The sequence below is a fragment of the Dendrobates tinctorius genome, unplaced genomic scaffold (genome assembly GCF_039654945.1).
Source record: "Dendrobates tinctorius isolate UK_male_01 unplaced genomic scaffold, ASM3965494v1 ptg000070l, whole genome shotgun sequence".
NCBI lineage: Eukaryota > Metazoa > Chordata > Amphibia > Anura > Dendrobatidae > Dendrobates > Dendrobates tinctorius.
The window spans coordinates 50,536,405-50,680,583 of NW_027361738.1; positions in this window are offsets into that span (position 1 = coordinate 50,536,405).

The following is a 144,179-nucleotide window of genomic DNA, read 5'->3' on the forward strand; positions in this document are numbered from 1 at the left end:
TCTTCTTACAAATTTCACATTTTTTACTGGTACCGGAGATATCCGTGTCCGTGTGTCCACGTGGTACATCCGTGTGGCACAGGTGTAGCAACCGTGTGCCGCCTGTGTGCCGCATCAGTACCACACAGATGGCCGCAGGGGAAGTAGCGCTATTGTAAGCGCTGTTCCCTTGCTTGTGGTGCTGAACGCGGCTGTCATTATTCTCCCCTGCTCTGCTTGCAAAATGACGTGGAAAAATGACGGTGCTGAGGTGACAGGAGTTCATGCCGGCAGTGAGCACAGACTCAGTGATGTCACCGCCCATCCCATTCATTCCCCAGAAGTTTACAGCCCGGGCGGTCGCATTAGCACCGCTCCGGTTGTAAACTGATTATCCCCAGAGATGGACTGCACCGTGGGAATGACTGTACGTCGGACAACTTTATTTTTTTGTTTTTTTTACAGGAGATTGGGGGATTCGAGATGGGATTAGCAGTGTAATAAAGATGACACCTCTCCATTACTAAGCCGAGATTAATGTCACCTTGCAATAGCAAGGTGACATTAACCCCTTATTACTCCACTTGCCACTTGCCACCACTATAGGGCAAGTGGGTAGAACCGGATAAAGCTCCAGAATAGGCACATCTAATAGATGCGCCTTTTCTGGGCAGTTGCAGGCTGCTGTTTTTAGGCTGTGGGGGGCCCAGATTCATGGCCCCTTACCAGCCTGAGAATAGCAGCCTGCACCTGTATAGTTTTGCTGGGTTAGTTAAAAAAATACGGGGGACCCCATGTTTTTTTTTCCATTCATTCTTCCCTGCCTGAGCTTTTCTGGCAGAGTAGGTGACAATGAAAGCCGCGTTCAGCACCAAAAGCAGGGAAACAGTGCTTACTGTAGCGCTACTTCCCTGGTGCCCATCCGTGCTCACGCATGTGTGCAGCACGTTTTGCGGGCCGTGTGTCCATGTAAAAAGGACATGTCTCCATGTTTTGCACACGGACACATGGTCCGTGAAAACACGCTGACATGTGCATAGACTCATTCATTTGAATGGGTCTACGTGTGTCAGTGTCTCTGGTGCGTGAGATAAGTGTCACTACACGTACTGGAGCCACTGACGTGTGAAACCGGCCTAAAAGCTATGTTTAGTATTAGCATAATAGTACTGACCTGGAAAATCATATTGTCAGTTCAGTTTTTTCATAAAATGAACATTGTAAATAAACCCCCCCAAACAATTGCTGAATTGCTCTTTTTTCATTATTTCACTGTATTTGGAATTTTTCTCTTACTTCCAGTACATTCAAAAGTGCATCTTGTCCTGTAAAAAATAAAAATAAAGTCCTTAGATGTCTATTTTGATGGAAAAAATAATAAAAGTTATGGCTTTTGGAATAAGGGGAGGAAAAAACAAAGGTGCAAAAATGGAAAATCGCCTGATCAGGAAGGAGTTAAAGGTATAGGCACTGATATGGAGAAAAAGCTTGAATACCAAATTCTCCAGCACCAAACATAGGGGCAAGGAGGCACAAACCTGTAATACTGATCCCATTCCAGAACCCCCACAGTGGCAAGTGATAGTGGGGTATCCCCACCAAGCCAATGCCCCTCAACAAAGGGCCAGGTTTAAACCCTTTCTGACATTAGATGTAATAATCCTTACATGTGACCTGGGCCTATTTGACCAGGGACAGATTATTACGTCTGTGTGATCGCCCGCGCACACGGGTGGTGTGTCGGCGATTTCCAACAATTGTCAGCAGACTCTGACAGCTGACATCCGGAACTAAGTGCCAGGAGAGGTAACACACCGTTCCTGGTACTTTAGCCCTGGAAATGCTGCGATCAAATGAGATTGCAGTATTTCGGGAGCTGTCAGAGGGCTGACAGCCTTTGGATCGGAGACCCTGCGGCGTGACGCAGGGTCCCGATCGTTGCCATAGTGACCCGATGTCGTCAGAATAAAGCAATACAAAAATAATTATTTTGTCTGTAAAATAGTTTTCATTGTGTAAAAGCACCAAAACATAAGAAAAGATATAAATGGGGTATCGCTGTAATCGTACTGACTTGAAGAATAAAACTGTCTTATCAATTTTACCGCACACAGAATGGCATAAACCCCCCCTAAAAAAAAAAATTCCTGAATTGCTGGTGTTTGTTCATTCTGTGTCCCAAAAATTGGAATAGAAAGCGATCAAAAAATGTCATGTGCCCAAAAATGGTGTCAATAAAAATGTCAACTCGTCCCGCAAAAAACAAGCACTCACATGACTCTGTGGGTCAAAATATGGAAAAATTATAGCTCTCAAAATATGGTGATGCAAAAACATTTTTTTGCAATAAAAAGTGTCTTTTAGTGTGACAGCTGCCAAACATAAAAACCCGCTACAAATCTGGTATGATGGCAGATGGAGGCACTGTGGATGCCATCTGACCTGTGATCTGGCGATGTCCGTCTTTTTAGAATTGCATAAAAGTGCCGTCGGTTACAGTTTTGTGCACTTCTGAAAAGGACACCACTGAACAGAGGCCGAACAGAGGCCAAATGTAGTCCAGAGTAACTCTGCTGTCTCATTAAAGTGAATGGATCCCTCTAGGGTTTCATCTGAATCACATCATTCACCCACCAAAAGAAGTTCAGAAAATTCAGAGCTCTCAAATCCAAATGCCCCCTCCCTCCTGAGCCTCACAGTGTACCTTAACCACATATAGTGTTCACGTTTGGCATTTCTGAAGCGATGAGAGCCTGCCTAGCTTACGGGTGCATGTGTGGTGCCCCTGAGGGTTCAGTCGCCACAGAGGTACTGTACCTCCTCCTGAGGTGTGGTACCCCACCATTCAGGTAAGGTGGAGACACCTGACCACGCTCCAACACTTGCATCCCACACAACACAGTAGTGTAGCAAAGCACCCTTTGGTGGCTCCCTGCTTGGAACACGAAGCATGCTGGGAGGTGGGTGGAGTTTAGTTAGCATCAAAAGAGCGGGAAGAGTCTAGGATTGAGTCAGTCTAACACAGTCAGAGGAAGAGGGGAAATCCCCTGAGTGGGATGGATGAAGGAAGTGCTGCAGCCAACCTCAGTGCCCTGGGTCTGCTAGCACAGGAAAGGAACATTGATAGAAAGCCTGACTCTCTCCATAAGAAAGAAGGATTAGTACGGAACGTAAGGAGAGGAGGACTAAGGATTAGGGTTAGAACAGAACCCTTCCCAAGTTCACAGCACAAGGCCGGGGTCCGGTCCCCGAGGTTGTATGGATACTAATGGTCCTGCGACAGACACCAGAGGAATAGAAGTTGTCACCACTTTATTCCCACACAAGACCTGGGGGCACAACAGCATCGAGAGTGAGCCGGGACTTAGGAGTCCCCGAAGCAGGCTACAGCTGTCTGCCGTACAAGTAGAGTTCTAAGGCTGGTTTCACATTCACGCATTTTACATGCAGCGCATGGTGCCACTAAGCCCCGCCCCCTGCCCGCCCCATCTGGTCATCGCCTCCTACTATCACACACGGCTGCATGCGATCTGCGCACCCTATCTTTAGCATAGGGTGCACAGACCGTGCGCTGGTCGTGCGCTAGTAGAATTTTGGCGTGCGCTGCGCACTTTTGAAGGTGCACTGGTGTGCGCCAAATGCACCATGTTGCATTTTGGCGCACTCGGCGCACCTTCAAAAGTGCGCAGCGCACGGCAAAATCCTACAAGCACACGGTCTGCGCACCCTATGCTAAAGATAGGGTGCACAGATCGCATGCAGCCGTGTGCAATAGTAGGGAGATGACCGGATGGGGCGGGCAGGGAGTGGGTAGGGGGCAGGGCTTAGCAGCGCCATGCGCTGCATGTAAAATGCGCGAATGTGAAACCAGCCTAAGAACATCTGACAGGAGGAACTCCATCTTGCTTGGAGGTTGGCTGAGCCCCTGGCCCGGAGGACACGGCACCGAGGCAGGCACCAGTATGCTCAACAGACTGTGAGTAAGGCTTCGGAACTACATGCCCTGGTGTCTTCCGCTTATTCCTGCGCCAACCTACTCAGCACTGCTACAGCTCTGTGATTAACACTGCACCATTACACTCTCCTCACTAGCGCTTCATCTACACTGCCCTGCGACCACAGCCCTACCTGTGGAGGGCCACACCATCATTGCTGCACCACACCATCTGTCCCAGAGGATCTGCCTGCAGCATCGGCTTAACATCTTCATTGCCAAACACCACAGGTGGTGTCATGAATCATTCACTCATAAACTTTAATCATCATCATCCACACGCTCAACATTCCCCTTTTACAATGGACGCCCACGGCCATGGACCCGGTCACAGCTACCGTGACATCTCCCATTGAAACCAACGGGCCCGGCTCAGAGTACCGCGCCGCCCTGGGTGCGAGGGCGATCCACATGCCTCCTGAAGCATGGGCTGGGCATAGCGTACTGGTGACTGCAACGCACTGGTCACTACAACGGCAGTTTGCAATTTTCACTCAGCAACATTTATTGCTGCTTGTTTCTGGAAAATACCCATGAAGTCAAAATCGTCACTACACTTGTAGATAAATTCCCGAAGGGGTATAGTTTCGAAAATTAGGTCACTTGAGAAGGGATTCTGCTCTTCTAGCAATTAGGGGCTCTGTATATGGCGACACTGTTTCCGTCTTCTGTCGAATTGAACATGAAGAGGAGGTTCGTGCTGCAGCTGATATCTTCATGTTCAATTCGGCCGAAGAAGGGGACAGTGTAACTAGGATAAAAGCCAAGTGAGCAAATTCCCATTAATATATCATAGGAAAAGTTCCTTTATAGGAGTGGATGGTAATGTTGGACTAAGGAGCGCTCCGGCTAGTAACTCTCTCTCACCTGAAGTGGTATGTGTGTTTCACACAGGAGTCCTAGAAGGTGGTTGCAAATAAAGGTTTTCTTTGATAGGAATCCATGGTTCAAGGCATGGACCATTAAACCTTTGTATACTAGAAACATGATTTCCTTCCTCAGAGATCCTCCACATCAGCTATTACTGTTACTGTCTGCAGCTCTCCTCAGTCAAGACAATAACAACCTTTCCAATGTAGGGAAATTTCCTCCTATACATTGATATAGTCCACTGGACACTAGTATAATTGAGATTAACCAGTAGTAGGCTGTTTTCATAATTATATATATATATATATATATATATATATATATAATCAATAATCACTTGATTAGGTTATCTATCAGTGGAATAAACCTTTCTTGTGCTACACTAGTTCTCTGGAATGCACTACCAGGCAATTTGGATAAATCCCTTTGTCTAGCGCTGCCACCAGAAATTTCAGGACCCCATACTGACAAAATGTTTGGGCCTTCTTGAGACTCTGCTCAGTCTCCAACCCAGCTCTGCTTCCACCCCTTGAACCTTCCACGACATCCTCACCAATCACATGTTAACAGTTCCCATCAAACACTATTTCACAAACATAGCCATCAGCTTCTGCTTAGGCCAAAATAATTTTTATTCCTGCCACCACGAAAAGACTCTTTTGGCAGAGTCCTACTCTACTCTACTCTAGCCTTTTAATTTCTTGAAATACCAAAAATTCTTTACATGAAATTTTTTGTATTTTTCATTAAGGGAATTTTTTTAAATGACCAATAATACCACATACAAGGGACAATTACCGTCACACTATGACCAAACCACATAGTGACCGAATAATACCACATACAAGTAACAAATACCCTCACACCATGACCAGACCACATATTACCACCCCATAGTGAACGTATAATACCACATCCAAGGAACAAATGCCATCACACCATGACTAGAATACATATTACCATCATAAGGAAACCAAATACTACAACACTGAGCATTAATAAAAACTACAATGCTAATATCACCATAAGTGCCATTATACACCGGAACTCTGTACATAGTACACAGTGTATAGTGTAAGTGTACAGGTGGTACAGTGACTCACCAGTGGTTTTATACACAAATGTTCTTTATATAAGGTCAGTAGTGTTGAGCATTCCGATACTGCAAATATCGTGTATCGGCCGATATTCGCTGTATCGGAGTTCCGATACTGAGTTCCGATATTTTTACAATATCGAATACCGGAATCGGAAGTTCCCATAATGCAATGAGCCAGTTGTGTTAGCCATGTTAACTAATGGCATGGCTGTGAATGGCTGCTGAAATGATGTCATCATGATGTGCGGTCTGTGAGGGCTTGCCGGGGGTCTGTGCGGGCCTGCCGGGGGTCTGTGCGGGCTGCCGGGGTCTGTGTGGGCTGCCGGGGGTCTGTGCGGGCCTGCCGGGGGTCTGTGCGGGCCTGCCGGGGGTCTGTGCGGGCTGCCGGGGGTCTGTAGGGCCTGCCGGGGGACTGTGCGGGCTGCTGGGGCTCTGTGCGGGCTGCTAGTGGTCTGTGCGGGCCTGCCAGGGGTCTGTGTGGGCTGCCGGGGGTCTGTGCGGGCCTGCCAGGGGTCTGTGTGGGCTGCCGGGGGGTCTGTGCAGGGCTGCCGGCGGTCTGTGCGTGGCTGCCGGGGATTGTGTGTGTGTGCAAGCATCGTCCAATGGGACTACAAGTCCCATCGGGCTATGCCTGCTACAGTGACAGTGATTGACACATTAGCCAATGATGGGACGTAGTAGTCCCATCATCCGGCTAATGTGTTGAATGTAAAATAAAACAAAAAAAAACCATACATACTACATATATACAACATTCATACAACATGCATACATACTACATACATACTTCATATATACTACATTCATACAACATACAGTACATACTACATACATACTACATATATACTACATTCATACAACATACATACATGCTACATACAGTTGTGGCCAAAAGTATTGACACCCCTGCAATTCTGTCATATAATACTCAGTTTCTTCCTGAAAATGATTGCAAACACAAATTCTTTGTTATTATTATCTTCATTTAATTTGTCTTAAATGAAAAAACACAAAAAGAATTGTCCTAAAGCCAAATTGGATATAATTCCACACCAAACATAAAAAAGAGGGTGGACAAAAGTATTGGCACTGTTCGAAAAATCATGTGATGCTTCTCTAATTTGTGTAATTAACAGCACCTGTAACTTACCTGTGGCACCTAACAGGTGTTGGCAATAACTAAATCACACTTGCAGCCAGTTGACATGGATTAAAGTTGACTCAACCTCTGTCCTGTGTCCTTGTGTGTACCACATTGAGCATGGAGAAAAGAAAGAAGACCAAAGAACTGTCTGAGGACTTGAGAAACCAAATTGTGAAGAAGCATGAGCAATCTCAAGGCTACAAGTCCATCTCCAAAGACCTGAATGTTCCTGTGTCTACCGTGCGCACTGCGCAGTGTCATCAAGAAGTTTAAAGCCCATGGCACTGTGGCTAACCTCCCTAGATGTGGACGGAAAAGAAAAATTGACAAGAGATTTCAATGCAAGATTGTGCGGATGTTGGATAAAGAACCTCGACTAACATCCAAACAAGTTCAAGCTGCCCTGCAGTCCGAGGGTACAACAGTGTCAACCCGTACTATCCGTCGGCATCTGAATGAAAAGGGACTGTATGGTAGGAGACCCAGGAAGACCCCACTTCTTACCTCGAGACATAAAAAAGCAAGGCTGGAGTTTGGCAAAACTTACCTGAAAAAGCCTAAAACGTTTTGGAAGAATGTTCTCTGGTCTGATGAGACAAAAGTAGAGCTTTTTGGGCAAAGGCATCAACATAGAGTTTACAGGAGAAAAAAGAGTCATTCAAAGAAAAGAACACAGTCCCTACAGTCAAACATGGTGGATGTTCCCTGATGTTTTGGGGTTGCTTTGCTGCCTCTGGCACTGGACTGCTTGACCGTGTGCATGACATTATGAAGTCTGAAGACTACCATCAAATTTGGCAGCATAATGTAGGGCCCAGTGTGAGAAAGCTGGGTCTCCCTCAGAGGTCATGGGTCTTCCAGCAGGACAATGACCCAAAACACACTTCAAAAAGCACTAGCAAATGGTTTGAGAGAAAGCACTGGAGACTTCTAAGGTGGCCAGCAATAAGTCCAGACCTGAATCCCATAGAACACCTGTGGAGAGATCTAAAAATGGCAGTTTAGAGAAGGCACCCTTCTAATATCAGGGACCTGGAGCAGTTTGCCAAAGAAGAATGGTCTAAAATTCCAGCAGAGCATTATAAGAAACTCATTGATGGTTACCGGAAGCGGTTGGTCGCAATTATTTTGGCTAAAGGTTGTGCAACCAAGTATTAGGCTGAGGGTGCCAATACTTTTGTCTGGCCCATTTTTGGAGTTTTGTGTGAAATGATCAATGTTTTGCATTTTGCTTCATTCTCTTTTGTGTTTTTTCATTTAAGACAAATTAAATGAAGATAATAATACCAAAGAATTTGTTTGCAATCATTTTCAGGAAGAAATTGAGTATTATCTGACAAAATTGCAGGGGTGTCAATACTTTTGGCCACAACTGTACATACTACATTTATACTACATTCATGCAACATACATACATACTACATACATACTACATTCATACAACATACATACTACATTCATACTACATACATACTACATACATACTACATACATACAACATACATACTACATACATACTACATACAATACATTCATACAATACAGTACATACATATAGACATACAGTACATATAACATAGAGTAAAATACTCACCATCACTTGTCACGTTGATCCCCGAAGCCAGTGTCATCTCACTGTAAAAAATATTAAAATAGCAAACAACCAATATACTCCCTGATCCGCAGAAATCCACAAGTGTCCCACGATGATCTCCTGTAGTGTATCACTGAGAGGTTACTATAGTTCACTGATCTCACTTTATAGCAAAAGCTGCGTGGGAACTTTCTCACACAACAATGCCAAAAGTGAGACTAGGGACTATTTTTTTTATGGTGGCGGAGGAATACAGTGCGGAACGATACCTACCTCCCGTCATTGTATTCCTGGAGTCCCTAAAGAGCGGTCGCATCAGCTGATGCTGCTGTTCTCCATGGGAGATTGTCATGGGACACTCATGGACTTCTGCGGATCAGGGAGTATATTGGTTGTTTGTTATTTTAATATATTTTACAGATAACACTGGCTTCGGGGATCAAAGTGACAAGTGATGGTGAGTATGTACTCTATGTTATATGTACTGTATGTCTATATGTATGTATTGTATGAATGTATTGTATGTAGTATGTATGTAGTATGTATGTTGTATGTCTGTAGCATGTTTTATGTATGTTGCATGTATGTAGTATGTACTATGTATGTATGTATGTATGTTGTATGAATGTAGTATGTATGTAGTATGTATGTTGCATGAATGTAGTATATATGTAGTATGTGTGTAGTATGTATGTTGTATGACTGTAGTATATAGTACGTATGTATGTTGTATGAATGTAGTATATATGTAGTATGTATGTATGTTGTATGAATGTAGTATATATGTAGTATGTATGTATGTTGTATGAATGTAGTGTATACATATAGTATGCATGTTGTATGAATGTAGTATGTATGTATGTAGTATGTATGTTGTATGAATGTTGTATATATGTAGTATGTATGTAGTATGTATGTAGCATGTAGTATGTATGTTTTTTTTTTTTTTTTTTTTTACATTCAACACAATAGCCGGATGATGGGACTACTACTGTTCCATCATTGGCTAATGTGTCAATCACTGTCATTGTAGCAGGCATCGATGCCTGCACACACACACAACCCCCGGCAGGCCCGCACAGACCCCCGGCAGGCCCGCACAGACCCCCGGCAGGCCCGCACAGACCCCTGAGAGGCCCGTACAGACCCCGCCCGCACACACACGCACAGTCTCCGCCCACGCACCGCCCACACTCTTCCCCCTCCCAAACTGGATGTGCAAGGAAAGAAAGAGTTTATTTTCATTCCGATATTTGTGCCCCATTGACTTGCATGGGTTTCCGGTATCGGAATCGGCGATACCCGATATTTTTGCGGTATCGGTCCGATCAAATCCGATCCGATATTTTCCGATATCGGAAGGTATCGCTCAACACTAAAGGTCAGTGTACTGGTAATACAGGGAAAAGCAGTGACATTATTTATACACCGGAGCTCTGTACATTGCATATAGTGTCAGTGTACATGTAATAAAGTGACTTTATACAGAGGAGCTCTGTATATAGTGTCAGTGTGCAGGTAATACAGGGATCAACAGTGACATTATTCACAAACAGAGCTCTGTACATAGTATACAGTATAAAGTGTAAGTGTAAGACATTGACTCACCCAGTGACATCTTTAGTTGAAGATATCCTTCTTTGCTTTTCTTCTCCATCTGGCGCAGACCACCATCACTTCTTCCAGACAGGATTTGTCTCTGCAGAAAATAACATAGTTATCTAGAGCACCGCTTCCAGAGCACATTCCCCAATTTTTTCCCAATTTCTATACAACACCAGATGAAGAAGAAAGCGACATAGTTTTGCCCTGCACAGTAACAGGACCTCCCCCACTGAAAAAAGTATCCTCAAAAATAAAATACATCACAGCAGTAATAATATCCCTTAAATAGCCTCTACAGTAATAATGTCACACATCCTGGCTCCTTCCTGTAATAACATCCCCCATCCTGGCCGTATGTGTCTCATTCCTGGCACCATTTTTTGAGAATACTGTTTTCAGTTGGGAAGGAGGGTCCTGTTACTGTGCAGGGTGACACTCTGTTGATTTTTTTTTTGCTTATCTGGCATAGCGTGGAAGTTGGGGAGAAATTGGGGAATGTGCTTTGGATGACTGTGTGCTATTTTTTGCAGAGACGAGTCCTGGCTGGAAGAAGTGATGGCAGTCTACGCATGGTGAAGAAGAAAAGCGAACATGAGTATCTTCAACTAGAGATGTTACTGGTGAGCCAGTGCGTTTCTTGTACACCTACATTATACACTGTATGCTATGTACAGAGCTCCTGTGTATAAATAATATCACTATTTGATCCCTGTATAACCTGTACACCAACACTACAGCGAATAAGATCGGTGAGGTTTAGTATTCGTCTTATTTTTTCTACATCATACATCTTCATCTTTGTTTTCTCCATACTCTAGAGTATAATAAAGGACATTTGAATAAAATCTGATAGATTTGGACAACTCATATCTATTTAGATCTCCTCATTTCTATTTAGTATTTTATTAGTATTATTAATGTGAATACAATTCAATGTAACTTTTCAGAAGTAGTAATAACATTCACCACTAGATGACAGTGTTTCATAGACTAAAGTTATAAAAAGATGAAAACACACGCTAAATAGAAAATGGTTTTTCAGCCTCCATCCCCAGCTCTCCAGGCTTTCTTGCAGATTGGAAGCATAACCCTGTTGCTGCCCAGGTGGTAGAAATTAAACAGGTGCCTGCGCCACTTGTTTGAAGACTTGTAGAACCTATGAAACCTGACTTTTGGCATTCTAGGAATTCCACGTTATATCCCTGGTTTGTTTAGTTGAAAATCTGCCCTGAATTTTCTACAATAATAATGAAACTATGTAAATGCATTGCAATCCCCAGAACTATTTAAGCTCAGGGCAAGAATTGCTTCTCGGGCCTCTTCTCTATACCAACAGCTGTCTTTAACTGTTCCACTGGAACTTATTATCCAACCATGTACAGTTACTGTGCTTTTTTTTCTGCATACATTGCATCCTGGACTAAACAAAATGCGTCATTTATGCAGAGGTTCTGTTATTTTTCTGCATTTGCAAGATGAATAATTCAAACCAGTCTACATAAGCCTGTCTGCTTAAAACAAAAGGGAAATGACAATTATTTTTCTAACCATAGATAACTGAAAACATGACAATAAATATATAAATCTATACAGTATATGTAATTTTCAGAATTTATTTTTCTTAGTTTGTTGGATTTGTAATCAGTTAAGTCTGGTATTGTAGCTTGGGAACAGCACCATTTTATTGCAGATGTAGAGGCAAAACCTAAGAAACAAAAGGATCACATACCTTGCTGTAAGTAAATAGCAATAGTACATATAAGGCCGGTTTCACACGTCAGTGTCTCCGATACGTTTAGTGACAATTTCCTCACATACCGGAGACACTGACACACGTAGATAAATTAAAATGAATGTGTCTCTACACATGTCAGCGTGTTTTCACGGTCTGTTTGATAAACATGGAGACATGTCAGTGTTCATGGGAGCGCATGGTTCGCAAAAGTGCTGAACACGTGCACACGGAGAACAGTTCACACTGTCCTCCGTGCTCAAGGATGGCCGCCGGGGAAGAAGCGCTACTGTAAGCACTGATCCCCGGCGGCTGGTGCTGACTGCGGCTGACATTCTGCTCTCCTGCTCTGCCGGCAACAGCGAGCAGGAGAGAAAGAATGAATGAAAACCCGACGTGGGGTACCCCTCAGTTTGTGAACCAACCAGACGAAACTTACAGCTGGAGGCTGAAGCCCTTAGCTGTCAGCTTCAGCAAGGTTGGTTCTCAAGAACAGAGGGGTCCCCATGCTGTTTTTTAATTATTTAAATAAATAATTTAAAAAAACGGCGTGGGGTCCCCCTATTTTTGACAACCAACCTGACTAAAGCTGACAGTTGAGGGCAGATATTCTCAGGCTGGTAAGGGGCCATTGATCTTGAAAGAGCAGCCCCCAGCTGCCCAGAAAAGGCGAGAGCATTGAAGGTGTTGAACAACTGTTTAGGGTTGTGAGACAGGGAGGATATGAGAGATGAGAAGTAGGTTTGTTTTGCTGCAGCGAGTGTGGCCTTGAAAGTAGCGAGGGACTGTTTGAATGTGATGAAGTCCTCATTGGAGTGGGATTTTTTCCATCTCCGCTCAGCAGCCCTGGAAGCCCACCTCAGTTCTTTGGTCAGACTGGTGTGCCAGGGCTGTCTGTTGATTTTGCGAGTTTTGGTATGTTTGAGAGGGGCAACTGATTCCAAAGCTACAGCTATTGTGGTGTTATATAGAGCGGCAGCGGCATCCGCATTGTGTAGGGAACTTATGTCTGTAAGAGGGAGGAGGGATTCAGACAGGGAGTGTAGATCGAGGTGTTGAAGATTTCTGCGAGGGTGTGCGAGTTTTTGAGGTGGGGATTGTGGACCTGAGGAGGAGAGGGAAGAGAATGTAAGTAGGTTGTGGTCAGGGAGAGGAAGAGGTGAGTTAGAGAGGCTAGATAGGGAGCAGAGGCGGGTGAAGATGAGGTCTAGTGTGTGGCCATCTTTGTGAGTGGCTGCAGAAGACCATTGAGTGAGGCCGAAGGAGGAAGTGAGAGATAGAAGTTTAGTGGCAGCTGAGAGGGAAGTGTCAATGGGGGTGTTGAAGTCGCCCAAGATGATAGTGGGGATATCAGTGGAAAAGAAATGAAGTAGCCAGGTGGTGAAGTGGTCAAAGAAGGTGGTGGCTGACCCTGGAGGGCGGTATATGACAGCTAGTTGGAGGTTGGAGGGGGAGTAGATGCACACAGAGTGCACCTCGAAGGAAGGGAGGGTAACAGAGGGCGGCAGTGGGATTGGGGTGAAGAAGCAGTTATCTGACAGGAGAAAACCAACTCCTCCACCATGCTTGCAGCTGGAACGGGGGGTGTGGGAAAGGTGGAATCCACCATATGAGAGAGCAGCAGGAGAGGCTGTGTCAGAAGAGGTGAGCCAGGTTTCGGTGATGGCGAGGAAGGAAAGTTTGTTAGTAATAAAAAGATCATGGATGAAAGAAAGTTTGTTGCAGACAGAGCGAGCGTTCCACAGAGCTCCTATTAGTGGGACTGGGGAAGCTGGGGCTTGGCGAATGTGTATAAGGTTGGAGTGGTTACGGAAATTTGTGATTGGGTGTGGATGGGAGGTAGAAATGACTGTGGGAATGTGGTGAGGAGGACCAGGATTTGGAGAGATATTGCCGGCAGTGAGGAGGAGCAGAGAGAGTGTTAGCAGGTGGGAGCAGGAGAGGGCATGAGGGGGCTGTCTGTGTTTGGAGACAGAGGATTGTATGTTGAGGAATAAATCTGAGGAAGAGGTGAGATGGATTGGAAGGACTGAAGAAGAGATGAACGGTTCCTTACTAGGTGTAGGGATTAGTGGGGTTATCAGAAAGTGAAGGATTATAGGGGTTAGAGTGGAAACAGAAACATTGTATACAGTGACTCTTTCCAGTTACCTTCTGTTCCCTTCTGGTTCAATTCTGGATTAATTCATATTTTCATATCATCTCACACTTTTAAGATACACACTTCTAGGATTCACACTGCAGACTAAAGTCTTGGCAGAATTGTGCTATGCAATATATGTGCTACAAAGTGCATTCAGGTGTGAAGCAGAGAAGAGTGGTCTGTGCTCCTCTTGGTCAAATAATTAAGAGAGGACCAGATGCATATGATCAAGCCAAAGTAAGCAAGGTCATAAATAATACTGGGGTAAAGCAGGGGGTTAGTTGAGAGACATACCAGGTGAATGCTATGTGCAGAGGTAAGAAGTCTTTGTGGAAAGCTGAGTGACGTACCAAGTGAATGCTATGTGCAGGCATTCCATTTATATAGCTTCCCATGGCCAGGTGTCTGACCAGTCGGACCCCGATCCTGCTCTGCCCCATCTACATTGAGTTCATCTGACACATAGATAGGTTTACTAGTAGAGGATAGTATTAGAAAAAAAGGAACAAAGGAAATGCTAAGTGGTGGTGAGGGCATCTGTGGTATTTAGTGAGTACACAATATAAAATCATATAAGATAAAAACCCTATAACCTAGAAGCCGGATCTGAGTGATGATATGTGGACAGTCGAAAATTACATAACACAGGAAACAGGAGCAAGAAACCGACCATATAGTCCAAAAATGATAAACAATTTATTATTTACTTTAGGTAAGAAATAACAGGACAAATAGCAATGGATAGATAAAATCTAATATAAAGTAATGAAAGAAGGGACGCACACCCAGGGGTATACAATGCAGAAAAACTCGGTGAGAAAAAAGACACTATGGTATAAAAGACAAACAATGAGTATACACTCACAAGAATCAATAAAACAAAGTGCATAATATCACAAAATATATATAAACATGAGTTAACTGAAAAAAGTGCTAGTGCAGTATTACCAAAAATCTTATCAAAGCAGCGATAAGTATTAGTGTATACCATCAAATGGTCAAAGTACCAAGTGGTAGCACAAAGTAAACTGTGTAATTAATGACTTTACCATAGCATAAAAAATCTATACGTATAAATGGATATCACATAGTGATTGGAGCATAAAAGTAGCAGCACTAAACAAGGGCTGTTTTACAGGTCCTGATATTCCCGGTACCGTAAAAAACGTTACCAGAGATATTAGTGTCTGTGTCGTCTGTGTGCCTGTGTGTATTCTACGTGCTGCACACGTATGGCAACCGTGTGCTACCCATGTGTCGCATCAGGACAACATGAACAGCCGCTGGGGAAGTAGCGCTACTGTAAGCCACTGTCCCCCGGCGACAGGTGCTGAAGCCGGCTGTCATCATTCTCCCTGCTCTGTCGGCGAGCAGAGGAGAATGAATAAAAAACTGACCTGCTGTGACCTCCGGACCACCGCAAAAATGCAAGTGATGAGGTCACTGTGTCAGAGCTTGAACTGCCGTGACCTCATCACTTGCATTCTTCCAAAGTTTGGAGGTCACAGCAGGTCAGTTTTTTATTAATTCCTTCTCCTCTGCTCACCAGGAGAGCAGGAAGAATGGATGACAGCCTCGTTCAGCACATGCCGCCAGGGAACAGCGGCTTACAGTAGCGCTACTTCCCCGGTGGCCATCTGTGTACACGGAGGACAGTGTGCACTGTTCTTCGTGTGCACGTGTTCAGCACGTTTTGCGACCCGTGTGTCCGGGCTAAACTAAAATGTCAGTGTGTTTTGCACATGGACACACGGTCCGTGAAAACACACTGATATGTACATAGACCCATTCATTTGAATGTGTCTACATGTGTCAGTGTCTCCGGTAGGTGAGAAAACTCACCACACGTACCGGAGCCACTGACGTGTGAAACCGGTCTAAGGTTGTGATAAAACGTGCGTAGGATCATGTCAAAAATGCTAAACAGTAACAAGAACAAGGCAAGAAATAACTCACAATGATAGTGTAGCACGCTTGCTCCTGGATGGCGTCCACCCCAACACACGTTTCGGCACTGCCTTCGTCCGATAGAAGTCCACGCGAAATGCGCGTCAGGGTGGTGTGTGTGGCACCATAAGGCAGTGATGGGTAAGAGCAGTGCTGATATGTGACTTTGGTGTTATCTCAGTCAGCGCTATACATATAAATATTATGACTTCACTTGAGGATCTACTGTGTCTGTGCTGATGAGATTACACTGGTCTTTCTGAATATACTATTGCACTGTCACTTTTCTTTTTATATGGATCTGAATACTGAGCTCTAGCCTAGCATGCTGCACTAATGGTGTTGTATTCTTGTTGCACCTGTTTCTCCTTGATTGAAACTCTGTCATTTATTATTGTAGAAGTGACTTTTTATATGGAATAATAATAAAAAATACTTGATTTTTCATTCCTTGGTGGATTGATTACTCTATTTTCTCTCATGTTTACAATCTGGTGGGAGTATATCCATGGCTACTGCCGTTAGTGGTTCGGGTACTGGGGCTTAGAATCACTGTTTATATAATGAGTTCTGTTCCTAAGATTTTGTATTACATCGTTATTGGGAGCAAATATCTCATGCCAGATTCCCTTTAAGATAAAAGGCTCATATTTCCCTGACCATTCCCTTTGTTTACACTGCAGCTCTGCTTTTTTAGATCGGCTGCTGAGTATAAGCACAAACCCACCAAAATCTCACCAGGAAGTCGGTGCTCGGAGAGCTGAGTTCAAATGCAGCAAATTATTATAAAATACAAACAAAAGATGATTTGCTTTAAGTAATTCATCAAGCAATGCAAACTAAGTGGGAGACACACAGCGGATATCAAAGCTGTCTATTAGAAGAGATGTGGAAAACAAGAAATAGTTAATTTTCTTCAGAAACCTGTGCTCATGTCATTCATCACTTGTTATCTTTATCTGTAAATGACATTTCTTCTGCATTTTTAATGCATCTTCCTCCTCATAAATATTTATAGACTGACTCCCTCTACCAAATCTCCAATATTGGATAAGGAGTAAAAATAAAGCTTTAAAGTGTTTCAAGTAAATATTTTTTCCAAATAATAGTAGAAAAAAAAAATATATATATATATATTATACAACATGTCTTCTTGGATTAAGCCAAACTATTAATTAAGTATAATTTTATTTATTAAAAAATCATTTCTACATAATATACATAGCAAAAATGGAGCCAGCACGCCATTTATTCCATGCCCAAGAGACGTAACATTTCAGCATTAAGGCCATGTTCACACACTCAGTATTTTACCAAGCCAAAACCAAAAGTGGGTGAAAAACACAGATGTAATTACGTGTTTCTATTATACTCTTCCTTTGATTATTCCACTCCTAATTTTAGCTTACAAATACTGAGGTCAAACGCTGACCAAATACTGAAGGTGTGAACGTGGCCTAATTGTTAGGGAATGTTTCAATGTTCAGTATTTGCTGCGGATTCGACGCTGGGTACAGTCACAGCGTCCAGATGTTACAGCATAGTGGATGGGATTTTATGAAATCCCATCTCCAGTATGCTTTCAAAGACACAGGTGGCAGACCTGCATAAATGGACAAGCGGTGCCTCTTTATAGACCGAAGCATGTCTATTTATCTTGCGAAGACGCTGAGTCTCTGCACGATAAGTAGCACTATCCTATGTATAGGATGCGGTGATTCCGCATGGTTCAATGAACACATGTGGAATCACCGCGCGTACAAAAGTCGGCAGCGCTTTGGACAGAGTAGGTGTCTGCTGCGTTCAAAGCGCTGCCGTTACAGACCGTGAAAGCATACCCTAAAAGTCATAGTTAGATCAGTTCGCACATGGATTTGAGTTTGGGTTCTTCAGATGCTCCAGAACTCCACTATTTTTGATGTTGGGAAAAGCAAATAAATGTAAAACTTTTGAACTTCATCCATTTTCCAAGGTAAAATGGAGCAGTAGTAGAAATCCTGAGGCAATATGAAATTAAACCTGCTTTCATCTGTGAAGAGCACAGGACGCCAGTGGCAAATTTGACAATCCTAGTGTTCTGTGGCAAATGCCAAGCGTCCTGCACGGTGTTGGGCTGTGAGCCCAACCCCCTTCTGTGGACCTCGGGCACTCAGACCATCCTCATGGAGTCAGTTTCTAACTGTTTGTGCAGACACATGCACATTTGTGGCCTGCTGGAGGTCATTTTGCAGGACTCTGGCAGTGCTCCTCCTGTTCCTCCTGGCATAAAGGCTGAGGTAGCGGTCCTGCTGCTGGATTGTTGCCCTCCTATGGCCCCCTCCATGTCTCCCGGTGTACTGGCCTGTCTCCTGGTAGGGCCTCCAGACTCACTACGCTGACAGACACAGCAAACCTTCTTGCCACAGCTCGCATTGATGTGCCAACCTGGATGAGCTGCACTACCTGAGCCACTTGTGTGGGTTGTAGAGTCCGTCTCATGCTACCATGAGTGTGAAAGCACAACCAACATTCAAAAGTGACCAAAACATCAGCCAGAAAGTATTGGTACTGAGATGTGGTCTGTGGTCCCCACCTGCAGAACCACTCCTTTATTGAGGGTGTCTTGATAATTGCCAATAATTTCCATCTGTTGTTTATTCCATTTGCACAACAGCATGTGAAATTGATTGTCAATCAGTGTTGCTTCCTAAGTGGACAGATTGATTTCACAGAAGTTTGATTTACTTAGAGTTATATTCTGTTGATTAAGTGTTCCCTTTATTTTTTTTGAGCAGTGTATGTATGTACGAGTATATATATATATATATTTGTATACATACACAATATTTGATCCACCCAAATTTTTTGTTTGCTTCACATATATTTATAGACACTAGGTTTCTCTTGTATGGTTGTGTTTATATAGTTCCACTACTTATAATATGGATAAAATAAATGTATTTATATACATGCTGATTGTTGTTGACTTGCATATTTAAGTACTACCCTCTACAGATATGTGTCTCTGCACTACTATTTTTGCCTTTGCCTTTTGCAACATATTTCATTTGATCTGGATCACTGTGATTGGATTTGCATTGGTGGACTGCGGTTGTGCGCAGGCGCTCTCCTGTGGAATGGCTGCATCCTATCTATATCCTGGTGCAGGCCAGGTCACGTGACTGGATCCCAATCATGTGATCCCAAGTGATCAGGAGTCCGCACCGTGGATGACGTGGTGCATAATGCGCCTGGCCACACAGATGGATGCATTATGCTCTGAACAAAACCTACCCACTCACCGAAATATAATTGGTTCCATGACATATAAGTGAACCTCTCTGCTGGTCTGATGCTACACTCCCTGACGAAGGCAGATGACGAAACGTGCGTCGGGATGCTGGTGGCACCATTCTAGCAGGAGGAGATGCCATCAGGTCAGCGTGTTTACTGTCAGCCTCTACATTTGTTATACTCTGGAGTACCTGAACATATTGGCATATCTATAACTCTGCAAACAATTTTGCTAGTTTAATTCCTATATAGGATATATATTTAATACTTGGCTCCTTACATAGGGATATATTTATCAGAGTGATTTATTATGGACTATTATGTCCTTGTATGTATGGCACTTTGCACTTTATTATAGCATTGAGTCCCATACGAAATCTTTGTAAATATATGTTCTCTCTCTCTCTATATATATATATATATATATATATATATATATATATATATATATATATATATATACATATTTAACTCTAAAACTTTTTTGCCAATATTTCTTCCTGCTGCTTGTCACCATCTTGTGTGCACTCATGTTATTGTCTCATAATAAAAAATGAATTTTCAATCTGAATTATAACTTCTATTATTTGTGGTTATACTCTTTTTTTTGCACTGTTGATATATTGTTCAGAAGTATGGCCACGCCAATTATTGCCTATATGGGGAGCTAACAAATACTATCATCAATTGACCAAATATTTGATTTCACTATATATATATTTTTTCAACTAATTTGTGCAACCCAATTATGGCTGATCTTTGGTATTCTAGTCCAGCAGTGGTAATCTCCTGCTGATAAAACACTGACTGTATTGAAACTACAGGACACAGTCTAATAAGTGACACATTCCTGTAATCGGGCCCTCTGCCTCCACATAATGCTGATCTCAGAGTACGGTAAATAGCAAAAAAAACCTGCTGACAGATTCCCTTTAATTACAGCAAAATCCACATATACATGTATCATTGTTAATTTTTATTTTTTTTTATGCTACCTGGTTGTAATTTTCTTTTTCCAGCCTTAGGCTATAAAATTAATTTGAAGACAATCGAAATCTGACAAGTAGGGATTTTCATATTAATTCAAAAGGCAAAAATAAATCTCCGCGTTTCTACTTTCGATTAGAAAAGTGCATTTATGCCGTGTCTTCTCGTTCTTCATATGTAATGTGATGTGCATGCTGTGAAAAAAAAAAAAAAAGATCGTCATGCAGCGCTGTAGGGTTAAATCAGGCTTAGAAGAATTCACAACGACTGGTGGTATCCCAGTTGTCAGAGACGTTCTGTACAAGACGGCTGCCAAGTGGCAAATGTCCAGTCAGTTTTACTAGCTGCGTACAGTACTCCCAAGGTTTCCCAGCAATTGTGAATAGGGTTTTGTTTCTGGTGGCAGCTAAAGCTGACCAAATTATAATTAGTCCTGCAATTGCACTATTTTAACTGGAGATGAAGGGGTTGCAACCATCGGAGACCATTGCCGGATGTATTCATGTTTAGTAGAGCACTAAATTGATGTTCTATAGCCAGTCTCTTCAGCGTAACATCGTGGTAACCATAGAAACAGTAGAACTACATGTTTCACTGTCATTGCCGAAACTCAGACCGGTCTTTAAACGCGAAGTCCTCGACTCATAAATAAGCTAAGGACGGTCGTACGTTGTTGCCCAGACAACTGTCACAAATAAATGTTTGTCACCGGGAAATAATTCCTTTTACCATCTCCTATTCGTAGCCACAAAGCAAAAGAAGAGCTCATCATACCGAGGTTGGATAACTCGGGTGTAAAAATTGCCATTTTTATTTTTTGTCTTACTTTTGTCACCGCTGTAGGAATGTGTTCATTTAAAATGGCGTATATGACAATTGTACATAATTGATACACGGGAGTATTTTTTTTTTTAGCAGTTGAGTAAAATGCTGTCTTTTTTTTTCTTACCCGTGTAAAACCTCAGGGTGTTTTTTTTTAGATCTTTGGCATAGGGCCAAGTTGCGCGTTCTCGAATAAGCCAGTTTAAAGGAATTTTTAGAAATTTGCTGAACGGACAAGTAGAAAAGAGGCTGAAGATCGGAAGAAGCGGTGGAGGTGAATCATTACTGCTTTTAAAAAAGCTGCCTTAAATTTTTGACAATGAACAGATACATGGTGAAATACAATTCTAGTCTTCACTTTTAAGCTTACTTCATGAAATATTATTATTATGCTTGCTCCACTAAAGGTATGGTACGGTAATATCCCAGTCGCCTGCATTGCCCATATAGAAAGAAAAAGGCCACATTTCCAAAAGTAGATAAAGCTTAAAGGGGTATTCCCATCTCCACGATCCTATCCCAATATGTAATAGGTGTAGTAATATTAATATTAGCAAATGCTTCCAATTAGAAATGAAGTATAGTTCTTTTGATTTGCTCTCCCCATGTGCAGGTTATTGCAGTGGCTTAGGTAACCATGGTGACACTGACAACCACTCGTATAGTGACAATTAGTTTAGTGATCGTAACCATGGATACCCACATAGCGAATTGGAAGAACTATACTACATTTCTAATTGGAGGTATTTGCTAATATTATTATTATTACACCTACTATTGGAATAGGATCTGGAAGAAGGGATTACCCTTTAAAGGCACCAATCAAGCTTTTTGTATTGCAGTGCTGGAGCGGTGCCACTAATCTAAGTTGCCTGCCCCTTGTCTATTACTTGCCACCATCTTTATCTGTTACCGACACCGCGCCAGTCGGTCTCCAGCACTTTGTGACCTGACGGATCGCTGCAGTGTTTTCTGGACCATCCGGAAGTCATAACTCAATATAAGTCTATGAGAGCCAGAACGAGGCCCTTATAGACGTACATTGAGAGCTTGTGACTGTTACCTCTCACTTCCGGGCAGTTAGAAGTTGTGGACACAAAATGGCAACACCTGACCGAAGCGGCATTGGGAAAAACTGAAGACGGCGGCTGGTGAGTATAATACTAGGATTTAAGGACCATAAATTAGTAGCATCACTCCAGCTGTGACATTAAAAAAAAAGCTGTAGCGGTGCTTAAAATAAAAATATCAAGGGCTGTAAATGTACAGTATGTTAAGACACGTTTAGCATTTGGTCAGTGTCAGTGCAGATTTGCTCTGCCCCACAGTATAATATTGGTCCTAGAGCTATCCGATAAAACGTCCGCCATGTTATATGCCAGTGTGAGCAAACCCGAAAAGGTGAGAGAGAACCCACTGCGAAAGGAGGGAAGGGAAATTCACATACTCGTTAACACCAGTGTCTGTTTACACTAGGATGAAGCGATCCCTCATGGGCTGCAGGAGAAAAATCAGTGTAAGGCCGGGGTCACACTAACCGGCGCAAAATACGGTCCGTAGTTTACAGGCGTAATACTGATGAATGACCCCTAAATAGTGCTCCGTAGGTCATCCGTAAGCAAGGTGCGGTCGCGTATTGTGCGCATGTAAGCATCCGTATGTAATCCGTATGGCATCCGTATGGCATCCATATGCTGAGATTTTCTCGCAGCCTTGCAAAATGGACATTTAACGGTTTTGAGGCCTGCTAACAATTTAAATCATTAGCCTGCACCCTATTTATTCACTCAGGAACAGGTGGCTGCCTCCATTCTGTCCATTTGTCACTTTGCTTTCACGAGGTGTGCTGGTGTTCTTTGTGCAACATGGCAGAGGGTCTGAGTTTCAATACAACTGAGCAGTTCTCGTCAACTGGCTTTTGTCATGGCACTTTGGGCAACCATACCCAGTGATAGTGGATCCACGGAGGAGGAGACGGATGTGGGTACATCCACTTTTGAGGCAACGACTCACAAGAGGTCATTTTCACCGCCTCTATTCTTCTCTGCGGGAGCATCCAGTGAAATTTTACCAATACTGTCGCATGAGTATTTCCACATTTGATCGACTCTTGGAGACAGTGTGCCCTGGGATAACCTTTCAGGACACAAGGATGCGCAAAGCTATATCTGCAGAGGAGCGACTTCTACTCACAATACGGTATGTACTACAGAACGACATTCTCTATGTTCATAATGTGTGGGCTAAAGTATGTTTTTTTGCCTTCTTGGACTAAGTTTAATGCCCTCATCTTACTCCAAATATGTTTCAACTTACACACCAGAATGTTAGCTCTAATATGTACTGCATATCACTTAGTCATTGTGCAACCAAATATGTGTGTGTTATTCTAGCTCATATCCAAGAAGTATCCTTTCTGCTTGCGGAGAATGACATGCTAAGCATGTCGAGGTGAGGAGACTTAAAGCCGCAATGCCCCTCAGACGCCTCTCTCACAGCCAAGCCAGATCTCCCACTTTGCACTGATGAGGGGCAGTACCCCGAAACACAGTGTCTGCAAATGGAGATTCTGGCTTGGCTTTTATCCTAAGTCATGTAACTAGGCTCGTTAAAGGGTCAACATTGACTTTTAGGATTGCTACCTCCAATAGGTGGCACTAGAGTTCTAGTCCTCTTCCTCTCTGAAGAGACAATTTGCATAATTATTCTAGCTCAATTCCTACCAAGTTTGGTCGGCATGTAACTGATGTTTTTGGACTTTCTGCATTCTAAAATTATCTATTTCTGTTGTTCTACAGCTTCCTGTCCACTGGCCTGTCTTATGCCGCCCTCCACCATGAGTTTCTCATTGGAAGATCTACCATTTCTGGCATAGTGAGGTCAACATGTACAGAAATCTAGACAAGACTCCATCAAGTCATCATGCCCGAGCCCAGGATGGAAGACTGGTTGAGGATATCAAGGGACTTTGAGGAGGAATGCCAGTTTCCTAATTGTATTGGGGCCCTGGATGGCAAACATACGGGTGCGTAAGCCGTCGAACTCTGGCTCCTAATTCTTCAATTATAAACAATACTTTTCTGTTGTATTGTTGGCTCTGGTAGACCCTCAATACAAGTTTATAATTGTTGACATTGGGGCCTATGGAAGGACGGGAGACTCTAGAGTCTTCAATACTTCCATTATGGGTCGGCGGCTATGCACCAACCAGTTGGATCTACCACCACCACGCCAGCTACCAGGCTCCACTGAAGAATCAGTCCCTTATGTCCTTGTGGCAGATGAGGCGTTTCAGTTATCGCGCAATGTCATGAGGCCATATCCCCGGCGCAACCTGGACCACCGGCGCAGAATTTTTAACTTGCGCCTATCACGTGCTAGGCGACTGGTGGAGTGTTCCTTTGGCATTCTTTGTGCCAAATGGTGGGTACTCCATTCTGCCATTCAGTTGAGTGAACAGAATGTTAATGAAGTTGTGAAAGCCTGTGTGGTTCTTCATAACTTCACCAGGATACATGATTGTTCCTCCTCTGCTGGTGTTGTGCGTAGGCTGGACAATGTGCGCAGGGTGAGACCACCTATGAACCCTCAACGTAGACCGCTCTCTGGCCTCAAAGTGCGTGATATTTTCACTAATTACGTTTTCTCATCTGAGGGGGCAACTTCTTGGCAAGAGCATGCTGTGTCTATGTTATAATTTGTTTCTTTAAGTGTGTCTAAATATATATTACTCAACCCCTTATGATTCTATGACTATTTCATTGCGTTGGTTAGCGTATGTTAGTATGTTGACAGGGTTTTTGAGAAATCACACAGAGACGTTAACTGTAGTAGACAAATTTTTAGTTTTGCCTTTTTGCTTTTTTTTTTCTTAAAGGCAAACATAATATTGCCATAGGAAAAGTTTGGCAATGGGCCCAATTGCCCTTTTTGCATAATAATACTTTTTTGCAAAGTAACATTATCAAACAGAACACAAAAAAATTAGGCAATAACAACATTGCTGCATGAGAATATTTCAATACAAAGGAAAAAAGAGGTGGTCTCCAGCACCATAATTATTGCTAAAAGATAACACTCACATTTCTTCTGAATGTTTTTCAATCATTTGTTAAGACATAGAGAGAGTGTGATATTATGAAGGCTGGTCGCCTTGATTTGTTATTATAGATAGCTTGCAAAAAAGGTGACTACTTCACTAAGGCCAGCACGCCTTTCCTAGGCATTAGCAAGTGAGTAGTGTATTTTCATCCTTTGACTTTACAGTATAGCGTGGTTAAATTTTCTCTTTTGTACAGACATGTAATATCTGTCTGAAAGGCGTGAGGTAGCCTTGCCTGTCATGATGGATTATTAATATGATTGGAAAACATTGGGAAAAAATGTGAATGTTCAATTTGTAAACAAAGTTTGGTGATGGAGACCACCTGTTTTTTCCTTTGGATTTGTATTTGGAGCACCAGTGAAACTGCACTGGACATCTCCGGCCATCAGACTGATTGTGGCCACATACTTATAAATTCTCATATGTTGGGGAAGGAGAACGTGGAAGAGTAGCCTGTGGTTGCTGCTGGATACTGTGCCCAACATCGCCCTGTGTGGGGCCATACTGATGCCCATGATGTGGGAACTGTCCTGCCTCCTGGGAATGTTGGGGGTACTGGCCAGAGTAATAATGGGGAGGGGCATCTTGTTGGCTGTGGTAGGCACGTGGCTCATACCCACCAAGATAGTCATATCGTCCCCAACCAGATTGGGACCAGCCTCCAACACTGGGTGGGGAACAAGTGGCCATATTGGTGGGGTTGGCTAGAGGCTGACATTTGTGGCTGCTGAATTGACAGTTGGGTAGTGGGAGGAAGGGGGTGAGGTGTAGGCCCACGTATTTGAGGATCCTCAGATCCTGCTTGAGCTTGCATTTGTGGGGGGTGCCTAAGGCGCATGAGATTTCTTGGTGAAAACTGCCACCTCTCAATATATTCAAATAATTCTTAGGGCGTATTGGGGTATGTGCAGGCATCAAGCAAGATCTGAAAGCATCCTCTAATACGGAGCCTGACCTCACGGGAAAGGGAACGGAGATAATTGGCCAGGCTGCGAGAGTATGCCTCCTCCCCATCATCAGTGTTTACTCTGGCTAAATAATTGAGGATCCCAGTGTCCACATTAGTGCGGGTATCAGGGGAAGGTATTTGCCGTCTTCGGCTTCTTCCTCACCGGGATGTGGCAGCAGGCTGAGGGGAGCCCCGGATGTGGCCAGTTGGGCTGCTGCTGATATTGCCCTGATCCTCTGCTGTTGCTGATGCAGCTGCAGCACCAGATGGTCCTGGTGGTGGGCTTTGGGGCGCAGGCAATGGAACATCCTGACTTGATTCCTCACCCCTGCTCCTAGTAGGGGGAGAAGATGGGCCAGCCACCTCTTCCCCTGCAGACCCAGGATCAATGATGGGGTCGGTTTCCGAGCCAGTGCCTCTGTCCATAAGGTTGGACTGAGTTCTGTGAAGAAATAGAACAGAGCCAAAAATAAATACCTATTTTTGGCCCTGTAAAGTATCTGTGTAATGTGGTGTGAGGTATCTACTTACGGTCTGAGATCAAGAATTGGGGCGAGGAAGGAGAGGCGGTCATAATATACATATTTTCTTTTTACATATCCCGCATCCCCACTCCTGGACCGCTGCTGGCGTTCCCGGCGGTATTGGTCCCGGATGCTTCACCAGCGTCTCATCACATCATCCACTGCAATGTGACAGGAAATATTGTCAAATTCACATATTTGATAGGTCACATTTGCTACCAGTAGTCTAGGCATGGGGCCTTCTGGGGTGTGCTTTCTACCCATGGTGGCATATCTAATTGGGGCATACAGGGCAGATACACAGGGTCTCTTTAGTTGATGTATCAAGTAGCTACACTTAATAATTTGTTTGTTTAGGAGGATGAGGAGCTTGTGGCCTAACCCAAATTATGGCTGTGTGAAACCAAGTGTCACATCAAAATCTAACGGCCTCATGAGGAAAAAAGTACAAGCACAGGAAGGGGGGTGGTGATTCTATATTCATTTTTTGTTGCGCGGTAATTTTACTCATTTTTTGGCTTCTACTTACTAATTTTCTGCTGCTCCTCACGTGGCCGATCACCAAAGTCATGGAACATCTGCCTACATATACGCCTCCATGACGCCTCCTTTCTTGCCCGGTTGGCATAATGGGCATCACGTTGGTCCCATAGTTCGGGACGCTCCTGCACCAGGACTATTAACATTTCCACATTAAGGTAAGTGGACGCCATGATGCTCCGTGGAGGCGTACCTCCTGGATGTCTGGAGTGCTTTTTGAGCTCATTTGCATGTCTAGGCTTCCTGATGATGGATTGGCCCATTTCCTGTCACCAGCCAAAAGACCTGTGTATTTCTCGCAGGTCACACGTGTGGTCCGTGTGTAATCCATATTTTTTGCGCACCCATACACTTGCATTGGCGTACTACGGCCGTAGTACGCTGACAATCGCAGCATGCTGCGATTGGCACGGACCGTAGAATACGGATGAGAAATATACAGCTGGTGCGAGATACCCCATAGAAAATCATTCGTGTCTAATGCGTGCTTTTAGCACCTCGCACTCGTCCGTATTTCTCGCTAGTGTGACCCCGGCCTAACACCCCTGTCCCAATGCATAAGCTGTCAGTGGAGCATGTAGGCTGCCAAACTCCACCAAATGCTTTTTATTTTTAAAATCAGTGATTGTCACATTGATTGCCACTCACATATTGATGGCATTGTTTCACTGTGGTGCATATTTTTTTTAGCCAAAACATGGAGTGATTACAAAAATTTAGAATTACACGGGTATCTTCAAATGCAGCAGATGTGTTCCAAAAATTTATGGATTGGCCTGATTTATATGAACTAGGCTTGTAGAAATCAATGCACATACTGCAAAAAGAGTCTCGTTATAAATACATAGAACAAATGTATTTATGCAAAAAATTCATCAAAACCGCCACTAACCGGGCATGTAAACCTTGCCTAAAAATGACATTCGGAGAATTCTTGGAGATATTTTTATTTGTGAAATAAGGCCATTAACCGCCTAGATACTTGAGCGACTAGATTGGCATGTTAAGCATTTCAGATAAAGCTGGAAGGTCTACTGATTCATTGACAATAACCTTATGCCGCTGGATTTTTCTGTCTCATCTGAAATGTTTACAAAATTGATTCATTGTTGGTTGCACCTGCATAACCCCGGCCAGGAGAATGGACTGGCTATTTAAACTCTTCCTTCCTTCCATCTGACCTGATCTGGGAAATGTCTTCTATTCACGTTTGTTATTGTAGCTTATTTTTTTTGTTGGCTACAATTATTCATCTGCAAAGTCTGCGAAAACTCTTAGGCCATGTGCACACATTGAGTATTTGGTGAGTTTTTTTTAACCTCAGTATTTGTAAACCAGAAGTGGAACAATCTGAGGAAAAATATAATAGAAACCCGTCACCACTTCTGGATTTTTAAACCACTCCTGGTTTTGGCTTAGAACACTATACTAATCAGTCTCTCCAGAGGTGTAGCTAGGGTTTTGGTTCAGGGGGAACGGAACTTCTGAGTGGATCACTAACCAGGTAACAATGATTACAACTGGATGACACACCCTAATGAATGTAGGTGACCCTCAGCAGATGACTGCACTGTTACTGAAAATAATCTCTATATAAAGACATACATTGAGATTACCACTATATGGTCAGTGGTAACTACCAGTCCTACAGAACATATAAGAGATTACAGCACAGTTGTAGATGGTGACTTACCGCTGATGTGCTTTCTGATGGAATCGTACACTTTTCACGTCTTTTCCTTCTGGCCCAGACCGATATGACAATTTCTCCCAACCACAACTCAGCAGCAGAGATTACAATAAAGACACATTTCACATCTCATATTTTCAGCACTTTCCCCAATGGGACTATTCCCAACCTGCGCAAACTCCTCATCCTGCTGATGCCCCAATGCTGAGCGGCTGCTGCTGTATGTCTCCTTCCTTATTACTGCACCTAGTGAGTGGTTCTCTGTGCCCTCTAAATTCTAAAGCAACCCTCTAGAATATAGTAAAAAACACAAAAGAGAATGAAGCAAAAAGCAAAACATTGATCATTTCACACAAAACTCCAAAAATGGGCCAGACAAAAGTATTGGCACCCTCAGCCTAATACTTGGTTGTACAACCTTTAGCCAAAATAACTGCGACCAACCGCTTCCGGTAACAATCAATGAGTTTCTTACAATGCTCTGCTGGAATTTTAGACCATTCTTCTTTGGCAAACTGCTCCAGGTCCCTGATATTTGAAGGGTGCCTTCTCCAAACTGCCATTTTTAGATCTCTCCACAGGTGTTCTATGGGATTAAGGTCTGGACTCATTGCTGGCCACCTTAGAAGTCTCCAGTGCTTTCTCTCAAACTATTTTCTAGTGCTTTTTGAAGTGTGTTTTGGGTCATTGTCCTGCTGGAAGACCCGTGACCTCTGAGGGAGACCCAGCTTTCTCACACTGGGCCCTACATTATGCTGCAAAATTTGTTGGTAGTCTTCAGACTTCATAATGCCATGAACACGGTCAAGCAGTCCTGTGCCAAAGGTAGCAAAGCAACCACAAAACATCAGGGAACCTCTGCCATGTTTGACTGTAGGGACCGTGTTCTTTTCTTTGAATGCCTCTTTTTTTCTCCTGTTAACTCTATGTTTTTGCCTTTGCCCAAAAAGCTCTACTTTTGTCTCATCTGACCAGAGAACATTCTTCTAAAACATTTTAGGCTTTTTCAGGTAAGTTTTGGCAAACTCCAGCCTGGCTTTTTTATGTCTCGGGGTAAGAAGTGAGGTCTTCCTGGTCTCCTACCATACAGTCCCTTTTCATTCAGACGCCAACGGATAGTACAGGTTGACACTGTTGTACCCTCGGACTGCAGGGCAGCTTGAACTTGCTTGGATGTTAGTCGAGGTTCTTTATCCAACATCCGCACAATCTTGCTTTGAAATATCTTGTCAATTTTTCTTTTCCATCCACATCTAGGGAGGTTAGCCACAGTGCCATGGGCTTTAAACTTCTTGATGACACTGCACACGGTAGACACAGGAACATTCAGGTCTTTGGAGATGGACTTGTAGCCTTGAGATTGCTCATGCTTCCTCATAATTTGGTTTCTCAAGTCCTCAGACAGTTCTTTGGTCTCCTTTCTTTTCTCCATGCTCAATGTGGTACACACAAGGACACAGGACAGAGGTTGAGTCAACTTTAATCCATGTCAACTGGCTGCAAGTGTGATTTAGTTATTGCCAACACCTGTTAGGTGCCACAGGTAAGTTACAGGTGCTGATAATTACACAAATTAGAGAAGCATCACATGATTTTTTGAACAGTGCCAATACTTTTGTCCACCCTCTTTTTTATGTTTGGTGTGGAATTATATCCAATTTGGCTTTAGGACAATTCTTTTTGTGTTTTTTCATTTAAGACAAATTAAATGAAGATAATAATACCAAAGAATTTGTGTTTGCAATCATTTTCAGGAAGAAACTGAGTATTATCTGATAGAATTGCAGGGGTGTCAATACTTTTGGCCACAACTGTAAAGTGCCCACTTTACATTTAATAATGTCCTGAGTCTCCCCACTATGCAACTTCCCTATACACAGTATGATGCTCTCATATGCACAGTATAATGCCCCCTCACTGTATATACAGTATACTGATCCCATAGTATCCCCCAAACTGCTTGATGGCTCCAACACAGTATGATGGCCTTGTCACTGTAATCTACACACTAGATGATGGCCACCTAGATGGCCTTCCTATAGTATAATGCACCAGATAGTCCTCAATATAGCATTCCACATATGCCTCCATATAGTATAATGTACTCCCAATAGGCTTCAATATAGTATAATTCATTTCCCATAGGCAGACTCTATAGTATAATGCACCCCCTATAGGCATATTCTAATATAATGCACCCTCATAGGCAGACTCTATATAATGCACCCCCCATAAGCAGACTATATTGTATAATGCACCTCCCATAGGCATTCTCAATATAATATATAGCACCCCTATAAAAAATAAATACAATACTCACCTTTCCTCCTCGTTCGTCCGCTGCTCCGAGTGCCTGCACATCTCCGGACACCGGGCGCCGAGTACTGACGTCATCACAACCCCAGCCAGTGTGCATCAGGGATGTCAGACACTGAGAGGGGGATGATGGGAGAGGGAGCATAATGCTCCTTCTCTAATCAATGCAATCAACTGTATCGGTATCTAGCCGATACAGTTGAACTTGTGATGATGGGTGGGGGGGCACTGCTGGCATGGGGCCCCCTGTCTGCTCAGGAGCACCATAGCGGCCGGGCAGCAGAGCAGGAAGATCGAGTCTCACTGCTCTGCCACAGAATGTAAATGTATCGGTGTGCTATGCACACCGATACAGTTACAGTAGCGTAGCTCCTGGTGGGCCCCCTCAGAGCACGGGACCCAGGGCAACCTCACCCTTTGTCCACCCCAGTAGCTATGCTACTGAGTCTCCCTACTTCTAAACTGTCCCCTTTCCAATCCATCCTGAATGCAGCAGCTAGGATCACATTTGTGTCCAACCACCACAGAGATGCCTCCAACCTGTGCCAGCGGTTGCACTGGTTGCCCATCTGCTACAGAATACAGTATAAATGTATTGCTCTCCACAGTTCTGCACCACCCTACATCTCCCTCATCTCTGTCTACCACCACCCTACCTGTGCCCTCCGTTCCACTAATGACCTAATAATAAAATCTTCAATAATCCGAACCCCCCACTCCTGTCTCCAAGACTTCTCGTGTGCTGCCCCAATTCTGTGGAATGCACTACCCTGGATAATACAAATAATTTTCAGTATCCATAGTTTTAAGTGTGCCCTAAAAACAAATCTCTTTAGAGTAGCCTATCACCTCACTTATCTAGCTATTCTCTTTTTGCCCTTCCAAAATTTTCCTCAAAATTGGGTCTCTTTTATTATCTGTTTATACACCACCCATGCACTTCATAGATCTCTTTTTATCTGTACTTGTACACATATTGGCTGGTGACCGATTTATGCAGCGTTATTTGAATACCCTCTTTATTATATAGATGGCTTGACCGTACAATACAAGCACTTTTTACCATTTATCTCCTACATGTTGCATGTATAGCAACTTACACTCTATTTCATCTTTTTGGTTTTGCTTTATATTCTTGTATTCGGTACAAGCAAGGGCGTGGCGTCCCATGGCTGGGTATCAATAGTCTTGCCTTTGGTGGAATGTCTTTTACCCTTTTTTTGATTGAAAATAGTGTTTACTAACTATCCTATGTTATTTATATGCACTATTGCTTTTTGCTTACAGCAGGGTATATGCTTATCTTGTTTCTGTCTTAGGATTTGTCTGTTTTGTGTGAACATGCTCCTACACGTTGCATGTATACAAACAGATACTCCAGTTCATTTCTTTTGGTTTTGCTACTACCTTTTGCGTCTCCCCAGAGCAATTGGATTGAGAAATAATTGGATAATTGTGGTGGTATATACAGTATGTGTATAAACACTAAAGGAGTAGAATATCCAATAGTCTAAGATGCCAGAATAAGTGATCATTTCACATGTCATCGACTACTTCTGTGAATGGGTGGGAAATAATGCCTGACAGTAGAAAACAGGACGAGGAGAACTGATGGCTTTGAAGTTGGTGTCGGTAAAGACTTGACAATTCTCTAGATGCCAATGAACACAAGCATGACGATTTATCAAATCAAGTCTATTCTTCTACTTAGCTCTGCTACAGATGTTATTTTGGACACAACATGAGAAGACTAATCTGATTGAAAAAGATAATAATTATATTTGACGGCATTGAAGGGATAAAAGGAAGAGAGTGACCAACACCAAAAGAAGACAAGCAATCAAAGGAATCGGGAGTACGTTACTGAGACACCAATAAGAGACCAACAAAAGACACAACATTCAGGGAAACATTATTCATTTGTTAGGAACATCATATTGATGGGACATGAAAATAATAGTGATAACGCTAATATTATTAATAAAACATACGTTATCTATTAGCTCCCTTTATAAGGTAAATACATTTGAAACAAAATGGTTTGAGGGGCAAAACTGAAAATTAAGGATACAAATAAATAGACATACTCTCCAAGGTGCTAAACCTAAGTCCTCATTAACATTACAGGCTAATGTGTATGTGTGCCCCGACAGATGATTGTCAGGGGAGTTAAGGATCTGGCATGTTCAATTTTGTCCAGATGATCTTTTTGTCCATAGGCCGGGGTCACACTAGAGAGGAATACGGACAAGTGAGAGGCGTTAAAAGCACGCATTACACATGGCCAAATGATTCTCTAAGGGGCAGCTCCCAACAGCCGTATAATTCTCGCCCGTATTCTACGGTCCGTGCCAATCGCAGCATGCTGCGATTGTCAGTGTACTACGCCCGTAGTATGCCAATGCAAGTCTATGGGTGCGCAAAAAAAACGGATTACACACGGACCACACATGTGACTTGCGAGAAATACTCAGGTCTTTTGGCAAGTGACAGGAAATGGGCCAATCCATCATCAGGAAGCTTAGACATGCAAATGAGCTCAAAAAGCGGTCCAGACATCCATGAAGTACGCCTCCACGGAGTCCTGCAGCGTCATGGCGCCATATTTTCTCAATGTGGAGATGCTGATTGTCTTAGTGCAGGAGCGGCCAGAAATCTGGGACCAACATGATGCCCATTATGCCAACTGGGCAGGAAAGGAGGCATCATGGAGGCGCATATGTCGCCAGATGTTCCACGATTTTGGTGATCGGCCACGTGAGGAGCAGCAGCAACTGAGTAAGTACAACCCAAAAACTGTTTAAAATTACCTCACATCAAAAAGGCATTTAGAATCAGCCCCCCCCTTCCTGTGCTTGTACTTTTTGCCTCATGAGGCGGGTAGATTTTGATGTGACCTATGGTTTTACACTGCCATAATTTGGCCCAGCCCACAAGCTCCTCATCTTCCTAGCCAACCAAGTTATTAAGTGTAGTTACTTGATACATGAACTATTGTGCCCCTGTGTATCTGGCCTGGATGCCCCAATTATATATGCCACCCTGGGTAGAAAGCACACCCCAGAATGCCACATGCCTAGGCTACTGGTAGCAAATTTGACCTATCAAATATGTGAAATTGAGAATATTTCCTGTTGTGAGCTCATCTGTTCATTTACCTTTTGTGTCCGAGGATCTCCCTCTGCTGGTGAAGGAAGGTAGTGAGGCTGATTTGGATGAAAGAAACCAAACACCTGATCTGGTGGATTGTGACTGGGTAACAGGAACGTCAGACTGGATATAAGGCAGCTGATGCCCTTCTGAGTGGCTGGTGATTTTTCTGCTGGATTCTTGGAGACCAGTCTGATTCCTGCTTCCCAAAGATAAGTTTTTTGCTCTGCTATTGAACTTATTAGTTTTGGTTTTGTTTACCTTGTTTTCTGGGTTCAGCCATCCCCGGCTGGGGGTGTGCTGGATTCTTATTCCTTGATCAGTGTTCTCTTTTGCTCTGCCTTCAGAATATTCTGAGTGCTGATATAGGGTTTGAAGTCTAGTGACTTCAGGGTCCTTTTTGCTTATCAGTTGTGTTGGTAATATTTTTAGCAGGGTTTTCTCAGATTGCAGACAGCAGCTTTTCTGTCCTGTACTTTTTAGTTAGCTTGGGCCCCATCATTTGCTCAACGTATCTTTCTATCTGTGTTAGTGTTTTCATCTTGCTTCACCGTCATTATATGTTGGGGGCAGCCTATTGCTTTGGGATCTGCTCTGGGGCAGTCAGTTTTTCCCTGTTCTCTCTTTAGGCTTATTTAGATCTCCGGCTGTGACGAGGTGTCTAGGATCACCGTAGGAACACTCCACGGCTACTGCTAGTTGTGTGATAGGATTAGGGGTCTGCAATCCGCTAGTTTCCAACCTCTCTGATTTTCTGGGCTAAGCTTGTGTTTTGTTTTTTCCTCCTTGGTGACTCAATCATAACAATTTCCTGTCACATTGCAGTGGAAGATGTGATGAGACGCTGGCGCAGCGTCCGCGATCAATACAGGCAGGAACGTCAGCAGCGGTCCAGGAGTGGTGATGCGGGCCACATAAAGAGGAAATACATCTATTATGACCGCCTCTCCTTCCTCACTCCTATTTTGGATCTGAGACCGTAAGTACATACCTCATACCACATTACACAGATACTTTACAGGGCCAAAAAATTGATTTATTTTTGGCTCTGTTCTATTTCATAACAGAACTCAGTCCAACCTTAAGGAGAGAGGAACTGGCTCAGATACCGAGCCCATCATAGATCCTGGGTCTGTAGGGGATGAGGTGGCAGGCCCATCTTCTCCCCCTCCAAGAAGCATGGGTGAAGATTCCTCTCAGGAAAACCCAGTGCCTGCGCCACAAACCCCACCACCAGGACCACATCCACAAGCAGGACCGTCTGCTGCTGCACCATCAGCCATACAGGAGGAGCAGGGCAACATGAGCAGCAGCCCAACTGGCCAGATCCGGGGCTCCCCACAGCCTGCTGGACCATCCCAGCGAGGAAGAAGAAGGCGCCATATCCCTGCCCAAGATACCCATACCAATGTAGACACAGGGGGTACTGAACTATCTGGCTAGAGTCAATAATGATAATGGCGAGGAGGCATACTCATGCAGCCTGACCCTTTATCTTCGTGCCCTTTCCCGTGAGGTGAGGCTCCGTATTCGAGGATGTTTTCAGATCCTGCTTGATGCAAGCACGCACCCCAATACCCCATATGAGTTATTTGAATATCTGGAGAGGTGGCAGCTTTCACCCAGAAATCTAATGCGCCTTAGACACCCCACACACATGCTTGCTCAAGCAGGCTCTGAGGATCAAATACGTGGGCCTACACTTCACCCCCTTCCTCCCCCTACCCAACCTTTCCAACAGCAGCCACATATGTCTGGCTCTAGCCAACCTCACTAATATGGCCACTTGTTCCCACCCAGTATTGGAGGCTGGTCCCAACCTGGTTGGGGACGACATGGCTATATTGGTGGGTATGAGACACGGGCCTACCAGACCCAACAAGAGGTCCCTCTCCAGTATCACTCTGGCCAGTACCAAGCACAATCCCAGGAGGCAGTACACTACCCACATCATGGGCAACAGTATGCCCCCACACAGGGCGATGGCCAAGTTGGGAAAAGTAGCCAGCAGCAAACACAGGCTGGTCTTCCGCCTTCTCCTCCCCCAACGTACCAAAACTTATAATATTGCCATTTTGTTATTGCCTAATGGTATTTTGTTTGTTTTATATGTCCGGAAATGTTAATTGTACCCAATTTTCACATCTACACAAGGGCCAATTTGGCCCATTGCCACATTTCTCATATGGCAATAATATGTTTTGCTTCAAAAAAAAAAAAAAAGGCAAAAGTAAATATTTGTCTACTACATTTTACGTCTCTGTCTCAATTCAAAAAAATGGTGTCAGCATACTAACATATGCTTACCAATGCAATTAAACAGTCATAGAATCATAAGGGGTTTAAATATATATATTTAGACAGACATAAACCAAAAAATTATAACATAGACACAGCATGCTCTTGCCAAGAAGTTTCCCCCTCAGGTGACAAAGTAATTTGTGAAAATATCACGCACTTTGAGCCCAGAGAGCGGTCTACGTTGAGGGTTCATAGGTGGTCTCTCCCTACGCACATTGTCCGACCCACGCACAACACCAGCAGAGGAGGAACAATCATGTATCCTGGTGAAGTTATGAAGAACCACACAGGCTTTAACAACTTCATTAACATTTTGTTCACTCAGCTGAATGGCAGACTGGAGTACCCGCCATTTGGCACAAAGAATGCCAAAGGAACACTCCACCAGTCGCCGAGCACGTGATAGGCACAAGTTAAAAATTCTGCGCCGGTGGTCCAGGTTGCGCCGGGGATATGGCCTCATCATGACATTGCGCATTAACTGAAACGCCTCATCTGCCACAAGGACATAAGGGACTGATTCTTGAGTGGAGCCTGATAGCTGGCGTGGTGGTGGTAGATCCAACTGGTTGGTGCATAGCCGCCGACCCATAATGGAAGTATTGAAGACTCTAGAGTCTCCCGTCCTTCCATAGGCCCCAATGTCAACAATTATAAACTTGTATTGAGGGTCGGCCAGAGCCAACAATACAACAGAAAAGTATTGTTTATAATTGAAGAATTGGGAGCCAGAGTTCGGTGGCTTACGCACCCGGATATGTTTGCCATCAAGGGCCCCAATACAATTAGGAAACTGGCATTCCTCCTCAAAGTCCCTTGATATCCTCTACCAGTCTTCCATCCTGGGCTGGGGCATGACGAGATGATGTAGTCTTGACCATATTTCACTACATGTCGACCTGACTATGCCAGAAATGGTAGATCTTCCAAGTGATATTCAGTACATATTACAAATAACATTCTGGTCTGTAAGTTTACTGTGTTCCAAATTATTATGCAAAAAGAGTTTAGGAGTGATAAGGTTAGAATTTTTTTGTGTGTCATTTAAACTCATTGATGGTGATGTGTGTCAGGGCTCTTTATATCACTGAAAGCAATTGCAGATACCTGTGCACATTAGTTTGGCAGGTGTGTCCAAATAAAGGCAAGACTACTTAAGAAGGCTGTTCCACATTATTAAGCAGCCTACATTTTTTGCCAAAATGGGAAAGAAAAAGGATGTGTCGGCTGCAGGGAAGCAAGAAATTGTGGAGTATTTAGGTCAAGGCATGACTACAATCAACATTGCCAAGACACTTCATCGTGATCATCGCACAATCAAGAAGTATGTAGCTGATTCCCAGCACACACATGTGCGTGCTAAGGGAAAATCGAGGACTCTTTCCAACAGGCAATTGCGTCAGGTTAAAAGAGCAGCTGCAAAAATGCCTTGTCATAGCAGCAGACAAGTTTTTGAAGCTGCTGGTGCCTCCAACGTCCCCCGAACAACAAGATGCAGGGTCCTTCAGAGGTTTGCAGCTGTGCGTAAGCCATCCTGTCGACCACCTCTATCCACTGCACACAAGCAGAAACGGCTCCAGTGGGCCAAACGATACATGAAGACTGACTTCCAAACTGTTTTGTTCACCGATGAGTGCCATGCAACGCTCGATGGTCCAGATGGATGGAGTGGAGGATGGCTGGTTGATGGACACCCCATGAAAACACGGCTAAGGCGCCAACAAGGAGGAGGTGGAGTAATGTTTTGGGCTGGAATCATGGGGAGAGAGATTGTCGGCCCCTTTAGGATCCCTGAAGGGGTAAAGATGAACTCCATAATCTATGTGGAGTTTCTAAAACAACACTTCCTGCCATGGTTCAAGAGGAAGAACCGTGCTTTCCGCAGCAAGATCATTTTTTTGCATGATAATGCACCATCTCCTGCTGCAAATAACTAGGGTTGAGCGAAACGGGTCGAAAAAATTCAAAAGTCGCCGACTTTTGGCAAAGTCGGGTTTCATGAAACGAAACCCGACCCTAGGATGAGGTCGGCCACGAGGTCGGCGACTTACGCGCCAAAGTCGCGTTTCAAAAGTTTGTTTTGCGCTCTTTTTCAACCAATCAGGATCCACGGACACTGTGGGCAACGTGATGACCTAGGCACGGGTCACCACCATCTTTCAGAAGGGCATGCAAGTGATTGGCTTGCTTTGGTGGGCGTCACAGGGGGTATAAAAGGGCGTGCACGCCGACCGCCATCTTACTTCTGCCGATCTTAGTATAGGGAGAGGTTGCTGCTGATTCTGTAGGGAGAGCGTTAGGCAGGGAAGAAGACAAAAAAATTGCTTCTGCTGCTAGCGATTTGGCCTGCACAACACACAAGTCACTGTGTGTGCAGTGCAAGGGGAGGCTATATTGTGGTGTATCAGTGGTGTTGGTTGTTGGGCTGCCTTTTAAGGCTTCCTGACACGCTGGCATTGCTGTTTACCCACTGCTCCGCAAACTGCTTTTTTAAAAGCAATCCAATCTCCCTTATCCTCTAGTCACTTTTGTCACAGCTGTGCCATCGAGCCTGTCACATAGCGCTCAGATATCAGTGGGCCTCACACAATCCACAAGTGTCCAGTGTCCAAAAGTGTGCGCAGAGATTCAAAATCTCCATTATCCTCTCGTCACTTTGGTCACAGGCAGCTGTGCCATCGAGCGTGTCACATAGCGCTCAGATAACAGTGGGCCTCACACAATCCACGAGTGTCCAGTGTCCAAAAGTGTGCGCAGAGATTCAAAATCTCCATTATCCTCTCGTCACTTTGGTCACAGGCAGCTGTGCCATCGAGCGTGTCACATAGCGCTCAGATATCAGTGGGCCTCACACAATCCACAAGTGTCCAGTGTCCAAAAGTGTGTGCAGAGATTCAAAATCTCCATTATCCTCTCATCACTTTGGTCACAGGCAGCTGTGCCATCGAGCGTGTCACACAGCGCTCAGATATCAGTGGGCCTCACACAATCCACAAGTGTCCAGTGTCCAAAAGTGTTCGCAGAGATTCAAACTCTCCATTATCCTCTCGTCACTTTGGTCACAGGCAGCTGTGCCATCGAGCGTGTCACATAGCGCTCAGATATCAGTGGGCCTCACACAATCCACAAGTGTCCAGTGTCCAAAAGTGTGCGCAGAGATTCAAAATCTCCATTATCCTCTCGTCACTTTGGTCACAGGCAGCTGTGCCATCGAGCGTGTCACATAGCGCTCAGATATCAGTGGGCCTCACACAATCCACAAGTGTCCAGTGTCCAAAAGTGTGCGCAGAGATTCAAAATCTCCATTATCCTCTCGTCACTTTGGTCACAGGCAGCTGTGCCATCGAGCGTGTCACATAGCGCTCAGATATCAGTGGGCCTCACACAATCCACAAGTGTCCAAAAGTGTGCGCAGAGATTCAAAATCTCCATTATCCTCTCGTCACTTTGGTCACAGGCAGCTGTGCCATCGAGCGTGTCACATAGCGCTCAGATATCAGTGGGCCTCACACAATCCACAAGTGTCCAGTGTCCAAAAGTGTGCGCAGAGATTCAAAATCTCCATTACCCTATCGTCACTTTGGTCACAGGCAGCTGTGCCATCTAGCGTGTCACATAGCGCTCAGATATCAGTGGGCCTCACACAATCCACAAGTGTCCAGTGTCCAAAAGTGTGCGCAGAGATTTAAAATCTCCATTATCCTCTCGTCACTTTGGTCACAGGCAGCTGTGCCATCGAGCCTGTCACATAGCGCTCAGATATCAGTGGGCCTCACACAATCCAAAAGTGTCCACTGTCCACAAGTGTGTGCAGAAATTCTAAATCTCCCCTGTCCTATAGACACCTTGTACCTTGTTTTACATTACTATATAGTTTGTTGGATTTTGTCTACATTTCTACCAAAAATGAGGAAGGCTGGTGGAAGAGGCCGTGGAATTGGGCGGGGGTTGGCAGCTGGTAATGATGGTGTTGGTGGTGGATCTGATGTTAGTGGCAAGAGCAAAATAGGACCGAATGCAGGAGGTGCTGACCCTGCGTCATCGTCTGGCTACATAAGGCCTCGAACGCTTAGTTTTCTAGGAGTTGGCAAACCGCTTTTAAAGGCAGAGCATCAGGAAAAAGTTTTGTCTTACATTGCTGACTCAGCCTCCAGCTCTATCGCCTCCTCTTCTGAAGTTGTAAAAAGTAAAAGCACTGAGTCGTCATTGGAGGCTCATGTTCATGAACCACACCTTTCCTTGTGTCCTTCACCCCAACCAAGATTGAAGGATGACGCAGGCCATGCTACTGATTACTCCATGGAGCTGTTTTCACATACCATGCCTGGATTATCAAGTGAAATGGTGAATTACCCAGGCCAAGATGAATCTGACATGGAGTGCACTGATGCACAGCCGCTGATGGATGATTCTGCTGGTACATTCACTCAGAGCACTACATTGTCCTCGCAGTGTACAGAGCCAGATTTTGACCCTGATGAGACTCAGGTGCCCCTTCCCGCACACTATACCACCATACACGGTGACACAGAGAAAGGTGCACATGACATAGAAGAGGAGGTGATGGATGACCCAGTTGTTGACCCAGATTGGCATCCATTGGGGGAAGAGGGTGCTGCTTCCAATAGCTCAGATGAGGAGCATCCACAGCAGACATCGACATCGCAACAGCTGTTATCTGGCAGGCCCGGAGCACTCCAAAGACAGGTTCCAAACATCAAAAGAGTTGCTGGACAGCTTGTCCAGAGGGTCAAAAGATCACAGCGTGCTAGGCCGCAAAATGTCTGCCAAAGTAGGAAGAGTGCAGTGTGGCACTTTTTTGAACAAAATCCTCATGATCAGGCCAAGGTTATCTGTAAGAAGTGCGCAAAGACCTTTAGCCGAGGGAAAAATCTGAAAAATTTGAATACCAGTTGCATGCTTAGACATTTAACCAGCATGCACTTGCAAGCGTGGACACAACACCAAACCTCAAGTGCCACATGTGCAACTGATCACAACGAAGGTAGTCAGCAACGCTACATTGTTTCCCCCACTGTAAGCCCACCGGTTAGCACAGCAGCAAATGTTGAGGTGTCGTTGCAAGACCACAGCAGTCAGGGAATCCCACTGTTATATCAACGAAAGACTGATTCTAGGCCATCAGAAAGAACACCAACTCCATCACCATCATCAACCCTCTCTCAGTCCGCCCTGTCCACCGCTACTTCCACCATATGCAGCTCTCAAGTCCAGCTCACCCTCCCAGACACTATGAGTAGGTCAAGAAAGTACTCAGTCTCTCATCCGCGTACACTGGGTTTTAACGCCCACATTGCCAAACTAATCTCGTTTGAGATGATGCCCTTTCGGTTGGTGGAAAGCACAGCTTTCCGCGAACTCATGGCCTATGCAGTACCACGCTATGACCTACCCAGTCGCCACTTCTTCTCTCGCAAAGCCATCCCAGCCCTCCACCATCATGTGAAAGACCGCATTGTCCATGCACTCAAGCAGTCAGTGAGCGGAAAGGTGCACCTCACAACTGATGCATGGTCCAGTCGGCATGGCCAGGGCCGTTACGTGTCCATCACTGCGCACTGGGTTAATGTGGTGGATGCAGGGTCCACAGGGGACAGCGGTGGTGGGACAGTGCTGCCTAGCCCACGGTATAGGAAACAGTTGGCTGTAGGCGTTCGACCCTCCTCCTCCTCCTCCTCCTCCCGAAGCGAAAGCTCGTCCACAGAGCGCAGTCGTACGAGCACTCCATCTGCAGCTGCCACTGTTGCACACGATATGTCCCCCTATCGAGCAGCTAGTGGAAAGCGTCAGCAGGCTGTGTTGCAGATGATGTGTTTGGGCGACAGACACACCGCCGAGGTGCTGGCCGAGTACTTGAAGCGACAAACTGAGTCATGGCTGGGCAGTGTACATCTTGAGGCAGGCAAGGTAGTTAGTGATAACGGCCGTAATTTTGTGGCAGCCATAGCCCTTTCAAAACTCAGCCACATACCTTGCTTGGCTCACACCTTGAACCTGGTGGTGCAGTGCTTCCTCAAAAATTATCCGGAGTTAACAGCCCTGCTCCAGAAGGTGCGAAGACTGTGCGCACACATCCGCCGGTCGCCTGTACACTCCGTTCGTATGCAGAAGCTGCAGCGATTGCTCCACCTTCCCAACCACCGCCTCATTATCGACATTGCAACAAGGTGGAACTCCACCCTGCACATGGTGGAGCGGCTGTGCGAGCAGAGGCAGGCCATAATGCATTTGTGGGAGGATACACGGCCAGGCACTTTGAGAGCAGACATGGAGTTGACAGGCGTGCAGTGGTCGAAGCTGAAAGACCTTTGTAAAGTCCTTCAGTGTTTTGAGGAATGCACACGGCTGGTAAGCGCAGACGACGCCATCCTAAGCATGAGCATCCCACTTATGCGTCTGCTCATGCAAACTTTGACGCACCTTAAGGAGCAGGCGTCTGCAGCCAATGTTGATGAAGAGGAGGAGGGAATCCTTGATGACATTCAGCCATTGTCTGCTCAGGGACCTCTCCTGGACGAGGTGGAGGAAGAAGAGGAGGAGGAGGAGGATGATGGGGATGATTACTTAGGGGAGGAGGATGCATCTCGTGGGGCAAGTGAAAATGTTGGCGTGGCAAGGTCTGGTACAGGGTTTGTGCGTGACTGGAGGGATGTGGATTTGCCAGAAAGTGCTCCTCCACCCAGCACTCGCAGTGCATCATTGACACCGGGAACATTGGCCCACATGTCAGATTATGCCTTGCGGATCCTAAAAAGGGACCCCCGCATTGCCAAAATGATGAACGATGACGACTACTGGTTGGCCAGCATCCTGGATCCACGCTATAAAGGCAAATTACAAAACATCATGCCACAGGAGAACCTTGACCTAATATTGGCTAATAAACAAGCAACTCTGGTAAATCGGTTGCTTGAGGCATTCCCAGCACACAGCAGCGGTGATGGTTCTCACACGAGCCGTACGGGCCGGGGGTAGCTTGGCAGAGGTGTTCGTGGTGCACACAGCAGAAGTGGCGTTGGAGACAGGGGTTTCATGACAATGTTGTGGACTGATTTTTCAAATACCGCTCACACAACTGGTAATACTGCATCGATGGAAAGTGACAGGAGACAGCAGTTGTCAACTATGGTTACAAACTACTTTTCCTCCCATATCGATGTTCTCCCACACAGGTCATTCCCCTTTGACTATTGGGCCGCTAAACTGGACACCTGGCCTGAATTGGCCCAATATGCCTTACAGGAGCTCGCTTGCCCAGCTGCAAGTGTGCTATCGGAAAGAGTCTTCAGTGCAGCTGGATCAATCCTGACAGAAAAAAGGACCCGTCTGTCAACCCAAAATGTGGATGATCTAACCTTCATTAAAATGAACCACGCATGGGTTTCCAAGGATTTTGTCCCACCTTCCCCTGATGACACATAGGGTGACAGAAAAATGGCTTGCTTTGGTCCACCTCTTCCTGGTACTTCACCTATTTCGCCTTGTGCATCAGCTGAATGTCCAACATCAACATATGCCACTTTCTAAAACTCCCTAACTGTGCTGCCTCCCCCCCCATGGCCGGGGTCACCACCTAGCGCACGACACCGTGCGAGTGCTGTTGCCCTGGACAGGTGGGTAGGCCGACTCTTGGGCGCGGGCACTGGCACAGGGTCCCTCATAGTGCAATCAAGTGTCTCTGACGGTGGTGGTGCACACCCGCCGTTAGACACACCGCTGTACTATGAGGGGCCCAGTGCCAGTACCGACGCCCACGAGTGGGCCCCCCTTGCTTGGGCAGGGCCCCAGCATTTGCAATCTTTACCTCTCCCTGCTCCTCCGCTGTGTAATCTGGGCCGTCAAATCCATACTGTGCCTGACACCGTCTGAGCCTGCCTCCTGAGACATATATTTTGAATGTGTACGCTATCCATACATGTTATCCGGGGATACGGTACCCTTTCTAACCTTTGTGCAATCACGTGCAATCCATACTGGGCCTAACACCGTCTGAGCCTGCCTCATGCTGTATAGACATATATTTTGAATGTGTACGCTATCCATACATGTTATCCAGGGATACGGTACCCTTTCTAACCTTTGTGCAATCACGTGCAATCCATACTGGGCCTAACACCGTCTGAGCCTGCCTCCTGAGACATATATTTTGAATGTGTACGCTATCCATACATGTTATCCAGGGATACGGTACCCTTTCTAACCTTTGTGCAATCACGTGCAATCCATACTGGGCCTGACACCGTCTGAGCCTGCCTCCTGAGACATATATTTTGAATGTGTACGCTATCCATACATGTTATCTGGGGATACGGTACCCTTTCAAACCTTTGTGCAATCACGTGCAATCCATACTGGGCCTAACACCGTCTGAGCCTGCCTCATGCTGTATAGACATATATTTTGAATGTGTACGCTATCCATACATGTTATCCGGGGATACGGTACCCTTTCTAACCTTTGTGCAATCACGTGCAATCCATACTGGGCCTGACACCATCTGAGCCTGCCTCCTGAGACATATATTTTGAATGTGTACGCTATCCATACATGTTATCCGGGGATACGGTACCCTTTCAAACCTTTGTGCAATCACGTGCAATCCATACTGGGCCTGACACCGTCTGAGCCTGCCTCCTGAGACATATATTTTGAATGTGTACGCTATCCATACATGTTATCCGGGGATACGGTACCCTTTCTAACCTTTGTGCAATCACGTGCAATCCATAATGGGCCTAACACCGTCTGAGCCTGCCTCCTGAGACATATATTTTGAATGTGTACGCTATCCATACATGTTATCCGGGGATACGGTACCCTTTCAAACCTTTGTGCAATCACGTGCAATCCATACTGGGCCTGACACCGTCTGAGCCTGCCTCCTGAGACTTATATTTTGAATGTGTACGCTATCCATACATGTTATCCGGGGATACGGTACCCTTTCTAACCTTTGTGCAATCCATACTGGGCCTAACACCGTCTGAGCCTGCCTCCTGAGACATATATTTTGAATGTGTACGCTATCCATACATGTTATCCAGGGATACGGTACCCTTTCTAACCTTTGTGCAATCACGTGCAATCCATACTGGGCCTAACACCGTCTGAGCCTGCCTCATGCTGTATAGACATATATTTTGAATGTGTACGCTATCCATACATGTTATCCAGGGATACGGTACCCTTTCTAACCTTTGTGCAATCACGTGCAATCCATACTGGGCCTAACACCGTCTGAGCCTGCCTCCTGAGACATATATTTTGAATGTGTACGCTATCCATACATGTTATCCAGGGATACGGTACCCTTTCTAACCTTTGTGCAATCACGTGCAATCCATACTGGGCGTGAGAACGGCTGGCGAGCTGTTAAGCAAGCTACAGCACCTGTCCAGACAAGTACAGGGATTCCCTAGCGAGACTTATTTGATTGTTTTCAATGTTGGGACAGCAATTTTTGGGGAGCACTATACTCTGGAGAATGATAGATGGGGCCCACCATACACTGGAACATTCCAAAGGTGGACATCAGACACTGGAGCAGCATTTACAGGGCCCATTATACACTAGAGCATTAGAAATGGGGCCCATTATGTTTGGAGCATTATTTGGGCCCATAAGACAGTGGAGCTTCATCCATGGGGACCAACATATACTGTAGCATTATGTGGAGCTCATCATATACTGTTTCAAACATTATATGGGACCAATGATTCTGTATGGAGAAATAGATGGGCCTCGTCATGAGATGTAAAAAGTGAGGTATTTTTCATTGTACTATACCGCTATTTCTCTGCCGTATCGGAGCATGATGAGTTGTGGTATGTGTTAAAGGGGCGCTCTTTCGCCCAGGGCACATGAAAACCTGCAGCCAGCCCTCCCCCCCCCACAACTTTAGCCAAATAACCCCCATTTTTCAGTGCGTAACTTGTATTATGAAGTTAATTAAGGTTGACAAGCTTAAGTAAGAAGAATTGATGCTTTTGGCATTCAAATGGGCACTGTAGGTGTGTTTCCTGTCCTCCTCTCACTGCCGACTTTTATTCCCCATTGACTTACATTGGGTTTCGTGTTTCGGGATGACCCCGACTTTTCCCTATAATCGGACGATCTTGCTCGACCCGACTTTTGGAAAAGTCGGGTTTCACGAAACGAAACGCGACCCTAAAAAAACAAAAGTCGCTCAACTCTACAAATAACACATCTGCATCTCTGGCTGCTATGGGTATAAAAGAGTACAAACTTATGGTGTGGCCACCATCTTCCCCTGACCTCAACCCCATTGAAAACCTCTGGAGCATCATCAAAAGGAGTGTCTATGATGGCGGGAGGCAGTTCACATCTAAGCAACAGCTCTGGGAGGGTATTCTGTCCACATGCAAAACAACTGAAGCACAAACCATCCAAAAACTGACAAATTCAATGGACGAGAGAGTTCAGAAGCTTCTTTCGAACAAGGGGTCCTATGTGCAAATGTAACATCACCTAGAATAAAGTTTTGACTTGAAAACTGTTTGATTTCATTTTGTGATAAGCTGATAATGCTTATAATTTCACAATTGACCATTGTTTTGTTCAAAATAAAAATAAAAAGGTTGAAAACTCTGCTGTGCATAATAATTTGGAACATGCATTTTGAGTGTTTCTTATTTTTAAAAATATACTGTTTTCATAGGCAGTTTGTTCAAAAACATTGCAATTATACTAGAATTTTAGATGAATGGAAAATAACAATGACTGCAATTCATATAGGTAATTTAGAGAAAATATGAGGAAATATTTTTTACATAATAATTTGAAACACAGTTTATATCTGGAATAAGATGAGGGCATTAAACTTAGTCCAAGAAGCAAAAAATACATACTTTGGGCAACACATCAAGAATGTGGGTGTGTAGTACATACCGTAATGTGAGTAGAAGTCGCTCCTGTGCAGATATAGCTTTTGCGCATCCTTGTGTCCTGAAAGGTTATCCCAGGGCGCACTGTCTCCACGAGTAGATCAAATGTTGCAAGGCTCATGCAACAGTATTGGTAGAATTTTTCCGGATGCTCCCGCAGAGAAGAATAGTGGCGGTGAAAATGACCTCTTGTGAGTCGTTGCCTCAAAAGTGGATGGACCCACATGCGTCTCCTCCTCCGCGGATCCACTATCACTGGGTATGGTTGCCCAAAGCGGCGTGACAAAAGCCAGTTGAAGAGAACCTGCTCAGTTGTGTTGAAACTCAGACTGTCTGCCATGTTGCACATACAACATCAACACACCTAGTCAAGGCAAGATCACAAATGGACAGAATGGAGGCAGCCACCTGTTCCTGAGCCAATAAATAGGGTGCAGGCTAATGATTTAAATAGTTAGCAGGCCTCAAAACCGTCCATTTTACAAGCCTGCGAGAAAATCTCGCCATACGGATGCCATACGGATTACATACGGATGCTTACATGCGCAAAACACGCGACCACACCTTGCTTACGGATGACATACGGATCACTATTTAGGGGACATTTGTCCATATTATGCATGTAAACTACGGACCGTATTTTGCGTTGGTTACTGTGACCCTGGCCTTAAAGAGAGAAACTGCCACAAGAGAGCAAAAAAAAAACTTGGGTAGCTAGGTTTCTTTTGCATGTAACAAAACCACAACATGATGTAAAGCTGACAAAACTTTTTTTTTTTTTTTTACTACGCTGTCATATACATCTGAACACAGTTTTCTGCACTGTATATGTGTGAACCTAGCGAATAAAAATGACTACTAGTATTTACCAGATGATGCCAATTTTTTTACTTCCATGTGCCTACACAATCTACATCGCCATCACTGGCTCTACTAACCCACAAATAAATCACATACAATTTGTAAAATACTGTCTCCGATTTGACTGATATTCATAATCATGCTTAAAGCGAACCTGTCAGCAGGATTGTGCACAGTAACCCACACACAGTGTCAGGTTGGCGCCGTTATACTGATTAAAATGATACCTTGGTTGATGAAATCTGTCTTGTGGTTGTTGTGTAATCTTTATTTTCAGTTTTGTGTTAATGATATACTCGTTTATTAAGGCGGTGTTGGTGTATGTGGTGCTCTGATTAGATATTCATAATACAGACTGCTGACAGGTCACTGCTCCCTCACTGACCTGCCCCCTAGTTTGCATAATGAATATCTGCATATACTTAAAAAAAAACACCCTTCTGCAGGCGGGTGTCAGCCGTGGCACCTGCTCTGCAGTGTAATCTCATGTTTAGTGTGCCCATAATTTTTTTTCAGGTTAAAATTCCTCCTCCAAGATGGCGCCGCCTTCCCGGTAGCAGCTCAGAGATAGCTGAGAGCTGCTACTGCGCAGGCGGTGCCATCTTGAAGGAGGAGTTTTTTTTGTTCTCCAGTAAGATGGCGCCGCCGGTGCACGTGCAATAGCAGAGCTATCGGATCAGCAGCAGACACCAATAGCAGCTACTGCGCAGGCGCGGTGGGTGCCATTTTCAAATTGATTTTTTTTTTCTAGCGGAATAACCTGAAAAAAATGTATTATTAACACATTAACACGCGATTATGCTGCAGAGCAGATGCCACAGCTGACATCTGCCTGTAGAAGTTTTTTTTTAAAGTATATACAGATATTCATTATGCAAACTAGGGGGCAGGTCACTAAGGGAGCAGTGACCTGTCAGCAGTCTGCATTACGAACACATAATCAGAGCACACATACACCAACCTCGCCTTAGGGCACGAGCATATCATTAACACAAAACTGAAAATAAAGATTACACAACAACCACAAGACAGATTTCATCAACCAAGGTATCATTTTACTCAGTATAACAGCGCCGAGCTGACACTGTCTGTAGGTTACTGTGCACAATCCTGCTGACAGGTTCCCTTTAAAGCTTTTTAATGGTTTCTGACTTACTTATTGGTGACATTAGAGGGGCAGTTCTTTTCTTTACTGCGAAGAGCAAATTTTCATAGAAGAAAAAAATAATTGCAGCATACAAATATTGCCACTGATACATGCGGCCATTCAAGTCTATGGGTCTGTGAAAAACATTGGATTTCATCAGAGTGTGGTCCGATTTTCACAAACACTGAATGGAGAAGGTGGAGACATTTTTTTTCCCTCCTTCTCCAAGAAAATCAGATCACACTCTGGTCAGAATCTGATCAAAGTGTGATTAGCAAAATTGGACCTGTTTTCTCGCATTAGAGAAAATCGGTCAAGTGACCCTAGTCTTAGGGTATGTGCAGACGCGAGTGTACCCACATCATTTTTTAAGCAGAATGCGCATGCCTGCCATGTTTTTCCTGAAGCATCTTCTTTGACCTATTTTGAGGTGTTTTGCGCATATATATATATATATATATCTTTTTACTACAGTCATCATTTGCAGATTTTATAGAGTGTGAAAGAAATGCTAAATATTTCTAGCCACATGCACCCATAATGAGTAAAATGGCGTCTAGTATGCAATATCTATATGCACATATCGCTATTAGAAAAGGCACATTACAGCCTGAATTCACTACTGGTCACAGTGTATGTGATCCTTTTGCCCTTTGAAGCATTGGCTTATAATTATGGTCATTTCTCATGAAAAGGACAAGTCAAGGTCAGAAGACTGCGATGGCCTGGATTTAGTCACTATTCAAAATGACTGAAGCAGTGTCGTCAAGCTGTACATGCTTTGTCTATGCTTTTTTCAGCTTGTCCATGAAAAATGAAGGCCTAGAAATATGTAATGGACTTTATATGTCAAAAACTACATGTTGAAAGCCAGTTGAAAAATAAAAAAAAGAACACACAATAATTCGATTATTTGGAAAATTGTGGAACATCCACTATGCTAATGGTGAAATCAGAAAATGTGCAGCATTTCCGCTATGAAATCTGTATTTTTCTTTGGAAAAAGTCCATCTAGACAGTTAATAAGTGTTTTCTTGGACATGTCTGCATTGCTCCCGTAAATCTAGCCGGCGGAAGGAAAACAGGGAGTGAGAAACTCATTGTCACCTTTTTGCCTCATTCTTCCAATGAATGCTTCCCCTGTGATCCCGAATGCTCTTTTTTTTTCCTTGGTCATCCTGGTCTCTTGAGTGGTCGGGACTTGGGACATCACAATTAGGTCATCCGAGAAAAACAGTCTGATTGCTCATCAGACATTGATTAGACTCAGATCAGAGACTGATCAGAGTGGGATCCATTTTTGTCGGATCTAGAGAATTAGGCTGGGATCACACATGCGAGGAATACGGCCGAGTCTCGCATGTTAATACCCGGCACTGCCGCCGGCACTCGGATCGGAGCATGCGGCCGCATAGCAATCCATGGAGCCGGACGCTCCGCTCCTGAGTGCCGGCGGCACTGAGATCCCGGCATTAAAAAAAGTTTATCCATCATGCCCATTTAGTCTTTTCTTGAAAATCGGATCACACTCGGATGCCACCTAAGTGCGTACTGTTTTTTTTTTCCCATGGACTTATACATTTCTTTGGGCGCGTGCCATCCGATTATAGGAGGCAAATCTTGCATGCTGGGAAAAATATTAGACATGTGCACTGTCTTGTTGAATAACATTTGTCCGAGTGCGATCCGATGTTTTCACACTAAGGGCCCCGTCACACATAGCGATCTCGCTAGACCAAAACTACGGTCGTCTGCACAAGCCACTAATGTGATGTTGATAGTTGGATCAATGACTGATAGTGGGACCCGAATACACTATGAAGTATGGCAGGACCAGTCCACACTGGTTGAGAAAACTGGCACAATAGGTTTGGTGGGACTAGCAGATCGGAAAGTACCAATCAAGAAAGTGGGGCATGGGCACAAACTGACAATGCAATGATCTTAAAATTAGCATGTTTGAGACATGAAAAATTCAGGGGATTGTTACAACCTGCTGTTTGTTAGTCCAGACAATATTTGTGGAAATTAAGTTCGGTGTCAGAAACTACTTTCAAGGCTTTAGTGTGATCTGATTCTCTCGCATGAGAGAATTGCAGCACAGGTTTGGAGAAGATAGAGAACTTATATATTTCTCCATCTTCTCCATTGTCTCTGTCCGCGTAAATCGGACTGCACTCGGAAGACACCTGAGTGCAGCCTGGTGTTTTACAAGCGCCCATAAACTTGTATGGGTGTGCATGGTCTGATTTTTGGAATTATGAGCCTGCTCACATGACCATATAACTGATATATCTGATGTTTTTTGATAGAAATGTTATTCTAGGCGGCACTGCCGACAAGCACTTTTTTCTTACGTTGGCATGAGAAAAATTTGCATTATGCTGCAAGTGCATCTGATAATCAGACCATACACACCCATACATGTCTATGGGTGCGTGGAAAACATTGGACTGCACTCAGATGTCATCAGAGTGCAGTCCGATTTATGCGGACAGAGACAATGGAGAAGACGGAGAAATTAAGCTCTCCATCATCTCTGCACCTGTGCTGCAATTCTCTCATGTGAGAGAATCGGATCACACTAAGGTGACACACTGACAGAGTTTGATCCAAGCGTCATTTTCATAATCGACCCGATTCATTTGACAGAACATAAAGATTTCTGACCGCATTTACACTCGCATGCTGCCATTATTTTTCCCCTGTCGAATCGGCATGAGAAAAAGGCGCTAGTCGGTACTGTCCCATAGAATAGCATTGTGCCGAGTGCTATCCGATACAACATCAGATCGCACTCAGCCGTGTTATACGCTCGTGTGACTGAGCCCTAACAGCAATCCTACGTCATGTCACATAGCTTTCAGATCTCGTTCCTCAGCTGTCCTATGTTTGGACAACTTGATTTTGCTTTCTTTCTTTCTTTTTTTTAACCTCCTCACTAGAGTTGAGCGACTTTTGGTTTTTTAGGGTCGCGTTTCGTTTTGTGAAACCCGACTTTTCCAAAAGTCGGGTCGAGCAAGATCGGCCGATTATAGGGAAAAGTCGGGGTCGTCCCGAAACACGAAACCCAATGTGAGTCAATGGGGAATAAAAGTCGGCAGTGAGAGGAGGACAGGAAACACACCTACAGTGCCCATTTGAATGCCAGAAGCATCAATTCTTCTTACTTAAGCTTGTCAACCTTAATTAACTTCATAATACAAGTTACGCACTGAAAAATGGGGGTTATTTGGCTAAAGTTGTGGGGGGGGGGCTGGCTCCAGGTTTTCATGTGCCCTGGGCGAAAGAGCGCCCCTTTAACACATACCACAACTCATCATGCTCCGATACGGCAGAGAAATAGCGGTATAGTACAATGAAAAATACTTCACTTTTTACATCTCGTGACGAGGCCCATCTATTTCTCCATACAGAATCATTGGTCCCATATAATGTTTGAAACAGTATATGATGAGCTCCACATAATGCTACAGTATATGTTGGTCCCCATGGATGAAGCTCCACTGTCTTATGGGCCCAAATAATGCTCCAAACATAATGGGCCCCATTTCTAATGCTCTAGTGTATAATGGGCCCTGTAAATGCTGCTCCAGTGTCTGATGTCCACCTTTGGAATGTTCCAGTGTATGGTGAGCCCCATCTATCATTCTCCAGAGTATAGTGCTCCCCAAAAATTGCTGTCCCAACATTGAAAACAATCAAATAAGTCTCCTCGCTAGGGAATCCCTGTACTAGTCTGGACTCCTCGTCGTCCCCATCTTCCATCTCACTGCACAGTATTTCAACTTTGCAAGTGCTGTGATCCTGAGCAAGCAGGGGGGGCCCACTCGTTGGCGACGGCACTGGCACAGGGCCCCTGATAGTACGGTGGTGTGTCTGATGGCGGGTGAGCCGAACCTGCACTTTCATCTGCAGTTTCCTCTTTGTCATAGTGTAAGATGTAACTGTATATGGGAAGGGTAACCTGAGTTTCATCAGGGTCAGATTCAGGCCGTGTAGCGTGCGAGGGGAATGTAGTGGTCTGGGTCAATGTACCAGCAGATTCATCGAGCAGTGGCTGGGCATCAGTGCACTTGTGTCGCCCCCAGGAGTACGGTCGCCACAGTGGCATTACCTTCTTCCTAGGGAGTGTGATGTCATGCTTGGGAGCAACGAAGGATCTCTCTAGCAGGTTAACTGATTGGGCGGCGTTATTCCCACGAGTCATGACCCTCCAAACAGCGTTCATGAAGGCAAAGTGTTTGTTTTACGTGGGCAGTATGGTTGCAAAGCTGAACCTTAAAGGAATGTCCAGAAGGGCACCACCAGGAGTGGAGCCTACGGTTAAATTCGACTCCACCTGGGAAACCTCAACCATGCCAGCTACAGAACAGATGCACACATTGCAAGCTTAATTCCGTTAACGAACGAGACTCCGTCATGCCCCGCGGTCCGAGTCCGGCTTACTAGAGGGACACGTGAGGCTCTGGCACATGAGATTGGCCAATAACTGGTGTGTCATGCCCTTACATGTCCGTGGCTGCATGTGCGCTACACTGAAAAGGCCAGCGTTTGTCGCTTACAGGTGCAGATAACCCGCTGAACAATGTTAGTGATGGGGATCACTGATTACAATTATTACCCGCGAACAATGATTTCCCAGTAAGTGCAGGTCAACCGCAGTTCCGGAATTAGGCCTAACCGTCATTCCTGAAAAAATGAAAAACTTACGTGTGCAAATCACAGGTGCTGTAGCTTGCTTAACAGCTCGCCAGCCGTTCTCACGCCCAGTATGGATTACACGTGATTGCACAAAGGTGAGAAAGGGTACCGTATCCCCAGATAACATGTATGGATAGCGTACACATTCAAAATATATGTCTATACATCAGGAGGCAGGCTCAGACGGTGTTAGGCCCAGTATGGATTGCACGTGATTGCACAAAGGTTAGAAAGGGTACCGTATCCCCAGATAACATGTATGGATAGCGTACACATTCAAAATATATGTCTATGCATCAGGAGGCAGGCTCAGACGGTGTCAGGCACAGTATGGATTTGACGGCCCAGACTACACAGCGGAGGAGCAGGGAGAGGTAAAGATTGCAAATGCTGGGGCCCTGCCCAAGCAAGGGGGGCCCACTCGTGGGCGTCGGTACTGGCACTGGGCCCCTCATAGTACGGCGGTGTGTCTGACGGCGGGTGTGCACCACCACCGTCAGAGACACTTGATTGCACTATGAAGGACCCTGTGCCAGTGCCCGCGCCCAAGAGTCGGCCTACCCACCTGTCCAGGGCAACGGCACTCGCACGGTGTCGTGCGCTAGGTGGTGACCCCGGCCAGGGGGGGGGGGAGGCAGCACAGTTAGGGAGTTTTAGAAAGTGGCATATGTTGATGTTGGACATTCAGCTGATGCAAAAGGTGAAATAGTTCAAGTCCCAGGAAGAGGTGGACCAAAGCAAGCCATTTTTCTGTCACCCTATGTGTCATCAGGGGAAGGTGGGACAAAATCCTTGGAAACCCATGCGTGGTTCATTTTAATGAAGGTTAGATCATCCACATTTTGGTTTGACAGACGGGTCCTTTTTTCTGTCAGGATTGATCCAGCTGCACTGAAGACTCTTTCCGATAGCACACTTGCAGCTGGGCAAGCGAGCTCCTGTAAGGCATATTGTGCCAATTCAGGCCAGGTGTCCAGTTTAGCAGTCCAATAGTCAAAGGGGAATGACCTGTGTGGGAGAACATCGATATGGGAGGAAAAGTAGTTTGTAACCATAGTTGACAACTGCTGTCTCCTGTCACTTTCCATCGATGCAGTATTACCAGTTGTGTGAGCGGTATTTGAAAAATCAGTCCACAACATTGTCATGAAACCCCTGTCTCCAACGCCACTTCTGCTGTGTGCACCACGAACACCTCTGCCAAGCTGCCCCCGGCCCGTACGGCTCGTGTGAGAACCATCACCGCTGCTGTGTGCTGGGAATGCCTCAAGCAACCGATTTACCAGAGTTGCTTGTTTATTAGCCAATATTAGGTCAAGGTTCTCCTGTGGCATGATGTTTTGTAATTTGCCTTTATAGCGTGGATCCAGGATGCTGGCCAACCAGTAGTCGTCATCGTTCATCATTTTGGCAATGCGTGGGACCCTTTTTAGGATCTGCAAGGCATAATCTGACATGTGGGCCAATGTTCCCGGTGTCAATGATGCACTGCGAGTGCTGGTTGGAGGATCACTTTCTGGCAAATCCACATCCCTCCAGTCACGCACAAACCCTGTACCAGACCTTGCCACGCCAACATTTTCACTTGCCCCACGAGATGCATCCTCCTCCCCTAAGTAATCATCCCCATCATCCTCCTCCTCCTCCTCTTCTTCCTCCACCTCGTCCAGGAGAGGTCCCTGAGCAGACAATGGCTGAATGTCATCAAGGAATCCCTCCTCCTCTTCCTCCTCATCAACATTGGCTGCAGACGCCTGCTCCTTAAGGTGCGTCAAAGTTTGCATGAGCAGACGCATAAGTGGGATGCTCATGCTTAGGATGGCGTCGTCTGCGCTTACCAGCCGTGTGCATTCCTCAAAACACTGAAGGACTTTACAGAGGTCTTTCAGCTTCGACCACTGCACACCTGTCAACTCCATGTCTGCTCTCAAAGTGCCTGGCCGTGTATCCTCCCACAAATGCATTATGGCCTGCCTCTGTTCGCACAGCTGCTCCACCATGTGCAGGGTGGAGTTCCACCTTGTTGCAATGTCGATAATGAGGCGGTGGTTGGGAAGGTGGAGCAATCGCTGCAGCTTCTGCATACGAACGGAGTGTACAGGCGACCGGCGGATGTGCGCGCACAGTCTTCGCACCTTCTGGAGCAGGGCTGTTAACTCCGGATAATTTTTGAGGAAGCACTGCACCACCAGGTTCAAGGTGTGAGCCAAGCAAGGTATATGGCTGAGTTTTGAAAGGGCTATGGCTGCCACAAAATTACGGCCGTTATCACTAACTACCTTGTCTGCCTCAAGATGTACACTGCCCAGCCATGACTCAGTTTGTCGCTTCAAGTACTTGGCCAGCACCTCGGCGGTGTGTCTGTTGCCCAAACACATCATCTGCAACACAGCCTGCTGACGCTTTCCACTAGCTGCTCGATAGGGGGACACATTGTGTGCAACAGTGGCAGCTGCAGATGGAGTGCTCGTACGACTGCGCTCTGTGGACGAGCTTTCGCTTCTGGAGGAGGAGGAGGAGGAGGGTCGAACGCCTACAGCCAACTGTTTCCTATACCGTGGGCTAGGCAGCACTGTCCCACCACCGCTGTCCCCTGTGGACCCTGCATCCACCACATTAACCCAGTGCGCAGTGATGGACACGTAACGGCCCTGGCCATGCCGACTGGACCATGCATCAGTTGTGAGGTGCACCTTTCCGCTCACTGACTGCTTGAGTGCATGGACAATGCGGTCTTTCACATGAAGGTGGAGGGCTGGGATGGCTTTGCGAGAGAAGAAGTGGCGACTGGGTAGGTCATAGCGTGGTACTGCATAGGCCATGAGTTCACGGAAAGCTGTGCTTTCCACCAACCGAAAGGGCATCATCTCAAGCGAGATTAGTTTGGCAATGTGGGCGTTCAAACCCAGTGTACGCGGATGAGAGACTGAGTACTTTCTTGACCTACTCATAGTGTCTGGGAGGGTGAGCTGGACTTCAGAGCTGCATATGGTGGAAGTAGCGGTGGACAGGGCGGACTGAGAGAGGGTTGATGATGGTGATGGAGTTGGTGTTCTTTCTGATGGCCTAGAATCAGTCTTTCGTTGATATAACAGTGGGATTCCCTGACTGCTGTGGCCTTGCAACGACACCTCAACATTTGCTGCTGTGCTAACCGGTGGGCTTACAGTGGGGGAAACAATGTAGCGTTGCTGACTACCTTCGTTGTGATCAGTTGCACATGTGGCACTTGAGGTTTGGTGTTGTGTCCACGCTTGCAAGTGCATGCTGGTTAAATGTCTAAGCATGCAACTGGTATTCAAATTTTTCAGATTTTTCCCTCGGCTAAAGGTCTTTGCGCACTTCTTACAGATAACCTTGGCCTGATCATGAGGATTTTGTTCAAAAAACTGCCACACTGCACTCTTCCTACTTTGGCAGACATTTTGCGGCCTAGCACGCTGTGATCTTTTGACCCTCTGGACAAGCTGTCCAGCAACTCTTTTGATGTTTGGAACCTGTCTTTGGAGTGCTCCGGGCCTGCCAGATAACAGCTGTTGCGATGTCGATGTCTGCTGTGGATGCTCCTCATCTGAGCTATTGGAAGCAGCACCCTCTTCCCCCAATGGATGCTAATCTGGGTCAACAACTGGGTCATCCATCACCTCCTCTTCTATGTCATGTGCACCTTCCTCTGTGTCACCGTGTATGGTGCTATAGTGTGCGGGAAGGGGCACCTGAGTCTCATCAGGGTCAGAATCTGGCTCTGTACACTGCGAGGACTGAGTGAATGCACCAGCAGAATCATCCATCAGCGGCTGTGCATCAGTGCACTCCATGTCAGATTCATCTTGGCCTGGGTAATTCACCATTTGACTTGATAATCCAGGCATGGTATGTGAAAACAGCTCCATGGAGTAATCAGTAGTATGGCCTGCGTCATCCTTCAATCTTGGTTGGGGTGAAGGACACAAGGAAAGGTGTGGTTCATGAACATGAGCCTCCAATGACGACTCAGTGCTTTTACTTTTTACAACTGAAGAAGAGGAGGCGATAGTCCTGGAGGCTGAGTCAGCAATGTAAGACAAAACTTTTTCCTGATGCTCTGGCTTTAAAAGCGGTTTGCCAACTCCTAGAAAACTAAGCGTTCGAGGCCTTATGTAGCCAGACGATGACGCAGGCTCAACACCTCCTGCATTCGGTCCTATTTTGCTCTTGCCACTACCATCAGATCCACCACCAACACCATCATTACCAGCTGCCAACCCCCACCCAATTCCATGGCCTCTTCCACCAGCCTTCCTCATTTTTGGTAGAAATGTAGACAAAATCCAACAAACTATATAGTAATGTAAAACAAGGTACAAGGTGTCTATAGGACAGGGGAGATTTTGAATTTCTGCAGACACTTGTGGACACTGGACACTTTTGGATTGTGTGAGGCCCAATGAATATCTGAGCGCTATGTGACAGGCTCGATGGCACAGCTGTGACCAAAGTGACTAGAGGATAAGGGAGATTTTGAATTTCTGCACACACTTGTGGACACTGGACACTTTTGGATTGTGTGAGGCCCAATGAATATCTGAGCGCTATGTGACAGGCTCGATGGCACAGCTGTGACCAAAGTGACTAGAGGATAAGGGAGATTTTGAATTTCTGCACACACTTGTGGACACTGGACACTTTTGGATTGTGTGAGGCCCAATGAATATCTGAGCGCTATGTGACAGGCTCGATGGCACAGCTGTGACCAAAGTGACTAGAGGATAAGGGAGATTTTGAATTTCTGCACACACTTGTGGACACTGGACACTTTTGGATTGTGTGAGGCCCAATGAATATCTGAGCGCTATGTGACAGGCTCGATGGCACAGCTGTGACCAAAGTGACTAGAGGATAAGGGAGATTTTGAATTTCTGCACACACTTGTGGACACTGGACACTTTTGGATTGTGTGAGGCCCAATGAATATCTGAGCGCTATGTGACAGGCTCGATGGCACAGCTGTGACCAAAGTGACTAGAGGATAAGGGAGATTTTGAATTTCTGCAGACACTTGTGGACACTGGATACTTTTGGATTGTGTGAGGCCCACTGATATCTGAGCGCTATGTCACAGGCTCGATGGCACAGCTGTGACAAAAGTGACGAGAGGATAAGGGAGATTTTGAATTTCTGCACACACTTGTGGACACTGGACACTTTTGGATTGTGTGAGACCCAATGAATATCTGAGCGCTATGTGACAGGCTCGATGGCACAGCTGTGACCAAAGTGACTAGAGGATAAGGGAGATTTTGAATTTCTGCACACACTTGTGGACACTGGACACTTTTGGATTGTGAGAGGCCCAATGAATATCTGAGCGCTATGTGACAGGCTCGATGGCACAGCTGTGACCAAAGTGACTAGAGGATAAGGGAGATTTTGAATTTCTGCACACACTTGTGGACACTGGACACTTTTGGATTATGTGAGGCCCAATGAATATCTGAGCGCTATGTGACAGGCTCGATGGCACAGCTGTGACCAAAGTGACTAGAGGATAAGGGAGATTTTGAATTTCGGCAGACACTTGTGGACACTGGACACTTTTGGATTGTGTGAGGGCCACTGATATCTGAGCGCTATGTCACAGGCTCGATGGCACAGCTGTGACAAAAGTGACGAGAGGATAAGGGAGATTTTGAATTTCTGCAGACACTTGTGGACACTGGACACTTTTGGATTGTGTGAGGCCCACTGATATCTGAGCGCTATGTCACTGGCTCGATGGCACAGCTGTGACAAAAGTGACTAGAGGATAAGGGAGATTGGATTGCTTTTAAAAAAGCAGTTTGCAGAGCAGTGGGTAAACAGCAATGCCAGCCTGTCAGGAAGCCTTAAAAGGCAGCCCAACAACCAACACCACTGATACACCACTATATAGCCTCCCCTTACACTGCACACACAGTGACTGGTGTGTTGTACAGGCCAAATCGCTAGCAGCAGAAGCAGTTTTTTTTTCTTCTCAGCAGGACCAAAAAAAAAAAATTGGGATTGCTTTTAAAAAAGCAGTTTGCGGAGCAGTGGGTAAACAGCAATGCAGGAATGTCAGGAAGCCTTAGAAGGCAGCCCAACAACCCACACCACTGATACACCACTATATAGCCTCCCCTTGCACTGCACACACAGTGACTGGTGTGTTGTGCAGGCCAAATCGCTAGCAGCAGAAGCAGTTTTTTTGTCTTCTTCCCTGCCTAACGCTCTCCCTACAGAATCAGCAGCAACCTCTCCCTATACTGAGATCGGCAGAAGTAAGATGGCGGTCGGCGTGCACGCCATTTTATACCCCCTGTGACGCCCACCAAAGCAAGCCAATCACTTGCATGCCCTTCTGAAAGATGGTGGTGACCCCTGCCTATGTCATCACTTTGCCCACAGTGTCCGTGGATCCTGATTGGCTGAAAAAGAGCGCAAAACAAACTTTTGAAACGTGACTTTGGCGCGTAAGTCGCCGACCTCGTGGTCGACCTCATCCTAGGGTCGGGTTTCGTTTCATGAAACCCGACTTTGCCAAAAGTCGGCGACTTTTGAAATTTTTCGACCCGTTTCGCTCAACTCTACTCCTCACAATTTCCCTTGAATGTTTTGTTGTGATGCATTTCCTAGCAACATCCAAGCATGAGACGACTTAATACAACAGTTTGTCTTCCCTTTTTTTCCTTTAACCCGCATTATTTATGACACTTATGAATGAAAGTTGAAGAAACAGATTGTCTTGATTTATCAAGCGACTTTACTTGATGGCAAAAACCAATTTAAACTTGTATCTTAACAACCTCATTAAATGGTGCTTGATTTACTGTGTCCTCTTAATCACTGCTCTGGCAACATCTCAGAACCTCTTCAGTTTTGTATTATTTTGCATATATTTCGAGCTTTCAATGTATTGTCTAGCAGAGCGCAAATACACAGATTTCACAATTGCATTAAATGTGTGGTTTTTTTGGTTTCAGGTACAGTTTTTTTTTATATAAAGGCTTCATTTGACAAGACATGGGATATATTGAATTGTAGGCTTGTGTGGCACTCTTAGGCTCTGTGCACACTGTGCGGATTTTGCTGAGGATCCGCAGCGGATTTGGCCCTGCAGATTCGCTGCGGAACTGCAGGTCAAGTACAGTACCATTATTGGCTATGTACTTCATAATCCGCTGTGCACATGGTGTGGAATTTTCCGCCCAGATTTGGTGCGGATTCAAAACTGCAGCATGTAACTTCTTTTGTGTGGATTTCCTGCAGTTTTCCACCTGCTCCATTCTAGGAATCCGTGGGGGGAAATCCGCACAAAAACTGCAGAGAATCCGCACAAAATCCGCAGGTAACATGCAGGTCATTTTACCTGTGGATTTGGCAAATCTGCGCGGAAAAATCCACAGCACCTTGAAGAACGTCTGCACATAGCCTTAGGGTATGTACACACGTTATGGATTCTGCCAAATCCACAGGTAAAATGACCTGCGTTTTACCTGCGGATTTAGTGCAGATTTTGTGGGGATTTTCTGCAGATTTTGTGTGGATTTCGCCTGCGTTTTTACACCTGCGGATTTCTATAAGGGTGAGTGCACACGCTGCGGATTCACCTGCAGATTTTTCTGCTCGGATTTGCAGGTAAAACCGCAGGTAAAGTGACCTGTGGTTTTCCTGTGGATTTACCAGCGGTTTTCCCCTGCGGATTGACACCTGGACATTGGAACAGGTGTCAAATCGCTGCAGAATCTGCAGAAAGAATTGACATGCTGCGGATTTAAAACCGCGGAAAAATCCGCAGCATGTGCACTGCGTTTTTCACTTTACATTGACTAAAATGGTACTGTACTCCGGAGTAGAATCTGTTGCGGATCCGCAGCAGAATCCGCAACATTTGCATATACCCTTATGGTTGATCGCGATCACAGTACCATTTGTCACTGTGTACTTTACATGTACAATTAAGTTTTTGGGAATGATGTAATGTAGTACCAACTACTGTGGAAGCTCTCACATATGTCACAGTTTACAGGGATCCCATTTACATTAGTTCTTGCACCCAGCGGGGCCCATAATGTAATTTTCCTATGCATGGACATGCAGTGTCACTCTCCTTCTCATGCTAACCTTCAGACAGGCTGGTTGCAGACGAACATATGGTAAATTGTCCGTGTTTCATCCAGAAAATGTGGACGATATTTTTCTCTCTTGTCATGCGCATGCTGGGAATTCTGACCACCTTTACACTATCAGCAGATAGAGATGAGTACATTAATTCAAATGGAACTGAATCCTCCTCGAATTTTACAAAAATTCATTATCTGAAAAAAATGACAAACAGTTGGGAAAAAAAAATCACCTGATGGTTTATATGTCCCACCACCACCCCTGTGGCCTGGTGCTCCATACCTCTTCTTTTCCCCTTTCAATGCAAATTCTTTTTGGCCGCTTCACTCCATACTTACAGCACAACTAGTCGTCTGACATCACTGTCCACTGTGCCGTTAATTACCTAGACGCATAGAAAGCCAGGGCCTGGATTGAAGCAGCCTGAAGAGAATACAAGAGGAGTAAAAGGTAATGAAGATGCACGGAGGACCAGGAGGTGAAGTGAGTGTTATTTTTTTTCATTCTATACTTATTTTGCGTTGGGAGAGATCCTAGAGCATAATATGGAACCTTCAATTTGGAAATAATGTAGGTCTCAGAGGTCATTAGTACAGCCAGGTAGTCAGGCCTAGCGTCATATAGGATGGATTCACTAGGGCTGAAATTTTCTTCTCAAGACAAAATTCTACACGTGAATTTTGATGCGGATTTGCTCGGGAGATGCTGCATAAGGCTAGATGCACACGGTGCGGATTCTGCTGCAGATCCGCAGCGTTTCAGGCTCTGTGGGTCCGCAGCAGATTTAGGTGTGTTGTACAGTACCATTGTTTCAATGGTAAACTGAAAAACTCTGTGTGTATGCTGCGGATTTTTCCGCACGGATTTGCTGCGGTTTCAAATCCGCAGTGTGTCAATTCTTTGTGCGGATTCCGCTGCGGTTTCACACCTTCTCCATTGTAGAGGCGTGAAACCGCAGGGCTAAACCGCAGGCTAATCTGCAGGTCTTTTGACCTGAGATTTTACCTGCGGATTTTTCCAAATCCGCGCGGAAAAATCCGCAGGACCTAAATCTACGTGTGTACATAGCCTCAGGCTGTGTGCACATGTTGCGGATTTGCTGCGGATCTGCAGGGGATTTGTCGCTGCGTATCTGCTGCAGATCTGCAAGTGATTTACAGTACAATGTTAAATTATGGGGGAAAAAAATTGCTGTGCACATGATGTGGAAGAATCCGCGCGGAAACGAAGAGTTTTTTTTCCGCAGCATGTCAATTCTTTGTGCAGATTCTGCAGCGATTTTGCACACATTCCTTTATAGGAATCCGCAGGTGTAAAAACGCAGGCCAAATCCGCACAAAATCCGCAATAAATCCGCATAAAAACCGCGTGGATTTTGACCTGTGGATTCTGCCAAGAGATGCAGATTCCGCGCCGAAAATTCCGCACAGCCATCCGCAACATGTGCACATACCCTAATTGTTGGCGTGAAATCCAAATCCACATTTACAATTAGCAAATTTTTCCAGATTTGTGTGGGGCATAAAATAACAGATCTCGTTACTCCACTTATGGTTTTCTGTAGTTCTGCTTAGTAAAGGATTTATTTTATGACTTGTCTATGTTTTTCATGGATAGAACACAATATATAGCAGCCTGTGAGGCGTTGTGCGTGACCAATAAAAAAGATGTAGACAAGTCAGAGTCTCGGATCAAATCGCACATTGAAATCTATGGGTGTCTGAAACATTCCTATAGCACACGGATACCATTATTGTTGCATCCTAGTACTGTTTGTTTTTCACTGACTGCTTTCTAGGGGTAAATTAAGAAACCTCCATCATTTTTTGGGGGGGATACACAACTGTGATGAAACTCGGATGGTAAAAGCTAACATGCTGACCAAACACTGATGAAAATCAGTAGCTTTTTTTCATGTATGTGATTAAACAAATATCTGAATGAAGCTTTAAGGTATGTGCACACAATGTCTTTTAGATGACGCTGAGTTTTTCCTGTAAAAGAAGCTTCAGAAAAACCTTGGCGCTGTTTTTCCTGAAACGTGTGTTTTACGCCTTTTATTACGTCTCTTGCGGCAGGTATACTTTTGCTGGGATTTTTAAAAAAAGTTTTATGTACTAATAGTGAGTGACATCCGAGTGAAAGCTACCGGAAGAATTGACTAGTCACTTCTTTTAACTAGAAATGAGCAAATTTTTCAAAATTCGGTTCTGATTACAATCGGCAGCGAATATAGTTTTTGCAATATTTGCCTAACACAGCCGAACTTCATTGGAGTCAGTGGGAGCAGAAATGAATGAATATATTTGGAGCCGATCATCAAACATAAACTCAGCATGAATAGAGTAGCAATATGGCAAGAATATGGCAAATTCTTATTCGGCGACTGATTCCGAACATAGTCGCTCAACTCTACTTTTAACCACTTCACTTCTTTGGAAGCTTGAGGTAACAAAAGACAAAACATATGAACAGCAAGTTGTTTTTCCATTGCTGTGGATATGTTCATTCTTTTGGTATTTTTTTTTAGCGTTTTTGCAGGCAGATCCCAGGCAGAATCCACCTGAAAAAGAGGCCCTGTGTGCATACCCCTAGACTATGGTCACATGAGCGTAAATTCTCTCATCCAAGAGAATCGGGGCGATTATGTAAATCGTACTCTGAACCAAACTCTGATCTGAGCGTGAGCATAGCATGATTGGATTCTCTTGGATGAGGAAAAGATGGAGGAAAAATGTTCCCATCTTCTCCATTATGTGAGTCAATGGACATCAGACTGCACTCACATGTCACCCATTGCAGGACGATGATTTCCACTTACTCATTGACTTGCATGACCAAGTGTGCTTCGAATATCGGATCAAACAGGGACATGCTGCAAATTTTTTTTTCCCTGCAGCGGCTCTGTTCAAGGAAAAAAATTGAAAATGTGCAAGGCCACATCGCATACCATTGGTACGGACCGATAATACGGTTGTCTGCACGAGCCTTTACAGTAAGAAATCTTGAACAGCATGTCTTTATTAGAAAGTGATTTGGCGCTGTGCAGTGGATGTCTCCAAGAGCAAATGCATCGAAAAATTTGGTGAACTCTTCATCATTTTTCTTGACTGTTAAATTTATTATGACAATAGTATAAGCTGTGTTTTAACGACTACTGCAACATCCTTTTATGTGGTCTCCCTGCTAACACCCTCGCACCTCTCCAGTCCATCCTTAACTCTGCTGCCCGACTAATTCATCTCTCTCCTCGCTACTCCTCCGCTTCTCCCCTCTGCAAATCTCTTCACTGGCTCCCATTCCCTCAGCGTATCCAGTTCAAATTACTAATACTGACCTACAAGGCAATCTACAACCTGTCTCGCCCATATGTCTCTGAACTAATTTCCTAATATCTTCCCTCACGTAATCTCCGGTCCTCCCAAGACCTCCTTCTCTCCTCCACACTTATTCGCTCCTCACTCAACCGCCTCCATGACTTCTCCCGAATAGCCCCATCCTCTGGAACTCTTTGCCCCAAAACGTCCGGCTATCAACCACACTTGGATCCTTCAGATGGAACCTGAAAACCCATCTCTTCAAGAAAGCCTACAGCCTGCAATGACCCCGCTACCTCCTCACCACTACCGGAGATATCACCTCAACCAACACCGAAACTGCTGCAACCACCAACCTACTGTCTCCTTCCCCACCATCCTGTAGAATGTAAGCCCGAAAGGGCAGGGTCCTCTCCCCTCTGTATCAGTCTGTCATTGTAAGTTTGTTTACTGTAAGTGATATCTGTAATCTGTATGTAACTCCTTCTCATGTGCATCACCATGGAATCAATGGTGCTATATAAATAAATAATAATAATAACAATAATAATAATAACTAGTTCTACAAAAAAACCATCCAAACACTATATTAAGATAACTTTCAACCAGATTCAAACAAAGGATCCCAATGTTGCAAGGCAACCACTGAGCCACCATCGATTTATGGGCCTATAATAACTGGTAATTCAAGAGGATATTTAAAATTCAGTTAAAATGTAATAAAGAAGAAATATTTTACATGCCTTTTGGAACGCTAGAAATAAAATTAACAAACTAGAAAAATTACTTCGTTGGCTTCAGACAGGTGTGTAGTACTTGGTGGAGCTTGGCAGTGTGCTTGGCATATCCCTCAAATAATTCTGCAATATTGATATAAACATATACATCTACCGTATTTGGAATTAAGTTCTACTTCATTAATTTTCAGAAAGGGGCTAATGTAAATTACATATACATATTTTTTTTACAATATTTCACACTTGGCAAGCCACAATCCCATCTGATAATTAGCACTTTGCAGATGGCAAATCACTAGTCATTATTTAAACCAATAGTTAATTAAAAATTGCTTTGGAAAATACTCAAAACCTTAGAAAAACTGAGAACCGGATAAAAAAAAAAAATTAAACAGCTTTGCCTTTATTTAATTGGGGAGCAACATCCAATTATTCTGGTTTATTAATTATGTTAATAACTGTTCTCACCATGAAATCTTGGGACATCATGGAGAGAAAACACACTTGTCTCTTTGTTAATGATAATTTTGGAGGACCTTGAATTTCTCAGTTATCAGAACAACGCTAGAGAACACAACAATAACTTTTGTATTTATAAAGGAAAGTTGTAATTATTAGTACGGTAATTTTATATTGCTGCTTCCAACAAGGAAATCACCATTGATTTTTCCAAAGCAGTTTATCATTGCACTGGGAATTTAGGAATTTAATGGTGGTAAAACCTCAATTGCATCCTGACCTTTACTAATTATAGTAATTGCCTTTAAACAGGAGTGAACATATAGCCGGTTCAGCCAGTGCATCGGGCCTCAAAGGTGGAGGGGGGCACTTGTAGGGCGATTAATAATGAGAGCAATTTGGTCTGTTTCTCAGAGCCCATGGCCCTCATCGTGTTCGGCATGTGGGGGCAAGGAGCGATCTGCAGCTCTACTGTCTCCGGTACAAAATGGCAGTGGAGCTGCAGGAACACATCCTCAGCTTCCTGCCCGGCGCTTTCTCAGTGACACAGGATGACATCAACATGCAGCACACGACTGTGTCATTTAGAAAGTTGTCGGCTAAGAATAAAGAAGCAATCCCACCGGGGAAACGGATGGAGAGGTGAGTGTGTTTTTTTTCCAATACACTGGGGAGAGGACAATTATTGAAGTGGAGAGAGGACAATTATTGGAGTTGGGAGAGAACAATTATTGGAGTTGGGAGAGGACAATTATTGGAGTTAGGAGAGGATAATTATTGGAGTTGGGAGAGGACAATTATTGGAGTGAGGAGAGGACAATGATGGAGGTGGTGGAAGGGGCAATGAGGGATGTGGTGGGGGATTGGGATGGGAGTAATGGGGACTTATAATGGATTTATTAACATGGGGAAGAGGACATAAGATATGGAAGTAAAATGAATCGAGTGGTGGAGGAGGGCATTAAGTCCTGATAGCGTCCTCCCTATTTCACAATTCATTAAATCACTATTTAGGGAGCTAGTCTGATTGCTGTATGTGGAGTCGGGAAGGAATTTTTTTCCCCAATGTGAAGCTTACTGTTTGCTACCTGTTTTTTTTTTGCCTTCCTCTGGATCAACATGTTAGGGCAAGTTAGGATAGGATATGGGTTGAACTAGATGGACTTAAAGTCTCCCTTCAACCTTAATAACTATGTATTTAAGTCTTTTAAATAGTGTTGGTGAGTGGGAGAGAGGGGTAAGGTGCATAGGACACTTTATAATGAATTGAAAAGCGGGAGAAGACGCCATCAGGAACTTGTAATAAATTGGGAGGTGGCAGAGGATGTTAAGTACCTCACCTGATATCTTCTTCTCCCACCCACAAATTAATTATTATGCTATCAAGGACTTATAATGAACGGGTGATATACAAGACAGAGATTAAGGCTATTTGCAAACATTCAGGATTTGCAGGAGAAAATTCTGCTGTATATCCTAATTTGTTGGCAGGAAAAATGCTGTGTAAAATAAAATTTTTGCTACATTTTTTATATGCTTTTGTTGCATATTTTCCCCCTCTCATCAGTATGGGTGAAATACACTGCAAAAATTGACATACAGCAGATTTTAAACGGATGCAAATCTGCATGGAAAAAATAAGCAAAATATCATTTGTTTTGTAAATCACTGCTTATTTTCCACAACAAAGATGAAATGTGTGCACAGAGCCTTCAAATGAATTGGGGAGAGTCACAGAGACTGATTATTGGGTTGGGGTTATAGTTAGTGGGGGGCACAGTGCTGCTTATCACTTTATATTTTGATTGGTGTGTGGCTAATAGCATATTCATGGAGGGGTTCATATTTGTATTCAGGGGCGCTGTGCCGGGGAGAGATATACATGTATGTACAAAATATACGTGACCTTGTCATTTTTAGGGCTGCAGTGATCTTCAAGACAAGACAAGTCGTAGCTGGGAGATGTCAACGTGAAGGTCTGACCAGTGCCGTCCTTAATTACATAGTTACATAGTTTCATCTGTTATTATGTATAATGCCATCTCTTATTACGTTCCATCCTCTCTAGATATGTATGGGTCAGTCCCTTATTATATAGTTTCCTCTGCTGTTATGTACAATGCTGTCCCTTACATAGAGTATTCTTGTTATTTTTGTTTTTCACAGTGCCCTCTTTTATTCCATAGTCCTCTCTTGTTAGATATAAAATGACTGATGATGGAGGGCGACATACCAGCTCTGGCATGACAAGGAAAGGAGGCTTATTCTCCATGCAATGCTACTCTGGGAAATTTAATATACAAAGTGCCTCTTCAGAGAGGAAGAGGACTTGAACTCTATAACGCAACCTGTTGGAAGTAGCAATCCCACAAGTCATTATTGACCCTTTACAATTTGGTAGACAGTAGGCTTACAAAGGTTGTGTAATTATTGGCTACTAGAGGTGGGTGGCGGGTCCGGCGGCGGGTCCTGGTGGCGGCGGGGGATCCAGCGTGGGTGTCCCGCTGGTGGTACTGCAGAAGGGCCTGGTACCACCAGCGGATGCCATATTTGAATGCCCATCACTTGGGTATTCCAATATGGCGGTCGGCGTACTTCCGGTGTGGCGCGGTGCATTGTGGGATTCGAGAACGTCTGGCCGGTAGTGGGTGACGGACAATTTCAGGTAAGTATATAATAGATAATAGTGTGACTGAAGCAAAGTAACAAAATTTGTTGTGAAAATCAAATAAGGAGCAATATCTGCAAGGATTTACATCAGGGACTTATGAATTTCTTCTTCATTAATGGTAAGACCATAAAAGAAGGAACACAAGCAAGCTTATACATAATAATTATAGTAGTAACTACCATAATAAAATGACATATAAAATCTATTTAAAACAATCACATTTTGATTGTTAGTTTGCTGACACTGAAAATAAATGAAAAGAAAATTATAATTTTAATAAATGAAGCAGAACACATTGAATTTGTCACATCTGTCATGTGCCGTCTTCTTACATGACTCCTCCGTACTTACCTTGGCATCATTAATTAGGAAAAACACAGCAGATGTGTCAACTCTATTGTACTCGTTGAATAGAATAATACATGCAAGCCAATATCTATTGTGTTTTCCTGATATAAAGGATGAGGCAAAATAAATGACAGCACACAAGGCTTTTGGCATATGTGCTGTGTTTCCAGCAGTCGGTTGGATCATTTACTTACAGTAAGTTCCTACTTTATATTGCAGCCGTAATTCTTGTATATCAAGTCATTCCTGCAAAGGAGAATAGTCATCGTATTACAGTATATTGATGGCTGCAGAAGAATATGCATCAATCAGTACAGGGACGCACTTATTATTCAAAGGGTCCCATAACAATTTTAAGGATGTGCCCCCCACCGGTGAGTTGACAGTAAATTGACCTGCAATAAAAAAAAAGTACAGTACGGCATATTACAGATAGTAATGTAATATAAAAGATTTTCAGCACAGTGAAGACCCCACAAAAATGTGTTAAATATTAGAAATCTACCTCCTACCTACAAAGAACAAAATGCGTCAGCGCCTAAATTTCCGCTCTTCATTTTTGGGCTCTGTACTGGCTGCTACAAATGTAGTTTCACTAATAAATCAGGTTATCTGTATCCGTGCATCCAATGCAGTAAGATGTTTAGTCAATATCTAGCTCTTATGACATTTCTCTGATTTCTTAATTACGGCACATTACAGATGCAGCAGACACCAAGGTGATGGCTGCGGTTTGCTGGGACAATTGTGTAGAACACCTGCAGTATTTGTGCAGAGGAGCACTCATTCAAAGCAAATGAGAATGGCCCCACTATGCTACGGTGTCTATATTTTCTCTATCTATCCAAAGTAATTTTCCTTTAGGATATATAAGGATTTCCTAAAGATTTCTCCCAAAACTGGTGAATTAGTTTCTTTTGCCATCTTAGGCTAGGTGCAGACGTTCTTGAAGGTGCTGCGGATTTTTCCGCGCATATTTGCCTAAATCCGCAGGTAAAAAGACCTGCAGATTTTGTGCGGATTTTCTGCAGTTTTTGTGCGGATTTGCCCTGTGGATTTCTAGAACAGAGCAGGTGGAAAACTGCAGGAAATCCGCACAAAAGAAGTGACATGCTGCAGTTTTCAATCCGCAGCAAATCTGCGCGGGAAAATCCGCAGCACGTGCACAGCGGATTTTGATTTCCCTACACTATAATGGTACTGTACATGACCTGCAGTTCTGCTGCGAACCCGCAGGGCCAAATCCACTGCGGATCCGCAGCAAAATCCGCAAGAGCCTTACACACATGGAGAAAATTGTTGGTGCCCTTCTGTTAAAGTAAGAAAAACCCAGAATGGTCACTGAAATAATTTGTAACTGACAAAAAGAGATTTTCAATTTAAATTTACTGAACTAAAGAAAATGAACTGAAGAAAATTAAATGCTGCTTTTGAATTGTGATTCCACAGAAAAATTTGACATAAAAAAACCAAACAAAACAAACTAATGAAAATGGCCTGGCCAAAAATCATGGTACCCTTAACTTAATATTTTGTTGCACAACCTTTTGAGGCAATCACTACAAATAAACTATTTCTATAACTCTCAATGAGACTTCTGCACCTGTCAACAAATATTTTGACCAATTCCTCTCCAGCTGTCTCAGTGTGAAGGCGCAGTGATGAGCAAACGTGTCCGGTGCTACTCAGATATCACTACTTCATCAGAGGTTATAAAAGGACAGGTGCCACCATGTTCGGCTCACTGACACCATTTTACAGCTCAGGGACAGCTCTCATTGGAGAAAGAGAGCAGCTGTCCAGGCCTGTGTGCAGAGTTTTAGGAATCAAACTCCTCTAATGGTGATAATTTGCTGAACTATCATAATAAGAGTCATTCTAAGTGCTAATCTTGAGCTTTGCTGTTTCTATGCAAAATATTCTGCATTTAGCCTAGGGACAGCTTGAGCAGGCAGAGTGGCTGAATACAGCCTCTAGGCTGGGCTGTAGAATTTGAAGTCCGATAAAAAACAGTGGTTTCCAGAGACCTAGCAATTAGAAAATGCGTAAGGCGTGCGACAAGGGACAAGGAAGTGGAAGTGCTGATGATGGTGCACGCAGACGCCGAGGACATGGGGCAGATGCAACTGCGACTCTTGCTGGAGCACAAGAAACACACTCATCTACATCACAAAGCTTCCTGTCCCACTTTGCATGGAGTCACGGGACACCACTTCTGAAGCAACAGCAGTGCAAACAGGTGGTCAGTTGGATAGCAGATAATGCTTCCAATATGCTTGCCAGCACCACCCAGTCTTCCACACGGTCCAGCCTCACAATCCAAGAGTCTGAATCACTTAATCCTCACCCTGATACTCCTTCCTTGCAACATATTGAGTCTCAGGAGACTAGTGATCCCATGCTAGGACACTCCGTGGGTCTCTTTACATCATCATTTCTTGATTTTTGCCTCTCGCCCTGCATGTTCCAAGAGGGACAGGAGGACATGCTGTTTAGTGATGCTCAAAACTTAGAGCTGCCCCAATCACAAGAAGATGACGGTGGGGAATGGCAAATTTTGTCTAAGGAGGTAGATGATGACGAAACACAGTTGACGATAAGTCAGGTTGTTATAAAGTCACCAAGGCAGGATGAGGGTGCGGCAATGGAAGATGAGTTGGCAGATGACAAAGTCACTGATCCAACCTTGGAATCAGAGCAAAGACAGCAGCGCTGATGGGGAGGTATCTGCAGCACCAAAATGAGCAGGAAGAGAAAATGGGGTGACCAGAGAGAGAAGGCATGCAACTTTTCTGCAGAGCACCGGCACTCGTGAATTTCTCTGTCAAAAAGTTAGGTGTTCCCCTGTCTGGAACATTTTTAAAGAGAGTTCTAAGACAAAAAAAATGGTCATTTGCAACCTGTGCCATGCTCAGATCAACAGGGCCTGACCACTGAAAGCTTAACCACCGTCAGCATGATAAGGCACATGTCATCTAAGCAACCAAATCGGTGGGCACAATGCCTGGGTCAGCAATTGGTGCCAGCTGGTGACACCACTGCCTCTTCCCATGTGCTAGGTGCTTGCTAATCTCCTGTCCATGACACTGGCACAGATGCCTCCTGCCCTGCACTTGACTTGTCTTTGCACTTTCTGAGGCACCGCCATCAGGCACTTCCAGATCCTTGTCCTAGTACAGTGTTCAGCTGTCCCTATCCCAGGCCTTGAAACAAAAAAGAGAGTTCCCAGCTACCCACCCACAGGCCCAAATGGTAAACGGACACATTTCCAGGCTGCTTGCACTGATTTACCTTTAAAGGGAACCTGTTATGTAAAGTTATTAGATTGCAGATATTGGGATAATCTGTTGGTTATTAGTGTTGTAACACCAAGTGGCACCGGCATTGAGAGGTGCTGGGAGGAAATTAACCTTATTCCTTCTTTCAGGCTCGAGCTTATCAATCACCAATCAATGCATAGAGTGCCGTGACTGTACCTGCACCTCCTATATACAAATAAAGTATTGTATACACGTAGGTGTGGTTCACATGAATTCTTCCAGAAAGAGGAATTAAAGACCATGTCCTATTGGCTAAAAAGAGTAAGGCCTGATTCATCAAGATTGGCAGTTTTAATGCCAGTCTAGGGGCATGTTAGAGGCGAATGCCTCTTAATGAATCACGAGTGTCTGACAGGCAGGTTGCACCTCCGCGTGCCAAGCCACTAATCTTACTCCAGTCAATGACTGGAGTAAGATTTCTGGCTTAAGAAAGACACAGCTTGTTATCAAGTTGATGAGCTGTAGCATCACACCCTTATTCTGACCCCATCTCGCCCCATCGCCTCCAAGTTTGCTGGTGTCTATCAAAACTCGTGTGAAAAAGTCAAAAGTCGCAACATTTGGCCGGGGTCACACTGGCGAGGAATACGGCCGAGTGAGAGGCGCTAAAAGCATGCATTACACACCGAAAAATGATTCTCTATGGGGTCCCTCGCACCAGCCGTATATTTCTCATCCGTATTCTCTGGTCCGTGCCAATTGCAGCATGCTGCGAGTGTCAGCACACTACGCCCGTAATACGCCAATGCAAGTCTATGGGTGCGCAAAAAATACGGATTACACACGGACCACACGTGTAACTTGCGAGAAATATGCACCAGGTGTCTTTTAGCAAAGCTGGCAATTCAGTGCACTATACAGTAAACTCACACTGACAGGTTTAATAAAGAAAGAAAGAATAGATATAGACACATAGAATACATATATATATATATGTATTCTATGTGTCTATATCTATTCTTTGGTTTCTGTTAGAAACCCTGTCATAGGGCTCCATTATATGTCCATTTTGCAAGCCTGCGAGAAAATCTCGCCATATGGAGTCCATACGGATGCCATACGGATTACATACGGATGCAGACTTGCACAAAATACGCGACCACACTTTGCTTAGGCCTCTTTCACACTTCCGTTTTTGACCATCAGTCAAAATCCGCCAGGTTTTGAAAAAAACGGATCCGCCATTTTTTTTGCGGATCCGTTTTTTCCCCATTGAGTTGCATTACTGGCGGATCTTGATGGATGGCTGTCCGTTGGATCCGTTTTTGTGAGGATCCGCCAAATTTTTTTCATCCGCCGGCATGCCTGGACGGACCTTGCAACGTTTTTTTTCTTGTTGGATCCGCATTTTCCAGTGCGCATGCCCGGAGAAATGAAGTCAGGGAGAAAATTAACCCTGAAATCCTTTCTGGCGGACGAAAAAATCTCTCTCTCTCTCTCCCTCCCTCCCAGCGGTTCCTTTAAAATTCTTCATTCTGCGGATCCGTCAAAAAACGGATCCTATGCCATCCGTTCACATCAGTTAGGAACGGATCCGCTTTTTGGCGGATTTTAACTGAGATAAAAAACTGAAGTGTGAAAGAGGCCTTACGGATGACATACGGAGCACTATTTAGGGGTCATTCATCCGTATTACGCCTGTAATCTATGGACCGTATTTTGCGCAGGTTAGTGTGACCCCGGCCTTTTTGTGCAAATCTGCATTGCGCAAAAATGCTGTGACTAAAGCAATTTTGCTAAGAATTCAGGCATAATCGCTTTGGGGTCATATCTCAGGAATGGAGCAGGTACAAAAGGAAAGTAATGCCAGATTAAGGAGAACAGACACATTTACACAATTTTTAAAAATTAAATTTTTGCCAGTAATGGGTGATCTTGAAGTGGCTGAGCTTTCAGAGGATTGTGGTGTCTTGGCAATGAAATCCCCAACGAATCAGAAATGGATGTCACTGTTCCATCACTTTCTATGGTTAGAAAACTCCTTTATCACTTATGATGCTACAGTACCTCATTCTTTTATGTGTCGCACACGACAAACAAACAAATCTAGAAATGTAATCCCATCCACCTTACTGGAACAAGTAACGACAAAGCTCAATTATATTTCCTTTTATACAGAACCAATAATTGCACCATGCTAATGGTTTCCATTAAGATTAGATCAGGATTTTATTACCTTTTATGTTTTAGTCTAGGCAAGGGTTATCTGAAATATCTTTGAGCTGTCACGGGCTGGTTTTCCGGATAAACGCAGGGTCGGATCTCATTAGCTTTGACTACCATAATTTGCTTTTTATTTTGTGGATGTTGGGGGAAAAAAAGAAACTGTATTTTGGAACAATATGTGTTCTGTGGGGTACGCATTTTCCTACAGTGTGTTCACTCAAAATAGCAAGATATTATTTTGGCATGATATTGGCCAGAGCTACAGAGGAAAAGATGATTCATTTTGCTTGTAATGTTTCATCTCCACCCTTGGCCGCTTCTCCTGATGTTCGAACATACTTTCTCCTGGATGAGTAATTTCAGGATCACTTCTATTTCTATCTATAAAAAGAACCTCGCAAAATACAAAATAAAACAGAGCAGAATACATGAAATTGATTGAATAGTTAAAACTATCAGTAAGACCTATCTTCCTCAATGGTAGCGAATGGAAATAAACGGAGAAGTTGTGGAAATTTGTCACCTTTCTACATTTATACATTAGGCAGCTGGATTATTAATTTTTTTTATTTTTGTAGAATGAAAATGTAATAATTTGCAACAAAAATTGGATTTTTATGAGGGTTTTGCTTGAAGAAATTATTTCCAGGCTAAAAAAATGTATGAGAAAATACCATCTGTCGAGGTCATCAAGTGGGACCCACTACTAATAAGGGAATAGAATAAGTGCTACACACTCAAAACACTTTGGTAATTACACTTTGATTACTCTTTTCTCTTCATACGATGAGTTTTTTTAAGGGTTTTAATTTCTAATAAGGCTTTGAAACCTTGCAGCAGAAAAAAAGAAGTGACATGCCTCTTTGTTCAGGCAGATTTCTGTGGAATCAGCCCCTAACTTCAGACTGTTTTCTGCTGGGGTGTGCTCTAAATTATGCAATAACATTCTTCTCTGATTATTGCATTTTTGCTGAGGTTTTTTTTTTCATTATGCGTTTGCTCCATTTTTTTAATTTGGTGCATTGTTTTAATGTGTTTTTATAGTACAGAAAACCTTTGATTCTCCAATTAACTCCTTCACCTGGGCCATTTTCTTTTTTTCATTTTTGCTTTTTGCTCCCCTTCTTCCCAGAGGCATTATTACTTCTTTATTTTTCTGTTAATATGGCCGTGTGAGGGCTTGTTTTTTGTGGGACGAGTTGTACTTTTGAGCAACAGCATTGATTTTATCAAATAATGTACTGAAAAATGGGAAATAAATTCCAACTGCGTGAAACTGCAAAAAAAGTGCAATTCCACAATTTTTTTTAAATTTTAATCCCTTTACCCCCAAGGGTGGTTTCCACATTAATGATCGGGCCAATTTTTACAATTCTGACCACTGTCCCTTTATGAGGTAATAACTCTGGAACGCTTCCATGGATCCTGGTGATTCTGACATTCTTTTCTCGTGACATATTGTACTTCATGATAGTGGTAAAATTTCTTTGTTATGACTTGCATTTATTTGTGAAAAAAACAGAAATTTGGAGAAAATTTCGCAATTTTCCAACTTTGAATTTTTATGCCCTTAAATCACAGAGATATGGCACACAAAATACTTAATAAGTAACATTTCCCACATGTCTACTTTACATTAGCACAATTTTGGAGCCACAATTTATTTTTGTTAGGAAGTTATAAGGGTTAAAATTTAATCAGCGATTTCCCATTTTTACAACACCATTTTTTTTAGGGACCACATCACATTTGAAGTCACTTTGAGGGGTCTATATGATAGAAAATACCCAAAAGTGACACCATTCTTAAAACTGCCCCTCTCAAAACCACATTCAAGAAGTTTATTAACCCTTCAGGCTTTTTTGAATGTTTTAAAAAATGAACATTTTACTTTTTTCCCAAAAAAGTTATTTCAGGTCCAATTTTTTTTATTTTTCCAAGGGTAACAGGAGAAAGAGCACTGTTTGACTTTTCAATGCAGAATTGGCTGGAATTGAGATCAGATGCCATGTTGCATTTGGAGAGCCCCTGATGTGCCCAAACAGTGGAAACCCCCCAATTCAAACGCCAACCCCAACACACCCCTAACCATAATCCCAACCCTAACCCTAACCCTAGCCTTAACCCTAGCCCTAAACCTAGCCCTAACCCTAATGGGAAAATGGAAATAAATACATAGGTTTTTATAGCAGGTTTTTATGTTTGGCTGCTGTCACACGCTAAAAGACGCTTTTTATTGCAAAAAATATTTTTTGCATCACCACATTTTTAGAGCTATAATTTTTCCATATTTTGGCCCACAGAGTAATGTGAGGTCTTATTTTTTGCAAGACGAGATGAACCTTTTTTATTGGTACCATTTTCGGGCACATGACATTTTTTGATCACTTTTTATTACAATTTTTGGGAGGCAGAATGAACAAAAACCAGCATATCATGAATTTCTTTTGGGGGGTGCGTTTATATTGTTCCGCGTATGGTAAAATTGATAAAGCGTTTTTTTTCTTCAGGTCAGTACGATTACAGAGATACCTCACTTATATTTTTTTATGTTTTGGCACTTTTATACAATAAACACAATTTTATATAAAAAATAATTATTTTTGCATTGCTTTATTCTGCGAGCTATAACTTTTTTATTTTTTCACTGACGCTGTATGGTGGCTCATTTTTTGCGGGACAAAATGATGTTTTCAGCGGTACCATGTTTATTTATATCCATCTTTTTAATCGCGTCTTATTCCACTTTTTGTTCAGTGGTATGATGATAAAGCATTGTTTATTTGCCTTTTTTTAAGGGGTTCACTAAAGGGGTTAACTAGTGGGACAGTTTTATAGGGCGGGTTGTTACGGACATGGCAATACTAAATATGTGTACTTTTATTTTTTTCCATATAAAGAAATGTATTTATTGGGGAATTTTTTTTTCATTATTTAGGAATTTTTTAAAGTTATTTTCACACATGTTAATTTTTTTAACTTTTTTACATTGTCCCAGGGTGGGACATTACTATGCAAAGTCAGATCGCTGATCTGACACTTTGCAGAGCACTGTGTCAGATCAGCGATCTGACAGGCAGTGTAGGAGGCTTGCCAGTGCCTGCACTCAGCAGGCACTAAGAAGCCACCTCCCTGCAGGACCTGGAAGGACCCGTGGCCATCTTGGATACGGGGGCCTGCAGGGAGGAGGCCCCTGGAACAATGCGATCACATTGCGTTGTTCTGAGAGTCTCAGGGAAGCACGCAGGGAACCCACTCCCTGCGTGATGCTTCCCTATGACACTGGAACACTGCGATCATGTTTGATCGCAGTGTGCCGGGGCTTAAAGTGCCGGGAGTGGTCCGTGACCACTCCTGGCATGTGGTGCCAGGTGTCAGCTGTGATAATCAGCTGATACCCCCCCGTGAGCGCGGCTGATCGCGATGACGTACTATCCCATCTTTGGGCATTAAGGCCCATGGCACATGGACAGAATAGTGCATCATATGTCAGAAAGGGGTTAACCATAATCACTAAATGCTAAAACTGACCTGCCATTATGATTCTACAGTTCATTATGAGTTAACAGATAACAAACATGTATAGGTCTGTAGTGCAGCGGTATCCAAACTGTGCAGTGATGAGGAAGTGATCCAGGAAAGTTCCACAACAAAAGTCTCTTTAATGCTCAACTCACAAAAATGCACAGTACACAATATCCTCTGGATTGCAGCCGGGAAATATATCCTCCATATTGCAGCCAATAAACATGCCAGTCCACCTCCGGTTTTCAGCTGGGCACAAGAGAGTCTGCCTCAAGGATCACAGCCGGGCACAGGACAGTCTACCTCTGAGACCTGTTGCCGTAGGTGACTGCACCGCCATGTACGCTGTGGGTGCCAGGCCTTTCAGTTCCCTTGGCTGTTTGGCTCCGCTTGCGTGTGTTGCCTCACACAGGTGGAACTCTGCAGAGCTTTCTGCTCTGTACTCTTGCAAAAACAAAAACTGACACTGACCCTGACAAACCCAAACTCTTTACTGCAGGGTTTTTAACTGGAATCTGTGGCCATGGGCCACATGAAAAACACAGCTAGGAAGGAAACGGACTGCCCCACTACCATCCTGTAGTCCATTTAAAAAATAAAAGTCCAGCTGGTTTTCTTAAATTTGCCCTGGAAAATAGCTTGTCCAAGACCTGTACTCTTATTCTGCATTGCAATCACAGCTACGCCTGTGATTGCAATGCACTCCCATGGCCTCAATACACCTCTGTGCGCATCCTGGGGGAACACTCAGTGACCCCTACATGTGACACTGGTCACTGCCTCACAAGGTCCTTTTTTATTTAAGCAGTCAAAAAAAATCCAAATTTTGATTCAAGAAATGGCGCCTTTTTTCGTAACCCGTAGTGTCTCCATTTTTCAGGCTCTGGGGCTAGGTGAGGGCTTACATATTTATATTTTTATTAATACCTTTTTGGAGCAGATACGATCGTTTGATCACCTAATTTTTTTTATTGCAGTGTCGCGGCGACCAAAAAAAGTGTAATTCTGACATTTTGCATTAGTTTATTTTTACGCTGTTTATCGATCAGATGTATTCTTTTTATATTTTGACAAATTAGGAGTTTCTGAAGGTGGCAAACACAAATATGTGTATTTTTTCATTTTTTTATGGATTTATTTTGAATGGGGAAAAGCTGGGAGTGATTTGAGCTTTTATATATATTTTTTTTAAACATTTTTTTACACTGTTCACTGACTTCAATAGTCTCCTTAGGAGATTTGAAGACACTATCTTCTGATTGCTTGTGCTGCACATAGCAGGGCTTCAACCCTGCAATGTGTAGCAGAAATTTGCTCATTTGCTATGAATGCCAGCCACAAGGCGGCACTGATAGCGAGTCATCAATGACATATGCTGTGAAGGGGTTAAAATACAACTTTGTTTCTTTAAATGCTCCAAAAACACACAATTGAATAATATCTTTAGACACACTACCCTGTGCCAGTTATTGCACTGGTAACGCATGCGCTACAGAGTTCAATATAAACTTATTCCTCTTACCCGCAAAGCGCTCCACGGTTCAGCACTGCTCTACATCTCCTCCCTCGTCTCTATCTATCACCCTACCAGTGCCCTCTGTTCTCATAATGACTTAAAACTAACATCCTTAATAATTCAAACCTCCCACACCAGTCTCCAAAACCTCTCACGTGCTGCACAAATTCTTTTAAATGCACTACCCAGGGCAATTTCGATTAATTCTCAAGCTTTAGGTGTGGCTTAAGAATGTGCTTCTTAGACTGGCCTATCACATCAATATACTTATCTAACTATCCTTATTTTGCCTATACAAAATCTTTGTCAATTTCAGGACCCTTGTAGCACTGTTGACATACCGTTCATGCATTTAACAGCCCCCTGTCTCTGTACTTTAATACATACTGGTTTATAACCTGTTCATGCAGCGATATGTGCCTACCCTATTTATTATATTGATGGTTGTATCATACAATACAATCATTTTTGTCGTAAGTGGAGTTGAAAATAGCACAACCTGTACAAAATGGTCCATGTGACATCAGTGGTGTACATATAAGAGAGAGGACCCCTATAGCACAGAACAACACAGGTCCCTCTTATGGCGTCATGTTTGTTTGATCTGCTCTCTAATCGTTTTCTATGATTCTTGGACCCTTGTTTGCAGTTCTCCTGGGAAAAGAAGTCCTGCAAGTAGCAAAGGAGCTGGGACCATCCAGGACCTGATGCTCTTTGCAATGACCCCTTTGTAGTTGAATGGTCTGCCTCTATAGCATGTACGAGTGTCCATTTTTTCTCCTTTTTTGCTGTAATTAGTAGATTTTCTTTTTTCCTCTTTTTTTTTTTTTTTAAAAGCACAGGAATACTTCTAAGAGATGATTTCATAACTGCAATCCTCAAATTTTCATGCGATTTTTGAAGAATTGCGATTTTTCCAAAGTCAATGGTGAAGAAAAAGCAAAACAAAATGAATGGGGCACAGATTCCATAAACCGCAGGCACATTTTAATTTTCTTTTAAATCTCATTCATATTCATATAACTCCTGCCACTGTATTCTTTCACTCACATAGGAGAAATCACAGCAGAAAAAAATCCTTGAGGATTTCAAGTGTGAACTCAGTCAAGTGTAAATCCACTAAAGTTCAAAGGCGCTATCCCTTTTCTTACAATCTGCACAGTGCTCCTGCTTTCTGCAAAGCTTATGGGTCATTTATTGCCTTTTTCATGCTGGGATGATGTTATGAGATTGGTGATTGACAAGCAGCCAGGTAAGGAATAGTATTTCCTCTCTCTTCTGGTATCTCCACTCCTTCAGTCTATCATCACTGTCCTTGAGATGTGACCTCAGGAGCAAGTGCAAGTGATTGGCGTAGATGTCACCCTGGGATGCTTCCTGCAATAAGTGAAGCGTGTTTGCTCCTGGCATTAAACTAATGGAAAAGAAAGTAAATAGTTGCAGAAGAATGTGTGAAAATCTTGCCCAGGCTTCGACAAATTGTGCCCCCGTCCATGGCATACTCAGGTGCGGTGATAGCACTTTTTACTGCCCCATACTAAGCCGAAATTTCAGTACCAATGTGTTTTTAATTTCTTATAGCCTGATATTACTTATCATAATGAAGCCATAATTAGTAATCCCTATCTGGCAGGATTTGAGACTTGCAATCTATCAATAGCCGGAGAGCCGTGAATTGCCGGAATCTGTGTAACATTATAAATTCATGCCCTGCTTACATTCACAAATCCATCCTCATTTGAATTAATAAAGGACCAGATTATTGCCTGTGAATATAAATGTTCCCTTTTTAATTACATTTTTATGAAGGTAAACTCTGCGCAATAAAATTGCATAATATATGTCGCATTTCTCATTGGGCAGATATACTACACTGTACAAGGGAAGCTTAGAGCACTTGTAGTGAGAGGAGACCAAGGAGAGAAGACATTTATAAGAGGTTCTTTGCTTAAATAGAGCAAAAACTGCATGTAATAATCTATCTGTAAAATAATGGTATACTGTATGTATTATTTTTTTTAGATGGTACCTTGATGGAGGGATTTATTTTGATTGATATATTTGGAGTCAAGATGGAAGTAATGATGAAGGAATCTGCTAAAATCCGAATTTGGCAGTTTGGTTGATTTTGATTAGATTTGCATCAAAGGTATTTGATGCAAATCAAATGTTCCCTATGCTTTGGGTTTTTCTACAAACTTTTTATCCTACATAATAAATGTAGGATGAAAAAAAAAATTAAACTCACTTTGCTGCTCACATGTCCCCCCACTGCAGCCCTTCTATATCTAGCTTCTTCTTTTCTTCAGCATGCAACATCCGGCATCTTCATTCTGCACCAGGGGTTTGGTGGTGAGTAGAGTTGAGCGATACCAGCCGATACTTGAAAATATCGGATCGGAATGGATCGGCCGATCTTAAAAAAAAGTATCGGTATCGCCGATTCCGATACCGGGAACCAATGCAAGTCAATGGGGCCAAAATATCGGAATTAAAAAAAACCCTTTCTTTCCTTGTAGGTTAATTCTACATGAAGAAAAACAACTAAGAATAATGTAGAATGTATTGTGGGAGGTGGAGGAGACATTAAAGCCATAGAGGTTTAGCCCAATCAAATGGAATAGCAGGAATTAAACTTTTTTTTTTAAAGATGTTAGGAGTTACAAAGATATTGACTATGTTAGCCTCATTTATATTTTGCCAGACATGTATGTCTTCTTCTTCTACTTCCTTTTTTTACATTCTTCTTCTTCTTCTTCTACTTCCTTTTTTTACATTTTTCTTCTTCTTCTTCTACTTCCTTTTTTTACATTCTTCTTCTTATTCCTTTTTTTACAGTCTTCTTCTTCTTCTTCTTCTACTTCCTTTTTTTACATTCTTCTTCTTCTTCTTCTTCTTCTTCTTCTTCTTCTTCTTCTTCTTCCTTTTCTTACATTCTTCATATTCTTCTTATTCAACAATTATTATTCTACATATTCAGCTTCTTCATCTTCTTCCTATTCTTCTTCATCATATTCTTGTTTGTGTCAGGCATTCCTGTAGTTGTTATCTAGAAAAGTTAGAAGTTTACACCTTCCGTTCTGCCTGTCACAAAAGATTTACAACAGGATTTGTCCGCGTTCAGTTTGGCCTGCAGAAGCAGGCCTTTTCCAGGGGCACCACGAGGAGGAACGGACTCACCCCCATACACTGCTTAGTCTTCTTCTGCTTATAAATAAGATAATATCATTTGCTCAGAGTATTAGTCTTATGCTTAATGTTCTTCTGCTTTGTTTTTTTTATGCTTCTTTGTCTTCTCTCTCTTGTTGTTCTGCATCTTGGTGGTTGTCTTCCTGTTCTTTGTCCTCTTGAACCAGCTGACGGTACTGGCACCCGGAGGGGCAGCAGAAGGAACAAGAGCCAATGGCACTACCGAGGACCAGCTGACGGTGCTGGAACCCGGTTACTAAGCAGGAGGTACCTGTGCTACAAAGCACTACCAAGGACCAGCAGACGTTGCCGGAACTCGGATACCGAGATGGAGGCACCTAGGCCAAAGGCTCTGACGAGAACCAGCTGACGGTGCTGGAACCCGGAGGGGTAGCATAAGCTGCAAGAGCAAATGGAAATAGCGAGGACCAGCTGACAGTGCTGGCACCCGGAGGGGCAGCAGAAGGAATAAGAGCCAATGGCACAACCGAGGACCAGCTGACGGTGCTGGAACCCGGTTACTAAGCAGGAGGTACCTGTGCTACAAAGCACTACCAAGGACCAGCAGACGTTGCCGGAACTCGGATACCGAGATGGAGGCACCTAGGCCAAAGGCTCTGACGAGAACCAGCTGACGGTGCTGGAACCCGGAGGGGTAGCATAAGCTGCAAGAGCAAATGGAAATAGCGAGGACCAGCTGACAGTGCTGGCACCCGGAGGGGCAGCAGAAGGAATAAGAGCCAATGGCACAACCGAGGACCAGCTGACGGTGCTGGAACCCGGTTACTAAGCAGGAGGTACCTGTGCTACAAAGCACTACCAAGGACCAGCAGACGTTGCTGGAACTCGGATACCGAGATGGAGGCACCTAGGCCAAAGGCTCTGATGAGAACCAGCTGACGGTGCTGGAACCCGGAGGGGTATCAGAAGTTACCCCTGAAAAGCAAAGTTGGCATGCCGCAAGCTGGCCGCAGTTACCGAATCACACAGTCCTACAGGGGGTGCTTGTCCTACTGGCACTATGGAACAAACCTTTCTTACCAGAACCCGCAGTCCACATAGGAAGCACCTAAACTGCTGGCACCCTAGCCTCGGCTAACCCAACCGCAACACGACATGGCAACTTGGGGTGGCAAACTGACATTGACACTTCCCGGAAACAGCAGGCAGGGCTGGAACCAAGCTGGGCAGGAGGGAGTACCCGTGCCAAAGTCAGTTATGAGCAGCAACTGGCGATGTTGGAGCCCAGGACAAGCACTTAGCAGGCTGAGGCCTGATGTGCTGTCAATTGGGAGGCAGCAGGACAGATTGCCATCAAAACAGCAGGGGAACAGCTGACGTTACTGAACCCCACAAACACAGGAGCTAGTGTTTTACTCTGTGAAGACGGCACTTCCGAGCAACAACTGGCTGTGTTGAAGCCCAGGGACAAGCACGGAGCAGGCTTAGGCTGCATTGAAGAAATTTTAAGATCGGTTGTAGACTACTAATTTGAACCAAGCTCCACTTAGGCCTGTGGATTCACTGATTTTCGTATTTCCCCTGTCCTCCAACCCCGCCAGTTACAGCTCCGAAGTGGCGTCTGCACAATCCACACTTGTTCCTGTGTTACAGGTGTTCAGTCCGGTCAGTTAATCCCCTGATGTGTGTCCGGCAATGTCGCCTGCTCTGTCCACATTCCGATAATGGGAATGTGGACAGAGCAGGCGACATTGCCGGACACACATCAGGGGATTAACTGATCGGACTGAACACCTGTAACACAGGAACAAGTGTGGATTGTGCAGACGCCACTTCGGAGCTGTAACTGGCAGGGTTGGAGGACAGGGGAAATACGAGAGACAGTGGAGCCACAGGCCTAATTGGAGCACGGTTAAAAATCAGTAGTGGTACGACTGTGTAGGCAGCAGGAGACTTTGCCATCCACACAGCAGGGGATCAGCTGACATTACTGAACCCCACTGAGACACGGGAGCAAGTATCTCTTTCCGTGTGGACGGCACTTCCGAACTACAACTGGCTGTGTTGAAGCCCAGGAAATAGGAGGGTGTAGGCAGAGGCCTACTGTATTTTGAATGAGTTTACAGCAGGAGAGACTGCCATCCACACAGCAGGGGATCAGCTGACATTACTGAACCCCACTGAGACACGGGAGCAAGTATCTCTTTCCGTGTGGACGGCACTTCCGAACTACAACTGGCTGTGTTGAAGCCCAGGAAATAGGAGGTTGTAGGCAGAGGCCTACTGTATTTTGAATGAGTTTACAGCAGGAGAGACTGCCATCCACACAGCAGGGGATCAGCTGACGTTACTGAACCCCACTGAGACACGGGAGCAAGTATCTCTTTCCGTGTGGATGGCACTTCCGAACTACAACTGGCTGTGTTGAAGCCCAGGAAATAGGAGGGTGTAGGCAGAGGCCTACTGTATTTTGAATGAGTTTACAGCAGGAGAGACTGCCATCCACACAGCAGGGGATCAGCTGACATTACTGAACCCCACTGAGACACGGGAGCAAGTATCTCTTTCCGTGTGGACGGCACTTCCGAACTACAACTGGCTGTGTTGAAGCCCAGGAAATAGGAGGTTGTAGGCAGAGGCCTACTGTATTTTGAATGAGTTTACAGCAGGAGAGACTGCCATCCACACAGCAGGGGATCAGCTGACGTTACTGAACCCCACTGAGACACGGGAGCAAGTATCTCTTTCCGTGTGGATGGCACTTCCGAACTACAACTGGCTGTGTTGAAGCCCAGGAAATAGGAGGGTGTAGGCAGAGGCCTACTGTATTTTGAATGAGTTTACAGCAGGAGAGACTGCCATCCACACAGCAGGGGATCAGCTGACGTTACTGAACCCCACTGAGACACGGGAGCAAGTGTCTCTTTCCGTGTGGACGGCACTTCCGAACTACAACTGGCTGTGTTGAAGCCCAGGAAATAGGAGGTTGTAGGCAGAGGCCTACTGTATTTTGAATGAGTTTACAGCAGGAGAGACTGCCATCCACACAGCAGGGGATCAGCTGACGTTACTGAACCCCACTGAGACACGGGAGCAAGTGTCTCTTTCCGTGTGGACGGCACTTCCGAACTACAACTGGCTGTGTTGAAGCCCAGGAAATAGGAGGGTGTAGGCAGAGGCCTACTGTATTTTGAATGAGTTTACAGCAGGAGAGACTGCCATCCACACAGCAGGGGATCAGCTGACGTTACTGAACCCCACTGAGACACGGGAGCAAGTGTCTCTTTCCGTGTGGACGGCACTTCCGAACTACAACTGGCTGTGTTGAAGCCCAGGAAATAGGAGGGTGTAGGCAGAGGCCTACTGTATTTTGAATGAGTTTACAGCAGGAGAGACTGCCATCCACACAGCAGGGGATCAGCTGACGTTACTGAACCCCACTGAGACACGGGAGCAAGTATCTCTTTCCGTGTGGACGGCACTTCCGAACTACAACTGGCTGTGTTGAAGCCCAGGAAATAGGAGGGTGTAGGCAGAGGCCTACTGTATTTTGAATGAGTTTACAGCAGGAGAGACTGCCATCCACACAGCAGGGGATCAGCTGACGTTACTGAACCCCACTGAGACACGGGAGCAAGTGTCTCTTTCCGTGTGGACGGCACTTCCGAACTACAACTGGCTGTGTTGAAGCCCAGGAAATAGGAGGGTGTAGGCAGAGGCCTACTGTATTTTGAATGAGTTTACAGCAGGAGAGACTGCCATCCACACAGCAGGGGATCAGCTGACGTTACTGAACCCCTCTGAGACACGGGAGCAAGTGTCTCTTTCCGTGTGGACGGCACTTCCGAACTACAACTGGCTGTGTTGAAGCCCAGGAAATAGGAGGGTGTAGGCAGAGGCCTACTGTATTTTGAATGAGTTTACAGCAGGAGAGACTGCCATCCACACAGCAGGGGATCAGCTGACGTTACTGAACCCCACTGAGACACGGGAGCAAGTATCTCTTTCCGTGTGGACGGCACTTCCGAACTACAACTGGCTGTGTTGAAGCCCAGGAAATAGGAGGGTGTAGGCAGAGGCCTACTGTATTTTGAATGAGTTTACAGCAGGAGAGACTGCCATCCACACAGCAGGGGATCAGCTGACGTTACTGAACCCCACTGAGACACGGGAGCAAGTGTCTCTTTCCGTGTGGACGGCACTTCCGAACTACAACTGGCTGTGTTGAAGCCCAGGAAATAGGAGGGTGTAGGCAGAGGCCTACTGTATTTTGAATGAGTTTACAGCAGGAGAGACTGCCATCCACACAGCAGGGGATCAGCTGACGTTACTGAACCCCACTGAGACACGGGAGCAAGTGTCTCTTTCCGTGTGGACGGCACTTCCGAACTACAACTGGCTGTGTTGAAGCCCAGGAAATAGGAGGGTGTAGGCAGAGGCCTACTGTATTTTGAATGAGTTTACAGCAGGAGAGACTGCCATCCACACAGCAGGGGATCAGCTGACGTTACTGAACCCCACTGAGACACGGGAGCAAGTGTCTCTTTCCGTGTGGACGGCACTTCCGAACTACAACTGGCTGTGTTGAAGCCCAGGAAATAGGAGGGTGTAGGCAGAGGCCTACTGTATTTTGAATGAGTTTACAGCAGGAGAGACTGCCATCCACACAGCAGGGGATCAGCTGACGTTACTGAACCCCACTGAGACACGGGAGCAAGTGTCTCTTTCCGTGTGGACGGCACTTCCGAACTACAACTGGCTGTGTTGAAGCCCAGGAAATAGGAGGGTGTAGGCAGAGGCCTACTGTATTTTGAATGAGTTTACAGCAGGAGAGACTGCCATCCACACAGCAGGGGATCAGCTGACGTTACTGAACCCCACTGAGACACGGGAGCAAGTATCTCTTTCCGTGTGGACGGCACTTCCGAACTACAACTGGCTGTGTTGAAGCCCAGGAAATAGGAGGGTGTAGGCAGAGGCCTACTGTATTTTGAATGAGTTTACAGCAGGAGAGACTGCCATCCACACAGCAGGGGATCAGCTGACGTTACTGAACCCCACTGAGACACGGGAGCAAGTGTCTCTTTCCGTGTGGACGGCACTTCCGAACTACAACTGGCTGTGTTGAAGCCCAGGAAATAGGAGGGTGTAGGCAGAGGCCTACTGTATTTTGAATGAGTTTACAGCAGGAGAGACTGCCATCCACACAGCAGGGGATCAGCTGACGTTACTGAACCCCACTGAGACACGGGAGCAAGTGTCTCTTTCCGTGTGGACGGCACTTCCGAACTACAACTGGCTGTGTTGAAGCCCAGGAAATAGGAGGGTGTAGGCAGAGGCCTACTGTATTTTGAATGAGTTTACAGCAGGAGAGACTGCCATCCACACAGCAGGGGATCAGCTGACGTTACTGAACCCCACTGAGACACGGGAGCAAGTATCTCTTTCCGTGTGGACGGCACTTCCGAACTACAACTGGCTGTGTTGAAGCCCAGGAAATAGGAGGGTGTAGGCAGAGGCCTACTGTCTTTGTAATGCGGAGACAGCAGGAGAGACTGCCATCTCCACAGCAGGGGAACAGCTGGCAGTGCTGAACCCCACTAACACTTGAACGAATGTGTTTGGCTCTGTGGAGACGACACTTCTGAACACCAACTGACGTTGTTGGAGCCCAGGATTAGGCGAGGAGCAGGCTGGGGCCTACTGGATTTTGGCAGGTGAAGGCAGCAGGAGACTTGCCATCTCCACAGCAGGGGAACAGCTGGCAGTGCTGAACCCCACTAACACTTGAACGAATGTGTTTGGTTCTGTGGAGACGACACTTCTGAACACCAACTGACGCTGTTGGAGCCCAGGATTAGGCGAGGAGCAGGCTGGGGCCTACTGGATTTTGGCAGGTGAAAGCAGCAGGAGACTTGCCATCTCCACAGCAGGGGAACAGCTGGCAGTGCTGAACCCCACTAACACTTGAACGAATGTGTTTGGTTCTGTGGAAACGACACTTCTGAACACCAACTGACGCTGTTGGAGCCCAGGATTAGGCGAGGAGCAGGCTGGGGCCTACTGGATTTTGGCAGGTGAAGGCAGCAGGAGACTTGCCATCTCCACAGCAGGGGAACAGCTGGCAGTGCTGAACCCCACTAACACTTGAACGAATGTGTTTGGCTCTGTGGAGACGACACTTCTGAACACCAACTGACGCTGTTGGAGCCCAGGATTAGGCGAGGAGCAGGCTGGGGCCTACTGGATTTTGGCAGGTGAAGGCAGCAGGAGACTTGCCATCTCCACAGCAGGGGAACAGCTGGCAGTGCTGAACCCCACTAACACTTGAACGAATGTGTTTGGCTCTGTGGAGACGACACTTCTGAACACCAACTGACGCTGTTGGAGCCCAGGATTAGGCGAGGAGCAGGCTGGGGCCTACTGGATTTTGGCAGGTGAAGGCAGCAGGAGACTTGCCATCTCCACAGCAGGGGAACAGCTGGCAGTGCTGAACCCCACTAACACTTGAACGAATGTGTTTGGCTCTGTGGAGACGACACTTCTGAACACCAACTGACGCTGTTGGAGCCCAGGATTAGGCGAGGAGCAGGCTGGGGCCTACTGGATTTTGGCAGGTGAAGGCAGCAGGAGACTTGCCATCTCCACAGCAGGGGAACAGCTGGCAGTGCTGAACCCCACTAACACTTGAACGAATGTGTTTGGTTCTGTGGAGACGACACTTCTGAACACCAACTGACGCTGTTGGAGCCCAGGATTAGGCGAGGAGCAGGCTGGGGCCTACTGGATTTTGGCAGGTGAAAGCAGCAGGAGACTTGCCATCTCCACAGCAGGGGAACAGCTGGCAGTGCTGAACCCCACTAACACTTGAACGAATGTGTTTGGTTCTGTGGAGACGACACTTCTGAACACCAACTGACGCTGTTGGAGCCCAGGATTAGGCGAGGAGCAGGCTGGGGCCTACTGGATTTTGGCAGGTGAAGGCAGCAGGAGACTTGCCATCTCCACAGCAGGGGAACAGCTGGCAGTGCTGAACCCCACTAACACTTGAACGAATGTGTTTGGCTCTGTGGAGACGACACTTCTGAACACCAACTGACGCTGTTGGAGCCCAGGATTAGGCGAGGAGCAGGCTGGGGCCTACTGGATTTTGGCAGGTGAAGGCAGCAGGAGACTTGCCATCTCCACAGCAGGGGAACAGCTGGCAGTGCTGAACCCCACTAACACTTGAACGAATGTGTTTGGCTCTGTGGAGACGACACTTCTGAACACCAACTGACGCTGTTGGAGCCCAGGATTAGGCGAGGAGCAGGCTGGGGCCTACTGGATTTTGGCAGGTGAAGGCAGCAGGAGACTTGCCATCTCCACAGCAGGGGAACAGCTGGCAGTGCTGAACCCCACTAACACTTGAACGAATGTGTTTGGTTCTGTGGAGACGACACTTCTGAACACCAACTGACGCTGTTGGAGCCCAGGATTAGGCGAGGAGCAGGCTGGGGCCTACTGGATTTTGGCAGGTGAAGGCAGCAGGAGACTTGCCATCTCCACAGCAGGGGAACAGCTGGCAGTGCTGAACCCCACTAACACTTGAACGAATGTGTTTGGCTCTGTGGAGACGACACTTCTGAACACCAACTGACGCTGTTGGTGCCCAGGATTACGCATGCCGCATGCAGAGGCCAATGGGCAGCGGTTTTTATGGAGGTTGTGGACTACTACTGATTCTAACCATGCTCCACTTAGGCCTCTGGCTCCACTGTCTCTACTATTTACCCTGGCCTCCAACCCCGCCAGCTACATCTCTGAAGTGGCGTCAGCACAATCTACACTTGTTCCTGTGTTACTGGTGCTCAGTCCCATCAGTTGATCCCCTGATGTTTGTCCGGCAAGTTCGCCAGCTCTGTCCTCATTCCCACTACTGGTTATGGGAATGTGGACAGAGCAGGAGACCTTGCCGGACACACATCAGGGGATAAACTGATGGGACTGAGCCACAGGAACACAGGAACAAGTGTAGATTGTGCTGACGCCACTTCAGAGATGTAGATGGCGGGGTTGGAGGTCAGGGGAAATAGTAGAGACAGTGGAGCCAGAGACCTAAGTTGGGCACGGTTAAAAATCAGTAGTGGTTTGAATGTTGATGGAGCTGGTGACTCTGCCGTCCACACAGCAGGGGATCAGCTGGCATTACTGAACCCCAGTAACACAGGAGCTAGTGTGTTTCTCTGTGCAGACGACACATCTGAGCGACAACTGGCTGTGTTGAAGCACAGGGATTATAGTTCAGGTGGTAGAAAAATGAACACACCAGCAGACCTGGATACAGTTGCCAACCACTAATTTAGTCTGTAAGAGGAATGGCAAAGTCTTTGGAGATCCAGGCCTTGTTCATTTTCAGAAAAGTCAGCCGGTCAACATTATCGGAAGATAGTCGCGTGCGACGGTCTGTTAGTACACCACCTGCGGCACTAAAGACACGTTCCGATAATACACTGGCAGCAGGGCAAGCCAGCACCTCCAATGCATACTGGCTAAGCTCTGGCCATGTATCCAGCTTAGAGACCCAAAACTTGAAGGGGGAAGAGCCATCTGGGAGTACAGCGACAGGGCAAGACATGTAGTCTGACACCATCTGACGGAAGCGTTGCCTCCTGCTGACTCGAGGCGTCGCTGATGGTGTAGACAATTGTGGTGGACACACAAAACTTTGCCACATTTGGGCCATAGTGGTCTTGCCTTGTGCTGCGGCACTGCCTCTGCTCCCTCTTTGTGCAGAGTTTCCTCCACTGCCTCGACGCACAGAGCTGCTTTGTAAAGCACTTGCAACAATGCTGTCGGGTGGAATGGAAAACATTATGGACTGCACCAGTGACTCTTCGTACTCCCGCATTTTACGCTCCCGGTTCAACGTTGGTATGAGCCTTTGTACGCTGTCCCGGTAGCGAGGATCTAGGAGGGTGTACACCCAATAATCAGCCGAGACGAGAATGTGGGCGATGCGGCGGTCGTTTCTCAGGCACTGCAGCATGAAATCAACCATGTGCTGCAGACTCCCAACTGCCAAAGAACCGCTGTCCCCTGTTTGAGGCGTGACCTCGACCTGCTCTGCATCACCCCACCCTCGCTGTACATACTGAGTAGAGGTTTGTGTACCTCCCTCCTCTGGAGAGATGTCTTCCTCCTCCATCGACTCCTCCTCATCCTCCTCACAAAGTGTCCCCTGCCTAGGCCTTTGTGAGGAAACACGTAGCGCAGACTGTCCAGAAGCAGATGGCATTTGGGACCCCTCATCCTCCACCTCTTCCGAAACCTCATCCCTTAGTGCTTGCAGTGTTTGTTGAAGCAGGCAGATAAGGGGGACAGTCATGCTGACTAGTGCATCATCTGCACTCGCCATCCGCGTGGATTCATCGAAGGCACGCAAAACGAGGCAGATGTCCTTCATAGAGGCCCACTCAATGGTGCTGAAGTGTGAACGGCGCACAGTGCGACTTGTTTGCGCCTGATGCAGCTGGTACTCCATGACTGCTGCCTGCTGCTCACACAACCGCTCCAACATATGTAACGTTGAATTCCACCGGGTGGGTAGGTCACATATGATGCGATGTTCTGGAAGGCCAAATCGTCGCTGCAGAGCAGCGAGGCGCGATCTTGCCGTGCTGGAACGTCGCAAGTGAGCGCACTCTATGCGGACCTTGTGCAACAGTGCATCAAGATCCGGATAGTCCCTCAGAAAGCTCTGCACGACCAAGTTAAGAACATGTGCCAGACATGGGATGTGTGTGAGGTTGCCTAGGCCAAGAGCTGCCACCAGATTTCGGCCATTGTCACACACTACCAAGCCCGGCTGGAGATTCGCTGGCCCAAACCACACATCGCTCTCCAGCTTGATAGCATTCCAGAGCTCCTGCGCTGTGTGGCTTCGATTCCCCAAAGAAATTAATTTGAGTACAGCCTGTTGACGTTTGGCCACGGCTGTGCTCATATCGGTCGTAACAGGCTCCTGCTCTGCTGTTTCTGAGGAACTTGAGTAGGAGGAGGAGTCTATGTGTACAGACTGGAGTCCTGCAATCCGTGGCGTTGGAAGAACACGTACAGCGCCACTCTCCAGATCCGTACCCGGCTCCACAACATTGACCCAGTGGGCAGTGAGGGAAAGGTATCGTCCCTGTCCATGGTTACTGGTCCACGCATCGGTGGTCAGGTGGACCTTGCTACTAACGGCGTTTAGTAGCGCATGTTTTATTTTGCCCTCAACATGTTTCTGCAGGGCAGGGACGGCTCGCCTGCTGAAATAAAAGCGGCTGGGCACGTTGTATTGGGGGACTGCCAATGCCATTAAGTCCCGGAAGGTGTCAGTGTCCACCAGCCTGAATGACAGCATTTCAACTGCCAGAAGTTTGGCAATGCCAGCATTCAGAGACTGTGCTCGGGGATGGTTTGCCGAGTAAGGGCGCCTTTTATCCCATGCCTGTGCTACCGATGGCTGTGATGGATGGGAACGTGCTGTTATGGGTGGAATCTGACAGGGTCTCCGGACAACAGTGGCAGAGGTTCTTCCTTGGCGATCCTGTGAGGAAGCCGAACCAGCAGTGTGTGAGCTGGAGGAAGAGGGCCCAACACGAACTGAAGAGGTGGTAGGTGGTGCTGTACATTGGCCTACGTCTTCAGGGTGTCTCTGCAACTCCAACTCGTGCTTGGTGCGCACATGTTTCCACATATTTGTGGTATTGAGGTTGCTGACATTTCTCCCTCTTTTGACTCTCTGATGACACAGCTTGCATTTGACAAAGCAAATGTCATCTGCAACTGTGTCAAAAAAGGACCACGCACTGCAACTCTTGTGAGCGCCCGGTTTGCCTTTGGAAGGAGGAATGCTCCTAACGGGTGCCGAAGTGGAGGGTACAGGCAACCAAGTCTTCCCCCTCCCTCTGCCTCCTGTTTTGGCCGGTAGGGGAATCTCTTCCTCCGAGCTGCTCCCACCACCTTCCTGTTGCTCACGCCATGATGGGTCAAGGACCTCATCATCTTCCCTCCCCTCTTCAAACAGCTGCTTCTCCGGGGTTGTCTCGCCAGCACCGTACGCACCAGAAAGTGGCAACTGAGTCTCGTCATCATCTGATGCGTACTGAGGTGTGCTGACCATAGGCACTGGCCCACTCGCCTCTTCAGATTCAGAGGGACAAAGAAGTTGCGCATCACTGCATACTCCCTCTTCTTCACATTCAGGAATGCTGCTTGGCTGGCCCCCTCTTTCCAAGCCAACAGATTCCGAGAACAGAAGTAGAGATTGTGATGGCTCCTGTCCATGTCTCTCTGACTGCCTGGGCACTTTGGCAGGTGGTGAAGAGACAGATGGTTGCTCTTCGGTGCTCTGACCCTGAGAGGATGCGGAAGTAATTGAAGTCGATGCGTTAGCTGCCATCCATCCGACAACGGCTTCAATTTGTTCCTCCCGCAGCAGTGGGGTACGTTGAGGTCCTACAAAGCTGCGCATAAAGGACTGTTGCCTGCTAAAACTGGGGGATGCTGATCCACTGGTGCCCGCAGCAGGCCCAGAATCCCCACGTCCTCTACCTGTAGAATCCCCACGTCCTCTCCCTGCAGAATCCCCACGTCCTCTCCCTGCTGAAACTCCACGCCCACGCCCCCGCGCCTTACTCCCTGCCTTCTTCATCTTGCAAGACTGCTTAAGATAGGCAAAAAAGGACAAAGGGGGGCCTTAGTGTGCTTATTCCTGAACAGCTGGTTACAGGTACAAGAAACACTAATTTTATGAAGTGTGTGTGTGTGGACTAGACTTTAATAGGAGCTGATGTGGCCTACACAAGTTCAAAATGTAGTGTTTGGTGAACTTTTTATGTGGTTTCTTTGTTTGAAACAAACTCAAAGTATGAGAACAAAGAATTGAAACTGATAGTATCACCAACTTTTTGGAGCTATTACAATGCAGGCAGGTAACCTACAATGCAAAAGATGAGGCTCCAAAAAAATTGGGTAATACTAATCTGGCTGCGCCGGCAGGGCACAAGCCAGAAAAAAAGGCTCCTCTATCTACTCCTATATAGTGTTTGCAACCAACCAATGTTGATGGATACGGATGGATGCACACTAATAGGAGAAGAAAAAATGAGCTGCACTCAGAGACAAATATATGTGAGGCAGTGACGCACGTTGAGCGTCCTACAACCAGACGTAGCTGCAGGACACTCTACTCAGCGTGAGCTGCACTCACACACAGTCAGAGACCTCTCAGACAGCCGTCAACAGTGCAGCTAAGTGGGCACTGGCACTGACAGGCTGCAGAAAGGCTCCGCTGTGTACTCCTATATAGTGTTTGCAACCACCGTAGATGGAGACGGATGGATGCACACTAATAGAAGAAAAAATGAGCTGCACTCAAATAAAAATATGTGTGAGGCAGTGACGCACGCTGAGCGTCCTACAGCCAGACGTAGCTGCAGGACACACTACTCAGCGTGAGCTGCACTCACACACAGTCAGAGACCTCTCAGACAGCCGTGAACAGTGCAGCTAAGTGGGCACTGGCACTGACAGGCTGCAGAAAGGCTCCGCTGTGTACTCCTATATAGTGTTTGCAACCACCGTAGATGGAGACGGATGGATGCACACTAATAGAAGAAAAAATGAGCTGCACTCAAATAAAAATATGTGTGAGGCAGTGACGCACGCTGAGCGTCCTACAGCCAGACGTAGCTGCAGGACACACTACTCAGCGTGAGCTGCACTCACACACAGTCAGAGACCTCTCAGACAGCCGTGAACAGTGCAGCAAAGTGGACACTAGCACTGAAAGGCTGCAGAAAGGCTCCGCTGTCTACTACTAGTGTTTGCAACCAACGTATATGGATACGGATGGAAGCACACTAGATTGAAATTATTTAAAAAATGCAGCTCAAAAAATAAAAGATGTATGAGGCAGCAGTGATCACACTGGGTGGCCTACAGCCTGACGTGGCTGCAGGACCCACTCCACAGCGTGAGCTGCACTCACACAGCCCTTGCAGACAGCTGTGAAAACAGCGCTGCTAGGGAAAAGCAAGCTACAGTGGTGGTTTATGTAGCCTGGATAAAGCACAATATTGTTTTTAGAATCGCTATTTCTAACTGTCCCTCACAGTCTTCTACAGCAGCCTGTCCCTAACTGAATTCACAGCAGAGTGACCAGAAATGGCGGCTGCGGTGGCTTTTATAGTGCATCATGACATCATTTCGGCAGCCAATCACAGCCATGCCAATAGTTAACATGCCTACATGCCTAACAGGATGTGCCCACACTTCGGAGGATTCCCATTGGCTTAATCAAAGCAAGCAGGCTCATAGCATGATGGGAACTTCCTATTCCGATTCCGATCCCGGAATCCGATATGAAAAAAGTATCGGAATTAAGTATCGGAATTCCGATACCGCTAATATCGGCCGATACCCGATACTTGCGGTATCGGAATGCTCAACACTAGTGGTGAGTAGTTTTCGCGATAAGCATTGTTACAGTAGACCGGTGTTTCCCAAACTCCAGTCCTCACGGCCCCCAACAAGTCATGTTTTTAGGATTTCATAGAATCGTATAGTTGGAAGGGACCTCCTGGGCCATCTGGTCCAACCCCCTGCTCAAAGCAGGATTCGCTAAATCATCCCAGTCAGATGTCTGTCCAGCCTCTGTTTGAAGACTTCCATTGAAGGAGAACTCACCACTTCTCGTGGCAGCCTGTTCCACTCATTGATCACTCTAACTGTCAAAAAGTTTTTTCTAATATCTAATCTGTGTCTCCTCCCATTCAGTTTCATCCCATTGCTTCTAGTCTTTCCTTGTGCAAATGAGAATAAAGTTGATCCTTCTACAATGTGACAGCCCTTTAGATATTTGTAGACAGCTATTAAGTCTCCTCTCAGTCTTCTCTTTTGCAAACTAAACATTCCCAAATCCTGCAACCTTTCCTCATAAGACAGGGTTTGCAGACCGGTCACCATTCTGGTCGCTCTTTTCTGAACTTGCTCCAGTTTGTTGATGTCTTTTTTAAAATGTGGTGCCCAAAACTGGACACAATATTCCAGATGAGGTCTGACCAAAGAGGAGTAGAGGGAAATAATGACTTCACGTGATCTAGACTGTATGCTTCTGTTAATACATCCTAGAATTGCATTTGCCTTTTTTGCTGCTGCATCACACTGATTCCTTAGTATTGCACAGATTCTTTCACCTTTGTAGTACTAAGGAAATCATGAAAATACGATTTGCTGGGGGGTCGTGAGGACTGAAGTTTGGAAAACACTACTTTAGAAGTTCGTAAGCCCCATTGTAGAGTGAAGATACCCGACGTTGCATGATGAGGGAAAGACGAGGCCGAAGGAAGCTTCGCGGGGCTTTGGCAGCAGTACAGGTGAGTGTTAAGGTGAATGTTTTTATTATTACTTTTTTAAGCCCCTATCCAATTCTCCAAAAATCGGCAAAATGTCTTGCTGAATTTGTACAACGCATATCACAAAAAAATTGGATTCAAGAAAATCCAAAGTTTGTTTGCAAAATTTGAAATGAAACAATTTGTATTGAACTGATTTGCTCATCTCTAGAACAATGGTTTCACCTAAAATGGAGCAATTAGCATCAGGGGTTTTGTCTTCTGTTTGAACTTTTTCAACCAAGCAACACAATAAATTATAAAGTACTCATCTTAGGAACTGTGGTTATGGGAAACAGTTCAGTGTCATTCTATATAAACATTTACATGCTGGTCTTATATAAATGAAGTGGCTCTCATAGAAAGTATCTCTTAGGCTTAATTTTCAACCAAATCAGTGTTTAAAGAGGTTGTCCAGCCTTAAACCACAAGTCTGCTATCTAATATATAGAGCTCAATGTGGGTGTGTATGTTATTATTATTATTATTTATTGTTATAGCGCCATTTATTCCATGGCGCTTTACATGTAAGGAGGGGTATACATAATAAAAACAAGTACAATAATGTTAAACAATTCAAGTCATAACTGGCACAGGAGGATAGAGGACCCTGCCCGCGAAGGCTCACAATCTACAAGGGATGGGTGAGAATACAGTAGGCGAGGGTAGAGCTGGTCATGCAGCGGTTTGGTCGATCGGTGGTTACTGCAGGTTATAGGCTTGTCGGAAGAGGTGGGTCTTCAGGCTCTTTTTGAAGGTTTCGATGGTAGGTGAGAGTCTAATATGTTGTGGTAGAGAGTTCCAGAGTAGGGGTGATATGCGAGAGAAATCTTGTATGCGATTGTGGGAAGAGGAGATAAGAGGGGAGTAGAGAAGGAGATCTTGTGAGGATCAAAGGTTGCGTGCAGGAAAGTACCGGGAGACGAGGTCACAGATGTATGGAGGAGACAGGTTGTGGATGGCTTTGTATGTCATGGTTAGGGCTTTGTACTGGAGCCTCTGGGCAATGGGGAGCCAGTGAAGGGATTGACAGAGGGGAGAAGCTGGGGAATAGCGGGGGGACAGATGGATTAGTCGGGCAGCAGAGTTTAGAATAGATTGGAGCCATGCGAGAGTGTTCGAGGGGAGGCCACAGGGTAGGAGGTTGCAGTAGTCAAGGCGAGAGATGATGAGGAATGAACGGATTCGTGAAATATTTTTGAGTTGAAGTCGGCAGGAAGTGGAAAGGGCTTAGATATGTGGTTTGAAGGAGAGATCAGCGTCAAGGATTACCCCTAGGCAGCAAGCTTATGGGACTGGGGAGAGTGGGCAGCCATTTACTCTAATGGATAGGTTCGTTGGGGGGGTCACGTGAGATGGGGGAAAGATGATAAATTCTGTTTTGTCCATGTTAAGTTTCAGAAATCTAGCGGAGAAGAAGGATGAAATAGTGGACAGACATTGAGGGATTCTGGTTAGTAGGGAGGTGATATCTGGTCCAGTGATGTAGATCTGTGTGTCATCAGCATAGAGATGATACTGAAAGCCATGAGATTCTATGAGCTGTCCCAGGCCAAAGGTGTAAATGGAGAAGAGCAGGGGTCCTAGGACTGAACCTTGTGGGACTCCGGCAGATAGGGGGCGAGGTGAGGAGGTGGTGTGTGAGTGGGAGACGCTGAATGTCCGGTCTGTTAGGTATGATGAGATCCAGGATAGGGCCAAGTCTGTGATGCCAAGGGATGAGAGGGTCTGTAATAATAGGGAATGGTCCACTGTGTCAAAGGCAGCCGACAGGTCCAGGAGGAGGAGGCCAGAGTAGTGTCGCTTGCTCTTGGCGGTTAAGAGGTCATTGGTGACCTTAGTAAGGGCAGTTTCAGTGGATTTGTATCTGATTTGTATCTGCGGATCCGCAGGTAAAACCACAGGTAAAATGACCTGCGGTTTTACCTGCGGATTGGCCTGCGGTTTTCCCCTGTGGCTTGCCACCTGGACAATGGAATAGGTGGCAAACCGCAGCGGAATCCGCAGAATGAATTGACATGTTAATTCTTTCTGCGGATTCAAAACCGCAGCTTTTCTGCAGTTGAAAATCCACAGCATGTGCACAGCAGAATGTAAATCACATTTATTTACATTGTACTGTACAATGTCTGCAGAACTGCTGCAGATCCGCAGCAGCCAAATCCGCAGCGGATCCGCAGCAAAAACCGAGGCGTGTGCACATAGCCTAAAGAATGAGAGCGATGGCGCCAAAGAGTATATACCGTACAGTTGCTAATGTGGGGCCCTAACATGGGATACTCACCACACATGGGGATATGAACACACACACAAAATGCGCCACACACTACCACGTGCTTCAACACATATACCACCCTCAGCACACATTTCACCACACATGCACCAACCTCGCCACATAAAAGTCGAAACACAAAAGTCGCCACTCAAAACTCGCCACGCTGTCCCAGTGCTGTTTAAAAGATGAAAAATGAGCTGTGATTGGTTGCTATCAGCAACAGTTTTCTTTGTAGACAGTTGTGGAACTGAGGCCTATTATTCTTATCATCTCTATGGTGTTATCGTTCTTCTGTAAAGCTGGAAATAACACAATTTATTACCGTGCCAGCACAGATCACCCTCTGACACAGACTGCAGGGGGAGCCCAGTATCACACAGGATAGGATTAAATACACAAGTATAGGAGTAACCCCGGCACACTAATAACATGAAAGTAAAGTCTTCTCAACGACAGTCTTTAATTGTTGTGATTTTATTGATTGTGAAAAAAAAGGGTGGTGTTACAATCCAAAAAAGGGTGGTGTTACAATCCAACGTTTCAGCTCTACATCTCGAGCTTTCATCAGGGATATGACTACAATATATACAATAAAAGAACAAAAATCAATAAATAAACTTTATAAAGTATTATAAAACCAAAAATCTAGTGATAGGTGATACATAAGGTGGGGACAGTGTCAAACATCCTTTGTGAAGGTGTGTATGGATCTATAATGATGTGAGGCCAGTGAGTATGTATTGTGGTGTGATACGGTGAACATGTGAGAGGTTGAACAGAGGAATAGAGTGAAGGTGTAAGGAGTTGAAAAGCATGAATGTGTAGGTAGTGTTGAGAAAGGGCATTAGGGGACAGTGGGATTAAATACACAGCTCAGCAGTCAGTATCACACAGGATAGGATTAGATACACAGCTCAGCAGTCAGTATCACACAGGAGAGGATTAGACACATCGCTCAGCAGGCAGTATCACACAGGATAGTATTAGATACACAGCTCAGCAGTCAGTATCACACAGGATAGGATTAGATACACAGCTCAGCAGTCAGTATCACACAGGATAGGATTAGATACACAGCTCAGCAGTGAGTATCACACAGTATAGGATTAGATGCACGATTTTTATGCGCAATATAATCATTATAATTTGTTATAACTAACCACAGTTGGTTACTATGCCCAGGCAACGCCAGGCTCTTCAGCTAGTCACTCTATAAAACTGCAGACTTGTGAATTGTCACATAAGCGGCACATACTCTGGTGCCAGGAGTGGTGGTTATGTGACCGCAAGTATGCCATATGTATGCTCCCTGTCACATTACGACTAGACTATTTCTGACTTCACTTGCATTGAGCGAGGCCAAGTCATTCTTGTTTGGCCTTGGGGTACAGGTCAGTTACTCTATGTGCCTGTAGACTTGAGAATCCTTACAGCTCGCACTGTGCGCACTGTCAGGATTTTCCAGGGCACGTGACTGCAAGTATGCGATTTGCATATATGCGGTCATGTGCAAACTAAACGTGCATGGCTTTGCTCAATGTAATTTAATTGAGCATGTCCGGACACAGCTAGTCTGAATGTGGCCAGAAGAATGCAAATCACGTGCTTGCAGTCACATAACCGTCAGCACTGGAAAAACCTCACAGATTTGTACACCAATGCTGGACAGCTCCTTTAATGTATAGCCAGTAAAGTATAATAGAATTCTACTTGAATTTTGAAAAAAAAATCTGCAATCTAATAGGTAACGTTTCTAATTGTGGAGAGTGACAAGCCAAGCCTGGCATATCAGAGTGAGGAGACTTATATACACCATGCATGCTACTCTGTGTATATTAAATATGCAAATTGACTATTCAGAAAAGAAGAGGACTTGTACTCTAGTGCCACCTATTGGAAATAGCAATCCTAAAAGTAAATATTGACCCATTAACGAGCCTTCCCATATTATAAAAGCCAAATCAGAATCTCAATTTGCAGACACTGTGCTTCTGGGTATTGTCCCGACTCCCGTGATAGTGCAAAGTACGAGATCTGATTATTTTGTAATTCGCTTCAAGTAATTCAGCAAAATGGTGGCCAGCTGAATTTCACTTTTGATAAATTCTAGTGCTTCTTCAAATGCTAACAAACTAAAATAACAAAACAACTAATACACACCGCTCACCTCTCTGACTACCTCTTCTTACTGCCGACAAGGACTAAAACCTTGAGTTTCTTCACGTTAGGCCAAGACTTCATGCCTCAACCAGGCTTGGGATGTCCCTATGCATTCAAATTGTTAGGTCACGACGTTGTGACGTCTTGATATGTGTCGCTGGGCAGGGGCTTCTGGTCATGACCAGTCCAGGGATGTCCATATGCATGTGCACCTTACAACACACATGTACGGGAATGTCCTGGGCGTGTTTGCAGCCAGAAGTCCTGGCCTAGCGTGAAGAGACCTGGGGTTTCAGCGCCTGGCAATGGAAAGAAATGGCGGCAAGGACCCAACAGTGGACATCAAGCAGTGTGTGCATCCAGAGAGGTGAGTAGTGAGGTATTAGTTATTTTTTTATTCTATATATTACTTTTATTATTTTCTGGGTTCTGAAGACCACCATTCAATTCACAGAGATTACATTTACTACAATTTAAATGTAAATTACTTAGATCCAAAAGAATAAATTAAGGCACAATGAGTACCTTAATTTTATTCACAAGAAAATACATAAAATCATGTCAATGTACATATATTCCCAAACCACTTGCTAAGTCATAAATACTCTAGTAGCCATGATATAAGTGCATATAAACTCTGCAATACCTGTAGTGTGACCAAGCTGCTGCGGCCCACCCCGATGCGCATTTCGCCTATTCTTCTGAGTCAGGCCACGCTATTCTTGTTTGGCCTTGGGGTACAAGTCAGTTACTCTATGTGCCTGTAGACTCGAGAATCCTTACAGCTCACACTGTGCGCACTGTCAGAATTTTCCAGGGCATGTGACTGCAAGTATGCGAATTGCATATATGTGGTCATGTGCAAACTAGCTGTGCATGCCTTGCTCAATGTAATTTACTTGAGCAAGTCCGGACACGGCTAGTCTTAATGTGGCCAGAAGAATGCAAATCACGTAATTGCTTGATTTGTACGCTATGCTGGACAGCTACTTTAATGTATAGCCAGTAAAGTATAATAGAATTCTACTCGAATTTTGAAAAATTTAAATGTCCTGGTATAATCCACATGACTTGGAAATCTTGAAGTAATCTTGGCAGATTCGATTATCTCTACTAGCTAATTATTGGTTTATAAATAACACATATTGCTATTGTTTAGCAGATTTGAATTTGTAGTTTTATTTTGTAACTGTGGATTGGACGCCAGGGAGAAAGGTGTTAATGAAAATTTATTTCACAATTTCCAGTTGAAAACAAGTCCAAGCCCAAGAAAAACACAAACTTTTAGCGCTGCATGATAAATTTGGATATGTGTCAATGGCCATGCAGTCAATATGTTCTTTAGTCTCCATGTAGCCATCATGCTCCCATTAAAAGCAAGACAGGTATTGTGTACCTATCGAAATATGACTGCTGTACTATAACAACTATAACTAACCCCACTACTTAAAGGGAATCTGTCACCCCATTTTTCGAGTATAAGCTTCCAGCACCGCCATTAGGGGCTTATCTACAGCATTCTGTAATGCTGTAGATAAGCTCCAGATGTAACCTGAAAGATAAGAAATATGAGTTACATTATACTCACCCAGGGGCGGTCCTGGTCTGGTTCAGGTCCGATGGGTGTCGAGGTCCGCTCCGGCACCTCCCATCTTCTAAAGGTGATGTCCTCTTCTTTGCTACCTGTCATGGCTTCTGCGCAGGCGCACTGCTCTGCCCTGTTGAGGGCAGAGCAGAGTACTGGAGTGCGCAGGCACCAGGAGAGGTCCGGCACCTGCACACTGCAGTATGGCAGAACAGTGCGCCTGTGCAGGAGCCGGGACAGGCAGCAAAGAAAAGGACATTACCCTTAGAAGATGTGAGGTGCCGGACTGCAACACCCATCCGACCAAGACCGGACCAGGACCGCCCCTGGGTGAGTATAATATAACTAATTTTTCTTATCTTTTCAGGTTACATCGGGGGCTTATCTACAGCATCTCAGAATGCTGTAGATAAGCCCCTGATGGCGGTGCTGGCAGCTTATACTCAAAAAATGGGGTGACAGATTCCCTTTAATAGCCATGTACAGTATGTTCTCCATGTGCTTGTAAGGATTCCTTATGAGTTCATCCTTACAATTATATGCTTATTGGTAAGTTGGTTGCTTTAAATCATAATGTATGTGTACTGGAGGGGGAAAAGTTAAATTGTGAATAGGTAGAGGGATCGATGGTATTGTACTGTAGAATATGTTGACATTTATGAGGAGCAAGTAATAAATTAGCAAATACTTGGAGGCGTTTGAAATAACAATTTATGAAAAAAATTACATTTGTAGTGAATGCCATAAGAGTAAAACAACAAACAGTTAGTCGTATTTTGACTAGTTAATCTGCAGCTTTGTGTAGCTGACAGGCAATTATTAATCCTGAATTATCCAAGCTGTGAAACTAAATATGAGAAAGTTCTCTGAGCATTGCATGAGGTGCAAAAATCTGATTTTAGCATAAACCAGACAAAATGTAGCATTTTTGAAAACTAATTTCAGATTTTTTTAAGTAGTAATGTGATGAAATGTCCCTGATTACAAAAAGCACTATATACTGTAAATGATCACTTCAGCTACCTTAAAATAAGCACTTAGTTGCGCTCACATTTTTTTTCGGCAGTGAATCAGAGTGCAAATTAGAAGAAAAATACTGAGAAAAAGTGTTGCAGCATTTGATGTAAAATTAGAAATCCTTATGTTAAAAGCATTTGCTCATATGGTAAAAAAAAAATCAGGCACTCTTTAAAGAGAACCTGCAGCGAGATTTAGCAATGTAAAGTAAAGTCATGGCCATATTGTCACTCACAGTATGGGAAGACTAAGTGCAGTACAAAGGGATAAAGGGAAGGGTCCCAACACTAGGAAAGAAGATAGTGGGGGCCCCTAGACAGATCTAAAGTCACCCTGTCTGCCTTAAACATCCCTATATAGGTTCTGCACCTATCGACGAGCAGGAAACTGCCTGACCTTGGCAATAAGCCCTGCTTAGGAAGGACGGCTTAGAACTAGTCAATCCCCACTACAACTAAAGACAGCTGGGATGGACAAACAAGGGGAACACTTATCTTGAGTAGACTCAGAGAGGTAACACAGATGTCCTCCAACAGTACCAAATAGGAAGATAGCCAACTGCTATAGCTCCAAGCCTCAACATGGAAAAATGGAAATATCACCGGTGATTCCCAGAAGCAGACAGGAAACAAAAACACACCCAGTCCAGGTGTGTCAATTAGAGCCAAGGGGATTGCCACTGGGTTCAAGAGTCTGAAGAACTAGGAAGGTGTCTGCAAAGCCAACCGCAGAGACCCTCTGCAGCCAGATTCTGTGTGACTGTCTGCAGCATCTGACACACCCGTGACACACAATGGCGCTGTTATACTGATTAAATTGTTACCTTTAATGAATCAATCCGATCTGTAGTTCTTGTTTAATCAGGATTTGAAATTTTCTTCTGATATTTCAGTGCACGAGGGCGAGACTGTGGGTAGGGTTTTCTCCTCCTGCTCTCTGATGTTTCAATGACAGGTCAATGATTCTTCAGTGACCTGCTTGCTGTTTTGAAATTTTGTGCCACTGTCATTGGTTGATTCCACTGCCAGTTATCTGGTTTTCAATAAAATGGTAATCAAGGCAGTGCATGCACAGATTGAGATATAGGCACAATGACGTCTTCATTAAGCCTAGACCTCGATCTGTGCATGCGCCGTCTCTGATGCCATGTTATTGAAGACCAGAAGAATGGCTGTGAAATCGTACTGTGCACGTGCCACCCATGTCAATGACAGCAGGTGACAAGTCACTGAAGAATCAGTGACCTGTCATTGAAACACCAGAGAGAGGCCAAATCAGGAGGAGAAGACCCTATCTACAGTCCTGCCTTTGTGCACTGAAATATCATGAGAAGAAAACTTTACATCATGATTAAACAAGAAGCACAGATCAGATTGATTCACCTGAGGGATCAAATTGATCGTTATAACAGCGCCATTATGGCTATACCTTAACTTTATATTGCTAAATCTTGCTGACAGATTTTCTATAAAGAGAAACCATAAAGAGATTGTTGCTGTGTGAACCATGGGCAGTTTAAAACAAGGGCAGCTTCTTTTGGTATAAGTAATAGTTTTGACTTTTCAGAGAAAAACATAATTTTAATATCGAGCCAAGAATAATCAAGGAAGTGGCTTTACCCCAGCTTCTCTCTTTCATTCTCTAATTCATAGACAGGTCTCTAATTAGGGCAATGCCTATCATTCAAGCTTGGAGGTGGGAAACCCAGTAGGAAGCCACTCAGTGTCGGACTGGGGTGCCAAGGACCCACCAGTAGCCAACTCCAGGGCCCCACTTTTCAACCACATGCAAATGTGACATTATCCTCAATCACAAATTTATATAACCAGTAACTGTGTAGATTGGTAAATGAATAATATGCCACCCTTGTCTGTACATAGTGATTTAAGTATATAGTGCCAAGTACTGCTCATGTAAGAGGATGATGGCCCACTCTTGCACAGGGTCCCACCGGAGGATTCTCCTTTTCTCCTGTTGGTCAGTCCAAGCCTGGACTCTTTTCCTCATTCCTGGCCAAGGTTGGACTGGTGTGCTTAGGGTCCACAGATGGAATAGATTCCAGGGGGCCAACCCTACTGTTTCTTTCCATGAAAATTTTACATGTCAAGCCTCTTGAAAATATACGTGAGAATGCTATCACACCATACAGCATGCAAAACAGTCAATCAGTTCCTGCAGTTTTTGCCAAATTAATACAAGAGCATTGAGATTATTTCTTCTGGCTCATATGTCACATTACTGCTGCAGCCTATCAGTGACTGCCGTGGTGATGATTTTGCCATTGATGTCTCCGTAGATTGGTGGCTCCAGTCACGTAATGTTTAAGCCATAAGAGAGAACATAGGTAGCAGTGCTGGTGAACTGTGGGGGATCTTGTAGGTGAATCTGTTTTCAATTTCAGACTAATGTAGACTAAAACCTTTAAAGGGGTTGTCCAGGCTTGGGAAAAAAGTCTGGAGTCACTCTCTGTGCACTGTCGAATTGTTATAGCGTGTCATGTGCATATTCAAGATTCCCCTGCATCTCCCATGCCAGTGACCGTATGTAGACGATATGCATACTTGCAGTCACATGCCAACTAGTTTTCTCCAGATTCTCTCAATTTATTTCTTTTCAAAAATGGCTTACATGTCTAAATGATACCTGACTGCCTGCTCACACTAGAAATACCCGGAAATCGTGACCGCACAATGTCATGCTTTGTCAGTCTGCAGTTACATAGATGACTGCAGACTTGTTGCAAACCTGGACAACCCCTATAATGGCTTTATTGCAAATGCCCATTTTCTGTGGACAGTCGGCAATACTGTCAGTTCTGTATGTGTTCCTTGGCAGTTTTCTCACAGCATTGTGTGTTTTTGTGTTCAGTTTTTGTATTTTACAGCAGACCACAATGTATCTTCTCATTAGACAACAAAAAAATCTACATTTCGAATCCCCGGCATATACACATTGTTACTGAGTGGAATCAGAAATGGGTGAATCTCCTCTCATGTACACTGATTAATGTGCAGTTTGGTGATAGTCAGTGGATTACGCTTCCTTAGAAGGCTGTTACTGAAGACTTAAATCATTCCTTCCATGAGTGTTGCACACATGGAGTTTTATTCCGTTGATGAGTCATACTCTTCTTCATTCAAACTAAATAGCCAAGGTTTACGAGGGATTCTTCAGGACTGTATATGAAGTAATGGAAGGTTTACATAGTGGTCTGCTGGATTTAGAGTTGTTGAAAAAATAATACCATATATATTTGCGGCAAAGCAACAAAGCCAAAACTCCCTGACCAACTCTATTAGTCACATAAATGATGACATTGCATGCCTTCTTATGTGATGTGAGACATCTCCATTAGTACATTTAAACCTCAACAAACCTTATTCAGCACTTACTTATTCTACTAAAGGTACTGTCACACTAAGCGATATCGCTAGCAATATCGCTATAACTTGTGACGTTATAGCGATATTGCTAGTGATATCGCTGTGTCTGATACTTACGTACGACCGCTCCCCCGCTGGTTATCGCTGATCGTGCGAGAACATCCAGGACTGTTTCTCTTTGTCAGCTTCCTGCGGCGCTTCCTGTGGAGAGACGAGCGATGAGCGTGGAGCCGGGCGGGAGGACGCAGGATCGCCTAGTGTGACAGGTAAGTAGCGACCCCCATCCCCAGCGATGTCGCTGCTGAGATCTGCCTGTGTGGCAGCTCACTAGCGGCCACTTAGCGATGTACCAGCGATCCTGACCGCGTCATATCGCTGGTCGGGATCGCTGGTACATCGCTAAGTGTGACAGTACCTTTAGAGAGGATGTCCACTACTAGAACAACCCATTCTTGATCTGAATGCTTTCCCCAGTGAAAAATAAAAAAGCTTATACTCAATTCTCGTGCTGCCACTATTCATGCATTCATGGGGCTCAGGTGTGGTTGTTAAGACACATGAGCACTATGCCAAATTAGTGCTAGTGTCATTGTCCCCGCCTTCAAACTTATACATAATCAAGAAGAATTGTGAGCTGCCACTCACTTCTTTTTGATTACTTATAGGCCTGAAGGTGGGGACCGTGACGTCAGTACTAATTGGGTGCAGGGCTCAAGTGTCATAACAACCTCACGAGAACCTTGGGAACGTTAGTGCCGACACCGCTGGAACGGCGGCTACATGGGAGGTGAGTATAAGCTTTTCTATCTTCATGGGGGCAAATATTCAGATCCAGAAGGGTTAGTTCTAGTAGTAGTAGACAACCCCTTTAAGGCAGAGATCTGTTAAAATATCATAATGTCCTTGGGGGTCATTGGGCTACAGTTTTCAATATCCAGTTCCCATGTGACTTGTGTTTGTTTGCTCTGTATCTTGTATCTGGTGGCCAGTATAGCATTCAGCCTTTCACTACAAAATAGTAAGTGAAAAAACGTTGGCACAACTCAAGTATAGGTGGTGCACAAGTAGGGGCCCAATCCGTAATCACTGATACATAAACTTGGCACACACACGTTAATAAGGTATAGTACATACAGTTAATGACGTTTCGGTCTTATGACCTTCATCAAAGTACTGAAAGTAAATAGATATCAATTGTTTACCAAAAAATAAAGTATATACAACAGAATGCTGGGTATATGAACAGATACAGTAATATATGCCGTAAAACATCATACAACAAGATAGCTAAATTGATATCTATTTACTTTCAGTACTTTGATGAAGGTCATAAGACCGAAACGTCATTAAATGTATGTACTATACCTTATTAAAATACCACTTCTCATATCAACAACAGACGTGTGTGTGCCAAGTTTATGTTTCACTACAAAATAGTCAGTAGAGATGAGCAAGTCTTTTAAAATCCGTATTCGCCAAATTTCCTCCCCAAAATTTGATTTGGTGTGAATAAATTTGTGTGACTTTCAAAACTGGAAAGCTTATAATTGCTTTTAAAATACAAATCGGGAGAAAAGAGAAAGCAAGAGAAAACCTTGCTGACCATAAGAGCCTCTACTATACAGGCAAGAAAGAGAGGAACCCACGGATAAGAGCTTACAATCTACAGGAGAAAGAGAGCCCTGCTGATCATAAGAGCTTACAATCTACAGGAGAAAGAGAGCCCTGCTGATCATAAGAGCTAACACTCTACAGGAGAAAGACAGCCCAGCTGATCATAAGAAATTACATTCTACAGGAGAAAGAGAGCCCTACTGATCATAAGAACTTACACTCTACAGGAGAAAGAGAGCCCAGCTGATCATAAGAACTTACATTCTACAGGAGAAAGAGAGCCCTGCTGATCATAAGAACTTACACTCTACAGGAGAAAGAGAGCCCAGCTGATCATAAGAACTTACATTCTACAGGAGAAAGAGAACCCCATTGATCATAAGAGCTTACACTCTACAGGAGAAAGAGAACCCTTCTGATCATAAGACTTTGCATTTTACAGGCGAGAGAGAGGGAACCCTGCTGATCATAAAAGCTTACACTCTACAGGAGAAAGAGAACGCACCTGACTATAAGAGATTACTCTCTTCAGGAAACAGAGAGAGGACACTGATGGCCATAAGAGCTTACCCTCTACAGGAGAGAGAGGACCCTAATGACCATGAGAGACTACACTCTACAGAAAAGAGACTTACCCAGTGACTCTATACATGGAAAATGACTCAACCGTACAGGTTGTGCTCCACTGGGGACCGCCGATCTGTGATGACCCAGGTACTGACCACACCTGTGCAAGCTATGATAGTCTGCTGGATGTCATAGCTGCAGGACATTATGGGGAACCCCATAAGGTAATGTAAAATGACATTAGCTTGCAATCTTATGATACACTAGTGTTAGAAATGGTGCCAGGTATGTTGTTTTATTTTTCAAACTGCAGATTGAATCATCTCCACTAGTCAGTAATAGTTATAGTCAGTCCTGAATCCCTGGTGTTCAAGGAAACTCCAAAACAGAATTGAACAGAGCGGTACTTGTTAGGGTACTGTTACACTGAGCGACGCACCAGCGATCCCGACAATGATATGACCTGGTAGGGATCGCTGGTGCGTCACTACATGATCGCTAGTAAGCTGCCCAACAGGCAGATCTACTCAACGACGCAGCAACGATGCGGCGATCCGTATAACGACCTCGGCGGTTGTTGGGACCTTGTCACACAGCAGCTATTCTGATGACTCACGCCTGCATCCATGAGTTCTGCGTCGCCAACGAGGTCGCTCATTGGCGTCAAACACAGCAATGCATGCTGGCCAGTGGGACGCCAACGATCAGAAAATGGCATAGGACATTCGAGCACGATCAGCGATATCCAGCGGGGGGGGGGGGCGGTCGCCGCTATGTGTCACACGTAGCAAGATCGCTAGCGAGATCGCTGTTGCGTCACACAATCGGTGACTTTTCAGCGATCTCGCTAACGATCTCGCTATGTGTAACGTGACTCTTAGTCACTTGTTACTTGAGGCTGCATATTTTCAAGGAAGAGAGTCCTACCCTAAAGGGCCTGTCACACGAAGCGATATCGCTAGCAATATCGCTATTACGTCACTGGTTTTTGTGACGTTATAGCAATATTGCTAGCGATATCGCTGTATCTGATACTTACCTCTGACCGCTCCCCCCGCTAGTTATCGCTGATCGCGCGAGAACGTCCTGGACCATTTCTCGTCATCAGCTTCCTGCTGTGGAGACAAGCGACGCGTGGACGCGGGCGGGAGGAGGTCAGGATCGCCTCGTCTGACAGGTAAGTAGCGACGCCTGACCCTGCGATGTCGCTGGTGAGATCTGCCTGTGTGGCAGCTCACTAGCGACCACTTAGCGATGTACCAGCGATCCTGACCGCGTCATATCGCTGGTCGGGATTGCAGGGGGCATTGCTAAGTGTCACAGTACCTTAAGTGATTGGTGGCTACACATTTGCATAGATGTTTTTGTTTATAGAGCACACAATAGGGAGCCTGATGAAGAGTGACAACCTCTATTCTCCAGCTGAAGTGTCCTTAACACCACTTCCCCTCCTTCCCAGACCTTTCTTCTCTAAAGTGACAAACAGGGTCATACAAAAAGAGGAGACATCCCAGGAAGCTGATGCTGTTTTTTTTTGCAGTCTAGCCTAACCCTGCAGTGGTCCCTGAGCTCAATACAAAGGAATTGATTTTGCTCATTGGGAACCTGACAGATCCAGAAGTGCCATTCGTCTGCAAAAATAGAATCAATTTGCAGGTAAATAGTGTTTAAACTCCGTGTAGCTATCTTACTGGAGTAATGGATTCAAGGAGAAAATGAAGTTTTATTCCCCATGTTAACCGCTAGCTCCAAATCACTGTGATATCAGGTTTCCATTAAATGGGAGAGAGAATCAATAATAGCGTCATCTTCCGTCATCACCTGGGACAAGCTGAGGAATGAAAATTCTAAACGGAGAAAAACTGTTTATCTAAATTTACCTTTAAAAAAGTTTTTACTTTACATCTACGGGATGTTATGTCAATATAGAAGAAGATTCTGGCGGTGCTCTGTGGGCAATCAGATTCCTTGACTTTTCTGGTAGTTCAATTCTCACAACAGTAATGTATGTCTATTTAATGAGCGTTATGTAGACATTCCCTTGCATTCAGTACTCGCCTCCAGCCTGCATGTTAATAACACTGACGAACTTGTAGACCGCAGCTTCCATGGAGCTATTCTCGCTGCTCAGTCCTGTACAGACAGGCAGTAATTAATTCTGTCTTTACTCTGTTTCATTTTGACAGTTGAATGGAGGAACGATCCAAGCAAGCATTCATATCATTGACCTCTATGGAGAGATGGTGGATACAAGCGACATAGTCATTCGTATCTGCTTGCGAAACATATTTCTATAGCTAGTAGCACAATGTAAATATGGCAGAGCAACCTGAATAAGTTATGCAATGGGTGATTTACTGTTTCAAGTATTGTAGTTAGTGATGAAAATACTCTATATTATTAGTTTTTTCATCCCTCTTGCTATAATATAGAATATACATTTTTCTTTTTATATCACTGTATATACTGTATATTATTGTAAATGATACCTCCTCATTTATGACTTCTTAAGTAAGATTCACTCAAGGTTTTTTTTAATTGCATTTCAAACCCCTCCCATCTGCATCATTTTTCATCTGGATATTTCAAAAGCAAAATCTTTTTTTTTTATTTTATTTTTATTTGAGTTAGATATATGGGGGCTGTTTTGCGGACTGAGTTGTAGTTTTGAATTTTAAAACACAAGTTCACGTTAGTAAATTTCAAAGTGGGTTAATTGAAAAAAAAAAGTACTATCATTTCTAAGGCCGGGGTCACACTTGCAAGTATGATGCGAGAAACGCGCATCAATACCCGGCACTGCCGCCGGCACTCGGGACCGGAGTGTACAGCTGCATAGAAATACATGCACCTGCACACTCCGGTCTCGAGTGCCAGCGGCAGTGTCGGGTCTTGATGCGAGAGACTCACGCGAGTTTCTCACATCACACTTGCAAGTGTGGCCCCGGCCTAAGGCCTTCATTGTGTGAAAAAAAAAAATGACTCAGCAACATGATACTTCAGGCCAGAACAGTTACCAAACTTATACAGTGTTTTTTTTAAATTGGTTCAGAAAAATAAAAACTGAACCGTGCAACCATAATTATGAAACCCATACTTTTTTCTACAGTTTTCCATTTATTAAGGTTAGGCAGGAGCATAATGATCATGAAGGGTGCAACTGCAACTGTGCCTGTGTGGGAGGAGGGCCTGCTGACACCGGCACCTATTGTACCTGGATGTACTTCTGGGGACCCACATTCAGCTGAAATGCATTGCAGTACAGAGACCCGCCAGGTCCCTGCACTGCAATACAAGCTGCCGGCGAATCTGAGTCTGGCAACTGACGTCAGGGTGCTTGTGGTCCCATGGCAGTGACGTCATGCGCTGACCGTCGCTTCTACGCTTAAGTCAGCTGCCGGCTACAGAAGGTACTGCGTGGCATGAGAGCTAGGGCAAGGTAAGTAGAATAGTTTTTTATGTGCTAATGAGCAGTAGAAGAACAGGGGACATTTATTCCATGAATAGACACATATATAGCTCTGGCAAAAATTAAGAGACCACGACTAGAGTTGAGCGACTTTTGGTTTTTTAGGGTCGCGTTTCGTTTCGTGAAACCCGACTTTTCCAAAAGTCGGGTCGAGCAAGATCGTCCGATTATAGGGAAAAGTCGGGGTCGTCCCGAAACACGAAACCCAATGTAAGTCAATGGGGAATAAAAGTCGGCAGTGAGAGGAGGACAGGAAACACACCTACAGTGCCCATTTGAATGCCAAAAGCATCAATTCTTCTTACTTAAGCTTGTCAACCTTAATTAACTTCATAATATAAGTTACGCACTGAAAAATGGGGGTTATTTGGCTAAAGTTGTGGGGGGGGAGGGCTGGCTGCAGGTTTTCATGTGCCCTGGGCGAAAGAGCGCCCCTTTAACACATACCACAACTCATCATGCTCCGATACGACAGATAAATAGCGGTATAGTACAATGAAAAATACCTCACTTTTTACATCTCATGACGAGGCCCATCTATTTCTCCATACAGAATCATTGGTCCCATATAATGTTTGAAACAGTATATGATGAGCTCCACATAATGCTACAGTATATGTTGGTCCCCATGGATGAAGCTCCACTGTCTTATGGGCTCAAATAATGCTCCAAACATAATGGGCCCCATTTCTAATGCTCTAGTGTATAATGGGCCCTGTAAATGCTGCTCCAGTGTCTGATGTCCACCTTTGGAATGTTCCAGTGTATGGTGGGCCCCATCTATCATTCTCCAGAGTATAGTGCTCCCCAAAAATTGCTGTCCCAACATTGAAAACAATCAAATAAGTCTCCTCGCTAGGGAATCCCTGTACTTGTCTGGACAGGTGCTGTAGCTTGCTTAACAGCTCGCCAGCCGTTCTCACTCCCAGTATGGATTGCACGTGATTGCACAAAGGTTAGAAAGGGTACCGTATCCCTGGATAACATGTATGGATAGCGTACACATTCAAAATATATGTCTATACAGCATGAGGCAGGCTCAGACGGTGTTAGGCCCAGTATGGATTGCACGTGATTGCACAAAGGTTAGAAAGGGTACCGTATCCCTGGATAACATGTATGGATAGCGTACACATTCAAAATATATGTCTATACAGCATGAGGCAGGCTCAGACGGTGTTAGGCCCAGTATGGATTGCACGTCATTGCACAAAGGTTAGAAAGGGTACCGTATCCCCGGATAACATGTATGGATAGCGTACACATTCAAAATATATGTCAATACAGCATGAGGCAGGCTCAGACGGTGTTAGGCCCAGTATGGATTGCACGTCATTGCACAAAGGTTAGAAAGGGTACCGTATCCCTGGATAACATGTATGGATAGCGTACACATTCAAAATATATGTCTATACAGCATGAGGCAGGCTCAGACGGTGTTAGGCCCAGTATGGATTGCACGTCATTGCACAAAGGTTAGAAAGGGTACCGTATCCCCGGATAACATGTATGGATAGCGTACACATTCAAAATATATGTCTATACAGCATGAGGCAGGCTCAGACGGTGTTAGGCCCAGTATGGATTGCACGTGATTGCACAAAGGTTAGAAAGGGTACCGTATCCCTGGATAACATGTATGGATAGCGTACACATTCAAAATATATGTCTATACAGCATGAGGCAGGCTCAGACGGTGTTAGGCCCAGTATGGATTGCACGTGATTGCACAAAGGTTAGAAAGGGTACCGTATCCCTGGATAACATGTATGGATAGCGTACACATTCAAAATATATGTCTATACAGCATGAGGCAGGCTCAGACGGTGTTAGGCCCAGTATGGATTGCACGTGATTGCACAAAGGTTAGAAAGGGTACCGTATCCCTGGATAACATGTATGGATAGCGTACACATTCAAAATATATGTCTATACAGCATGAGGCAGGCTCAGACGGTGTTAGGCCCAGTATGGATTGCACGTGATTGCACAAAGGTTAGAAAGGGTACCGTATCCCTGGATAACATGTATGGATAGCGTACACATTCAAAATATATGTCTCAGGAGGCAGGCTCAGATGGTGTCAGGCACAGTATGGATTTGACGGCCCAGATTACACAGCGGAGGAGCAGGGAGAGGTAAAGATTGCAAATGCTGGGGCCCTGCCCAAGCAAGGGGGGCCCACTCGTGGGCGTCGGTACTGGCACTGGGCCCCTCATAGTACAGCGGTGTGTCTGACGGCGGGTGTGCACCACCACCGTCAGAGACACTTGATTGCACTATGAGGGACCCTGTGCCAGTGCCTGCGCCCAAGAGTCGGCCTACCCACCTGTCCAGGGCAACGGCACTCGCACGGTGTCGTGCGCTAGGTGGTTACCCCGGCCATGGGGGGGAGGCAGCACAGTTAGGGAGTTTTAGAAAGTGGCATATGTTGATGTTGGACATTCAGCTGATGCAAAAGGCGAAATAGGTGAAGTACCAGGAAGAGGTGGACCAAAGCAAGCCATTTTTCTGTCACCCTATGTGTCATCAGGGGAAGGTGGGACAAAATCCTTGGAAACCCATGCGTGGTTCATTTTAATGAAGGTTAGATCATCCACATTTTGGGTTGACAGACGGGTCCTTTTTTCTGTCAGGATTGATCCAGCTGCACTGAAGACTCTTTCCGATAGCACACTTGCAGCTGGGCAAGCGAGCTCCTGTAAGGCATATTGGACCAATTCAGGCCAGGTGTCCAGTTTAGCGGCCCAATAGTCAAAGGGGAATGACCTGTGTGGGAGAACATCGATATGGGAGGAAAAATAGTTTGTAACCATAGTTGACAACTGCTGTCTCCTGTCACTTTCCATCGATGCAGTATTACCAGTTGTGTGAGCGGTATTTGAAAAATCAGTCCACAACATTGTCATGAAACCCCTGTTTCGAACGCCACTTCTGCTGTGTGCACCACGAACACCTCTGCCAAGCTGCCCCCGGCCCGTACGGCTCGTGTGAGAACCATCACCGCTGCTGTATGCTGGGAATGCCTCAAGCAACCGATTTACCAGAGTTGCTTGTTTATTAGCCAATATTAGGTCAAGGTTCTCCTGTGGCATGATGTTTTGTAATTTGCCTTTATAGCGTGGATCCAGGATGCTGGCCAACCAGTAGTCGTCATCGTTCATCATTTTGGCAATGCGGGGGTCCCTTTTTAGGATCCGCAAGGCATAATCTGACATGTGGGCCAATGTTCCCGGTGTCAATGATGCACTGCGAGTGCTGGGTGGAGGAGCACTTTCTGGCAAATCCACATCCCTCCAGTCACGCACAAACCCTGTACCAGACCTTGCCACGCCAACATTTTCACTTGCCCCACGAGATGCATCCTCCTCCCCTAAGTAATCATCCCCATCATCCTCCTCCTCCTCCTCCTCTTCTTCCTCCACCTCGTCCAGGAGAGGTCCCTGAGCAGACAATGGCTGAATGTCATCAAGGATTCCCTCCTCCTCTTCCTCCTCATCAACATTGGCTGCAGACGCCTGCTCCTTAAGGTGCGTCAAAGTTTGCATGAGCAGACGCATAAGTGGGATGCTCATGCTTAGGATGGCGTCGTCTGCTCTTACCAGCCGTGTGCATTCCTCAAAACACTGAAGGACTTTACAAAGGTCTTTCAGCTTCGACCACTGCACGCCTGTCAACTCCATGTCTGCTCTCAAAGTGCCTGGCCGTGTATCCTCCCACAAATGCATTATGGCCTGCCTCTGCTCGCACAGCCGCTCCACCATGTGCAGGGTGGAGTTCCACCTTGTTGCAATGTCGATAATGAGGCGGTGGTTGGGAAGGTGGAGCAATCGCTGCAGCTTCTGCATACGAACGGAGTGTACAGGCGACCGGCGGATGTGCGCGCACAGTCTTCGCACCTTCTGGAGCAGGGCTGTTAACTCCGGATAATTTTTGAGGAAGCACTGCACCACCAGGTTCAAGGTGTGAGCCAAGCAAGGTATGTGGCTGAGTTTTGAAAGGGCTATGGCTGCCACAAAATTACGGCCGTTATCACTAACTACCTTGCCTGCCTCAAGATGTACACTGCCCAGCCATGACTCAGTTTGTCGCTTCAAGTACTCGGCCAGCACCTCGGCGGTGTGTCTGTCGCCCAAACACATCATCTGCAACACAGCCTGCTGACGCTTTCCACTAGCTGCTCGATAGGGGGACACATCGTGTGCAACAGTGGCAGCTGCAGATGGAGTGCTCGTACGACTGAGCTCTGTGGACGAGCTTTCGCTTCTGGAGGAGGAGGAGGAGGAGGAGGGTCGAACGCCTACAGCCAACTGTTTCCTATACCGTGGGCTAGGCAGCACTGTCCCACCACCGCTGTCCCCTGTGGACCCTGCATCCACCACATTAACCCAGTGCGCAGTGATGGACACGTAACGGCCCTGGCCATGCCGACTGGACCATGCATCAGTTGTGAGGTGCACCTTTCCGCTCACTGACTGCTTGAGTGCATGGACAATGCGGTCTTTAACATGATGGTGGAGGGCTGGGATGGCTTTGCGAGAGAAGAAGTGGCGACTGGGTAGGTCATAGCGTGGTACTGCATAGGCCATGAGTTCGCGGAAAGCTGTGCTTTCCACCAACCGAAAGGGCATCATCTCAAACGAGATTAGTTTTGCAATGTGGGCGTTCAAACCCAGTGTACGCGGATGAGAGACTGAGTACTTTCTTGACCTACTCATAGTGTCTGGGAGGGTGAGCTGGACTTGAGAGCTGCATATGGCGGAAGTAGCGGTGGACAGGGCGGACTGAGAGAGGGTTGATGATGGTGATGGAGTTGGTGTTCTTTCTGATGGCCTAGAATCAGTCTTTCGTTGATATAACAGTGGGATTCCCTGACTGCTGTGGCCTTGCAACGACACCTCAACATTTGCTGCTGTGCTAACCGGTGGGCTTACAGTGGGGGAAACAATGTAGCGTTGCTGACTACCTTCGTTGTGATCAGTTGTACATGTGGCACTTGAGGTTTGGTGTTGTGTCCACGCTTGCAAGTGCATGCTGGTTAAATGTCTAAGCATGCAACTGGTATTCAAATTTTTCAGATTTTTCCCTCGGCTAAAGGTCTTTGCGCACTTCTTACAGATAACCTTGGCCTGATCATGAGGATTTTGTTCAAAAAAGTGCCACACTGCACTCTTCCTTTGCAGACATTTTGCGGCCTAGCACGCTGTGATCTTTTGACCCTCTGGACAAGCTGTCCAGCAACTCTTTTGATGTTTGGAACCTGTCTTTGGAGTGCTCCGGGCCTGCCAGATAACAGCTGTTGCGATGTCGATGTCTGCTGTGGATGCTCCTCATCTGAGCTATTGGAAGCAGCACCCTCTTCCCCCAATGGATGCCAATCTGGGTCAACAACTGGGTCATCCATCACCTCCTCTTCTATGTCATGTGCACCTTTCTCTGTGTCACCGTGTATGGTGGTATAGTGTGCGGGAAGGGGCACCTGAGTCTCATCAGGGTCAAAATCTGGCTCTGTACACTGCGAGGACAATGTAGTGCTCTGAGTGAATGTACCAGCAGAATCATCCATCAGCGGCTGTGCATCAGTGCACTCCATGTCAGATTCATCTTGGCCTGGGTAATTCACCATTTGACTTGATAATCCAGGCATGGTATGTGAAAACAGCTCCATGGAGTAATCAGTAGTATGGCCTGCGTCATCCTTCAATCTTGGTTGGGGTGAAGGACACAAGGAAAGGTGTGGTTCATGAACATGAGCCTCCAATGACGACTCAGTGCTTTTACTTTTTACAACTGATGAAGAGGAGGCGATAGAGCTGGAGGCTGAGTCAGCAATGTAAGACTAAACTTTTTCCTGATGCTCTGCCTTTAAAAGCGGTTTGCCAACTCCTAGAAAACTAAGCGTTCGAGGCCTTATGTAGCCAGACGATGACGCAGGGTCAGCACCTCCTGCATTCGGTCCTATTTTGCTTTTGCCACTACCATCAGATCCACCACCAACACCATCATTACCAGCTGCCAACCCCCGCCCAATTCCACGGCCTCTTCCACCAGCCTTCCTCATTTTTGGTAGAAATGTAGACAAAATCCAACAATCTATATAGTAATGTAAAACAAGGTACAAGGTGTCTATTGGACAGGGGAGATTTAGAATTTCTGCACACACTTTTGGACAGTGGACACTTTTGGATTGTGTGAGGCCCACTGATATCTGAGTGCTATGTGACACGCTCGATGGCACAGCTGCCTGTGACCAAAGTGACTAGAGGATAAGGGAGATTTTGAATCTCTGAACACACTTTTGGACACTGGACACTTGTGGATTGTGTGAGGCCCACTGATATCTGAGCGCTATGTGACACGCTCGATGGCACAGCTGCCTGTGACCAAAGTGACGAGAGGATAATGGAGATTTTGAATCTCTGCGTACACTTTTGGACACTGGACACTTGTGGATTGTGTGAGGCCCACTGATATCTGAGCGCTATGTGACATGCTCGATGGCACAGCTGCCTGTGACCAAAGTGACGAGAGGATAATGGAGATTTTGAATCTCTGCGTACACTTTTGGACACTGGACACTTTTGGATTGTGTGAGGCCCACTGATATCTGAGCGCTATGTGACACGCTCGATGGCACAGCTGCCTGTGACCAAAGTGACGAGAGGATAATGGAGATTTTGAATCTCTGCGTACACTTTTGGACACTTGTGGATTGTGTGAGGCCCACTGATATCTGAGCGCTATGTGACACGCTCGATGGCACAGCTGCCTGTGACCAAAGTGACGAGAGGATAATGGAGATTTTGAATCTCTGCGTACACTTTTTGACACTGGACACTTTTGGATTGTGTGAGGCCCACTGATATCTGAGCGCTATGTGACACGCTCGATGGCACAGCTGCCTGTGACCAAAGTGACGAGAGGATAATGGAGATTTTGAATCTCTGCGTACACTTTTGGACACTGGACACTTGTGGATTGTGTGAGGCCCACTGATATCTGAGCGCTATGTGACACGCTCGATGGCACAGCTGCCTGTGACCAAAGTGACGAGAGGATAATGGAGATTTTGAATCTCTGCGTACACTTTTGGACACTGGACACTTGTGGATTGTGTGCGGCCCACTGATATCTGAGCGCTATGTGACACGCTCGATGGCACAGCTGCCTGTGACCAAAGTGACGAGAGGATAATGGAGATTTTGAATCTCTGCGTACACTTTTGGACACTGGACACTTGTGGATTGTGTGAGGCCCACTGATATCTGAGCGCTATGTGACACGCTCGATGGCACAGCTGCCTGTGACCAAAGTGACGAGAGGATAATGGAGATTTTGAATCTCTGCGTACACTTTTGGACACTGGACACTTGTGGATTGTGTGAGGCCCACTGATATCTGAGCGCTATGTGACACGCTCGATGGCACAGCTGTGACAAAAGTGACTAGAGGATAAGGGAGATTGGATTGCTTTTTAAAAAGCAGTTTGCGGAGCAGTGGGTAAACAGCAATGCCAGCGTGTCAGGAAGCCTTAAAAGGCAGCCCAACAACCAACACCACTGATACACCACAATATAGCCTCCCCTTGCACTGCACACACAGTGACTTGTGTGTTGTGCAGGCCAAATCGCTAGCAGCAGAAGCAGTTTTTTTGTCTTCTTCCCTGCCTAACGCTCTCCCTATAGAATCAGCAGCAACCTCTCCCTATACTAAGATCGGCAGAAGTAAGATGGCGGTCGGCGTGCACGCCCTTTAATACCCCCTGTGACGCCCTCCAAAGCAAGCCAATCACTTGCATGCCCTTCTGAAAGATGGTGGTGACCCGTGCCTAGGTCATCACGTTGCCCACAGTGTCCGTGGATCCTGATTGGCTGAAAAAGAGCGCAAAACAAACTTTTGAAACGCGACTTTGGCGCGTAAGTCGACGACCTCGTGGCCGACCTCATCCTAGGGTCGGGTTTCGTTTCATGAAACCCGACTTTGCCAAAAGTCGGCGACTTTTGAATTTTTTCGACCCGTTTCGCTCAACTCTAACCACGTCATCTAAACCCTGTCATGAGCAGCCCAATCTCCAGACCTGAACCCCATTGAAAACCTCTGGAATGTAACCAAGAGGATGATGGATAGTCACAAGCCATCAAACAAAGAAGAACTGTCTAAATTTTTGCACCAGAAGCAGAGTGAAAGACTGGTGGTAGGCATGCCAAGACGCATGAAAGCTGTTTTTAAAAATCACAGTTATTCCACAAAATGTTCCTGAGTTAAAACATTAGTATTGTTGTTTCTGAATGATTATGAACTTGTTTTCTTTGCATTATTTGAGGTCTGAACGCACTGTCTTTTTTGTTTTTTTTTTAATTTAGAACATTTTTCTTTTTCAGAAAAAAAATACAAAATTTTTGGTTGGAAATTTGGAGACATGTTGTCAGAAGTTTATAGACTAAAAGAACAATTTACATTTTACTCAAAAATATACCTATAAAGAGAAAAATCAGACAAACTGAACATTTGAAAGTGGTCGCTTAATTTTTGCCAAAGTTGAATATACCAGGATGGAGGACATATATAAAAGGATGGAGGGCATATATACAAGGATGGGCCCTGTATGGGGGCCATACAAACCAAGATGATGCCCGGGATGAGGGACATATACTGTATACCTGAATGGAGACCAGGAGGGGGGACATATATACCAGAAAGGGACGATTAAAAATCGGATTGCATTTGTACCAATTTAATCCTATTCTTTTGTTCTCAATGGCGTTTTTTTCTCAGCTCCGATTGGATCGCGATTGGACAGGAAAAAAGTAGCATGCTGCAATTGCATGCCAAATTCGGATCCCACGCACCCATAAAAGGGAGCGTGTGAAACATCGCACTGCACTCGGATATCTCCCAAGTGCAGTGCGATTTCCGCAAACGCTGGCAGCAGAGGAGATGGAGAAATCACTTTCTCAGTCTACTCCGCAGCTGTGCTCCGATCCACTCATGGGAGATGATCGGATCACAGAGCACTGACACTCGGTTCACGCTCGCAGCAGATCTGGAGCCGAGTGTCATTAGCATATCGCATCCGATGCTCTCACATCTGATATGATATGTTAGAGTGACTCCGGCCTTATAGTGTTTTTGGTGGAGTAGTAGTGATAGGAAACGTTGATTCAAGTGCTTCCATTTTTTTTCTTTAAAGCATTTTTTTTCCTTTACAGTTTTACATGCCACATTTTGATACCAACTGTTTTGAAACAAAGACAAATATCTTGCAAGTCTTAGCTATAAAACTAGCTACTCTGTAAGTCAATGTCCAAAACTTCAATGAGCTTCACAAATGATAGCTGTTTGGTGGTTTGTGACCCTCATCAGTACAGGCCACCACGAGAACTATTCCACTTATTTTTTCCATTGAGCTTTTTGAATAAGATTTCATACTCAAAGAGAGCTTTTCCTCTGCAACTAAAATAACCTGTAAATTAAATGAAATATACACATTTTTATATTTTACAATAGACTTTTAACTAACATTAGAAACCAAAAAGAGCAAATGAAAGAGCAAGATCAAAAACATATAAAAAAATATAAATTTTATTAGTACTGATTAAAATGACAAAATATATAACATAACAATAAACAGAGTACCAAAGAGAAGGGACAAGAAGACACCATGAAGCACGCAGGTGTAGCCCCAAAGCTACAAAGATATAAAGGTATGCGTGTTAATACAAAATGCATAAGTTCCTAAAATAGCTCGATAGATATGAGAAAGGGAACACGACCATTGTTAACAATCAAATAAGTGACCACTCAGAATATTGTATGAGTGATAATAACATTTAACAAATACTAAACTGAGCTCCACCAACAATATATAAGAAAATCAGAACTATCCCTAATTCATAAAACATCAGATGCCTATGAAAATATAAAGGTCATTACCTGCCGTCATGATGCAAGGGGGGGTGACCACCTGTGATAGAACACCTCGATGCGCGTTTCGTATTTTCACTGAGAGGAACACCAAGGAAAAAAGGGAAGAAAACCAAATAGGAGAGAATGTGAAATTGCACACTGCCGAAATACCCACGAACAGTCACAGATCAACACTACAAATGCCACTACCAACAACCGACACTCCACTCCACACCAAGCAGTGCAAGACTAACACTGGCAATCCAGATTGCCAGAGGAGAATATATACTGCATATGAGCGCGGCATGGCCATTATTGAAGAGCTGAGATCATCCAAGCAGGAATGCACCAGCGATCCCGACAACGATATGACCCGGTCAGGATCGCTGGTGCATCGCTAAGTGGTTGCTAGTGAGCTGCCAAACAGGCAGATCTCACCAGCGACATAGCAGCGGTCGGCGGTCGCTACTTACCTGTCAGACGAGGTGATGAAGACGTCCTCCCGCCCGCGTCCACGCGTCGCTCATCGCCACAGCAGGAAGTCCAGCTGGAAGCTGACGACGAGAAACGGCCCAGGACGTTCTCGCGCGATCAGCGATAACCAGCGGGGGAGCCAGTCGGAGGTAAGTATCACACATAGCGGTATCGCTAGTAATATCGCTGCTGCGTCACAAAACCAGTGATGTTATAGCGATATTGCTAGCGATATCGCTTAGTGTAACTGGCTCTAAGCTGAACAGTTTGACCCCTGCACTGCTAACAGAAACCTACACCATTTAAATAGTTTCTAATCAGTACAGGAGTGTGTGTGAAATCAGACATTGTTTTTTCTGGCTCTTCTTTGTCGCAGTAAACAGTGACAGGCACTTAATTGGTGACATATTGTCTGATTAAGTAATTTCTTTCTTTTCATCTCCATTTTGTCCAGACACCCTGATAACTTTTCACATCCACAGCTCTTCTCTGCCAATTCCCTTTTCTCTGCTCTTCTGAAGCATATCCCAATACAGTGCCCTTAAAAATAAGATTGTTAATTAACTGCCCTTTGCATAAAAATATCTGTCAATACTATGCCCTAAACAAGCCTCCTAATGCTATTTGGCCTGCACACTGTCACTAAATGATGTATAACCACCCCATTGTTTGCCTTTATCAATTATAGCTACCACACCCTCACCCCTTTTTGGTCCACTGCTTATACCATGGCTGTCCCCTCTGTACTGTTTTCCCTCTATATCTCCATACTACTTCTGTCATGCTAACCTCTCTCCATATTGTGCCACCATTTCATGCTGCCCCCTCTCCATATCCATTCTGTGCCCCTTTTTGTACTATGCCCTCAAACTGCCCACCATGTTGTCCGCTCCAAATTGTACGCTTTCCTAACACTGTCTCCCTACATGGTATGATAGTCAACACAGCCATCCATACAGTATGATATCTACAACAGCCCCCTAATATAGCCTAAGATGTCCATCAGAGCCCCCTATGTACAGTATGATGTCCATCCCAGCCTCATATACAGTATAATGTCCTCCACAGTTTCCTATACAGTATGGTCACCACAGCCCCCAATAGAGTATGATGTCTCCACAGTCCCCAGTATAACGTCCCCCACAGCCTCCGATACAGTATGATGTCGCCACATACCAGGTATAATGTCCCCACAGCTCCCATTATAATGTTCCCCATAGTCACCTATATAATTTTATGTCCCCCACAGCCCCTCTTGTAATGTCCCCCACAGCCCCTCTTGTAATGTCCCCACAGCTAGCACCTCGTAAGTCGTCACAGCCATGCCTCACATAGGTCCTCAAAGACAGCCCCAAATAGGTCCCCACATCCATCTCCACATATGGCCCCACATAGGTCCTCACAGCCAGTCTCACTTAGGTTCCCCCATGCGGCCCCATGGCAATTTCTACAACCAGCCCCACATATGTCCTCACAACAAGCCCCACTTAGATCCCCACAGTCAACTCCACAGAAGTCCCCACAGACAGCTCTATGGAGGTCCCAACAGCCAGCCCTATGCAAGTCCCCACAGAAAGCCCCACGTAGGTCCCGATAGCCAGTCCCACACAAGTCCCCACACCCAGCCCCACGTAAGTCCCCAAAGCTAGCCATACGTATTTCCCAATGGTATCACTCTGTTTGATGTAATCTGCATGTGCCATCTACGTCAATGTATTGGCTGGAAGTGACTTGCGTTCCACTGGAGTTCCTGGAGGAAAAGGTAGCTGATTACAGCTCCTCTGTTCCTATCCTGAGTTGCACTGACATAAATTGTATGCAATCTGACAGATGCGAGTACAATTGAGTGCAAGGAGGGAGAGACGGCTGGTACACAGGCAGAGAGAGGAGTGAGCGGTGTCTGTGACTGACAATGCTCCCTTGTTGCCTGCACCCTGGCAATGACTGCGCTTAATGCCTGCTGCTTGGGTAAGGCGCCAGGTCGTCGCAGGCATTCAGCAATATCGCTTTTTACCTCAAAGTGTGGCCTCCTCAGGGAGGCAGGACATAGGGCCCTAGAAAGGTTTGAATATTATTTCTACATTTTCCTGGGTTTCTTTTGGATATTACAATTTCCTCCTAGTCCTAAACACTTATTGATAGTGAATTTAGGCTGTGTGCTCTAGTGGGGGTAGTGAGTGAGGACACTATCTATAAAGTTGAGGGATGTGATAGTGCTCTATAAACTATAGAAAGAAAATTAATGGATAACAGTTTCAGAGATATCATTTGCACACAATTTAAAGGCCTCTCTGCTTTGTAAATAGGACATGGTAGGTGGGGGCTCTGTTACGGGTTCTTTTTGGGTCACAAGACCTTTAAGTTATACATCTGTTGCAGGTTATATGGTATGAAGCTCCTTTTTGGGGATTGTAACTTATTTTCAGTGACGTTTCTGGTTGAGCATAAAATAGCATTTTAGAAAATTCTATTTTGTTGGAATAGTTTGGGAAAGGCCCACTTCTGTTCTGACCGTGTCCTAATGCACAAAGCAAGAACCATAAAAACACGGGCCCCAATTAATCAAAACTGGCATGAACAATGCCTGTCTTCATGAGGGGTGAGTTAGAGTCAGAAGTCCTGATTTATTACAAGGTGCACATATCTTAATGAATCAGAAATATCTGACAAGTGGGGTAGACCTCGATGCAGCTCACCGCTAATCTTACATCATTCAGTGACTTGATTTCTGGCATAAGGTAAATCAAAGTTCACCATGAGCTGTGGCATCTCATCCCTGTTGATCCACCCCCTTTCCATCCTAGCTCCACCTATTTTGGAGAAAACACCAAGAGTCACATCATTTTTGCCTAACTCTTCATTACACAAAAACTTTGCTACTTTTCAAACCAATTTAGATTTGGCGTAATTTCATTGATGAATCGGGACCATAGTTTAATTAGTTTGGTGCGGAGAAAAGTGAATGGCCTGTACAAAGGCCCAACCTCAAACCAATGAAATATCTTTGAGTTAATTACAACACCAGTTGCCAGCCAAATCTGCTCATCTGACATCACTTCCTACCATCACAAATGCTCTTATGGGTAGAACCTCCCCTGCCCCCCCCCAAAAAAAAAAATTAAAATAAAATAAAGTATGAACACCATATTGATGTCCATATTTTGGGAATGGAACAGGATATCCAACATGCTAATTTGTGTGAGATGAGATGACTTTACACTTTTGGCCAGGTGATGCGTGTAGGGCTATGAATAATCAAAACAGTAGATGATAAGGAGAGAAGTCAGAGTGTATATCCAAGCATGTACTTGAGTTGTGTAATTTGGTTGGAAATGTTGAATATTTACACAAAGGGTGACTGTTTTATTGGAGTCACCATGATAAATAGATTCTAGATTTATTTTCTCCTTGTGAAACGCCCTTACAGTACACTTACAGTATATTCCGTCCTCCCTTCTTATCCATTGTACTTTAACAGGCGCAAAACCTCAATCTGTAATGACACAGAGGTCAACAGAAAATGTTGGGATTCTTATATTAACCCACTCTTAAAAGTCTTTGCATTATATACTGTATTTCTAACATTTTAGGTAGTGTTTTTCTTTTTAATTTTCCTAATTTTGCCTATGTAAAAGTATCCTGAAATATGTCTGGGGGCATCTCAGGTTCTTCTCCTTCCTCCCCACAGAATGACCTCTGCCCCAGGCAAAGAGCATGTCTACACTCTTAGGTAGACATACACAGGTTTTTTCCTCTAACGTGTTAATATATATGATTACAGCCATGTCTCACAATGATTTATAGCAATATGCCTCATTTGTACTAATGAAGAAATCTCCAGGACTTTTCACACCAGGCTTCATTTTCTGGTCCTCTCATAATTAATTGCTATTGATTTTATTTTTAGTATTTACCACGTAACTGCATATAGTGGTCAGATGGGCAAATGCAAAAGAGCTGTAAGTCTCAGCTGTAGTCCTTAGGTATCCTCAATATCCGTCTCATTAGGAGATATCCTATAGGGATCATGCTTCCCTTTGACCATTCCTATTACATTAACAGTGAACATATCATTATATAATGCTGCAGAAATCCTAACAACATGACTTATAGGAGGTAATTGAAGAACTGAGGTAAGAAATAGTGATATAAATTATGGGATGGCCGTGAATATAATACTTCACAACCAACTGACGCTATGTAGTTGGTTTGATATTATGGGTTCAAAATGGCACTGTTTAAAATAAACTACAATTGAGTACGTCCATAAATTTGGTTTTCAAATGATCTCCAAGGTCCAGCTGTCCATCACCTTTTTTCTAACTTTTTATACGATACTTTATCGTGTGGTGTAACATTAAAACTATATTGCTCAAAAAAATAAAGGGAACACTAAAAGCCTGTAATTTGTTCCCTTTATTTTTTTGAGCAGTATATATTCAGCATGTTGCTTTTATTGCTGCTATTGGTGCATTGGGGAATGGGGTAGCTTACGTTTGCCATGTCCTCCTTCAGTGTGTGTGTAACAGGGGCCAGGGCGGTAGTCATGGCGAGGGGCTTTTGTTCCGACAAACCCCGGCACCCCACTGCAATTACACAGTGTTCCTTTTCTGAAGTGGTGCGTGTGCAACCACATGTGGGTCGTAGTTGTCTTACTGCAGAATTCCTGCTTTCTTCAGCAAAACACAAAGAGTCCAAGTCCAAGTTCAATTCAAACATAACAGCTTTACTCAGCTCGTTCAGTTTTGATACAGACACCGCACAGCAATCTTCACATGTTACGGATACTCTTTCTCCTGAGCTATCCCTGGTCCTTCCTGACGACATGTGTTCCCATACCAAGTTTCCCAGTACCGCAGCTCCCTGAGTAGCAGGTCTAGCTTGTTCCTGGTGCTTCCTGTCCATTTTCCCCATCCTGGGCGAAAGTGAAGGATGCCGCTGCCAATCTCTCTCAGACCGTAGGTCTCGGACGTCACGGAAGTTTCCCATAAGCTTAGCTGCTGTTTCTCTCATGCTGCCCAGATCTGCTCGTGCTCCGATGTCTGACCACCCATAGGGCCTGGAATGATGAGCCTCTGACAACACAGCTCCGGTGAGCAACCTCACTGTTCATTGTCCTTAGCACAACTAACTTTACTTCAGGAGAGCTCGTCCCGCCACTAGACTGGCTCCGCCCCCTTTCTCAATTGTCACTAACCCGGCTGACTGATTCGGGAACTTTCTCCACTCACTCTACTCTAGCCCCTCTCACTAGACATCATCTCAGCCTTAACTAGTTCTTATCCCATTGCTTAACTATTTCCTATCTTAATCCACTCTAAACTCCAAGCAGTTTGCTTGTGGCATGATACCATTGCTGGTCACGGTGCAACCCCATTCAACTACACTATACTGTGATATAGCAGGGGCATATGGTCATTTTTGACTGCTTGATCTTTGTCACCGCCATAGCTGTCATGTAGCCCTAGCCTAAACCTCCACAGGACTCACCCTATTCGCACTCACCACAATTTTAGGAAACCATCATTTAGGAAATGAGTTTAGGGGCTCTTAGCCATGTTCTTCTATAAAGACCCTGACAGGAGAAGCATGACTAAGGCCATATGTAACTGGAAAAATAAACCACTTTATTGAAAACTAGATAAAAAGCATGCAAAAAGTACAATACAAGGAATCCATACAATGTGAAGAAGCAGACAAAAGGTCAAATGGACAATACAAAGGCCCCAAGGGGTGACATAATGCAGATGGACATGCATGAAGGAATGATGAGTAAGTAAATTAAGTATATATAAATAAATAGAAGGAGCAATAGTCAAAGGTGAATGATATTAGTAATAATAATAAGGTACACGTATAAATTAAGTAGTGATTAACATCCAACATATATAAAGGAGTGACTGGTATCACACACAGCAGAGAAAAGTGGCCAATACATACATTAATTTAAATAATGTTACAGCATGGTCAAATGCATGGTACCATCCAATGTAAAGGGGGACTCCTAGTGCCTGGCCAACCCGACGCGTTTCACACAGCGTGCTTCATCAGGGGTATGCTAATAGGAAAGTGAAGGAAGCAACAAGACGACCTGGCAGTTATCGCTATAAAAACATATACAGGGCAGCAGCGTTCATATGTACAAAATACAATTTGTTGCCATATTTTTTAATGCTTTAGTCACCACCTATCATGGGATATTAGCAAGGTTTGCATTTTTACTCACTAAGTCTTATATATAACATAGGTATATTTTATTACCGGTATATACAATGTTAAAATTAATGTTTTGCACCAAGATCCTTACTTGCATAAAAGTAGAAAGATGAAAAATAATTATTTTAAAATTACAGAAATCTTGAAGACTGTAAAAATGTAATGAGTTTGTAAATGCTTGTCAGCTGGATGCCTATAATTACTGACATAATCATGTGACTGTCAATCACCCGACTGAACGAAACAGCAATTTAAATGTGCAAGTACGTTCAACACAATGTTGTGTATGGGGAATCTAAAAATAATAATCATGCTGAGAGGCCCATTTTATCACACTGGTTCTAAAGGCGAAGAAGCATTTGCATGGTGGATAGCTATCTGTATACTGAATGTACATATCATTCTGGAACTTGGGTGGAAATTCTGTATTAATTCTTTACAAATATTTCTAGCTCTATAGATTTTGCCATATGTAAAATAATAATGTAACAATAATAAGTGATTGAATTATTTGTTGTAATGCAATTTGGCTGTCAGTGCTGCAGAAAAGCGTCGTTGTGGACAGAACCATTGTTAGTTGAACCTAGCAATTTGCTTGATAACAGACATTATGGATTTTTATCTCATGTTTCCTTTTCCTTCACTGTTCCTCACAGTTTCCAAGACCTCGGCTTGCAATCATTCATTAAAAATGTTTAGCTCCAGTGGTTTCAAAATTGCCCCGGTCTTGTAACAATCACATAAGGATGAATTTATCATGTCAGCTTTTTGAAATCAAAAAGTTGCAAAATTCTATGTGAATTAAATTGGACCTGGCGCACCACCATATAAAAATAAATACGGTAATATAAACTGGGGATGTGCAAGACCAGTAGTAAAAATATCAATGGAGAAAACGGAGAGAAAGCACTACTGTCAGTTATGCACACTACACCCACAAATGAAAGTACATGTATAAATTTTATTGGCACACAAAAACAATACACATTAAAACATAAGTAAAAACCTGTGGCTCAAACTACCCATTGTCATCTGTACAATAATTAAATACAAGACATAATGTACAAAATACATCACCACCCCATGTATAATATAAACAAATCCCACAACAATATGGCTCATGAGGATATATCCCACAGTCTAAGACAAAAAGGATAGCAGGGGTATAGACATGTAACCAAGTATCACAATGACCACTAAACTGGAACCCCCAAATCACAGACCATGAACACACGTGTCACAAATATGACACAGGGAATTACCAAAAGAAAGAGGGTCAAAATACCCCCATAGAAGCCAGAATGAGCCACCTAATAAGGAAACTGTAGGGCTAAAAGCCCGCAAATGGAGACAGAACCAGTATGTGAAAAGGCCAAAAGTGGGAACAAATCGGTAAACAACTTACCAGGGTGAGATCATATGAAGGAAGTCCAGAGACACAGAGCCATGGGTGTGAGCCTACAAGCATGGCCCCACGCGTATCGCCATATACTGTACGGCTTCAACAGGGGATGTGCCACATTTGCGGCCAATAAGGTATAAACAAAGTTGCAAATTTCTACTCAAGGTGTAGTTTGCATAAATTTTTCAACTTCCTGTCCTTTTTCTTGATTTTTGCATATTTTCTTAAAGGGAATCTGTCATATCCGTGTTATGATTGGGTCATCGAGGAGGAGAGCAAGCCCAAGCAAAGCCACAGAAAACCAGAGAGGTTGGCAACTAAGCGGATTGCAGACCCCTGATCCTATCCATACAACTAGCAGTAGCCGTGGAGCGTGCCTACGATGATCCTAGATGCCTCGGCACAGCTGGAGAGCTAACTAAGCCTAAAGCAAGAAAGGGGAAATCTAAACTGCCCCAGAGCAGACCCCAAAGGAATAGATAGCGCCCAAACATATATTGTCGGTGAGACAAGATGAAAACACAAACGCAGGTAGGAAAATAGACTGAGCAAACGATGGGGCCCACACTGACTAGACAGGACAGGAAAGAAAAGACACTGTCTGCAATCACGCAAAAAACCCTGCAAAAAAGTCCAACACGTCTGATGCAAAAAATACTGAAGTCGCACGACTTCGCCCACTATATCACCACTCTGGTATATTCTGAAAGCAGAGGAAAAAGAGGCCAATCTAATAAGGGACAAAAACTAACTGGCATAAGCAGTGACATATGAATGGTGATTCAGCACAGCCCCAGCCGGAGCCGGCTGACCCACACAAAACTGAAATAGACAGAAACAGATAAAATGTAAACAGAATAGCAAATGAACACTTAGCTGAACATGCAGGGACTGATCTGGAAACTAAGACCTCAGGAGGCAGGAAGAAAATCACTAACAGGGATAGAGGGAGTCGGCTGTCTTAAATCCCAGTCTGAAACCCCAGATCTCCAATCGTCATCCTCATTATCAGGTGGCAAGCCTCTGTTAATTAGATCAGCGCCATTACCTCCAGCAACCACCAGAGGGAGCCCAGAAAGAGAACTCGCAACCCCTCTGTCAATCTGACCAGCTCCACTACCTCCAGTAACCACCAGAGGGAGCCCAGAAAGAGAACTCGCAACCCCTCTGTCAATTTGACCAGCTCCTCTACCTTCAGTAGTAACCAGGGGTAGGCCAGAAAGCGAATTCACAACATATCCCCAAACGCTATTAACATGCAGATATAGGGTTAATCTGCAGGTTAACAGAGTTCTAAAGCCGTGTGGCCACCACACTGAAAGTCTGTCTGCAGGAAGGAAATTAATTTTATTGCTCCTGGCAGTCTTCGGCTTTCAGTCAGAAGCACGGAAGGCACAGCTTCAATCACAGGTCAGTACATAGTGTGCAGCAGCTGTAACCATGTCCCAGCAGTAACTGACAGCCAGCTCAGCCTAAAGCCTCATTCAGACGTCAAGTTTCCCACAGATGGAACATGTAGACATCAGGGCCTGAGACGGGGTGTAGGCACCTGCCTAGGGCGCCACCTCCTGCCTACCCGATGGGGTCGCACTTTAGAAAAAATAAAATCTGAAAGTTTGGGGTCACCCATCCTCTGCAGCCGACATTCTGCACAGTGGCAGCTGGGGCACAGGCATGGAGGTGAGTGATGTCAGTCACTGACACCGCTCACCCCTCTCTCTCTGATGATATTGTTCCCTCCCTGCTCTCAATTGCGCTCACATCTGTCTGACAGGAGCAGAGCAGATGTGATCTCCAGCAAGACGTAGACCACTTCTGCCCTGCTCCTTGTTGGAGAAGGTGCACGCAGTGGATGTTGGGTAGTGCAGCACAGTGACTTCATCATGCCGTCCAGTGTCTACTGCTGCATTTTGTGCAGGGGGCACAAAATGAGGGGAGGTGTTGTGCTGATGGGAGGAATAAAATGGTGGGATGGCACTGTGTTGATGGCATAATAAAATGAGATGAGGGGCTGTGCTGGGGACTATAAAATGTGGGGCTTTGAAGGTGGGGGAATAAAATGAGTTGAGGGGCTGTGAAGGTGGGGGGGAATAAAATGAGGCAAAGGGCTGTGTTTATCGGGTGATAAAATGTGGGGCTGTGCAGGTGGGGAATAAAATGAGTAAAATGAGGTGAGGTGAGGTGAGATGCTGATGGGGTGAATAAAATCAAGTGAGCGACTGCGCTGATGGAATAGAATGAATTGAGGGTCTGAGTTGATGGGGGTACAAAATTAGGTGAGGGTCTGAGCTGATGGGAAATGAAATCTGGGGCTGTGCAGATTGGAATAATATACTGATGGGCTGTGCAGATGGGGGAATAAGCTGAGGGGCTGGGCAGAGGGGGATAAAATGTGGATCTGCGCTGATGGGAGCATTAAACTGACGGGCTGTGCAGATGGAAGTAAAAAACTGGCGGGCTGTGCAAATGTGGGAATAAGCTTAGGGGCTGGGCAGAGAGAGGATGAAAGGAGAGGCTGGGCAAATTGGGGGAATAAGCTGTGGGGCTGTGCGGAGAGGGGGTAAAATGAGGTCTCTGTAGATGGTAGTAAAATGAGGGTTTGTGCAGAGGTGGTAATGAAATGAGGGACTGTGCAGATGTGGGAATAAACAGGGGCTGTGCAGATGGGGGAATAAACTGGGGGGGCTGTGAGGGGGGGCATGAAATACCTGATGGCTTTTTTGGACATCATACTCTATATGGGGGCTGTGGTGGGTGGTGACCATACTATATATTGAGGGGTTGTTGTGGATACCATACCATGTTGATGGCTGTGGTTATCCCCATACTGTGTTAGGCTATGTGCACACGTTGCGGATTCTGCTGCGTTTCCGCAGCGTTTTTGGCCCTGCGGAACCGCAGCAGTTCCGCAGACATGGTACAGTACCATGTTAGCCTATGGCATTTCAAATCCGCTGTGCTCACGCTGCGGTCTTTTCCGCGTGGTTTTGCGGCGGTTTACAAACCGCAGCATGTCACTTGTTTGTGCAGATTCCGCAGTGGTTTCACACCTTTAACATAGTAGAGGTGTGAAACCGCAGGGCAAAACCGCAGGCTAATCTGCAGGAAAACCGCAGGTCCACTTTACCTGCAGATCCACGCGGAAAAACCCACAGGTGAATCCGCAGCGTGTGCACATAGCCTAAGGAGACAGTGTGAGGAGTGGCTACGGTTTGAAGAGGTCAGTGTGATGGACAGTTTGAGGACAAAAGTGTGAAAAGGGGCAGAGAATAGATATAGAGAAGTGACAGCATTAAATGGAGGCACAATATGGATAAGGGTTAGCATGGTGTGGGGACAATGTGGAGATATAGAAAGTGAAATGGAAAACTAGAGAGAAGACAACCATGGTATAGGCCATGGTTCATAAGTTCAGACGAAGAGCGGACCATAGGAGGCTTATGTAGGTCATATTATGAACAGATATTTTTATGCAGAGGGAATATTAATAACACTCTCATTTTCAAGGGCACTGTGTCAGGATGTGCTGAAAAAGACCGGAGAAGATGGAGGTCTCCAGAGACTAGTTGTGGATGTGAAAAGTCATTATGGCATCTAAACAAGATGGAGATGAAAAGAAAGAGATGATTGTAAGACATAGTCTATAAGGTACCTTGATGTAAATGTTTATTTGTGATGCTGACTAATTCTCATCAGTGCTGTGTTTCCGGCATTGTCTGCAGTCCCAGTATCTCCTTACCATTGTTAATGACATACTGGAAGCTGTAGGGTTTTAGGTTCATGCGATACAATTATTTGAGGCTGACTTGATATTACAATTGTTTGTTGTACTAAGCTTGGTTCTTTTATATTCAAGTATTCTTTGTTCTGGTCATGTATTATTGTACTTATGGTGGTTCTGATGATCTATTCATGTACTGATGGAGGTTCTAGTAACGTATTAATTTAATGATGGTGGTTCTATTGACGTAGTCAAGTACTGATGGTGGGTCTGTTGTATTCATGTACTGATGGTGGTTCTGGTGACGTATTCATGTACTGATTGTGGTTCTGTGACATTCATGTACTGATGGTGGTTCTGGTGATGCATTTATTTACTAATGATGTTTCTGGTGCCATGTTCATATACTATTGATGGCTCTAGTGCTATCATTATTTACTGACAATGATTTTGGCTTCATATTCATATACTGATGATGAATATATCAACAGAATCATCATCACTACATAAATACAGCACCAGAACAATCATCACTACATTTATATGTCATCAGAACAGAATACATCACCAGAACCACCATCAGTTTTGTGCAAGCTGTATTTGTTCTCATGACAGGTGCAAAACCAACAGACTTATCCCTTTATTTATAATTGGAGTCTGTTTTTGTATTTTCTTTTCATGTATTTGCCAAATACTGGATACCTTAATTGAAACCAGACAGCCTCGACTATAGTCACGCTTTATTAGGTTCCATAACTATCCTTGGGATCTTCATTTAAATTATAGGATGTCAGGGATAAATATAGCTATTTTTCTCATGTATTGTGTAAATGGTCCGCAAAAAATTATTGATTCTGTAAAGTCAGAACCCAAATATACACCACGTTTTTTTACTTGTGATAACTTTTTGTGTGATAAAGTAACAATTCTAGTGAAGGTGGTCATCAAAGTTAGCTTACTAACCTATCAGAGGGTAAAGGGTATGTGCATAAGGGGTCCTGTTACCTTAGTCTGAGCCATCCCTTTGCTTTGGGGTTGGGGGGGATTGGCTTCATCTGCCTAGGGCACCAAAATACTTTGTCCCAGCCCTGGTAGCCATCATAGTCTCTGTTTACATGTCCATGTTTCTTTGTAGCTGTTCTCAGGAAAAGTATTGTGTAAATATCAAATTTGTATGGGGCTTTCTGTTTTAGTTGTTTGAATGTTAGTCCAGGCCCTGATTAGAGTAAAGCCCCCGTTACACACTGCAATATCGCTAGCAATATCGCTGTAAAGTCACCGATTTTGTGACGTTGCAGCGATATTGCTAGCGATATCGCTGCATGTGATGCTTACCTCCGACCGGCTCCCCTGCTGATCATCGTTGGTCGCGCGAGAAGGTCCTGGATCTCATCGGGCGCTTCCTGCTGGGCTTCCTGTGGCGCAGACGAGCGAGGCATGGACGCGGGCGGGAGGACATCAGGATCGCCGCTTCTGACAGGTAAGTGGCGACCCCTGCGATGTCGCTGGTGAGATCTGCCTGTGTGGCAGCTCACTAGCGACCACTTAGCGATGCACCAGTGATCCATATCGTTGTCGGAATCGCTGGTGCATCGCTATGTGTAACGGTACCCTAAGTCCTAGTTCACACGTAGTGTTTTTTTCGCGTTTCCGCGGCGGTTTTAACCGCGCGATTTTGCCGAGAAAACGCGAAAAATAAGCATCCCATGCATTCCTATGGGATTCCGCAATGCTGTGCTAATGCTGCGGTTTTTACTGCGGCGGAATCGCTTCGCGGTAAAAACCGCAGCATGCTCATTAATTTGCGGAATCGCGGCGATCCCGCACCCATAGGAATGCATTGTTCCGCTTATTTCCCGCATGTGGCTGTGCACACCATGCAGAAAGTAAGCAGAACAATTGCGGATGGTACCCACGGTCCGGAGGAGAGGAGACTGTCCTCCGGGCTTTGGGTACCATATTCCTGTAAAAAAAAGAATTTAAAAATAAAAAATATTGTTATTCTCTCCCTCCGGCGTCCCGCGCAGCCTTCCCGCTTCTCTTCATGCTCTCGTTCCCAGTAGTCCTTTGCGAAAATGCTCGCGATGACGTCCGTTCTCGCGGGATCGCGAAGTCTTGCGGTCATTCGCGCGACGTCATCGCGAATTACCGCGAGACGTCGCGATCCCGCGAGAACTGACGTCATCGCGGGCATTTTCGCAAAGGACTACTGGGAACGGCTGCGCGGGACGTCGGAAGGTGAGAATAACAGTATTTTTAATTTTTTTTTACATTCTATCTTTTACTACTGATGCTGCATAGGCGGCCTCAGTAGTAAAAAGTTGGTCACACTCGTCAAACACTGTGTTTGACGAGTGTGACCAACCTGTCAATCAGTTCTCCAAGCGATGCTACAGATCGCTTGGAAAACGCTAGCATTCTGCAAGCTAATTACGCGTGCAAAATGCTAGTTTTTCCGCGGGAAAATCGCGGGAATTTAAAATGCGATTTTCCCGCGGACTGGAATTCCGGAATTCTCGCGGTAATTTCCGCGAGAGTTCCGTTACGTGTGCACTTAAGGCTACTTTCACACATCAGGTTTTCGGCGTCAGGCGCGATCCGGCGTCGTGCCGGAATGCCGGATCCGGCAAATGTTTTGTAAAACCTGATGTGCCGGATCCGGTTTTCTGCCGGATCCGTCTTGTTCTTGACAGACAAAACCGGATCCGTCTCATCCGGTTCATCCGTTTTTCTATCCGTTTTTCGACGGATTACGCCGGATCTGGTTTTTAAAATTGACCCTTGTGGCCTTCCGAACGGGATTGGCTACTGGAAAACTATATATAGCATGTTCCTACAGCCCTTCTTTGACAGGTTGTAGTGGGCAGAGCTACTGAGCATGCTCAGACCAAAAAAAACGGATCCGGCCACCGGATCCGGCTTTCGCCGGATCAGGCGCATTGCGGCGCTCATAGGCTTTCATTATGTGAAAAAGACGGACGCGCCGGATCCGGCATGTCCGGCTTTTTCGCCGGAGACAAAAAACGTTACAGTAGCCGTTTTTTCCAGACGCCGGATCGCGACATATTGCCGGATCCAGCGAAAACCGGATGAAACGCATGGCCATCCGGCGCGATCCGGCGCAAATGCAAGTCAATGGGGGGGAAACCGGATCCGGCATTGCATTTCGCCGGATCCGGTTTCTGTCAAAAGCGCCGGATCGCGCCTGACGGCGAAAACCTGATGTGTGAAAGAGGCCTAACAGTTCTGGCAAGGCACGTGTAGTTGTACTCTAGTGATAAAATGAGCTGCATTCTTCTAATGGTGTGCGCCTCTTAATGAATTTAGCACATCTAAGGCTACTTTTACACTTGCTTTTTTTTGCAGCACATTTTTCCCTCAAAAAAATGCATACAAACGCATACAAATGCTGCGGTTTTTTCAAGCATTTTTATGCGCATGCATGAAAAAAACGCAGTGTTTTTATGCGTTTGTATGCGTTTTTAGTGCGTTTTTACCACGTTTGCATTTTTTTCCAACATTAGTTGGCCTCACCAAAAAAATCAAGATAGGGTTAGGATTAACACTAACCCAAACCATGACTTTACTAACCCTAACCCTTAACCAAACTATACTAACCCTAACCCTAAACCAAACCATACTAACCCTAACCCTAACCCTTAACCAAACCATACTAACCCTAACCCTTAACCAAACCCTACTAACCCTAACCCAAACCCTAACCCTAAACCCTAACTAACCCTAAACCCTAACCCTTAACCAAACCATACTAACCCTAACCCAAACCCTAACCCTAAACCCCCTTAACTAACCCTAACTCTAACCCAAACCCCTAATTTCCATTGTCTAACCAATGGTCAACAAAAAAACGCATGCGCAAAAAAACGCATACATGAGCATGCCAATGCGCACGTATGCGCACCCATAGACTTACAATGGGTGTCTTGCTGTAAACAAAACGCATTGCGCGTGCATGCGTTTTTTTGAGGCAAGTCGGACGCCCAAAAAATGCAACAGGATGCATTTTGTGCGTCCGAGCGCACACCACAAAAAAACGCATGCGCGTAAAAACGCATACAAACGCATGTGTATGCGCACATAAGCGCATCCCATGCAAAATATAGGGAATAAAGCGCATGCGTTTTTTAGCGCTCAAATACAGTGCAAAAAAAGCAAGTGTGAAACCAGCCTTAGTTTTGCACACTCATCATTAAAAGTGACATAGGAAACACCATTCTTATATTTTATGAACAATGAAAATGTATGACCACCATTCTGTTCACTATCTTTGAGAGAGATACTCACATATACAGTAGTATGTGCACCATCGATCCTATAAACCCTTAAGGCTGTGTGCACTCGTAGCATTTTTTTTGCATTTTTGCTGCAATTTTCCGCTGCAGAATCGCTGCAAAAACGCAAAAAAAAGCATCCCATACCCCTATGGGTTTCCGCAATGCTGAGGATTTTACCGCTGTGGAATCGCATCGCGATAAAATCCGCAGCATGCTCATTCTTTGTGCGGAATCAGGGCGATTCCGCACGCATAGGATTGCATTGAAACGCTAATTTTACGCCCACCATGCGTAAAAAGAGCGCTCAATGTGCGAATGGTACCCAGGGTCTGGAGGAGAGGAGACTGTACTCCAAGCCCTGGGTACCACAATCCTGTAAAAAATAGAATAAAAATAAAAAATAGTCATATACTCACCTTCCAATGGCCCCGGGTCTCTTTCCCGCCTCTCACCACGCGCCCGGCACCTTCCGGTCCCAGTAATGCTTTGCACGGAATACCGTTGATGACGTCGCACTCTCGCGAGCGTGACATCATCTCCGGTCCTTCGCGCTAAGCATTACTGGGACCGGAAAATACTGTGAGCGCCACGGAGAAGATCGGGCCGTCGGAAGGTGAGAATAACCTTTTTTTTATTTTTTAAATTTTTTACAGTTTATCTTTTACTATTGAGGCTGCATAGGCCTCAATAGTAAAAAGTTGGTCACACTCGTCAAACACTGTTTGACGAGTGTGACCAACCTGTCAATCACATTCCAAGCGATGCTTCAAATCGCTTGGAATGCGTTTGAATTCCGCACGAGAAAATCGAGTGAAAAACGCTTATTTTCCACGGGAAAACACATGCGAATTCACATGCGTTTTTCCCGCGGCGGGGAGTTGCGGAAATGCTGCAGATATTTCCGCAACATTTCTGCAACTGGGGCACATAACCATAAAGTGAATAGAGCCATGGTCACGCATGCACGATACTGCTCCTTTCACATGGCTAACACCACATATTCTTACAATAATAATAATAATAATAATTTTTATTTCTGTAGAGCCAACATATTCTGCAGACAATCAGAGTAAACACATAATTCAACAGATACCAAGAGAAGTGAGGGCCCTGCTCACAAGCTTACAGTCAATGAGGAAATAGCAGAGACACGAAAGGTAAATGGTAAAAAGTGCTTATGTTGTACTGTCCAGTCATCAATATAATAAATAGGGAGATTCAAATAACGCTTCATGTACCGGTCACCAGCCAGTATCTGAATAGATCAAGTACAAAGTGCTGTTAATTGCATGGAGGGTCTGTAAGCAGATCCAAGAGGGGGCTGATTTGGAAGAAAACTTTGGAACGGCATAACTGGAATATTTACATATGCAGCCGGGTAATCTCTTCTTTCCTGATTGGTTCAAAAACAGAAAGTGAGCTAGATGATGTGGAGGAGGGAAAAGAATGCAGGACATTGTTATGATTGAGAGTCTTAGTGGTAAGACCGCCACCGATTACACATTTATCACCTATCCTGTTAACATAAGTGTTTGATAAATATTTTTATTTGGTGGATAAACCCTTGAAAGCTTAATTCTGCCACAAAAATTCTCCTTTATAGATACCACTAGCTTCTTGCACATTGCCACCTTTCAATATTCTTATCTCCTTTGCATTCCCTAGTTTAAGTACTCATACTTCTAACTTAGTTCAGGCATGGAAGTAATCATCCATAATTTCTTGTGACCATATGGGTGAAGCCTCCTTGACCGCCCAATTTGAATTATTGTGTGTGACCGATAGAGATCAACGGATTTGACAAAAATCAATTTCACCAAATGAATTTTCTCAGGGAAAGTTATCTTCCTCAGATTGAATCTTCCGTATTATGATTTGTGGTCACTCCAGACCCCAGACTGTGCTAAAATAGGTTGTTTTCTTTACTGCTCGCCTCTCTGTCCACACCTACTGCTCCCTTCCACCATCCGGTTCTCTACATCTCTTATTTCTGGCTGCAGTGACTTTTGTCCTTTCAGCCTCAGTGATCTCGGAGGCCTGGAAGTGCATGAAAGTTTTGGCCCAAATAAACATACCCGAGATGGGGTGTGTGACATGAAAAAAAACGGAGAAGCCGTCCAATTGGCAGGCAGAGAACAACAGGGTTAGCCGGACAAGTCATTGATGAGGTGAATATTTTTTGTTTTTACTTTTTGCTGGCCTTCCAGGGTTCAGGAAAGCTTTCCACCATTTTTCTGGATTTACTTAGAATGACAAAAAAATCCATATTCTGGAAAATAGAAAGTTTTATAAAACTTGAGTAGAATTCAATTCCACTCAAATAAATTCGCCCATCTCTATTAACTACGGATGATTGGTTTCTTACAAAAATAGACTCTGTAGACTGTGAGACAGGACGTGATGTCATTAGTGATATATGCAAATATTTCTTCCTTTGCCTGGATATGATGATGTCACTGTTCATTTTTATCAATATTGACTTGTTTTCGTGCGGTGCTTTCCACAATCATATCTGAAAGGGAAATTCTGTCTCATCCAAGCACATTTCATGACACATATGAGTCATTTCCGTGGAGGATGACCTAGAACAATCACTCGGCTTCATTTTTACCTTAGCAAACATTATGACAAGCTCTCAATGATCCCACAAATAAATATTGATTTTTAAATGCAACAAGGAAGATTTTGCTGAACGATCGATATTCAGCTAAATTATCTCCCCTAATACATCACCGATGCTGATTAGTCATTTATTATGGAGGATAAGAAAAACAACACTCCAACTAAAATGCGGTTAATCAAGCCTAATAAATATAGGTTTTTATTTTTATATTTTGGCCTGACCGGTTTATACATGTAGGTAAAAAATATCCTCTAGTGATCGGGCAGTTTTGGGCTTCATGGTCAAAGAAGTTTGAAAAAAAAATTGTCATAGTTTTTACAGTTAAAATGCTGCTGAATTCATCATGCTGCATACATACTGATTCCATTATTCTGCAACAATACCAATTTTACATATTTGTTTCTATGTTTTACCACATTTGCACATTAAATATACATTAGAAAAGCCAGCAGTTAATGTGTCGCCATAACCTGAGAACTTTAACTGTTTGATAGCTGTGTGAGTGCTTGCTTTTTGCGGGACTAGATGTCATTTTCAATGGTATCATTTGGGGTACATATTGATCACTTATTCTATTTTTATATTTTCAGTGCGTTACAATTAACAAAAAAATAACAATTGTGGAACTGTTTTTTATTTTATTTTTTAGTACTCACCATGCGGTATAATCGACATTTTACATTTATTCTGTTGGTCAACATGATTGCAACAATACACGTGCTTTTTTATGTTTTAGTACCCTTGCGCAAGAAAATTAGTTTTTAAATTAAAGATCTGTTTATGTTTGTCACCAGCTTCTAAGGGCCATAACTTTCTATTTTTCAGTGAACGTTGCTGTATGAGAGTTGTTATTTTTTGTAGAACTAGATGTTATTGCAATTATTACTAATTTGTGGAACATAGGACATAAGAAAAATATATTTTTATACCGTGTTAGCCACTGATTAGAAAAAATACAAAAATTTGTGAGTCCGCAGCGGTTGATACCTTTAATCGGCTAAGGCTAGGTTCACATTTGTGGATGGCCAAGTTGCGGAGGGTTGTGGACTTCCTCCGGTCAGCTCCGCCCAGTACCGCACCTTCTCCGGTCAGCTCCATCCTACATCTGCATGTGGCCTGCGTATCTATCTTTACCGTGTGTGATATATAATTAGTGCCTTGCGTGGGTAGTTTACAGTACATTTATTAAGCTAATAAATAAATGTAAAAAATGACGGGGGATCCCCTCATTTTTGATAATCAGCAAAGGTAAAACAGACAGCTAAGAGCTAATATTATCAGGCTCGGAATATTCATGGTTATTGGGCCCTGTCCAGACTAA